At 37.6% G+C, this 144,179-nt stretch overlaps 2 protein-coding genes and 1 long non-coding RNA gene across 3 annotated transcripts; 1 reads left to right on the forward strand and 2 right to left on the reverse strand.

Annotated features, from left to right (window-relative positions):
• Window positions 1-18,392: 18,392 nt before the first annotated feature.
• Window positions 18,393-44,237, reverse strand: LOC113410275 (phospholipid scramblase 1-like). Its single transcript, XM_026664767.2, has 9 exons — window positions 43,790-44,237; window positions 32,939-32,969; window positions 31,796-31,912; window positions 28,527-28,669; window positions 26,664-26,706; window positions 23,248-23,468; window positions 21,276-21,437; window positions 19,922-20,080; window positions 18,393-19,365 (listed from the first exon to the last, which is right to left on the reverse strand). The coding sequence occupies exons 2-9, from the start codon at window positions 32,949-32,951 to the stop codon at window positions 19,306-19,308; spliced, it is 918 nt and encodes a 305-aa protein (XP_026520552.2). The 5' UTR covers window positions 32,952-32,969; window positions 43,790-44,237; the 3' UTR covers window positions 18,393-19,305.
• Window positions 44,238-71,637: 27,400 nt separating this feature from the next.
• Window positions 71,638-90,459, reverse strand: LOC113411649 (phospholipid scramblase family member 5). Its single transcript, XM_087962556.1, has 8 exons — window positions 90,327-90,459; window positions 87,581-87,687; window positions 80,979-81,021; window positions 76,026-76,246; window positions 74,831-74,992; window positions 72,564-72,725; window positions 71,763-71,845; window positions 71,638-71,674 (listed from the first exon to the last, which is right to left on the reverse strand). Exons 1-7 carry the CDS (start codon window positions 90,337-90,339, stop codon window positions 71,807-71,809), a joined length of 747 nt encoding a protein of 248 aa, XP_087818682.1. The 5' UTR covers window positions 90,340-90,459; the 3' UTR covers window positions 71,638-71,674; window positions 71,763-71,806.
• A 43,547-nt stretch (window positions 90,460-134,006) lies between these two features.
• On the forward strand, window positions 134,007-138,950 carry LOC148130943 (uncharacterized). Its single transcript, XR_015749124.1, has 3 exons — window positions 134,007-134,086; window positions 135,327-135,412; window positions 138,840-138,950. It is a non-coding gene; the product is annotated as an uncharacterized LOC148130943 (long non-coding RNA).
• Window positions 138,951-144,179: the final 5,229 nt, after the last annotated feature.

Raw genomic sequence — 144,179 nt, forward strand, 5'->3', positions numbered from 1 at the left:
GCGGCGAAAGCGGCGGCGGTGGCGGGACAGGAAACAGCTGCAGTGGAGGCCGCGGCGGGAGGAGGAAGAGGCAGCGGCGGCAGCGGAAGAGGCCGAAAGGCCGTGCGGCGGCAGCGGAAGGCCTCAGCGGCAGAAGAGGCAGCGGTGTCCCAGACGGGGCAGCTGCCAGCAGAGGCCACGGCCGCGGCGGCAGATGAGGCCGCGTGGCGGCAGAAGAGCCAGAAACAGCGGAGGCCGCGGCGGCTGAGGAGGCGGCAGCGGCGGAAACGCGGCGGTGGCGGGACAGGAAGCAGCTGCAGCGGAGGCCGCGGCGGTGGCAGAGGCAGAACGGCTGAGGCGGCAGCGGCGGAAAACGGCAGCGGCGGAGACAGGCGGGCGGCAGAAGAGGCGGAGGCCGCAGTGGCAGAAGAGGCGCTCGGCGTCCTCGGCGGGAGCGGCTGCAGCGGAGGCGCGGTGGTGGAGTGAGGCGGCAGCGGCGGAAACGGCGGCGGTGGCGGGACAGGAAACAGCTGCTGCGGAGGCCGCGGCGGCGGAGGAAGAGGTCGTGCAGGCGGCGGCGGAAGAGGCCGAAAAGGCGCGGCGGCGGGCGGAAGACCTCCAGCGGCAGAAGAGGCAGCGGCGTCCCAGACGGGGCGGCTGCCAGCGGAGGCCGCGGCGGCAGAGCGAGGCAGCAGCGGCAGAAATGGCGGCGGTGGCCGGGACAGGAAGCAGCTGCAGCGGAGGCCGCGGAGGCGGAAGAGGCAGCGCGGCGCCGGTGAAGAGCCAGCGGCGGCGGCAGAGGAGGCCAAGGCCGCGCGGCGGTGGCGGAAGGCCTCAGTGGCAGAAGAGGCAGCGGCGTCCCAGATGGGGGCAGCTGCCAGCGGAGAGCCGCGCCGCCGCGGCGGAGGAGGAGCGCGCGGCGGCAGAAGAGCCAGAACAGAGGAGGCCGCTGCGGCTGAGGAGGCGGCAGCAGCGGAGGCCGCGGCGGCAGAAGAGGCAGCTGCAGCGGAGGCCGCAGCGGCAGCAGAGGTGGCCAGAGCAAGGGCGGCAGCAACGGAGGCCGCAGCGGTGGCAGAGGCGGCCGGAGCAAGGGCGGCAGCAACGGAAAGCCGCGGCAGTAACGGTAACGGCAGCCGAGTCGGGGGCGGGAGCAGCGGAGTCTCGCCGGCCTTCACGGCCTTGGGGGCGATGTCTGTTCCTCGGCTGAAGAGGCTTTCAGACTTCTGCGCTTTTGTAGCGCAACGGGGTGCCTTTGGCACGGGAGGCGCTCTATGCCTGCTCTACGGGGAAGGTCTCGCCGGCCTACACGGGCCTTGAGGGCGACGTCTGTTCCTCGGCTGGGGAGGCTTTCAGACTTCTGCGCTTTGTAGCGCCAACGGGGTGCCTTTGGCACGGGAGGCGGCTCTATGCCTGCTCTACAGGGGAGGTCTCGCCGGCCTTCATGGGCCTTGAGGGCAACCTCTGTTCCTCGGCTGGGGAGGCTTTTCAGACTTCTGCGCTCTTAAAAGGGCGCACGTAACAGTGCCTGTCAGGCTGTGACTTTCTCCTCAGTCAGGGAGACTTTCTCCTCAGCTGAGGAGGCTCTTTAAATTTGGCGCGCGCAGAGATTGTCTGCGGCTCCAGACATTCAGTGGCTTCAGCTCTATCTTCAGTGACTTAGCTCAGCTTCTTGCCTGGGTGTCTCTTCTGACATCCCATCCTCGTCGCCAGTGTTGTGTTTTAGGTTGGACAAACACACCAGGCAGACACAGGAGCTGAAGAATAACGTTTCTTTATTTGAAGCAGTAACAAATTATCGTGGCTGCCCAGCTGGGCTGGCAGCCAGCTGGCTGGAGCCGGAGCCCCAAAAGCCCGGTTGATGCCGTTTGACAGCTCCTTATATAGTCTGCTGTCAAACTGCACCAACCAATGGGAACAGTCGGTGGTCCCGCTCAAAATGCGGACCAGGTTGAAGACTTATCTAGTCAGGGACACAACAGATGACTTTCTATTTTTTCTCTGCGTTGAATAGATTTTCATTAAATAAAAACATTGAACTTTTAGATTCAATAATACATTACTAACATAAATAAATATAAATTATAATTATTAATAGAATTGTTTAATTCACTATTCACTGAATATAACCATTTTCAGTAGAATCACATTGATTCACTAAGATTGTAAGGATGCAAGAGAAATAAATACTTCATTATGTGGGCTTGTTGGAAATTTCCAAATTTGCTGGCCAGGGACTAGAGAAAATATAGATCCAGTATAATTAGAGACTATTAAATAGAGGAAAGAATTAGAATCTCATAATCTTCTGTACTGATCAGGTAAAAGGAGCAAAGGAAAAACATACCTGGCTTAAATATTCTAATCCAGGTGGGCATTTGGGAGGAACTAGTGAGGCTGGCATCCAAATCACAGGTTCAGCTGTTGCAGGCACACTAGCAGCTTGGAGAGCTCCATAAGACAATGCATTAGATTGAACTTCCAAGTTTCAAAAGTTTCAAAATGAGATCATAAGCAAATTCTTTTCTAAAATGCCAAGAATAACCAATAAGTAACAAGGATTTAACAAGTTTCTGGAAAAATTCAGTTAAAATATCTGCATTGGTCTATCAAATAAGGAACATAATCTTCTATGTTATAGGGTATGGTATTATGTAAAGACATGGAGGTTATAAAAATGTATATAAACAAATTTTCGGATTTTAAGTCACATTACTTTGCCTGCTCCTGATCTGCCCTGCATTCTTTTCTGGAATGTTTTAGGAATGTTTTAGGTTTAGTGGTTTTATGCATTATTCATTTTTGTGGGAGGGGAGTATTGGTAATTTACTTGAATCTGAGATGTCTAAGTTAACTCTGCTACATCCACCCAAATACTGTGGACTTTGGTAAACTTCAGTAAGCCATTAATTTTCAGTCTTTCTGATGTTGCAGATGACATGCTGCTATTAAGAGTACTCTAAAAAGAACAACTAAATAAAATGTTACAAAATATAATTTCAACAATATAGAAAAGGCAGGACGCCTGTGAGGCTGTGTGTGTTTTATTCTTAGAAACAGGCAAAAATCCTGCTTTTTAATCTGGGGTTATTGATGTGGGGGAAGAGAAAGATAAAAAATTTCCCTTCTTGTGAATCTTGATTCTGGGTGATAACATTAGTTTTCTTGATAATAATGGTAAACAGTTTTCTTTTGCTTTCTTCCAGGAAGTGTTTTCAACTTCCTAATGTAACCTAGAGCCTATTATTTCCTAAAACCCCTAAAACCTTGAATTACTGGAACAAAAATTCTAGATTTGGCTTGCTGAACTTTTGTGCCCTGTTAAGAACTATTAACTATTAAGGTCTCTTCTAGTCCCTCAGATCCCCATTTCTAAAATTCAGCAGCAGTATGACCAATTTTTAGCTGTGCAATTTTGAAGGTGTTTTTAATTTTTTTTAAAAAGGTGATGAAAGCAGGAGGCTTCGCATACCACTTTTATTTTCACTCTCAAAACTTTCAACTTAATCCCCAACCTTCCTGTCAACTTTGTGAATGATTCACTACAACTGTGAAACAAAAGCTTAATGGAAAAGTTCATTGAACCAAGTTGCAGATGCCTCAACAACTTACTTGGCAAAGTGGATAGAGATATATATTGAGGCAATCCAGAAGCATGCTGAGGAATTCCAACTTGGACCTGGGTTACTGGACAACATGGGACAGCATATCCTTGGCCTGAATAACCTGGGCCTGGGTACTCCAGAGGTGGTTCTATAGGTGGGGGTTGTTTAGCTAGAACAAGAAAATATTTAAGCTAATGGATGGATAAAATGCTTAATGTAAATCCACTGCCATAGTAGTCATAACCTTATTTTTTATTTTTCCTATACATGATAAAGCAAGTGGGTTTAAATGCAACAAAGCTACTTTTAACAGAGATTTATATTTTCTATTTTTTATATAACGAAAAAATGTATAGATAATAAAAATGAAAAACAAAATCACTATAAAATCATATCTAACTAAACTTTCTTTATAGAACCCTCTGGTATAATGTAATATCTTCCAACACACTTTAAATCACATATAGTGCTTCATTTCCCAGGCACATTTAGCTAAGATAATCTAAATGTACATTTAGATTTTTGCTATTTCCAGTGCCACAATTCACAAATTCTAAATAATATCCCCCCCCACCATATTTTACTTAATTTTTTTTGCTTCATTAATTAAAATAGCAATTCACTTTCCATAAGGGCTGCCCAGAGGGATTCAGCCAGCTGCTATGGTTGCATTTAGCTGTAGCATGAACAATCCTTTCTCTAATTAAATCCCAATGCATTATTATTGCTGCTAAAGTTTGTTATGCTATAATGAAGCTAAAATTCTTATTTTTTTAAGTTTTAGTAAAGATTGCAGAATTAATTGCACATCTAGCTTTTTTATTTAATTATAGCAGCACTCTAGAGGTATATTGATACTTTGATGTTAACTAACAATGTGTTAGGACAAAGCAATTTGCCTTCCTCAAGATATTTTTGGTTATAACATCAAAATTCCTTGATGGATGTTGAAATCCAATTCTATATACATCATTCTTGGGATTAGATACATCCTACATATAGATATTGGTATTAGAAAGATGAATAAATTATACAGAAATGAATAAAATGACATACTCCACATAAAAAGTTATTACTTAAATGTTCTTTACTACATACCGTATATACTCGAGTATAAGCCGAGTTTTTCAGCCCATTTTTTGTGCTGAAAAAAACCCCCTCGGCTTATACTCGAGTCAGATTCCCCTCTGAAAAAAAAATGGTGTGGAGCTCCGGAGCTGGGCAGGCGCTTCCCTGCTTCCGTGTTTCCTTTGCAACTTTTAAGCATGGGGGTAATCGGAAGCAGAAAAGTTCTTGCATGAGGATATATTTTTTGTTTTTTTAACTGTTTTTAGGGGGGGGGAAGACCCACCGTCATGTGAGAATGCTCAGACACGAAATCTATCCGCCCGAAAATAAGTGTGTGTGTGTGGGGGGGAATTTTAACAGAGGGAAGATGTAGGGAGAAGGCAAAAGCAAAGGAAGATCCTTCAGGGGAAACTGAGGGGGAGACTCACCCTTGGTCCAGATGAGCCCCCTTCCCCACCCCTAAGGAAGCAGAGGCAGTCAGCAAGGGCAGGCAAGCCCCACTTCACGGACTCCGTCCGTCCTCACTCCCACCCACCCACCCACTCAAAGCCATGAAGTCCCCCAATCGCGCAGCCCAGAATCGCCCTCCCCTCAGGGGGCAGCAACGACGCCCGGTTTTTCCTGAGACAAGAAGCTCCGCCGTGCAATGAAAGCGCCCTGGCTCTAGGCTCACGGGCCCAGAAAACAACGCGAGCCAAGGTCGCTTCGGCTCCGCTCGGCTTCTCCAACATCCGGCGCCGCCCTGTTCTATGTGCCGGGCCCGGCAAGTCTGAGCAGCCAGCGCATGGAGCAGGGTGGCGCCGGAGATCGTTGGCTGCCTCTTTCGCAGCACGGGAGGCCTCCCCCGGCTGGCCAACTGCTCTCCTCCTTCTCTGCCTGTTTGTTCTGTGTGGCCGAGGAGGAGGAGACCAGCCGGCTGGTTGGGGGAGGCTTTCTGCACCAAGGGAGGCGGCTGCTGGTCTCCGGCTTTGCTCTGCTTCTCCGATGGTCCGGCGCCACCATGTTCTTTACTCGGGCAGCTGGACGCCCGCAGCGGCGCCCACGGCGGCAACAGGCAGTTCCGCCCGGGCTCCGCTCAGGTGTCCGGCTGGGGCTGTCGGGAGTTGCTGCCGCCGGTGCGGCCCCAGTCCCGCGTCGCCTCGGGAAGGGAAAGGCAAAAAGGAAGAGCTGCGCAGCGCTTGCAACAGCAGGTTCCAACCAGGAGCCACTGAGCCTGAGCCTCCGGTGCCGCTGCTGCTGTTGCAAAGCGCTGCCGTGGCTCTTCCTTTTGCCTTTCCTTCCCGAGGCGACGCGGGACTGGGGCCGCGCCGGCGGTAACGACTCCTGACTCAGGGTGCCTCCGAGGGAGGGGAAGAGAGTGACTCCTGCCTCCCGCTGTCATCATCTTCTTCTTCTTTTGGGTTAGTGAATCAATTAAACCTTTCATGATAGTGAGATCATTTCCCAAATTAATTATTTTTATTTTTGAAATTTACCAGTAGCTGCTGCATTTCCCACCCTCGGCTTATACTCGAGTCAATAAGTTTTCCCAGTTTTTGTGGTAAAATTAGGTGCCTCGGCTTATATTCGGGTCGACTTATACTCGAGTATATACAGTATTTGAATATATTTTATGTACATATCAATCTGTACTGCAAAATATTTTAATAGATTATAACAGATAGATCTGTACTGCTATGTTTTTCCAATTTTCTTACCATTTCAGAGATTATCATATTGTATTTTAAAACTGTAAATAAAATTGCATTTACTGGTCTTTATTGATTAGTTAAAAATGAAGCAGATGATGAGATGTAATCTATTCATCCAAATGATGGACACTGGATGATTTTGCATATTGTGACACTGTCATAAAAAAGGTTAAACTTCATAGTTTAACTAAGATAATTAACTAAGGTGATTTCATTGATTTGAATGTTATCCAAAGCAGTACACACTGCACAGATTTTATAGAACTCTATTGAAGCATACGATAAGAACACTACAGTAATCTTCAACTTACAACCATTTGTTTAGTGATTGAAATTACAACAGCACTGAAAAAAGTGACTCATGATCAATTTTCATACTTATGACCATTGCTGCATCCCCATGGTCACATGATCAAAATTAGAGTACAGTGGGGTTCCGACCAAAAATTCCACCCAATTTTTGAAGGTCACGATTCAAAAATTGGGTGGCGAACAAACCTGGCCACGGCAGATTCCCTTGCCATGGCGATTTCCCCTTCTGCGCATGGGCATTCTGTCCGTGCATGTGCAGTCAATCATGCTTCCAATCACAATCAAATTGGGTTGCGACTGTAGTCCTGGAACGGATTATGGTTGCAACCCGAGGTTCTACTGCACTTGGCAACTGACATGTATTTATGACAATTGCACTCTCCCAGGGTCATGTGATCATTATCTGTAATCTTCCTGGAAGGTTTCCAATGGGCAAGTCAATGGGGGAAGCCAGCTTTATTAAATAACTGCACTGATTCACTTAATAACTGTGGCAAAAAAGGTCATGAACTGGTGCAAAACTGGTGCACTTAACAGCTACTTTGCTTAGCAACAGAAATTTTGGTTTCAATTTTTCTCAAAAGTTGAGGGCTGTTTGTAAAAACAGAAAAATATGGAGGACAGATACATTGATGATTCACACAAAAAATATTTCTAATTTTAAAAGTAGTTAAATTTTACTTACACTCCATTTTTCTTGATTATGTCTTCAAGTTGTTCTGGAAAAAAAAAAACAAGATGTCTCCAAGAACCAGTAGCAAAATCAAATGTTATATTTGGCAAGACCTTTTGTAATGAAGGCTGATTCTACTCAGATGGCTTTTTGCCTTATTTAGCAGTGCTGAATTTTCTTAAAAAAAAAAAACATTGGGACAAAGTACTTCTGAACTTGCACAAATACAACATTGCACTGCCACTCCTTAAAGCAGCTACTTTTTAAAACTTCTGAAAAGAACATGCAGCTGCTTTAATTCTGTGTTTGTGTAAGTTCCAACTCACTTCCTCAAAGTCATTTTCAGGAATGCACAGAGCTATTCTTCATTTTTTGTTCAAATACCATGAACTATAAACATGTCAATTTTCTACATGATAAAGAGCACTACATTTTCATCATGTGTATATTCTACTAATTTCTATCCTCCATAATAGTAGATCATGCTGTGTTATGATTTTCCAATTTTATAAATCCACACACATTGTCTGGATTTGCATACTGATTTTGGAAAGTCAGTGGCCAAATTCTTACAGACAAAGAAAAATCTAAATCATAACTTAGTAGAATGTTAACTCATGCTTGGATAATTACTCATTGGTGTCCTGTAACTTGCTCTCCATGGGAAAGTCTTTGAAGCCAAACTAAATATCTAATGTAAGTCTTAAGTGGTATTTTTTCATTCATTTACTTGTCACATAAGCTTATTTTTGAAAAAGATATTTAGTAGTATTCCTTGGTGAGAGGGTATGCAATTGATAATCCAGCATTAATTTGTATGAAGTGTCATGCTCTTTTCCTATAATTTTTCAAATCTTTCCCAAGTGAAATTAATGGGGGCATTAATCATGAGACTTTCACCAAGGGAGCTGAGCTCAAGGTGTCACTGGGCTTTTGGATCAGTGGGAATGATCATTTTCCCCTGGCAGGTTTTTCCCTAGGTAGAAGACACTGTATTCCTAATTTCTTTATATAAATTTGAGGGAAGATAAAGGTTTTATTGTGAATTACAAATTTCTAGACATCAGCTCTTATAGTCACTAAAATTGAATTTTAATCATCATCCAGATAAGCTTAATCTCTGGGGTTGTTTCATAGTGGAATATCAGCAATAAAAGACCAATGTTGTGAGAAAAGGCGATGGCATAAGATAACAGTAGCAATAGCACTTAGACTTATATATCACTTCATAGTGCTTTTCAGCCATGTCTAATTTACAGAATTGGCATTTTGTCCCCAACTAACTGAGTCTTTGTTTTACTGACCTCAGAAGAATGGAAGTCTTAGTCAACCTTGAGCCAGTTAGGATTAAATTCCTGGCTGTGGACAGAGTTAGCCTGCGATATTCTAAGATTCAGTGCTGATTAATTCTATATTCTTCTTTGGAAGGTTTTGATGAACTCATCTTAAACAATCTAATATGAGTGGTCTGTTGGAACTATACACAAAGTGGAGTTGGCTATATTTTAAAATACACTGTTTAATTGATTGAAAGCCAAAATAACCTATTATTTCAACATGCCTCTAGCAGCAGTATAAAACTAGTCCAAAGGTTCCTGAGTTTTTCCCCACAGGCTAAATGCAAATTCTATGTATCACCAATGACCACAGTTAAAGCAATGTTGTAGATTTAAAAAGCAGCAACAAAAAAGTATAGATATTAAGAAGTAAATCCAAATGCAATGACCAGACAGGGGCTTTATTATGTTTCTTAATTTAAAAATGCAGTTGGCTCTAATAAAAGTATTAATACTAAAAACAGGGTGGGAAAATCTCTATTCTCAGTTGACACCTTTCTAGATCAGTGATTGACCACCGGTGGGCCGCGCCCCACTGGTGGTCCATGAGAAAATTTTGGTGGGCCGCAGAGAAATGCCCCCCCAAAGCAGCCCCCAAAGCAATTAATCCAGGCTGCATGCAAAACGTGGCTGTGCTGCCCACATGACCCACCCACTGGCTATCTCCCGTTTGGCTGAGCATAAAGGCCGCCTTTGAAAAGCACCACTTTCTGTTGCCTTCCTGATCTCAGTTCTTTCACCCCAGCGAGAGCTATGTTTCTGCTCACTTTCCTTTCCTGTGCAGCGATGGCTGGGGCCATGGGGGGGCAGCAGAGACATCATGGCTGCTCTTCCCCCTCAGCAAGCCAGGCCTGAAGGAATGCGAAGAATTGCGGGCGAGTGCCAGAGAAATGCGTGTTGGAAATGCCAACATACGTTTCCAGCATGCTCTCCTCTGTCCCGAAATAGGATTGAGTGGGGGGGAAGGGAGCTGGGGGAATGATAGGAGGGAATGAGAAGACTGGCTGGCTTTCCTTTGGCATGGTGGGGGGGGGGGAGAAGACCAAATGCCCAGACCAAAAGAGTGCCGAGGAAGACGAGCTCCTAATAACCAGCTTATTTGTGCAGGCTGGGCTTGACATCGCCCTCTTTTGGCCTCCACACAGGGAGGGACCCTTCTCTGCTTGGAAGTGGTGGGAGAAACCTGGAACATAGCCTCAGGGAGTCCTCTTTTTGTGTGGAGGCCGAAGGAGGGGGTGTTGCCTGGTTATTCCTTGGCACTTCCTGCCCAGGCCTCCTTCCCTCCCCCACTCCAGGCAGCCACACCTGGCAAAGGAGGGAGAGGTTTCCTCTGATTTGGGGGAGATATGAAAAGATAGGAAACCAGATTGGGGAGAGCTCTGCTTTTCTTCCATTTGAGGGGGAGCTGGTTCCTCCCCGTCCAGATCTTCCCAGCCTCCAGGCACCATGTGGCTTCTTAAATCCTCTCCCTTTCCCCCCAAATGATGAGAGAATTCCCCTCCTTTCCCTTCACTCTGCTCCAGTTATGTTTAAGCATTTACAATTTTGTTATAATTAAATAAGCATATTTATAAATTATATATATATAAAAATTAATTCTTTAATACTAAATCTATATTTAACATAAAAAAATAAAAAAATATATTAAATATGTTATTTTTTTAAAAAAAAATTGTATTAGTGGTCCTTGGGATTTAAAAGTATGAGTTTGGTGGTCCCTGAGGTCCAAAAACTTAGTGTCCCCTTTCTAGATAACATCTCTTTTAGACATCTATTTTTAATCCATTAAAGTGGAAGAGACCTCCTAAGCTCTCATACTGTCAAACCTACCCTTGTTTTTGTAGGTAGTCCTTGATGTAGGACCACAATTGAATCCAAGATTTCTGTGGCTGAGCAAGGCAGTTGTTAAGTGAGCCTTGCCCCATTGTACAACCTTTTTTGCCACAATTGTTAAGTAAATCACTGTAGTTAAGTTAGTAACATGGTTGTTAAGTGAATCTGGCTTGACTCTAACCGAAAGCAAATTAAACTTAAGTTGTGGTACATATAACATTTTTACATTTTCTTTTATGCAAGAACAATATGCTATACCTTCACCTTTAGCTTTAAGTTTCCATTCATTAGCTAACGATATCTGCTGTGAACTCGTGGACATCTTAACAAATCTTTTCTTATCTTTCGTTATGCAGTGTGATGCTCCACTATCTACCACCCATAAATTACTATACACAGTTTCGTTGCTATACATGGCTAACTCTAAGCATTTCTTATCCCTTTGATGCATTTTAGCATTCTGGCTGGCTTTTTGGCTTTTTTGCTTTCTTGCAGAATCTAGCCAAATATCCTTTTCCTCCACAATTAAAACATTTTCTAATTGTATACACTGATGATGATATTTTCTCTTCTTCACATTGTGGTTGTTCCCTTCTGAGTTGATCCCTTTCAAACCTTCTCCTGGCTTCTTCAATTAATCTGCCAGTAATGTCAGTTAATGTAAGGTTATCTTTTGGCAGCACTTCAAGTGAAGTTACGTAGTCATCATAACTCTCATCCAAAGAAGACAAAATGATATAAACTTGGTGTAGTTCAGTGAAGATAAGTTCTTTTTCATGCAGTTCTTGAAAAATTCTCTTCATTGAGTTTATATGATTCAGCATGTCTCCATTCTTTTGAAGATGTGTTCTGAACAGTTTCCGTGTAAGATTTATATGTGCTCCTACACCGTCTCGAACATAAATCTTCTTTAAATTCTCCCAACATTTCGCAGCTGTTTCCTCTCCACGAATATGTACAAGCTGCTGGTCAGAGAGTGTCAGTCCTATTATACAGAGAGCTTGCTCATTCTTCCATTGATATTCTTTTATCTTTTGGGCATCATCCTCATCCTCCGGATCCCATGCATCTACTTCTGGTGGGTTTTGCATCATATTCCACAAACCTTCTCTTTGTAGAAGTAGGCTGCATTTCATAGACCATGAAACATAGTTTGTTCCATCCAGTTTGGATATTAGAGACAAACTTTGTAAATTGACTTCTGCCATCTTTATCTGGATATTAAACTATAATTAATAAAACACAGCTGTCTGTTTACAGTATTGTGTTGCTACACAAACTCTCACTCACAAGCCTGTTATATCCTGGTTAGTCTGACTGTGCACCTGGGCCCATAACCAGTGTTAGGGATATACACCCTAGCAGAACGTGCAACGGCAGTCTAGCAGGCAGGCAGATATGTGAGACAAAACGTTGTAGTAGCTTACACTCAGTAAGACAGATACACTGTGCAAGTTAAATAGTTTTTATTCCAGCAAGAGTTATAGCATAGTCAAAACAGTCCATATGTCATACACTAAGTTCAGTCAGTCCGGGGGTTATTAAGTTTGCAAAGTCCAGTGTCGAAAAAGAGGTCAGTAAACTTACAATCAATCAGTCCTGTGATATATCTCTTTTGCAGTCAGAGATATGAAGAAAAATCAAACCCCTTTTCTTCTTTCAGCAAACAAGCAGTTTATCACCATCAATCCTTCATTGTCAGCATTCCAGTAAAAGCCGAGGAAACAGTGAACTCTCTTGCTCCCTCTTATGGTGATTTTACAACCGCACCCAAAAACTTGGTTTACAGTTTAAAGTGATACATACACTTAAACTAACATAGTTTATATATTATTTTACCCAGACTAAGTTAGGTAACCAATGTTATCCCTAACATTCTACTTTCATTTACTAGAATGACTAGAACTTCAATACTCCATATTTCATATGGTAGGCATTATTTATATTGATGGTCTTTAAGATCATATTAAGGAATAATTCATCTTTTGCTAAAATCGTTCTTGAAACCAGAAACTTACCAACTTCAAGTGAATCCTGTTAGTATGTTCATGTCATTAGCATGAATGCAGATACAGGTAACCAAACTATCAATCCAGGTGTCTAGTATTTCAAAATTGGGAAACAGGTTGTCATATCATGCAGCTGATGTCATCCCTGTTCCTGTCTTACACAATTGGGACTGAAATTCTGCTCCTAGGTCATTGTGGCTGTAAGTTGAGGCCAGGCCTGATTTTCTGGTATTTTCTGTGGCAGTTGTCAGGCAAGTCACCAGAGTTGTTAGGTAAATCATGCAGTTGTGAAGTGGACCTATTATTCCAAGTGGGTGTTTATTTGCTGGACACTGACGAAAGTATCAGTCATTTGACCATGAGATACTGCAATTGGTCATAAGCATGAGTTGATTGCCAAGCACCCAAACATTTTACGATGGTCAGAAGTGTTTATGGGCCCTGTTCTGACCTAGGCTTCCCAAAATCACAAAGCTGACTCCTCGTCCCAACAAAACCCCTTTTATTTAGGTTAAAGTGATTTCCTCTCCAGCAAAGTCCTGGCAAACAGTCTTTCAAGTGATTGCACAACTACAGACCTTTGTTAGGCTAGTAAAGTTGCCAGGCTGATATCTTCCAAACACCACTCTGCAGAGTCAGAAACAGATCTTCACCACAATGAATTGAACTAATTGTCTCCTGCAAACACCATTCCCCTTTCGCTCCTCTTTATTCTGTATGAGAAAGGCCATTCACCATCCACTTGTGCCTTTACTCCCAAGTTGACCCTTGTTCCTTAACTGTTCCCTTCTCCTGGCAGCTCTGCACATGCACACAGTGGAACAGGCTCCAGCTGTTCTTCTGCTCCACTTATCTCTGACTCTGAAGGCAGCTGATAACTGTCAGATGGCCCTGGCCCCATCTCTGCCTCTGATGCAGAACACTTGTCAGCCTTCCCCAGACTCCAGGACTGGCCCATGTTCCTCCCCAACCTCCTCACTCTCCGAGTCTGCCACCAGCTCTGCCGGTGGGCCACAACCACCCATTTCAAATCCCTCGTAACTCCCAGCAGCCCTAAAACAAGTGGTTATAAGTGGTTGACTTGCTGTAGTAACAATACTACATGGAAAAGGCAGAAATATTTCTGTCTTCTTCACATTTTGTTGTTTATTAGTCCCTCCTTTGCAGGTTGATATAGGGATCTAATCAGGACGAGTGTTTTGTAAACTTTTTGATCTCCCATGTTTGAAAATTATGGAGAACCCACAAAAGAGATTTTACTGCACTTGTAAAATTCAGTTGGAACACCATGATTAGTTTTGCATGACCATGATACAAAAAAGGGTGTTGAGACTTTAGAAAGAGTGAAGACATGATTATGGGAGAGGAGGATAAAACATAGAATGAATTCTTGCAGGAACTGAATACTGTATGTCTACTAACAAGAACTAGGAGTGACTTGATAGCAGTCTTCCAATATTTAAGGAGCTGCTACAGCAAGGAGAGGGTTAACCTATTCTCCAAAGCTCTGAGGGCCAGACAAGAAGTAACAGTTGGAAACTTATCAAAGAGAAAAGCAACCTTGAACTAATGACAAACTTCCTGACACTGATAACAATCAGTGGAACAGCTTGCCTCTGTGAGTTGTGGGTACTCCATCACTAGAGGTATTAAAGAAGAGATTGGACAGCCATTTGTCTAGAATGGTATAGGGTCTCCTGCTTGAGGAGGAGGTAAGACTAGTAGACCTCCATGATCCCTTCCAACTCTGTTATACTGTTACTGTAAGTATGGGTTAAACTCTTCAATATTTACTATATTAAAATTAACATGGATACTGTCAAGCCCAAAATTGTCATAAGTGTAGCCATTTTGGTTTGTCTTAGCATATATTATTTTTCTTATTTTCTCTGTGGTAGTCATAGGGGAAAAAGTTGCAGGCTTGACACATTCCTAAGGTGGGAGGAGTGGAGATAAAGAGAATGTTATGGCTAGGGTATCTTCTTTCCCGTGGGAAATGAGCTGTCCGGGCTTGGGGGCTTGGAGGTGAAGATTTATGACATCAAGCAATGTTGTATTACTTCTATTGGAGAATGTGACTTTTGGGGGTGTTTCTTGTGGAGTAATTCCAGGTTGGGTCAGATCTGGAATTACCATGGACTTTGCCAATTTGATGTTTTCCTAAATAAATCTTTTTGAAGATGGACTTTGTTATTTTTCTTTTAACATGGATTTCATTACTTGGAAACCTGACATTATTCCGATCTCATAAAAACCATAATCTTGGAGAGCGGTTTTTATTCATGGTCCTGAGACCTGGCTGCTTACCTGGCATTTTGGGTAACAGCAAAGACTCAGGGAAGATGGCAGAAGGATGAAACCTGGGGACACCGGAACGTGAGTACAAACTCTGTGGGGGGCCTTGTGTTGTCGGCTGAGCAGCAAGCCTCCCAAAGAGTTCCCCAGGAAACCATCAGAGTAACAGCGGTCATGGAGGACATTGCCTGTCAGCTGGGGGCCCGGCTGAAATCTCTGACTGAGTGGTCTGGAAGTACAAGTATCCAGCGAATGGAAAAAGACCTCCTTAGCCAAACAACCCTTCCTGACCCACTAATTGATCGGCCGTTAACAGCAGCCAGGGAGTCTCAAGCCACAATCTTAGGGTGGAGAGCTGCAGTGTGCAGCCAAACTGTTGAGGATTTACTCGACCAGCTGGAACAGCTTGTGATTGGACGTGAGGGCAGGGGCGGCAAAGGAGGCAAATCCCCCCCAGAGAGATCGTGATGCCAGAGCTTCCAGCCCGTCAACTTTTGGCTTAACGCAGCTGTTGGGAAAATATTCTCCTCCCAGAAGAGGGCAATCTACCTCTGCAGGAGACCTTCCATCAACATATTGTTTGCCTTGAAAGTGGAATGCGGAGGGGTGAGTAGGGGGTGAGCCCACAAAGAATCCATCGAGGAATCCATCCCTCCCCCACTTCATTTACCTCCAGCAAACCAAATCCCCCCAGGCAGAGGATGGGTTCAGGAAGAAACTCAAAGGAGGCCAGCTCAGGCTGCAGCCCCGCCTCCCCCCCACCTCCACCTCCTGCAACCAGCTCTGCAGGCGAATGCCCCAACACTTTTTAAAACCATGTTTGATGGGACTGCTAGAAAACATGCTTTTTTCATGAATAGAGCATGGTCTTACATCGAGAGACATGGAAATGAGTTCCACAATGAGGTAGAACTAGTCCAATTCCTTGGAGATAATTTGGAGGAAGAGGCATCTGAATGGTTCACCCAGCTAAATGATGAAGAAGCCCCTGAACTAAATAATGTGGATGACTTCTTAAGAGAGCTCCGTTCACATTTTGAGGATTCTTCCTGAGCACAAGAAGCAGAGGCTGAAATAAAAAGCATCAGGCCGAAGGACAGACCCGCCAAAGATTTAATGCTTGTGTTCACACGCCTGACCACTAATATCAGACATTGGTCTCAAAGATTACTTGTGCACTATTTCCAAAAAAGCCTAGATGAGTTGTTAAAAATCTGCCTGTGCCATGGTTTGCCTGAAGACAGAATCTATGACTGGTACAGGATAGCCATAAAAATGGACAACGCCCTCAGACAGCACAGGAAGAGCAATACTGAGAAACAACAAAAAGGCAATTCACACGATGCGCATTTCCACACCAAGGAGAAGGACGTCAAACAGCAGCCTCCCCAACCTCCATGAAATGTTTTCGTTGTGGCCAGCAAGGGCATCGAGCATCAGAATGCTTAACACCACCCCAGTACCTCAAAGGAGAGCACCCACTCCCCCTAAATGGAAAAAAGGCACCTAGAAAACCTCCTGAAAAAAGCAAATTTGTGACAAGCCATGAAGGTCCCCAACCCCCCAACAAACAACAGGGGAGGGAACTCTGGCAGCAGGAGTACCCATCGTGCAAGATGCAGACCGGGAAAGAAGATACCCTAGCCATAACACTCTTTATCTCCACGCCTCCCAACTTAGGAATTTATCAAGCCAGTAACTTCCCCCCCCCCATGACTACCAAAGGGAAAATAAGAAAAATAATATATACTAAGGCAAACTAAAATGGCTACACTTATGACAATTTCGGGCTTGACAGGCTGCCCTCCCTCATTGGAAAAGAAACCCTGCAATGACATAAAACACAAAGATTGAAATTAGGTTAAATACAATCATACAATGCACATTTTTAACCTCCTCTGCCACTCACAAAATTCGTTTTGGCTTGTGTGGATATTTTTCATGGAATCTCCCCACCAATCTATCAGCATTTACTTTCCAATTATTAACCCAAGTCGCTTGTGAAATGAATAGCCTTTCCAATAAATTAAATATTGTAACTTCCCCCTGAAAATCCTAGAATCCAAAATTTTCTTAACTTCATAACGTTCATGGCCTGCAATGAACAAAGGCTTCAGGGATGCCTGTTCTGCAAGCCTTAAGGAAGAAGTAACAACCGGCTTTAATAAACTACTGTGAAACACCAGATGTATCTTCCCCAACAACCTAGGGAGATTAAGTTTCAGAGTTACTGGGTTTATTACTTTATTTATCTGAAAAGGCCCTATAAATCTTGGAGTTAATTTTCTAGAAGATAAATATAGCTTTAAATATTTAGTTGACAAAAAACTTTATCCCCCGCTTTAAATTGTGGCTGCTGGGAACGGTGTTTGTCAGCTTGTATTTTTGGGATCTGTGCTACCTTATTCAAAGCCTTTTTTCTGTTCTCCCAAGAGTCTTTAATTGCGTCCATCCACTCAATTACTGACATGGATGTGGGGGATCCTTTGGCAATTCAGGCATGGGAATGAACTCCATCCAGTATTGATTTGGAAAGGTGTTAACCCAGTACTACTATATACAGCATTATTATAAGCAACTTCTGCAAATGGCAGCAAATCAGCCCAGTTGGTTTGTTGATAATTTACATAACATCTCAAATATTGTCCAATCATTTGGTTTGGCTTCTCAGCCAATCCATTGGTCTGGGCGTGGAAAGCTGAACTCAGATCTTGAGAGGATCCAATTGCTTGGATGAATTCTCTCCAGAATTTTGCAGTAAATTGAACCCCTCTATTGAAATGATTCTGCGAGGCATTCCATGTAGTCTATATATATGATTCACAAACATTTTGGATAATTTTCTGGCTGATGGTAGACCTTTACACGGAATAAAATGAACTTGTTTGGAGAATAAGTCCACTACAGTCCAAATTACTGCATGCCCCCCACTGTGAGGTAAATCTACTATAAATAATTTATTGGAAAGGCTATCGAATTTCACAAGTGACTTGGGTTCATAGCTGGAAAGTAAATGCTGATAGTTTGGTTAGGAGATTCCATGAAAAATATCCGCACAAGCCAAAACTGAATTCTGTGGGTAGCAGAGGAGGTTAAAAATGTGCATTGTATGATTGTGTTTAACCTAATTTCAATCTTTGTGTTTTATATCGTTTTTCCAATGAGGGAGGGCAGCCTGTCAAGCCCAAAATTGTCATAAGCGGAGCCATTTTAGTTTGCCTTAGTATATATTCTTTTGCTTATTTTCCCTGTGGTAGACATGGGGGCTTGACACATTCCTAAGGTGGGAGCAGTGGAGATAAAGAGAGTGTTATGGCTAGGGTATCTTCTTTCCCGTGGGAAATGAACTATCTGGGTTTGGGGCCCTGGAGGTGGAGATTTACGACATCAAGTAACGTTGTATTACTTCTATTGGATAATGTGACTTTTTTTGGGGGGGGGGGTATTTCTAACTTCTAATATTGTGAGATAATTCCAGGTTGGGTCAGATCTGGAATTACCATGGACTTTGGCAATTTGGAAATCTTTTTGAAGATGGACTTTGTTATTTTTCTTTTAACATGGATTTCATTACTTGGAAACCTGACAGATACAGTCATAGAATATTTATTGAATCATGTAAAAACAGCAATATAAAATCTATCAGATATGAACAAAAATAAAATATTTTCCAAGGTAACTTGAGGTATACTTTAAGAAACAGAGTGATCTAGGTCTAAGTAGTCTGAATTTGAAAATTACATGAATAGTATCCAGTACTCAAATATGTTCATATTTACCCTTTCTTGGTATCAGATGAAGAAAGTACATATTCAGTCTATTTTTTTTAAATGTTAGAAGGTATCATAATCCTATAAGAATCAGGGTAGGAAATTTAAAAAATTATGAAGAGAACACTCAAAAAGTAAAGTAAATTCATATTATTACAATACATACTATAGACATACTCCAACACTGTTTGCAAATAGTTATAAAAATGTAAACAAAATCAGTTGTAAAAATGATATTCTTCATGGAACATGATTTTTATTTCTGCACACATAGGTAAAACATATCTATTCAGTCTTAGACACTATCAAATTCAATGTGTATTGTAATGGAAAACATGAACTATCTTAAGATATACTCAAAGCACAAAAACTTTATTTTAAAAGTTCACTTTATATATTCATTATGTACAAAATATAAATTTGATTATTACTTCAAGTTACAGTACAAAGTTTCACATTAACACTATTTGAAAGAATGTTGAAGATGTGTGTGTGTGTGTGTGTATCTTTTAATATAAATATGTACAATCACTTCAATGTCACTATACGTAACTATTTATTCTAAAATAGTCTTCATAATTTAGGAGTAATTTGAAATCCTACTGATGTAAAAGCCATAGCATAATGCCAAAAGAAAAAGAGTGTTTATTGAAAATGTCTCATAAAAGACATCCACTGAAAATAAAAACGGTGAAACTACTTCACTGGAAATTCCTACAATGAAGATTGTACTCTGTTACCAGACCCCAGCACGTTGTTGCCGATTTTGTCCTGTGTGTTCAAAAAACATGAAATCCTATTGAGAAGAAAAACAAATGGAATAATTAAGTAAATTGCTTGCTAAAATTCAGACGTTCTTCTATTTTAGTCAATAGGTTTCTTTTAATGAGAAAATCCTTATGGTGAGATTCATTGAAATTGACATACTGCGCTACAACTTCCCCAAACCTGAGGAATTATTGGGGCTACGGATTCCAATATCACTAATCTAAAGGATGTTGTGTTTGGAAAGTGTAGAGAAGACTACATAAAACGTGCTGCTTCCACGCTTAAAACTGCAACTCTTTTGGCAGTCCATTCCATAGCCTTAAGAATTGTATCTAATCCAGTGTCCTTTGGAAATTTGGAAGTTTCTTTCCAGAACTGGCTAGCAAATTTAATACTTGAGGTAATTAGATAATCTTCTCTGGTAGACAAAAGAATTTAGCAATTTTCCTGATGGTTCAAAAAAGAAACTCATTTCAAGCTATAGTAGATTCCATTAGGAACTCCACTGATGTATTACACTAAAAACTCTATAATTGAATTATACAATTAGTGAATAATACAGTATCTGAGAATATTATACTTACTATAAGGAAGCAAGCTCCAAGCATCACAGCTTTTATTTTTACATCAAGATCCATTGGAAACTGGATTCCAAAGTTGTCAGCATCTGTAAAAGCTTCCCTCACAAAACCAGTCCACTGCTTGGAAATTTTTCCAACGTTGTTCCCATCTAAAGATAATACCTAGTTCAGAAGAAAATACAGAAAAAAATTATAATGTAGAAAATTCAAGTATCTTGAAGCCGATATAACTATTTCTTATGAAGAAAAATAATATAATAAAATAAAAATGAAAACAAAAATATCTTAGGAAATCAAATCAATATTCAATAGTCATAGGAAATATTTACAATATTATTAAAACAGTACTAATAAGATATTCTAAAACAAGTTAATCTAACATTCAGAAAACTTTAAAAATATTCCTTGTTCTTCATTCCATTTTTATCAAACAGAAGATACTTTCTGACTATAACTCATTCTATCTGTGATTTTTTTTTCTTGCGCTGGAAATTTCCCTTAAACTAGTAATAATCTACATATATAAAAAAGCAAAATACCACTCTCGCATCATCACAAAATCTGCAGAAGTGTAAAGCCTACAAACCTGAAATTTGGCACGTATGTTCCTCTTGGCTTCTAGGTTCTCGGTAAGAAAGGATTTTTTGAAATGACCATCAGAGCATTAGTATTTTGTATATTATTATTAATACACTCTGATCAGTGGTGGGATTCAAAGTTTTTTACTACCAGTTCTGTGGGCGTGGCTTGCTGGGCATGGCAGGGGAAGGATACTGTAAAATCTCCAGTCAGAGGTGGTATTGGCCAGTTCTCCGAACTACTCAAAATTTCTGCTACCGGTTCTCCAGAACTGGTCAGAAGCTGCTGAATACCACTTTTGACTCTGATGCTAAGGAGTTCTACTCCCCCTCCCCACCTGAAAAGAAATCTCTTCCAAATGAAAAACACAAACAGAGGAGTTTCAGTTTACTTTCACAGAAGCAAACAGGTTTAGTACAGAACAGGTGAGCTAAGCCATGCCCAGGCTCCTTGCTGTCTCCTTCTTGCTCACATAGCAAATACTGTTTCAGTTTCCAAACAGCCCTCAACTGTCTCACACACTTACAGGACGCTAGCCAGTTGAATACTGATTAATGCTGGTAGGCAGAAGCAGAATTTTTTTGCCTTATTTTCCTCCCCAAAATCTAAGCCCGACCACATAGTTTCGTAGCGAAGCACGGGTATCGAGCTAGTTCCATATAGAAGAACTATAAGATTTATCCTAGGTCTCATAAAATGGGAAGGCTGGTTTCCTATATCAGACACAACATGATTAATCTCTTAAAAAGTAGAATATGATCTTCTAGTATTAATTCACCTCAAAATCAATATCTGAACAACAGCTGCAGACTACACAGGGCCCAACAATTTTGAGTACATCTTCCCGTGCTTCATTCTGGATTACAAATTTTGGCAAACAAGGATCCCAGGTCTGTTTAACATATCCAACTGGAGTGCCTAGGGGAGCATGAACTTCAATCTTTAAAAAATAGAAAAAAGAGATAAACAGTTAAATCTACACAAAATTCATTGAAAAGAATATATTTATAACAAAAAGTTTGTTCTTGTTCAACACACTCGGTCATAATTCTTGCCTGAAATCCTAGAATGATATATGGTCTTGGAGGCAGACCCCAGATCCCTTCAGAAGATTCTATCAAGTTTTTAAAATACTATATGAGACTACAAAAATGTCTAATATGTAAGGACTACCTTCCTTTTTAATGAATCCAGTTTAATACTACATTTAAATTTAGTTTTTGTCCTATATCTACCTATGGTTTAGAGTACACACCTAGTATCCAATTCAAAGGTCAAGTGTGTCTCAGCCTGGAAAATGAAACAGCCAACAGTTAATACACTGCTTTACAAGGTACATGAAGTCAGACAAGTCCAAAGCACTGAACAAACTGGACTACATGAAACTTTAAAGCGTATAAAAATGGGGCTACATTCACTGATCATGCTGTAAATTCTCCTGTATTGCTATTTCTGTTCACCTTAAACTCAATGCACCAAGTGACAATCAATTCTTGTCATATACTGGTCTCAACTCAATCCAGCAACCTGATTTATGAACATCAAAAGAAAATTTTAAGAATCTAGGATATTCAACTAAGAAGCAGAAATAACAGCACTGTGGGGAGTATCCAGATAGAAATAATAGACAGCCAATTAAGTCTCATCATCAATGGTATTTAAGGCATGCCTGTTAGACTAAGGTCTTATATGGAATGTCTGAAGTCTGTAGCCATGCAGATTGGATAAGATAATGTAAAGTTATGCCTTCCAATCTTGGATTTCTTTTGAGTTTTTCTACCTCTAAGTAGTATTAGCTACAATTGCTTGAGGAACCAATTTGGTTAAGATGCTGACCTTAGAACCAGAAGACCATGACCAAGACCTGCCTTAGGAATGAAAGAGGTTGGTTGACTTTGGGTCAGTCACTCTCTCTCTCAGTCCAATTCCCAAAGGTTATTGTGGAGGAAATAGGAGCAGGAAGGAATGTTAGGTATGTTCACTGCCTTGAGTTATTTATAAATAATAAACGAGGGAAAATAAATAAACTTTCTTCCAAAATCTTGAATTAAGAGGAGAAGGCATATGTACATTGTGAAAGTCTTGGTTAACCAAGAAATATTAATTAAATGATCTATTTTTCATGCCATTTACAAAGAATTAAATTTGTTTATTATGAATTTTGTATTTGTTTGCTTGTTCTCACAGTTCGATTTACCTATTACAAAGGGAAATGTATTTGCCTTCAAGGGCAATGCAAAGGAGAGAAAAGGTAACACAATGAAACTGGACTCAAAGGTACAAAAATATGTAATTGTTGCTTAGGTAAGAACTTAATCTTAGAGACATCACAAGACTCTACATTCACACGCCGATGTCCCTCCACTTGAATTTTCCTTTTGCCAAATTACCACTGTGAAAGAATATTGAAGTCCAAGATTGTTCCATTGAAGAGGGGAAGGAAACTTTCATATGGCATCAAAAGGTGCTGAAAAGAAATTCTTTGATAGAAAAAGGACCCAAAAGATAGATCGAGATATTTGGAATTTGACAATTGAGAAGTCAGAGGCAATGAGGCAACATAAATAAGAATAAAGAAACATAAAGGAAATGCTGGCTTTTGAAGGGAAATTGAAAGTGAATAGAAAGCCAGTGTAAGAACTGAAAGAACATATCTTATTGGCTGTATCCCAAATCAATATCCATTATTTTGAGAATCTTAAATTGGCTTTAAATTATCCAAAAGAGTCATGGGACATCAAATGATTCACCTCCTGTAAACAGCAAGGACAGCAGCAACTGGAGCATCTCAGAGGTCGCGTGAGATTTATGACTTCCCGGCCCATATTGTCCATGACTTTCATCGTAAATGGTCGTGATGGTCCACAGCAGTTCAAAGTGCAACAGTCATTTTCCTCGGCTGCAAAATACACCCTTTGCCCCATAGCATTTTTAATTTCATATTTGTTGGCAGTCTCAAAGCCAGTAATAACTGAAACGAAGAAACATACATACATAAAGCTGTTTGGTCATTCACATTTTTCACGGTTAAGCTATTCCTCTCTTCAAGAACGCTAACGTATGTCAAAAAAAATAATCTGCAAAGTTCTACTTAAAGCTATGAGACAGTGAAAAAGGAGAAACATAAAGAGAAAAGATACCCTGCAATTGTATTTAATATGATTTTCTGGATGATACTAGAGTGTTTTAGCTCCTAATCCAATGTCCCCAAGTACTTCCAATCCCTTCACTAGAGACGCACAATTTAAAGTAACAGATTTGCATGTGTTCCCAAAGCCTTGGGTGACCTTCCATCCTCCAACTTCCCCCAAAATAATTGGACTTTTAATTTCTAATTTTTGATGTGATAAAATATATGAAATACATGATCGGAGACAAATCATATCAACTATAGATAATTTCATTCTATTTAACCTTTAATAAAAATCACATTTAGTTCATGGAGTGCTTTGTGGGCCAGGCAAAAATTTTGCATAGCTTCCCTATGTTCAAAAGGAAGGTTTGAAGGAAATTCTTATTTCCATTCACTAAAAGTTGGTTAGGAATATTCACATAATTGTAAGGTCTGATAAAACAAGATCCCCACATGCACAAATGTTTCCACCAGCATTTTAAGAAACAGCCAGCAGGTCAAGGAGAGAGCAGCTCATGGAGAGAACAAGGAAGCTCCATAAGACGATGTTTGGGACAGAATACACACATGTCCATCAGCCATGTATGTCTGGCAGGCCAGATTAGAAACTCAATTTCTAGCTCACCTTTCTTGATCCAGAGGGAACTAATGGAACAAATACTCTCAGCTTTTTCCTGGACTCAGCGAACACGATTAGAGTTTCCCTTCCCCAAGTCAATGCTGAGGCAACTAAAATAACTTATTTCCAATCTACACTGCACTGTGCGGGGAGAATATTTTTTTTTTCCTTCAAAGGGAACTTCACCTATTCGTTTTAAAGCCCCAAGTGACAGAAATATAGAAATAAGGTTGTTTTAGTTTACATTATGTTCCAGGAGCAAAAAGGTAAAACAATTCCCAGTGACCATACAGAATGTAATATATGAATGATATGAAATTATTCCTTTTTCATTTCATTTTTTAGAGATGGGAAATTCTTGATTCCTCCCCTCCCCCATGGATGTGGATGATCTTTTCATTTACACTGACCATCAATTTGACTGAATTGGAACTCTTTGGTTATATATAATCCCATACATAGGGCCATGACCAATGGTTGGATTCAAATAATTTAACAACTGGTTCACCCAGGGTCAAGTTGGCCATCATGGAAGGCATTTATTTTATTTTATTTTTATTTATTTGATTTGCCAATTGTTTACAAGATAATAAGTATAAGTGTATACATAGTTGTGAATACATGAAATGGGTACATATAAGAAAAATAAAAGAAGAATAAGAGAAACAATAGGACAGGGACGGTAGGCACGTTGGTGCGCTTATGCACGCCCCCTACAGACCATCTCTGCATGGCCCATCTCTGTTCTCCAGCTCTGCCGTGCATGCGGGGTGAGCCTCCCATGATGGCCAACCTGATCCTGGGCAAGCCGGTTGTTAAATTACCCCCTCCCCCACACTATCAAAGTGGATCCTGGGTTCTGCACTGCAATGGAGAAACGGGAAACAGAGCAACTGGCATGAGGGTAGGAGGAGGAGCAGGGAGAAGAAAGAAGGAAAGCCTTTTCCTTCCTTCACGCCAGCCACTCTGTTGCCTGTTTCTCCACTGCAACGCAGCATGTAGGATCCACTTTGGTAGCCTGGGAGGGTGGGCAATTTAATAACTGGTTTGCCCAAACCAGTGTGAACTGACTGAATCCTACCACAGGGCATGATAATGTGCTATCTAACTAACCATGATAATGTGCTATCTAATCCCACCACTGGGCATGATAATGTGCTATGTATATTTTTGTCTGAGAATTTAAGAAGACAATAGTTGTATATAGCATTCTAAGATATATTTTTGCAGAATGCTAAACATCAAGATTTGGAGAGCTTCTAAAACTATTGCAGTCTATGGAGTCATTGAAAATGCAAATATCCATGAATTCAATTCTTGATAGTGAGTATGAAGCCCACAGAATACCATCTGGCTAAATACATCTGAAAAAAACCAAATATGGGTAGTCCTCAACTTACAACCATTTGTTTAGCAACTGCCTGAAGTTACAACTGGTCTCCTCATTTACAACCATCGTAGCATCCCCATGGTCATGTGATCAAAATTTGAGCAACTGTCAATCAGCATGTATTATGTCAGTTCATGTGATCATGATTTGCAACCTTCCCACCTGGCTTAAACAATCAAAGCCAATGGGAAAAAATAGTTTCACTTAAAAACTACATGAATCTCTTAACAACTGTGGCAAAAAGGTTGTAAAATCTGTTATGGCTTATTTAACAACTGCTTTGCTTAGCAATGGAAAGTCTGTTCCCAATTGTGGTTGTAAGTTGAGGAGTTTCTGTAGGATGAAACCAATCATGTTCTATCTCCCTTAGCGTAATTATATCTCTTTCAGAAAAAACATTACAAGAAATAATATTTCTGTCATCGGAGACTTTTTGCCATTAAGTACTCAAAATAAATAACTAGCACAACAATGCAACACTTATAACAAATAATATAATCCAAATCAAAATGAAGAATTATATTGTGCTTAACTATCTATTTTTATTACATTACTAAATAGAAAATACATGTAGAAAATATACCGAATTTTTTGCCTCATAAGACGCACTTTCCCCTGGCCCCAAAACGTGGATGGAAATGTCTGTACGTCAGTGCCGGTCCTTTGGTGAATAGCAGCTGGGCACTTTTACAGTGCTGAACCCCGCCTCTTCTGTCTTTGTCATTGCCCGCCTCTTTTGTCTCTTTTCCGCAGTGCAAGAGTCAATAGGCAGAGCTGGCACATGAGAGGACACCTATCTGTGGTCCTCTTAGGCTCTGCCTGCTATTTTTGTTGTTGTTGTTGTTTTCCTCCTCTAAACCTAGGTGTGCCTTATGGTCAAGTGCGTCTTATGGTACGAAAAATACGGTATATAGCACTATTAATATAATTCTGTTCTCACATATAAAGACTAGTAAAAGAAATAGTATATTCATCTGAATTTTTTTTTCTAAGCCATTAATATCAAACAGTATAAAATACCTACTTTCCAGAAGTTCAATTTGCTGATGGATTAATATCTGATCAATCTGTTATAAGAGTGGATTAAAAAAAATTAGAACTGAGCTATAATCAACAGATTCATTCTGCAACTAGTCTGTAAGTTATCAACCTCATCATTTAAGGGAAGTACCTTAAAAGGAAACTAAACTAAGTTATTTTCTTTTTGGTCAATTTTCAGAATTAAAAAGGAATCTTATTTCAGCATCTGTCAGCCCTGATGCCTTTCAGAAAACTGGACCATCACTCTAAAATATCCCACTAGTACAAATAATTTGTCAATTGGGAAAACAAGAAGTGGCAGGTCCAATACATCAAAAGCACACCAGTTTTGTTTGGTTTCAAATTATCGATGGCAGTAGAAGCAACAACTTTCACAAATCAAACTACAAAAACAGAACTGGGATTTCTTTACATAGAAGTCCTCTGTACCATTCCAATCTTCTGGCAGCATCTACACCATCAAATAAAGTTGTCCTTTGATTCCACTGTCTCATGGCCATTCTTCTAAACCAAGGGTCTCCAACCTTAGCAACTTTAAGATTTTTGGACTTCAACTCCCAGAATTCCTCAGCCAGCAAAGAATTCTGGGAGTTGAAATCCACAAGTCTAAAGTTGCCAAGGTTAGAGACCCCTGCTCTAAACCTATACGTCAGGGTTTGTCATCTTCCTCGATGAATGGGACATGTTTTACCAACTGTAGTGCCATGAAATGCAGAAACACTCCTGTTCTACCTGTATGAGGCTTTGGCACATGTTTTTATCCTAGAATTCATTCTAAATATAGATAGGCTGGTATTTAGTGAATGAGTGCATGTCTTGCATTGAAAACTATTCAGATTCAAATTTAAGCAACTTTATGCAGAGCTGAAAAAACTCATAGTTAAAAACTTGGGATATGGGCTGCGTTATTCTAGAAGGATATTCTAGAAGGAAGTTCTGCTTGAGAGTCAAATGTCCCACTACTCTGCTTATGTTTCGAAAGGCCCTGAAGACCTGGATCTTCGCCCAAAATTTTGGTGAGCATGATTGAAGCCCCACTTTCTTCATTTTCTCTGTTTCAATCCAGGTTTGTTATCTCTGCCATCTTTGCTCTTTTTTGGTTATGTTGTTTTCTTGTTTTAATCTTTAACCATTTATGGACTGTTCAGAATTGCTAGGAATTGGGCAGCATTTAAATTTAATAAAACATCATCATCATGTTAAATGAATGAATGGCCTTTACTTTCAGTGACCATACTTCCTTAAAAGAATAAAGAACAGGAGTGTCAAACTCACGTCGTCACGGTGGTGTCATGTGACATATCGGGACTTTCCCCCCCTTTGTTAAACCGGGTGTGGGCTTGGCCAGCAGGTATCCGGCCCATGGGCCGTGAGTTTGACAGCCCTGATAAAGAACTAATCTGACAAAGGAGGTGTATAAGGATTTTTGAAAATGTTTATATCTATACCTTTACTTTACAAAGGAAAATAAAGAGCAAAAACAAGGAAAAAAATTACCAAAATTCATATCCTCATAAAAATATCTGAAATCAAAAGGTAGATGTAAAATAATCTTAAGCCCACAGTTCAGTTTCCATATTTTCCACACGACTGTGAAAAATTATGAATTAAGTGTTGAAATTTTTGTAGAGTAAACATTAAATGACCAAAAAAGGGCAATATAAAACTTTTTGAAAATAAATAAATAAATCTGAAGGGCAGCCTTCTAAAATACAGTACTGTCCTTTATAATAAAAGACTCCTGGTCTCCATATTTAAAACTTTTTGCCAAGTTAAGCACAACTGTTTTCACACAATTTGAAGAAATTCAAATTATACTTTATCAGGTAGAAGGAGAAGAAGATACCTGACTTAAATATTCTAATCCAGGAGGGCAATTTGGAATAGTAGGTGGTTCTGGCATCCAAACAGTGTGGGGAACAGGTTGGCCATAAGTGGTTGGTGCTCCATAAGCTGTAGGAAATGCATATGGAGGCTGTGCTGGAGCACCTTTTAAGAAAAGATGAAACAACAAAATAGTTTTTTAAAAAATAAGCAGTCCATGCAGATTTTTTTGTTTTATGTTTAAGCAATTAGGTTTACCAATGTTCAGGACGTATTATGCATAATTTTCTCCTCCAACACAAAGAAAGAAAAAAAGCAAACAATATATGCATGTGTAGCATTTGAAATGCAATGTAGTTTTCCTTCTCCCTTTAATGAGACACATGATGGGTATCTGTATGATACATTACAATGATAAATCACACTAACACTGTAAACACATATGTATTTCCTTTGTAGCAATTCCTAGCGAAAGAAAGACTGTATGTGGACAGATTTTGGAAGACTTTCATTGGTTATTAATTTCTTTCTAGCATAAATCAAAGTGTGTTTTTTGACTTTTGATTTCTCCAGCTATTAAAAATTAGCATGACGGCAGGTAAAATGAATGTTTCTGTGGTGGCAATGCATCCTAAAGTTCCTAAGAAGGTTCATGCAGTATTTTATTATATATTTTTTTCATTTATTCATCTAGTAGTGCTGGCCTAGAAACCAGGAGATTGTATTCTTAGGCATGAAAGCCCTAAGAAAGCCAGAGAGGTGACTTTGAGCCCAACACTTTCTCTCACCTAAAGCATGTCAGGGATTTGTGGTGGTGGGGAATAGAAGGTAAAAATATTAGGCACTTTCTTAAGTTATTTATATAAAGGCAGGATATATCATTTTTAAATAAAAACTTTTTTTCATTATATTGAGTTACAACAGAGGCCCATCAGGGTCATAACTTGTGACCATTGCAAAGTGAGTTGATCACATGGTCTATCTGATTTTATGACCTTTTTTTGGTGGTAGTTGTTAAGCAAATCCTTAGTTTTTAAGCAAATCGGTTATTCACTATGGGCACGGTTTTACCAAAAACTGGAAGTGCTGATTTTTGGCAAAACCATTGTAAAACATGATCACAGGAGCAGAGGGCACTTCAAATAGCCATAAATATGACTCAATTTGCCAAACATATGAAATGCAATTGCTTGGCCAGAGGGAGATTGTCCATCAAATTGCAGTATTTGAGATCCGGACACTGATTTCTCCTGTGCTAATCAACAGGAAGAGTGAATTTTGAATAATGGTTAAGGCATCAGAGTAGACACACCCAGGGACCATGGGTTCTAGTCCCACCTTAGGCAAAAAACAGCTGGGCCAGCTGTTTCTCTCTCTCTGTCTTAGGAAAGAGGCAATGGCAAACCACTTCTAAAATCTTGCCAAAAAATCTAGAGGGACTTATCCAGGTAGTCACCTGACAGTCGTTGACTCGGAGGCAGAAGGAAAAAAAATCAACCAGAAACAGGACTATATTCCAAAAAAAAACCTGCCACATCATCCAGAAAATTGCATTACTGATATCCCTCAGCTTACAACAATTCATTTAGTGTCCATCTGAAGAAAAAGTGACTTATGACTGTCACAGTGTCCCAGGGTTACGTGATCACCTTTTGCAACTTTCTGACAAGCAAGTTAATGGGGAAGCCAGTTTCACTTAACAACCATGTTACTAACTTAACAATTATAGCGATTCATTTAACAACAGTAGCAAGGTAGGTCATAAAATGGCGCAAAATCAACGTCTCACTTAGCAACCAAAATTTTGGGCTCAATTGTGGCTATACATAGGAGGGCTACCTTTACATTCTTACAAAAGTAAGGGTGGGTATGACAGTGTGATTTCTCAGGAGGCAAATAGCTCTGATTTCCATACTTTCTCATTCTTCTTCCCTTCCCAAAGGCAGCATGGTTTTTGGTCATGTTGGAAAGAGATTCAAAATGGAAATGGAATGCCTTCCAGAGACTTATCACTTCAATTCCTATTCTTTAAAACAAACATACTCAAAAGCAGGAAATGAGACTGGAAATTTAACCCAAATTGCTTTCACTAACATCTGACTGAGGATTGATCTGTAGCCCTTAATAAAAGACAGGTTTCAGATTGGGGTTTATGTTCTGCACTTGGTCAAACTGAGGTTTTATTATTTTGTGTGAATCCAATCAATTGGAATTTATTGAAAAAACTATGTTAAAACAAAGCATGACTTAGTCTGATATGCAGACTCAGTCATGGTGTGATTTCTCTTTTCAAAACAGTTACCTATTCAAGTTCTTTTATTTTTTTCTGCCTCTCCCTTTCTTGGTTAATGTATTTATCCTCACTTCTGAAATCTCTGCAGAATTCTTTTTAACTGTTTTGATATGACATTACTTTCATTCCGCTTTTTTTCACCAGGAATCTTACACTTATTTTGCAACAATTTTACATCTTGGTGACATTTGCCCTGTTGAATGGATGGATATAATTGAACTTCCCCTTTCATATTATTAAACACAATGATAGACTTTTTAAAACAGTAAATGATGGCTTTTAACAGCCTACAATTTAGTTATTTTATTAGATAAAGTGATAAGATTCAGATAAAATATCAAAATGTAGGTTAGTCCAACCTTTAGCTTCTAGGAACGGTAACACAAGAATACCCAGCCCATGAGACATTTCTTCAGTGAGAAGAAGGTTTTGAAAGCACCAGGAGCTTTTTGCCAATGGAGAACTACTAATAGTGTATGCTTTAAAAAGTGAAAATGTTATATTAGAAATTCAAAATGGAAAAGGCTGTGCAATGCTTTGCACGTGATCCCAATAATATACTTCAAAGTGCTTGAGTGTGTGGAAGTCATATAATGCACATACAGCCCTAATAAAGGCAGAGGTGGTATTCAGCAGGTTCTGACCAGTTCTGGAGAATCGGAAGCCACCTCTGACTGGCCGCGGCCCCATCTATTCTCTGCCTCCTGAGTCCCAGCTGATTGGCTGGGTCGTCTTTTGTTGCTCTGCAACAATGGAGCTGGAAAGCAGTTTAGTGGGGTGGGGAGGGAATGGGATTTTGCAGTAATCTTCCCCCAGGAGTGGGGAGGGAATGGATATTTTACAGTATCCTTTCCCTTCCACGCCCACCAAGCCAGGCCCACCAAGCCACACCACGCGCACCAAGCCATGGCCACAGAATCGGTAGAAAAAAAATTGAATCCCACCACTGAATAAAGAGACTCGAAGTTTAAATGGAAATATTCCTACAAAATATTTACCAGGGAAACCTTGTGGAGCAGGGTAAGGAGCCACTCCAGGAGCATATTGAGGATATCCATACTGTGGGTGTGATCCAGGGTATCCAGGAGCTACTGCTATGGGTACAGGATTATTTGCTAAAATAAAGGAAAGGCAGGTAAAATATTTAGAAATCTTCTTTTATTTAGGTTTACTTAGACATATATGAATCAAATAAATATTTCTGCTTTTTTAATTTTTAAGAAATGCTATCTTATTTGGGAAATTGCAGAAATAATAATAAATTTCAACTTTGAAACATAGGAAAAATATCAGATATCAGTCTACATTTCAGCGATCCACTGCTTAACAGGCAAATAATGGGAAAAACAATATATTTAACCTTATATAAAGGAAGTTTTCACAACATTCTAATCTAGGGTGAAATGGGGTTTGGGTATTTCTGTGTGTTGTGGGAATCCACCTTAGCATATTATAAAAACTTGCCAATTTGCTATAGAGAGTATTAGGTAAATTATCTCATTTGAACATAGCCTATGTGCTTTGCTGATATGAATTTAGTATGTTGTATGAACCCAACTCCTTTGTTCGTATTATAGGTATATATTTTCCACGTGTTGCACTGATATTTTTGCTTGCCTTTTACCGAGAATGATTATGCAATTATCAGATGCAACTTGCTGGAATGGACATGTTTATTTACTAAATATGTACAGTAGCCTTGGCAGCTACTGTAGATACAGAAATTCTAACAGGAAAAAAACTTACATAGTTCCAACTAAATTATCAGCATAAAGCAGGGGTGGAAAAACTCTACAGCATTCTGAATTAAATCTCCAAGCATAATTTCTATAACAACATACTAGTTCCTCAACATTTAGTGCAACATATTTCCCACACCAAATTAATAAAAGAATGCTTATATAAACAGTTGCTGAAGGACAGAATTAAGTATATTCTCTGGACCTTCCTTGATACTTTTCCTGCAGCCTGCCAAAAGAGTTCAGCTCTTGAGTCTTAGCTACATATTCAGCTTTCTAACCCCTATCCCTTACCAATTATTTTATGAGAATGCCTCTGACGTACTTTTCACATTTCAGTGCCAATTGTTCTACCCCAACTAACCCTAAATTACCAATTAATGAAAAAAGAATAATGCTCACCTTTATTTTCCATAGTTACATACACTTGGTTCTGAAAAAAATAAAAATTTAAAAGCCTTTTAACTAAAGTATAGTATATTTCCAGTACCGTGCCTGTGAATCAGTTGCTAAAGATAAAATGTTTACACAAGCTAACATTTCCATGTTTGTACTTGAGAAAATGTATCTTACCTATTCTTTCTACAGACTGCATAATCTTTAAAACACAATTATACCACCAAACAAAAAGGTTATGTTACAAATTCTGGACCACTCTGTTTCCATTTCAGATTGCTTGAGAACAACATTAGCTAACAGAGTTATAGTCTGGAAGTGGGAAGGAATTTGGGAATTGACAGGGAAAGCTATCTGGCCCAGATCCAATCAGTGCAGCTATATGCTTTTCAATTGCACAATCATTTACATTTGAAGATGACTTTCCACAGAAGCTTCACTGTAGAACTTTTAATAAATCATTCCTATACCCATTCTTGGTTACACTTTTATAAGCTGTTCTAGAATCTCTGTTATTTCTGCTTAACAAGATAGCCTTTTAATTTAATCAGGTTTTGCTGCAATTCGGTTTACAAGACAAAATAACTGATGGCACAGCTGTGTCAATCTAAACGAAACCAAATATTTACGCATGGGGAAAGCCAAGATAAAATGTAAGGTCATGTGCTAGCATGGATCTTTTATTAGATGGGCAGTGAAGCTGTAATGCAATTTCAGTAATATTTATTATAAAATGAAAAAAAAATACAATTATTGTTATTTGCCTTATCCCCGTGTGTGGACAATTATAAGTACTAATTTTATTTGTTTATTTTTAGTTATCAAATTTAGAAATCGACCATCTCTCTTACAGTGGGACTTCGAGCTATGTACAAATCAAATATTAAAACATGAAAACTGTATATAAAATAAAATGTAAAAGAGTCAACTATGGTTAAAATTCAACACAAGGCCCCAAACCAGACAGCAGAACCAGTTGTTTTGACATTTCTGAAAGGCCAGTGGGGGGGTCGTGTCATCTTTGGGGGAAGGAAGGAGAATGGGGCGTTGGTCCTTACCTGATCGCCCCTTCTAGGCGAGCCGCGAGGAGCATCCAGACTGTGGGATGTGCTTCTGAGTCCTCTTCTTTCAGGCTGAGCTTTAAGCGAGGAAGCGCTCCGCCCCTCCCACGTGGCATCGCGCAGCGTCTCCCCAGTTTTTTGCGATAACGAGAAGAGAAGTTATTAATCCTATCTAATCAACTATTGGCTCCTTGGCTGAAAACAGGAGTCCCCACCAGACGGAGATGCTAGGGTGGGGCTGGATGCTCCTCGCGGCTCGCCTAGAAGGGGCGTATCAGGTAAGGACCAACGCCCCATTCTCCTCGAGCCGCTCGGAGCATCCAGACTGTGGGACATACCAAAGCTTGGCTGTCCTATGGGTGGGACTCCGTCTGGCCCGAAGGCCCCTCCGGATCATTGACAACCCTCTGTAAGACCCGCCGGCCAAAGGAGGCCTCAGCTGAGGCATACGTGTCGATCTTGTAATGCCTGATAAACGGGGACGGAGAGGCCCAGGTGGCTGCCTACAAATGTCAGCAATGGGGGCTTGTGTGGCCCAGGCCGCGAAGTGGCTGCACTCCTGGTGGAATGGGCAGTTATTCCACGGTGCCGGCAGAGAATGGGAAAGGTAACACCTGGCGATGGTCGCCCTGATCCAGCGGCTGATAGTGGAAGGAGAAACCTTGAGCCCTAGTGTCTTGGGTTGAAAGGACAGGAAAGAGATTCCGACCTTCGTAAGGACTGAGTGCGCTTAATATATATACGCAAGGCCGTCTAACATCTAGGGTGTGCCAAAGAACCTCCCTGTTCCCGGAGGGTCTAGGGCAAAAATTTGGTAGAACCAGTTCCTGAGATCTATGGAAGGGCGAGTTAACTTTGGGTAGGAAAGTGGGGTCAGGCCGCAGGGACGACCCGGTCTGCATGGAACACACATAGATCGCTCCTGACTGACAGAGCTGCTAATTCCGACACTCGACGAGCAGAAGTGATGGCTACTAGAAAAACTACCTTAAAGGTGAGGAACTGAAGAGATGACTCCCTCAAAGGCTCAAACGGAGAACGTGTAAGAGAAACTAGGACCTTGTTGAGGTCCCATGTGGGAAACCTGTGAACAGTGGGAGGGCACAGGTTGGTGGCACCCTAAGGAAGGATCTAACCCGGGGTGATGGGAAAGGGAGCCGTAGTTATCACAGGAGACCACTGTTGAGAGGGCAGAGACTTGTCGTCTCAGGGTGTTAGGTGCAAGCCCCTTGCGAAGGCCTTCCTGAAGAAATTCCAGAATCTGAGCCACGGAGGAGAGAGAGGATCAACCTGGGACCCACTACACCACTTGCAGAACCCCTTCCAAGTGGCATCATAAATTCGTGTAGTGGAGGGTCGCCTGGCGGCCAAAATAGTGTCGATGACATGGCTTGATAGGTTCTCGCTAGTCAGACGGATCCGCTCAACTTCCAGACGGCTAACTGTAGCCATTGAGGCTCCGGATGTAGAAGGGGCCCTGAGAGAGGAGACCCTGTCCGGGGATCCTCCATGGGGCGCTACCGATAGGTTGCGGAGGTCCGCAAACCACGGTCGCCTGGGCCAATAGGGAGCCACCAGGAGAAGGACTGCCCTCTCCTGAATGAGTTTCTGAATGACTCTGGGCACTAGCGGGAGCGGAGGGAAGGCATATAGGAGCCCTGGGGGCCATGGGCAGCGCAGAGCATTGTGGTTCTCCGCCCCGTGGGACGGATACCGGGAGAAAAACCGTGGAAGTTGTGTGTTGGATGGGGAAGCGAACAGATCCACCACTGGAAGGCGAATATCCTGGACGCTTCCTCGAACAGGGATGGATGAAGTCGCCATTCTGCTTGGTCCACCGTGGCCCTGCTCAGCCAGTCCGCCTGGGTATTGTCTATCCCGGAGATGTGTTCGGCTTTTAGTGATAGGAGGTTGGCCTCTGCCCAGCGGCAAAGGCGCTCGGCTTCCCTCATCAGTTGAATTGACTGGGTGCCCCCTTGCCTGTTGATATGGGCCTTGGCCGTGACGTTGTCTGTGAGCGAGAACATGGCGACTGCGGATCTGGGGAAGCAAGCGCAGAGCCAGATGGACGGCATGGAGCTCTAGCCAGTTGATGATCCATCTTTGTTCGGTCGGCGACCATTTGCCTTGCGCCGAGAGTGAGTTGAGATGAGCGCCCAACCGGATAGACTTGCGTCGGTAGTGACGGTGAGTCTTTGAGGCTCCGCAAAGAGGTGGCCTCTGTTGATGGCGGGATTGGTCCACCAGAGAAGAGACGTGAGGACCTTTGGAGGGACCTTGACTCTGATCTTCGAGTTGCTTCTTCCGGATCTTTGGAGCGGGAGCAGGAACCACTGGAGGGGCCTGCTGTGTAAGCGGGCCCAGGGAATAATAGAGATGCATGACACCATTTTTCCCAACAATCTAGAGAGGTCAAGCAAGGCCACCCTCCTAGAACGTCTAATTTGTTTGACCAGGGTTTGAATGCTAAGAAACCTCTCTGGGGAGAGAAAAACTCTCTCTGAGACCGAATCAATTATGGCACCCAGGTGGTTGATTTGGGTGGAAGGGTAAGTTGGCTCTTTGCCAATTGACTAGAAACCCGTGTGCCCGTAGGGGCGGAAAGGGTGACCCTGGTATCCCTGACTGCCTGGGACTTGGGCGGGGACAGGATAAGGATATCGTCCAAGTAGCAGTGGAGGCGGACAGGAATGCTCCTGAGGTGGGCCGCCAGGCCGCCAGGACCTTGGTGAAGGTCCTGGGGGCGAGGCCAGCCCAAAGGGTAGGGCCACGTATTGATAGTGAAGGCCATTATAACAGAACCTAAGGAATTTGTGATGAGAGGGCCTGATAGGAATATGAAGGTATGCCTCAGAGAGATCTATGGAGGACAGCCAGTCTCCCGCCTGGTGCCTAGGAGAATGGATTGCAAGGTGTGCATTTTGAATTTGCGCTGGATAAGGTGACGGTTGAGCCGTTTCAGGTCTAGGATGGCTCTCCAGCCCCAGAATGTTTGGGCACGACAAAGAGATGGGAGTAAAATCCCTTTCCTCTCTGAGCCGGAGGGACAGGTTGAATGGCCTGAATATCAAGCAGGTGATGGATGGCTGCCTCCATTAATGCACGTTTGGTGGGATCCCCTGAGGAGGGGGATGGGAAGAAGCGATCAGGGGAGTGGATTTGAACTCGAGGTGAGACCAAACCTTATTGTGTCTCTAACCCATGCATCGGAAGTGGATTTGTCCCATTGGGCGGCGAAGTGGCGGAGCGGCCACCAATGGGGAGGAGAAGGAGGCTCTACCTTCTGCGGTAGGGCCTTCCTCCCGTACCCGAAAGGGTCTCTTATAACCACCCCTCGCCTGGTCCTGTCGCCTGAGTCCGTGCGATCCTGGGATCGGAAGGAAGAGGGTCGGGGAATCTGGGCGGGAAGGGGGTTGGTAGAAAGGGCGGAAAGCTCCTCCGAAAGGGCTGAGAGCCCCTGGTCTCCGATCTTGAAGAAGGGAAGGCAAGTACTTCCTCTTGCTGCGACCCTCGACCAGCAGGGGTTCGAGGGCCGGGCCAAACAGTTTGTCTCCTGTAATAGGGGCAGTGGCCAGCTTGACCTTATTCTTTACGTCCGCCTGCCAGTGTTTGAGCCATAGCAGGCGACGAGCTGTGACGTGGGACGTGATGGCCCTGGAAGAGAATTTCACCGACTGGTAAGTGGCGTCAGCCGAGAACTCGGCTGCAGCCACTAAGCCGCAATGTCCTGGTGTGCCCTCAGGTTGGAAGCAGGGACGTGTTCCCTGAGCTGCGTAGCCAGCGGATAGAGGACCTAGTGAAAAAGGCGGCGGTAGCTGACTTAATGGCCCAGGCGTCGGATAGGTGGGCCCTGCGCAGGGCCAGCTCCACCCGCTTATCCTCAGGTTTCAAGGCCTCTAGGGCCTCACTAGGTGTAGAGGAGGAAGCTAGACCCACAATAGGGTCATCGACCTCTGGAATGTTCAGGAGGCTGGACAGTGCCGAATCGAGATTAAAGAACCTCTTGTCTTGGCTAGAGGGTGTGGGAGGGGTCCCTGTGGAGGATAGTTGCTTCGCTACCAGATCTACGAATATGGGGGGGAAGGGATGACCTCAGCTTCAACCACTGGTTGGGTGAAAATGGAATCTTCTGGGCCCTCTGGGATGGGGGGAGGTCAGCAGGGGCCTGGGAAAGAAGGCCCGAGACATTCTTGGCCTTAAGAAGGAGGGACTTGAACATGTGTGGTTTGAAGAGCCCCCAAAGGAGGGTTGGTCAGTCAAGTGCCCTCGTCCTGGGACATCTCCCCTCCATGATGTCAGTCTCTAAGGGAGGTTCACTGTAGCGGGAGGATCCCATCTGGGAATCCTCCTCCTCGAAATCCCTAAAGTCCCCTTCCTCCTCAACCTGGGCCCCAACCGGAGGAGGGCTGTCCCTCTGAGAGAGTACCTGAGCAACCGGGGGACCGGTTGTGGAAGGGATCTGATAGACAAGGAGTGGGTGCTCGGAGACTCGAGGAGAGAAGCCTGATCTGGACATGTGCTGTAGTTCCTCTATAACACTCTGGCGGATGGCTGATTCCATCCAAGCCCTGATGTGAGGTGGCACCTCAGATGTAGAAGGTTCGTCCTGGCGCAGACCAGCAGCCGTGGGTGTAAAAGTGGCTTCGGGTGTCAGACTCATCGTAGGACCGGGGTCGGGAGACCCTGGGGCGAACTGCGCCTAGGTAGGGAAGAAAGGCCTGGGGGAGAGGTTGAATAGAGGTAGGGGTGGAGGAGGAGGTAGAGACGGTTCAGAGCGGGACTCCCTTGAACGCCTGTCGAACTCTTTTTCTAACGCCTTGTGGCGCCTTAAGGCGTCACGTTGAGAGGCCTTGGAAGGTTCCTTGTCCTTTCTAGAGCCCTTAGGTTCCTTGTCCTGCTTGCGCAAATAGTGGGACTTTGCCTTGGCCTTCAATGAAGGGCGTTTAGAGGAATTGTCGTCTGCCATATTGAACAATAGAGATTAATAAGGGCGGTTGGCTCGCCCAGATCAGGCCTGGATAAGGCCGGGTGAGGATGAGGCTGGCCCGCTCCCCTTTTGGAATTTTACTTGTACAGAGATAACAGAAATATAATATATATATATTTAGCTATGTAATCCTGTTTTGTTCCTTTCTGTAGTGCTTTTTATATTCTTTATATCAGCTGAATATACAGGTACTCCGATATATCCAATATCTTAAGAGAAAAATTGCTGTACCAAAAAATTATTTCTTTTTTGTTATTATTCCTTTTGTATTTGGATCAAATATAAATTCTATTATAGTTATTTCCTTGGATGTATATCTCTCAGTGCCGAATCAGTCGAATAACGCCTGAGGCCTAGAGTTGAATAGGAGGCCTCTGGCAGCCAGCCTCCAGACAACAGAAGAAAAAACCGGAGGGGGAGGCTGCAACTTCGCCCGAAAAGGGCTGCGGGAGGCCAACAAGCACTAACCAAGACTAGCCAGGCAGTTCAATGGGCAGCTAGGCTTTAACCCTAGGCCTGGAGATTTAATTCACCGCAGCTGAATATTAAATAAAAAGAAACTTTCAGCGCCCGGCCACGAGGTGGAGCAAAATGGCGTCCATGCGAGCTGAACTGCCTGGGCGCTTCGGGACGGAAAGAAAGGAAGGCTTGGCCGGTCAGCTCGGCGCTCCTAAAGCCTTAGGGCGATAGCCCTCCCGGTTGGCGTTTAGGGTGGGGGGAATCCAGCGGAGGAACGCGTGCCACAGGCAACGCGCCAGGCAGCGACACGATCTGATAAGGGTGGGGGGCGTCGCGCTGAAGGCGCTGCGAGCCCGCAACCGCCCTGAGGACAGGGAAGAAATTTCCCTTGAGTCCTGACCCTTTGCGCAGGAGGAGGAAGGAAGCAAACCTTATTAGGACGGAGGATTCAATGAAACAGCCAAGGAGCTCTTTGAAACGCAGCCTGATTCTTGAGGCTGAGCAAAAGACTGGGGAGACGCTGCGTGATGCCACGTGGGAGGGGCGGAGCGTTTCCTCGTCTAAAGCTCAGCCTGAAAGAAGAAGGACTCAGAAGCACATCCCACAGTCTGGATGCTCCGAGCGGCTCGAGGGAGAATGGTCGAAAGGGCAGAAGCAATGACAGAGAAGGCTTCCTTCCTAGACCTTGCCAATCAGAATTCTTTAGCTGGCTGATTCACAGCAAACCTCCCCTCACAAAGGAAGGTGAATATACGTGTCCCAGAATAATGTTCAGGGAAGAAGTTCCCTAAAGATGGGCTGCAGCACGAATCCAAAAGCTCAGGAGACAAAACTTCTGCTTCCGGTGACCAACCCAGATTGGACCCTACAAACCTTCCCTTCCTAACTGGGTGGGACCAACTGACATAATGTGGTGAAAACTGTTTTGTATATACCCATGCTTGGTTATATTTCTAGAAGCTATTCTAGAATCTCTGTTATATCTTCGTAATGAGGTAGCCTTTTATTTATATTGATAATTGCCTTTAATCATGTTTTGATTTGCAAGAGAAAACAACTGATGGCGCAGCTGGATCAATTTAAAAGAGACCAAATATTTACATATGGGAAAAGCCAAGATAAAGTGTAAGTCATGTGCTAGCATGGATTCTTTGTTACATGAGTAGTGAATGGGTGGGATGGGCCAATATGATGGAGCGAAGACGTTCTGTATAATTATTGTTATACCCATGCTTGGTTACACTTCTGGAATCTGAGAAGGCTTTCAAAAGGCTATTAGAAAAGATTTTATTTCTGGACCCATGAGTCGACTTTCTATGGGGTTTGCAGCATACCTTCCTTAGAAAGGCTGATGTATAGGGGCAAAACCTGGCTTATGGAGTAATAATAAACAATATTATTATCGTCATCACTACCTCCATCCTTCAGTACATAGTAGGTAGCAAGTCAGGTAGGACTTAGTTTTGGGAAACCACCAAAAATTCCAAGACTGTCCATATAATTAAAAGAAGTAAACCTGACTCCATAAGTCTTTTTTTTTCTTTAAAAAAAAAAGAAGGAAACTAATAAACATACAAGACCTTACTTCTCTTCCAACATATTTATTTCTGAAAAATAAATAAATAAATTTCTGAAATGTTATCTGTGCCCTGCTTTAAACTATGCAAAACGAACAATATTCTACTAAAGAAAATTCACCATCTTCTTCTAATGCTGCATTATCTTATTGATGACTAGTAGCATAGATGTATTTATATGTTGACAGAGGGCACTTTGTAACAATGCAGACACTAATTCCAAACAGATTTTAATCAATTTTCCTATCTTTCTCTTTGTTCAATCTAAACTAAAACTAGAGGTCATTTTATGATTTAATTTTTGTCTTATAAACCTAACATGAAATTGGCAGGTGAAAGGTTACATGAAATTAAAGGAAGTGAAAACTAGAACAAGAGTGCCTCCCAGTTCATTAAGGAATTTCCCTTTACAATGGCTGGAGGGCAGAAAAACAATTTGCATTTTTTGGAAACCAATGAGTAATGTTACACGAGGAACTGGCAACCAAAATAAGTTCAGAATTCTATTATGAGCAAGAAAGGAAAATCACATTGTAGTGAAAGCGTGTTTTTAAAAGAGAAGTCAAGCATGTGATTTATGATTATTGTATTCATATTTATCCCAAGAAACCCTTCATACCATCTGGTTCATGATCAACCACATTCTATAATTATCTTCCTAAAAAGCTAAACACAGGAGCACTGTATTGGAGACATTTCAAAACTGCAGTAGTGCTAGACTGCTCAGCTTTGATTTTCAACAGGTTATGGAAAATCGGAAATAAAATATCAAATGAGATAAAGGAAAAATGGCAGTGAAAAAACATTCCAGTAAGATGGTGTCCTATTACAGGCTTAAATAGTGCCTAAGTAGAAAAATGATGACAGTATGGGACCAAGCCCTTGATATCTCCCAAGGGGAACACAAAAGAACTTGGAAGTCAACATTTATTGCCTATACATGGAAGTAAAAGGAAGGGGAACATACTAAGGAAAAAAGTGCTGCCTATTAGTGAAGTCCTTTTATGACTCTGATCTGTTTTAGTACTTTTTAAAACAACATAAAAATGTTATTCCACTTGGTTCATGGGAGAATGAGGTGCAGGAAGAACTGCAAAGAAAGAAGCTTGAAAGAAAAGACAACCCTTTGGCTAAATCCACTTCCTTCCTGCTGCAGTCCCATAACAGAGTGGTCAATGTCTGGAATACTCTATCTGACTCTGTGTTTTTTTTCCCCAAACCCCAAAAACTTTAACCTTAGACTGTCTACTATTGACCTCACCCCTTTCCTAAGAGGTCTGTAGGGGGCGTGCATAAGCGCACCAATGTGCCTACTATCCCTGTCCTATTGTTTCTTTTATTTATTTTTTATTTTTCTTATATGTATCCATGTATTCATAACTATGTTTTTACTTATACCTATTATCTTGTAAGCAATTGACAAATACAATAAATAAACAAATGAAAAATAAATGTAAAGAACTTTCTCACCAGCTGGTGGTGCACAGGAAAAGGAGGAGAGTGAAGTCAGAAGGACAGCACTGTCTATATACCATGTATAATCAGGACAGCACCATTCAGAGTTGCCATGGATAAATTAGAGGCACATTAGAAACTGACAACAGGCGCAGCAAATTTTTTACCTGTAGAATTGTCTACATCTTAAAGAATACGGCAGATGCCACTCAGTATACAAGCATCTCCAAAGCTAACAGGTGTCATGTGACTTGAGGAGTTGGGGAACTAAGTGTGAAAATATTACATTAACGGTAGTACAGCTAGACTTCATTCTGGATAGAATGGGGAACAAGATGAAGACAATACCATGGGAACATGGCTGAGAACAATCTAATTCCAGGTAGTGTCTGCATTGTGATTTGGTGGTGGTGGTGAGTAGAGGCCTTATAACTTAAAATAGAATAAGGGAAGGGACCTTGGAGGCCTTCTAGCCCAACCCCCTGCTTATATATCCTATACCATTTCAGACAAATGGTTCTCCAATCTGTTCTTAAAAACTTCCAGTGTTGGAGCATTTACAACTTCTGGAAGCAAGGTGCTGAGCAGCTGCCGACCCCAAATATAGATAAGCATGGAAGCCAAAACCTTAGGGGCCTGTAGTGAGCCCTTTTAGGTGACCATAGTGTGTCTCTTTCTTCACTTCCTTCAATGTGAGGCAACCTACATTAGCTATTTGAGAGAGGACCCAAGGCAGTTCCAGAGGGCGCGGTGAGGCAAAACGCGATGGCTACCCTTTATTAAATACAAAGATGGGGATGAGGTTGAGGCACGCAGCTGAATATAATAATAATAATAACAACAACAATAATAATGCCCTGGCAAACCCAAACACATACAAGACACAGCTCTCCTCCGTCTCGGTCGTATGTCTGACATTTGCTCTACGCAAATACAAAAAAAAAAAAAAAAAAGTAGGAAAAGTACCGTAAAGAATCAGCTTTATCGTTATTATTTCAAGATCGAACTGACAGAACGAGAGAAAGAGGAAGCGGGAACAACGAAACCGAAACCACTTTGGAAAGTAGCTTTCGTTTTTCTGGTCTTTCCGTTCTAAGTTCCCAGGGGAAGAAAAACAACTATCTTAGCTGGGAAACAACCAGGCTGTAACTGGAGAATATCCATCGACTAAATGTGCGATTTTACCTAACCTAGCCAAGCTAAAGTTTGTTTCGCAGTCAGTTGTGCGCTCCGTCCCCACCCTATTTTCGCCTTGTTTTTCTTCCCCATCACTGGACATCCGCGCCCTCCAGCATCCACTTCTGTTGAATTCACTTACCTCGACCCGCGATCTCTGTACGTCTTTCAGATCCTTCCTTTATTGGAAAGGCGCAGCAGGAGAAGAGGTGAACGGCCAAAACCCTGGAGACCAAACACCCTCTAGGTGCGAATGCGTCTTTCTTCGGAAAAAATACACGACGTACGTCACGGGTTAGCCTTGCATCATAGGCAGAAACACCCAGCTGGGGTCGGAGCAGAGAAGCCCTTCCTTTAGGTTTGGGGACTGAAGACGATCCTGAGCGGAGAAGAAATCCGTACGAGCTACGAAGTGGAGTATAACTCCAAAAACGAGAAGTCAACACTTTGTGGGCGGTTGCCGTCTAATTTTATTGAGAAAGAAAGGGTCACGATTGTTGACAAGCTTTCTTTCTAATGTTTGGAATTTCTGACGCCGAGCTAGACTCAGTCTTATCTCATCGCAGGGAAAGTGGGGAAGTAATTTGCCTACTGCAACTTCTTTATGAATATATTTTCAACTTCCTTGTTGGGGAGTGGAAATTTCCAAAAGAGATCCTCTGTTTATAGTAATAATAATAAAAAAAGGAGACCCTACCCTAAGCTCCTTATTAATTTTTTTGCTGAAACAAGACAAAAATGAACTTGTGATTTAGGGATTTGTTAGTTCTAAAAGGGAAACTAAAGAAAGAAGGAAATTATGCTGTAGAAAGGAAAAATTTAATTTTTATATTTATATATATGTTTACATTTGATATATATGCTCCTTTATAACTTTTCTTTCTCTTCCCCATTTCTTTTAACTTTTTTCACTTATGAATGTTGCAGCATCATGTGATCAAAAGTCAGGTGCTTGGCAGCTGACTCACATTTATGATGGTTGCAGTGTCCCAGGATCATGTGATTATCTTTTGCGGCCTTCTAACAAGCAAAGTCAATGGGAAAGTCAGATTCACTTAACAACCATGTTAACAACTGCAATGATTCACTTAATAACTATGACAAGAAAGGTTGTAAAATGGGGCAAAATGCACTTAACAAATGTTTCACTTAGCAACAGAAATTTTGGGCTCAATTGGAGTTGTAACTTGAAGATTACCTATATTTGCTATCTGGTTATGGTAGAGAGGGACGCGGTGGCTCAGTGCTAAGACACTGAGCTTGTCGATCAGAAAGGTCAGCAGTTCAGACGTTCGAATCCCTAGGCTGTGTAATGGAGTGAGCTCCTGTTACTTGTCCCAACCTAGCAGTTCGAAAGGATATAAAATGCAAGTTAAAAAATAGGGACTTTGATGGGAAGGTAACAGCGTTCCATGCACCTTTGGCATTTAGTCATGCCGGCCACATGACTACGGAGACATCTTCGGACAGTGTTGGCTCTTCGACTTTGTAACGGAAATGAGCACCTCCCCCTAGAGCCAGAAATGACTACCACATACCTGCAAGAGGAACATTTACCTATGGTAGCTTTCTTGAAAATAAAAAAGGACTACAAAAATCTTAATTTCTAAAATGTGATCCAGTAGTGAACTGGCAATAAAGAAAGAGGTCTCTGTAAGAACTTTTATTTTTATATGTATTCTAGGAGATGAAATCCCAGTATAAAAGACAACTGTTAAATTGAGATTGATTTGAATCCATGTTTCATACGGTTTTAAGACTCCTATGGGTTAAGCTTTCCTTTCTAAATTACGGAGCCTGGGATTACAAAACACCCAAGCTGAACCCGAGTTAACAATTGTATTTTGTATTGTCCAAATGATGGGACAGGGTTTAGTTTTTCATGCTGCATTGCTAAAGCATTGATGGACAGACAATTGGGAGATACCCTTTTATATGCCCTAAGTAGTGATCCCTTCTCTGCCTGTTTGCTGGGTTTCTGTTCATTTGTTAGCAGCAAAGAAAGATCTTAAAAGCCACATGAGCCTGAAGAAGTGAGTGAATCTTACTAATCCCCTGATCATTCTGCCCCCCCAGCTTCTTTTCCAAGAAAAGACAGAAACAGGGTGAAATCCCTCTTTCCCTCAGCCAAAGGCAGAATAAGGAAAGAAAAACATTTTGGGTGGAGATCCTGTTTTTAAATTTTGAGTCTCTAGAAAAGGGGTCCCCAACCCCCACTCCGTGCCATGGCACAGGGCCGTGGCATACCAGCAACCAGGCCACACAAACAAGCAAACAAGTAGGGGGCGTGCATAAGCGCACCAACATGCCTACCGTCCCTGTCCTATTGTTTCTCTTATTCTTTTATTTTTCTTATATGTACCCATTTCATGTATTCACAACTATGTATACACTTATACTTATTATCTTGTAAACAATTGGCAAATAAATAAATAAATAAATAAATAAATAAATAAGCAAAGTCCTATCTGTGGAATTCAGGCAACACTTGAAACCACACCCTCTCTGGTGTGTGCAAAAACCTCTCTGCACAGAAGCAGTCCCTGGTGTCCAAAAGGTTGGGGGGGTGGAACTGTTCTAGGGGAAGTGTACTCACAAAATGAGGGTTTTGCCTACATACTTATTAGGGCCATAATGGGCATAACTATCCATACTAATAACTAATCCATTACCAGAAGGTATCTCTTCCAATGAGTTCCTTAACCATCCCAGTGAGAACTGCTGCAAACAAATACGATGCTAGTTTTTGCTAGTTTAACAGGGATAGAATCAAGTTCACATGAAGTGTTAACACCACTTTATAGTGCGTAGCTTTATAAGGCCACACTTGGAATAGTGCATTCAGTTTTGGTCGCCGTGATGTAAAAAAGATGTTGATACTCTAGAAAGAGTGCAGCAGAGAAGAGCAACAAAGATGATTAGGGAAACTGGAGGCTAAAACATATAAAGAACAGTTGCAGGATATGTCTAGTTCAGTGCAAAGAAGGACTAGGGGAGACATGATAGCAGTGTTCCAATATTTCAGGGGTTCAAGAAGAAGGAGTCAATCTATTCGCCAAAGCACCTGAAGGTAGGACAAGAAGCAATGGATGGAAACTAATCAAGGAGAGAAGCAAGTTAGAACTAAGAAGAAATTTTCTGACAGTTAGAACAAATAATCAGTAGAACAATTTGCCTCCAGAAGTTGTGAATGCTCCAAAACTTGAAATTTTTAAGAAAAGATTGGATAACCATTTGTCTGAAATGGTATAGGTTTCCTGCCGAAGCAGGGGGTTGGACTAGAAGACCTCAGAGGTCCCTTCCAAGTCTTTAATTCTATTTAATTCTACTTTTCTTTGGACCTTCAACTTCCTTTACTTCTACACCACAATAGTTTTTAAATTAAAAAAATCAGGGCAGATCTAACTGAGACTAAATAAAATGTCTGAATTTGAACATAGCATTATCTACCTCTTTCTTAGAAAAGGGAGAAAGTTAAATTAAGTGCAACACCTGAAAGAAAGTGAGATGTGGGACTTCTCTTTAGGATCTGTGTAGCATTCATAATAAAATATGTCAAAATATTTTTTAAAATATTTCATTATATTATTGTGTTATGTTGTGTCATGTTATGTTATGTTATTGTGTATATGTCCCACAGATAATATAAACAACATTCAAAGAAATAAAATAAGGGTAGAATGCAGGATTTAACATAGCAAAATGAATAGATTAAGTTATATAAATCTGCTGATAAAGTCTGCCATGGCCTTTGTTCAGCTTATGTAGCTGCAAATAGTGTGTGCTTTGGTTTAGTAATTATTTACATCTGTGAACAAGAAAAATAAACTTGTTTATTTTTAAACAAGTAAAACAAGAAAAAACAATAAACAAGAAAAATAAACCAAACTATTTCTTTTGTTGAAATCTGTTTATTTTTACAATGCGCTATTGCAGTTCATATTGAACCAAAAGACATATACAAATATAGTTTTCTTTAAATTAAAGGCAAGAAGGAGAGCCATATTTGACAGACTTAATAAATGCCATCTAGTCAATTCTTAGGAACTGGGTAAATATAATTTTTCAAGGATAAAATTTTACTGGTCATTTAGGTCTTCCAATGATGTATTGATCATCACTGAATTAAATCCATCCATCTTGGTGCTGGTCATCCTCTTTCCTTCTCCTTTTTCAACATTATAGATTGCTCTATAAAGACCAATGTTGTTGCACAATGTGTCCAAAGTAGAATAATCTGAGCTGATTATTGTGCCTTGAATGAGAATTCTAGGTTGATTTGTTCATTGATCCATCAATTCTCTCAGCTATCCATAGTGTTCTCAGGAATCTTTTCCAAACTTCAAAAGAATCACTACTCTTCATAATCTGCTTCTTCAAAGTCCCAATTTAGCTTCCACAAATCATCACAGAAAAAAGCACTTCCTGTATGATTCTGATAGTTGTAAGTGTAGGCACAGCATGGCATGTGAATATGTTTCCTAAGAATTTAAATAGCTATTTAACAGGTGTTTGTGGCATATTTTTGACTGTTGATAGTCATTCCTAAAAGGCAGAAGACATTCACTACTTCAATGTATCAATTGTCAGTTTTGAAGCTGATTACTACTGATTGCATGTTTCCATCAGTCTGGTGCTCTTGATGTTTAATCTTAGCCCCAGTTAGTCTCACTATGCCCCTTGATTTTAGAAATCACTTGCATTTTCAATCATCAAAGTTGATGTCAGCATTCCAGAAAACCTCCACTCCAACAAATAATTCTGAGACAGGTATCTTCTCAAAAGTTCTGCTTTATTTGGGTAGTAAACTGATACATCTGGGAAATCCTGAATCTGAAACTTTTGGGTTTCCTTGCAGTAAGTAAAAAATACAAATCCACCCCCTGCACCCATCATTGCATTGCATGCCCCAATCACCATCTGTCCCAACTTGAGATGTCCCCTCACCCAGGTGCAGAATAACATGACCTTGACTTAGAAGAAGAATGCATAATAGCATTCCAAGAAATTCCCCCCTCCCATTTTCCCAGGCTCAAGAATGTGGCATTGTGGAAGCGTCTGGTGTCAATATGGCTTCCAAAGCTGACAGGAGTATCATCAAAATAATTCAGGTTATTGATGCAGGTTTTCTCCTTTAATTTTAAAACTGCTCATTTTCTTTCAATCCCAGCCATTGGTAGAGATAAAATACATTTAAAAAGCATTCAAAAGATACAATTGAAAACTAAAAATACTAGAATTCATCATCTCCAGTGGTCAGTATGGAAATAAGCAGGGATCAACACCAGATAAACAATCAAGCAGAAAGCAATTTCCAGTCAAGGAACCACCAAGGAGGAAACCACACCTACCAAATCTTGTGAACCAAACTACTGTATACAAAAGGAAACAAATCTCACACTCATTCACACTGATCAAATTACCTAGTTGGACAATGAATATCTGGAAGCAAACCACCAAGCATTCCACATTAGTACTCTGAAAGAATTTTAGGTCTTCCTCAATACATGTTGACTCATTTGTTGAGTATCATCTGACATATGGGGCGCAGAGAAACAGGGAGATGACTTTGAAGACAATAGCCAAGAACTATTTTATAAGCAAAGAAGACTGAAATATTTGGAAGAAATTCAGATTCCTCCTTGATTTATTAGGTTATAAGAAGGAAAAAAGGACAATCAGGTCTGTGAGGTTCTATAATTATATCCTCTGAAGTTTGTTTCCTGATCTGGTCTGTTCACTCAAATCTGATAGAGGCTGTCAACTGGCACTATAGGGTGAACCTCTTTACGTAGTATATTCATTCAATTTGGGGACATAGTGTTTGCCCTTTGAACATTTTTCTGGTATCCCATTTTTGACCCTGTCTTATGTCTTGGCATTTCCCAACCCTAGATAATTGGGTTTTATTCAATAAACTGGTTTAAACCAACACAACCTGGGAACTAGTTCAAAATAATAATATACCCGTTAGAACAGGGGTCCCCAACCACTGGTCCGCGGACCGGTACCGGTCCGTGGAACAAGTCCTACCGGGCCGCTGGCTTGCTGGGCGCTGCCATCTTGTTTTGATGAAAAAGTGCTTCCGGTGAGCTTTTCCGGTAGAAAGCTCACCGGAAGCACTTTTCATCAAAACAAGATGGCGGCGCCCAGCTGATGTCGATACCGGGCCGCGCCATAAAAAAGGTTGGGGATACCGGGCTGCAGCGTAAAAAAGGTTGGGGATCACTGCGTTAGAACAACTGGCAACAATGGTTCTTCCTCAGTTTTTAATTCTCATAATTTCCAATGAGCATTATAGGAATTATCTCTTATGCATCAGATTGTGCTGTAAAACTGATTCAAAGGATATTTTCAAAGATAAATAAATTATTAAATCTCTGAAAAAAGGAAGTGGATAAAGAAAAATCCATCTTGCATCATCATGAAGGACACATTCAAGAATGTGAAAGGGAACAGGATATTGCTACAATTAAACAATAAAACAAAAACTGCACCTAGCATTTCCTTCTGCTTAACAAGTGCATGAGTATTTATACCTTTACAACTTCTGGACGCAAGTTATTCCATTGATTGTTCTTTTCTATTGTCCTTGTAGCAATATAAGATGATTCTGATGCAAGAGTCACTCAGGTGAGATGGGTGGTATAGAAATGGGATGAATAAATAAATACATTTGAAAGGGTGCAGCTGTTCAAACAGGAGTATTAGAGGGTAAGCAAGGAAGGAAGAGAATGAGATCGCCATTGATTTCCCAATATCTGTGGGAGTGAAACAGTATAGAAACCAAACTTTGTGCCTCCATTCTATGACTGTCCTGTAAAGACAAACAGGAAAAGGGATTCATAAGCACACATATCCAGAGATTTTCCTGCTTTTATATAAATTTGCTTTATGTAAATTTATTAGTTTGCAATTTTGTTCCATGAATTCACTTCATATGAAAAAAGACTATTTTGTGATTTGTGTTAGTGTAGTTGATTTCACCCAAAGTCTGGAAACATATCAAGACTTCTTCCTGCCTCTCATTCATTTACTTTATTTTTTATTTATTAATTTACTTTATTCACTTTATTTATTTATTTAATTTATTTATTTCACTTACAATTTGTATAGATTCTCACATTATCAATCCAACATATATTTTATACATTATCAGTTATAAATCGTTCATTTGACTAAACTATTATTCCATTATTTTATACAGAATATTCTAAATTTTATATGAATTTATATTATGCATTCATCCAATGGTTATATATTTTTATATTCTATATCATTCTACTAGTCTTATATTATGAAATTTCCTAATATATTTCATTACCCTGTCTTTTTGTCTAACCATTGATAAAATAAATCCCATATCTTATAAAATTCTTATTCTCTAATTTCAAATGTCAGTTTACTCATTTCAGCACAAACCAGATGTATTTTTAAGAGTAAATGAACTTATATTCACAACTCAGGTTTCCCCACTCCCCATTAGCCTCATTGTCAAATGCCAGCCATTGGGCTCATTTTGCACTCAGTGTTTCATTTGCCTGTTGTTGTTACCCTTCACCAAAGAACAATTCTTTCTAAGACTGGAACGGACAAGTTGGAGACATAAAATCCACCAGTGGCCACTAGAAAGAGGTTTCATCAGACTGAAAGAACCAGCAATTAACATTAGCTTGTACATTCATCCAGGACTATAAACCATAGTTGACATGCCCCCAAATTATGATACACCTCTGAATAAGCAAAGTCTAGTAAGTTATACACTTGGTAAATTTTATTTGGCTTAAGTATAGCAGAAACTGTAAAAATCTGAAGCAGCAAAACAGTTTCTAGAGATCTCAACAGAGTTCAAGGCCAACATACATGTGACATATGTACATTCCCAACATAAATGTTACATGGTTGTGTTATGATTTTCCTACTGAGAAGCTGCTTTCCTTAAGGCTTGGCTGCAATAAAACTCAAAAAGCAAATTTTGCAATTTGTAGTGTTAGGATTTGTATAGCTTTGGGCTGTATTTGTATAATATCTTGCTTCATCCTGCTTCTGTTGACGCATAGTAAATTTTACAGGAAACCTATGAACAAAGTTTACTATACAGTAAATGCTCAACATTTCTGATTCACCTCTTCTCTTCTCTGAGGTCAAGTGATCTGTTCTTCTGTAGCCATTCAACAGGATACAATTGTTCAGCACTGCAATCTACAACCCTAGTTGCAATTATTGGGAGAAATAGCATTGCAAATTGATGTTATACCATATAGCATTGGTAAGGCCATTCTTGGAATACTGCATTCAGGTTTGATCACCACGATGTAAAAAGATGTTGAGACTCTAGAAAGAATGCATAGAGGAGCAACAAAGATGATTAGGGGATTAGAGGCTGAAACATGAAGAATGGTTGCAGGAACTGATATGTCTAGTCTAATGAAAAGAAGGACTGGGGGATACATAATAGCAGTGTTCCAATATTCAGGGGCTGTCCCAAAGAAGAGAGAGTCAAGCTATTCTCCAAAGCACCAGAGGGCAGGACAAGAAGCAATGGGTGAAAACTAATCAAGGAGAGAAGCAACTTAGAACTAAGGAGAAATTTCCTGACAGTTAAAACAATTAATCAGTGGAACAACTTGCCTCCAGAAATTGTGAATGCCCAACACTGGAAGTTTTTAAAAAGATGTTGGATAACCATTTATCTGAAGTGGTGGAAGGTTTTCTGCCTAGGCAGGGGGTTGGACTAGAAGACCGCCAAGGTCCCTTCCAACTCTGTTATTTTATTCTATTCATAGTTACAGCTTTCAGTGGAATTTATAAAGAGCATCTTACACAAACTACTTTTTTTTTTTACAAACCAGTCAAATGCATACAGCATGTTCTGAAAACATGGGATTTGGGTGAAGTGATGATTACCCAAATGTATTTCTTCCCCTTTCTATGTGGAAAGATGAGAAATGAACATGCCTTTGTCTGAATGATAATTTTTACTTTCTTCCTCAGATCAGGTGAAAAGACAGCATGATTGAAGCTGTCTCAAAGCAACTAAATATTCTAAGCATAAGATAAAAAAAAAAACCTGTGTTAGAATTAAACTTAAACATTGACATACTTTATTGCTTTGCTCTTATTCTCTTCATAGCTACCACTAACTTTCTCTTCTTCAACTATTCACTTTTCCTAAACTGTGCAATATCTATGTTATAACAATAAAATGGAAGCTGTGCTCCATAAATTGGTAATGAATGACCAAGGCTTTGTTTACACAACAGACTTAACCAGATCAATTATGAGCGGGTAGCTGCATTCTCCAAGTTATTAAGCTCGGTTAGTGTAAAACTTCACTATTATTTTGTTACATTTTAGCATCTTCACATTTCTTTGTTTTTGCTTTTTCCCCCACTGTATTGTGAAAACCCCAAAATAAATTAATTCTATAACCAAGCTCAACATGTTGAATGAATGCCATCTCTGTGAATTAGCTTAGGCAGAGACACGAGAGTTCATTCACTTCTAACTCCTCTACTTTACAATGTTTCTCCACAAAATGATGGCTGCCATGAATGCTTCCAACATATCCAGGTGTACCTACCTGCTTCCTGAGTTTCATCTGGCCAAGGAATTCTCAACCCATGTAAAGTGGCAAGAAGACATGTAAAGGAAAATTAATCAATGGAATAGTTTGGGCAACCATTTGGCATAAGATTCCTGCCTTGAGCAGAAGGTTGGATTAGAAGACTTCTGAGATGCCTTCCAGCCATCTGATTCTATGATTATAATTCAGATTTATTTCCCCAAAAGCACAGAAGAAGATTTTTAACACAGTTTTGTGAAATGACACAAGGAGTAGCTTAGCAGTTGTACTTGTACATAGAGAATGCTGTGGAGAGAATTTCCTTCTCTTAAAACATTACTGCCAAATGTCAAGACATGAAAGAAAAATATTGTAGGTGAAAAGAAACAGACAGAATGTGTTAGGAAGGCTGAGTCACAATGAACATTATTTGTCTTTCTTTCTTGTATTGCATAATTGTTTTGAAATATTTACAGGTCCTTCCTGGAACAGTTCTTGAAATTTGTTCTCAGAAGTTTGCAAATTCTACTCAAGAGAATTGCAATATGACCTCTTTCTTTCACCCAGGGTTTTTGAGGGGTTGCTTGTCTGAACTTCCTCTTTTCTCACTTTAATGTTCTCATTTGCTGGTCTGAGAATCAAGAACTAATTTAAATGGGTTTATAAAAGCATGTGTTCCACAATGTAATTTGTTCGATTTTGACACAACTTGTAGATAAAATCTAGCCACTGTGGTTTATTCAAGAACCATACTTAAAAAAACCACAACTTACCACAGACCAAGCAAACTTGATTGCCACTGTCAGAGCAAAATGTAACTTTTAGAGACTGAGAGTCCCAGTAGGAAATGCAATGCCACAACACACTCTTAAGATTTTCAGATATTTTAAGGTGATGTTTTAGGAAATCAGTGGGGTAGCTTTAGGTGAGTTCCTATGACTTAGCCCAATCCTCACAGGATTGTTGTGTGGGGAGAGAATAAGAGGATGGAATAATAGGCTTTCTTTCTTTGACATGACAGTATAGAGGCAGGCTATTATATATATATAATATATATATATATAATATAAAGCCGTCCATTTACCCGAAGCCAAGCTGCACTAAAGACCTCCATTAAAGCAACACAATGCTGCCAGCCAATCAAGATACAAAAAGAGCCAAAAAACAGACAGAAGATATTAGAGACACCAATCAAGCAGAACACAGCAAACTCCGAGACCAATAAACACAGACCAAGACTCCCAACCAATCAGGATGAAGAAAAAACCATTCTGGCACAGCAATAGGCTGCCCCAAATTCAAATCTGAAACCACTGTAAAAGTCTGACTCACAGACGGACACAATACAGAAGCCTGATGATGGCAGATGAGATTCTGCTGAAACGTTGCTACAACTTTAAAAGAACTACAATGACGTGGGAAAATACCCGAACCAAGCCGAACACCATACATGTAAGTACCCACGAAAACTTAAGAAAACATATATATATATATATATATATATATATATATATATATATATATATATATAATATATATATATTTGTAACTATGGGAGTGGGAAAATCAAGTTTAGTACTATAGAACAGCAGAGGAAATCATTCCAGAATTCACCTTCATATTATACTTACTGGAAGAATGTAGAACAACCCTATAGCCTATAGCTTTGAAAATAATCAGAAGGGATTTTAATGCTTGAGTAGATGGGCATGATTCCATGCATTTTGGTCACTTCATTTTTATTCATTTTTTTTCATTCTAACATTTTATTCCTTCATTTTTAATAATCCATTCATTCATAGGACTCTTGCTGAAGTCCTGCATTAACAGAGGAAGAGTACCAAGGTCATGTGAAGTGTTAGTACTGCTTTATACTCTACAGGTAATAATTCACTTGGAATACTGATCACCAGGATACAAAACTGGTGTTGAGACTCTAGAAAGAATGCAGCGAAGAGCACTAAAGATAATTAGGGGACTAGAGGCTGAAGCAAACAATCAATGGTTGAAGGAATTGAGTATGTCTTGTCTGATGAAGAGAACGATTAGGGATGCCAGGGTAGCATTTTAGGGAAGACAAGAGAGGGTTGTCTTATTATCTAAAACAGTGGTCCCCAACCTTTGTGCCTTGGCGGCCCAGCTGGAAGAGGAGAGAGGAACCGGCCATGCAAGTAGTGGGTTGGTACACAAGTGCAGGTGCATAGTTCAACTTACATGAGTAGGGGCCAGTATGCACATGCATACACAGGCCGCTGGACTGCAAGTTGAGCTGTGTGCACATGTGGGTGTGCGCACCTGCCCGCCAGTCACGTGAGTCGAGCTGCACATTCACATGCATGTGCCAGACCATGTCCTGGTATGAATAGGTCACAGCCTAGTAGTGGGTCATAGCCTGAGAGTTAGGGAACCTGCTCTAAAGCACCTGAGGGCAGGACAAGAAATAACAGATAGAAGCTTATCAAAGAGAGAACCAACCTAAAATTAAGAAGACTTTTTTTTGTCAGTGAGAACAATTAATCAGTAGAACAGTTTATATCTGGAAGTTGTGGGTGCTTCATCACTGGAGGTTTTCAAGAAGAAACATGGAGAGCTGCTTGTCCAGAATGATATAGGACAGTGGTTGACAAGTGGTGGTCTGTGAGAAAATTTTAATAGGGCGCAGAGAAATGTCCACCCCAAAGCAATTAATCCAGGCTGTGTGGGAACACTAGGCTGTGCTTCCCACATGGCCCGTCAACCTGCTGGCTCCCACCCTTTGACCAAGCGCAAACCTACAAAAAGCAGTGCAGCCCTCACCAAGCAGGATGAGGTAATTGTGCTGTTGCAGCAAGAGGGGGCTGGCGGCACAGGTGGACTGAAGCGGTGAAGGAGATGGCCGGAAGGTGAAGGAGTGCCGTGCTACTTGCATTTCCACAGCATTCCTGCACCTTCCAGCTCGCCTCTCCTGGATGGCCGTGGGCTGTAGGGACGGCCCAGGGCAGGAAAAGTACCGGCTGGTGGTGGTGGGACAGGGCGGAGCGGAGCGGGCAAGTCTGCACTCACCATCCAGTTCCAAGGTCCAGAATGGAGCGGGGTCAGCGGCATCAATTTTCTTGTCCCTTTTGATGCTCTGCTCTGCTGTCCCCCCATGGCCCCAGCCATCGCTGATTAGGGAAAGCACAGGAAAAGTGAGCAGAAACATAGCTCTCGCTGGGGCGAAAGAGTGGAGATCGAAAATTTAGGAACTGAGGAACTTAAGAAAATCTTATGTAGATGACCTTCCCCTAAAATCTTACTCTCCTAACCTTCTGGATGACCTTGAATTGTTGGCTTTTCACAAAGTCACTGGAGTAGAATGAGGGTGGAATCCTTTAGTACAGTTGAATGCTGATGTGGAGAAGTGCTTGTCTTTGGGATGCTGAAATTTTTAGTTATAGTTTTCTAGTTTTTTGACATTTTCAATGCTGTTTTGTGAGCTACCTATGGTTGTGGCACATACGATGGGTGGTCATATAAGTCTTTTACATAAATAATATAACATAACATAAATTTGCCTGTCAATTTGTCTCTTTTTCTCCTCCAGAAACACTGTGCTAATACCTCCCTAATAGTGAGATGTAAACCACAAGTGGTATTATGCAGAAAGGAATAAAGCGGAGATATATATTGGTACCCAATCTACATTCACTTTGTTTAGGATCAATTTTTTATCAGTTTATAGAATAAAATACAAAAATACAAACACAAATAGTATGACACAGAGGAGAAGGGAAGAAGAAGAGAGAGAGAGAAAAGGAAAAAACTTCCTATTTCTTCTGTTGCAGTAGAATAAGCCAATGGCTAGATTGACCATTTTGATCAAAGAAAAGAATATAAGTACTTTTGTTTCTACTTGGAAGCTGCTTCTGGACTTTGTTCTTGAGGTGGAAAAAAAATGAAACTTTGATTTGGGGTTTTACTGATTAGATTGATATGTCATTATAGAAATGGCTAGCTTATACTATTATGGAAAAGTAAAAAGTTGAGGTTTGATGTAATGCCTTATTCCACTCTACATTTCTAGCCCAAACTCTTAAACATGCCAGATTTCCACTTTCTCCTACTGGCAAGCAACAAAACTCCCATCTTGCCATAAGCTGATGATGCAGCAATCATTTCACCATTCCAATTGGCCTTTAGAGAGCCATAAAAGCTATAATCCATCCTGCAGGGACAACATGCTAGCCATTAACTTTCACAAAGCAAAATTATAGTATTTCCCAAAAAGATGAAACCACAGAGATGGATAATCAAGGGAAATAAAATCAAACAGATCCATAACTTCATCTGGGTGTTTTAATCATCTGGAGATCTAGAAGGACCACACTGAGTATTTCAGGAAAAAAAATCCCAGTAAGATCCTCAAGGGCTGTTTAAATGTTTTTAATTATCTAAAGGAGAAGAACTGATCCCAGCAGTTTTAAAACTTTAGAGGCAAAATCCCTAGCCCAACTTTTATGGGGTACAAGTGGACTTCCACATAATGAATTCAAGACTGTGCAGACTAAGTTTTTCTGGCCTATTCTTTGTTCTTTTAATGGGCAACTAGTTGACACAGTACTTAGACTAGAGATTGGGATACTTAAAACAGAAAGGAGAACTTGAAATGATTAGTTACTGGCTTTCCCCCTCTTCAGATGCAGTCTCAGTAGCTTTGGCAGATAAACATTTATCAAAATGGAAATGTTAAGAAAATACTGACATAAGGCTTTGGGTAAAGTTCCTTATGTCTCTAGGATATAATCACGGTAATCAGATTTTCTTTCAAAGAATCAAAGGTGTAGAACACCAAAACAAAGGGAACCCAACAACAAAATTCGGGTTAAAAATTTAACTTGAGAACAGCAAATTATAGGTAATCTTTTATTTACAATGGTAATTGAGCCTGGAATTATGCTTGCAAGTTGTGGAGGTTGTTAAAGCAAGTCACTGTGTGATTGCACCCAATTTTATGACCTTTTTTTTGCAACAGTCATTAAGCAAATGCTATGGCTTGTAACATGGCAGTTATTAAATTAAATCTTTTTGGCCAATGGATGCTTTTTGGCAGAAACTGTTAAATAAACACTAGTTTCCATCAAAAAAAAATTGCCAAAAATTGCAGTCACATGACTTTGAGACACTGCAAATGACCATAAATATAGATTGATTGCCAAACACTCAAAATGAGATCATATGATGGGGTAGAACAGCTGTCAGAAAACCAGGTGTAATTAACTTGGAGAGGTCCTTTGTAACTTGGTAGCTAAGTGACTGATTGTAAGTCAGTGACTACCTATGTTTAGGAAACTTACCTTTCCAAAGGTGTGAAGAAAATGCTACAAACAATGTTTTTCCATCTGGATTTTTTATTATGCCTTTTTAAAAAAAACTATACAACTCAAGGCAGCAAACATATCTAACACCTTAATCCTCTTCCTATTTTCCCTACAACAATAACCCTGTCAGGTGAGTTGGGTGCACTTGGCCCAAGATCATCCAGGTAACTTTCATGCCTAAAGTGGAACTAGAAATCAGCCTCCTGTTTTTTTGTAAACACCTAACCATTACACCAAATTGGTTCTATTTTTAATAGACAAAAGAACCTGCCACTGTGAATGTGGGGAAATTGGAACAATAAATTGTATTTTACTCTACTGACCTTTCTATAATAACTTGTACTTAAGATACATTGGGCCCAAACTGTTAAATTTACATTTAGATGTGAAGTACTATGTAATTCTTAGGATAGCCAAGTTTTGCATAGTTGTTGTGAAAGTGTGGCAACAGGTTGTTTACCATATCTTGGATGGAACAGATTCTTGTTAATGTCCAACTATGTTTTACAAATTTGGTTTCATCTTTGTTTTATAAAAATAGAATGTGTTATAGACTAACAGAAGAAAAGACAATCAGTTTTACAATGTGTGGCTGAATTACATCCTGCACTATACACCTTTCAGTGGAAGTTAATTTAGTCTTTCTGGGAACTGCACTATAATCTCAGGCTGCCATCCGGTGGTACTGTCAAGTTACAGTATGTTTCCATATTCCTTGGCTTTTGCTCAACTCCAGGCACACACTATATTATAGAAAAAAGTACATACATATTTTATTAATTGCTTCTACTCTAAATTGAAATTGAATGTACATCAAATAGATTTCCTGTCTACTACTCATGTATTTAAGAATTTCAAGATGTTGTTTCTGAATGCATTATCATAATAATATCCAACTTTATATCTACACGCTGGACCGTAAAAGAGATAGATGTCTTGATCTGATGCCTGAACATTGTGAAGGACTGGGTGGTATGCAGCTATCCCTTTTCTCCACAGGATGCAATCTAGAAATCCTCTAGACTAAAACTTGCTGCTAGATTAGTAGGTGAAAGTCATAGTTAAGAATGCCTTTGTCTTGGACCAGTTGCATTTTTCCTTGGCTTAGTTAGTAGACACTGACAATAGTGTCTTTATCATCTTAGATTATTTTTTATATAGCCTACCGTGGAGATATGTGAAGCAGCAACTGGTATGAAATACATTGGCTTACATGCTGACTAGAAATAATGGGTTTGGTTGAATAATACTGATTCTGTGAGAGCTGCATTTATGATTTTAGCCCTTGTTATGTTCAGGATTTTCTGCTCAATCTACCCATTTAATATATTTGGTCAGGGACAACATGTTGCAGAATCTACCCTTTTCAAAATATAAAAAGGACAAGAACATGAAAGCAAGTTTCTTTGCTTTGGAATAGCAGAATCTATGAGGCTAGGAGCTCTTTTTCTTTAGAAGAGACTACTTTCTTCCAAGACCTTTCAGTTCAAAAAGTTCTACTTGATTGTAAGAAATCACTGAGTGGGGATTGAGTTGAGCTATTCTGAGTTTTATTTTGTATTTTAGTTATCTTGATTGTAAGCTATCTAGATTCTAGCATGAATTGAGAGAAATACAAGTCTATGTTATAAACCTTGTGGATACTCAAGATAGACCTATTAGTAGAGTTGACCAACTGGAAAGATCTAGTGGGCTATGGAACTCCAATTCAGATAGATGATTATGTATTAATAAATTGTGTGAAAGTTGAGAAATGCTAAAAGAGCTTTTCCACTACTATGAAAGAAAGGACAACACTGAGGTTGGAAGGCTCCTGAAGCAGGTGGATGGAGCATAAGTTGGGTAATTATTATAGTTTTAGGTCCTATGATTATGTGGCTGAGTGTCTTGTCTAGACAGTGGTGAGGTATAGGTGGAGCTGAGTACACAAGAAGGACCTATTGTTTGGGATTATGCAATGGGGGCCAAGATCAGGATCAGGAATGGTGCAGAAACATGATATAAGCCAGGGGTCGCCAATCTTTTGGGCCTCAAGGACCACCAAATTCATTATTTTAAATCCTGTGGACCACTAATGTGAATTTTGACTGACGTGGCTTGCTGATGTTGGTGGGAGGGAGAGGCAGGGAGAGAGTGAGAGTGAGAGTGAGAGTGAGAGTGAGAGTGAGAGTGAGAGTGAGAGTGAGAGAGAGAGAGAGAGAGAGAGATCTGATCTAACCTCGGAGGGCTGGTGATGTCCTCTCTCTCTCTCTCTCTCTCTCTCTCTCTCTCTCTCACACACACACACACACACACACACACACACACACATCCCTCACACACACACATACCCTCCAAGGCAGCCACATTCCTAGCCTGCTTTTGAGTTCCGTTCTCAGAGGGAGGGGGAAAAAAGACAGATCCAATCTAACCTCAACCGCTGGTGATATTCTTTCTCTTTCTCTCTCTCCCTTTCTCTTTCTCTTTCTCTTTCTCTTCTTTCTCTCTCTACCACACACACACACACACACACACACACACACACACACACACACACACAGATCCCTCACACACCCCTACCCCCTCCAAGGAAGCCACATTCCTAGCCTGCTTTTGAGCTCAGTTCTCAGGCTTCATGAAAGGAAAGCAGCAGAAGCAGCAGAAGTCTTTCTTTCTCTCCTCCCAAACTCCACCAGAAATGAGTCTTTGCTGGTGCAGCCTCTTGGAGCAGGATGCCTTGCAGGATCCCAAAGACTCATTTCTAGCAGAGTTTGGGGGAGAGAAAGACTTTTGCTGCTTTCCTTGCATGCAGCCAAAAGCAGAAGAAAGAAGCAGAAGAAGCAACCCGGTGGCCAGACAAATTCCCCCTTCTGCTCTTTTCCCCCTCCCCTCACTACCTCATGTTGTTCTCAATGCAAGTGATGCAAGCCTTGTGTTCTCGCGAGACATGTTGGCAGCACAGCCTTGTGTCCCCCCACAACCTGGATTAATTGCTTTTGGGGGGTGCTCTGGAGGTGACATTTCTCTGCGGACCACCAACATTTTCTCATAGACCACCAGTGGGCTGTGGCCCACCGGTTGGTGACCACTGATATAAGCCGCTGCAGGAAAAGGAGTAGCATTAAGTCAGTTGCCCCTATCTGGACCTATGTGTGTTCAAATTGTTGGGTGCCTTGGTTTCCAGCTGCTGCTGATAAACCCCATGTACAATATTTATTCACCAAGACTGCATTCATCTAAGAAGTTGTGATGAATGAATATGAAGACTAAGCATGTATTATTCAGCCTTATCTGGGCATCGGCTAAGATTTAGCTCTGTCAGAAATATATCCCTGTCATCTAAGTTTCAGGTCTTGCAGCAGTGACAACACCATAGCCAGGGAAAAGAGTGTCTGTCATTGGTGTATAAAACACTCACAGTGGCAAGTAATTCTGCCCTGAAGTTGGCTGGGTGTGAACACCTTTGAGTGGAATTGGACGTCAACTGCTAACCACCCTTCTGTCCAGATCCAGCCCTTGATAAGCAACTGCATGTTAGCTTAGTGCTGGTGTTGGAGTTCCCTGGGCTTCTTTTATGGAATTACTTCAACTTCCATGGGGACGTAATCTTATACTGTAGTTTCATGTTCTTGACACAAGTAATTGCAGCCATAACTTAGATAGGCAGGCATAAGCCTTATTTCATAGCTTATGAGTCATAAGAATGGAGAACAATGACATCTGCCCTTCAATGTGGTCAGATTACTTCCTTTTCAGAGGATATATCATGGGCCTTAATGTGGAAGGGGATGTTTAGAATGGTTTTTGTAGGCCTTTAGTAGATATACAGGGATTCCAGATAGCCTCTAGGATGGAGGCATTGGAGGGCATCCTGAGAGTGGACTGTTTCATCTGACACCCAGATGATCTCTGAAACTGAACATATTGGATGAGACTTCTCCTACAGGGTCTTTCTCCAATTACCAATTCCAAGTGGTTGCTTGGTTTATTGAGTAGTTGGAAGAAAATGAAGCACATAAAAAGACACTTAGAATGATAATATCTGTAAATTACTAGTGACCAAGCACTGTAGGAATTCACATTTAAGTCTACAGAATGGTAATAAGAGCTCAAAGCAACAATACCAGGACTTTTTCCCCCTTGGGATGGCCACTGTTATGATGCATTTGGCCTATGGGCCAGGAGTTTGACAGCCCTGGTCTAGAGTATAAGTGTAAGATAAATTCCTCTTCTTCTTGGCTTCTTTGGGCAGGATTAAGAGATGACAAATTACTTAGCCAGAGTGAACCCCGTTGAACAAGATGAACCAATTGCCTGCTTAGAATAGAGCTTTGCAAATGTATCATGATATCAATCATTATCATAACATTGCTAATTTGTTGATTGTCAAACTTTCTAAACAGATTAAAATAGATAGTAATTCAATCATGGACATTAGTGCAAAGTGTTCTGTACAATCCATTAGCATACTTGAAAACACCGCGCCCTGATTGGCCAGGGCACACGGCGACCTGATTGGCCGAGCAAGCCGCACTGATTGGCCCGCTGCGAATCCCCGCGATTGGTGGAAACTAATCGTGGGAGATTCAAAGTGGTGCCATTGGCCGCAGCCGCCGCGGCCAGAGCATATAAGCCGCTGCCGATCTCCTGAACCCCGAGTCGATCTCGGGACCTAATAAAGAGCTGAAAACGGTCACTGACTCCTGAGCTTTCTTTCCCACAGCGAACTTAACACAAAGCATATATATTGTCATGCCCTTGTTAGAGTTGGACTCTGAGGGAAAGGAGGAACAGCCGACAGGGAATGGAGGTGTGGCTCCAGAGGTTGTGGAGGAGGCTGGGGAAGGGCAGAGGCCGGCTGGGCAGTCAGAGGAAGAACCAGGCCCATCCCGTCTGCATCCTAGGACACATAGGAAGGAATGGAGAGGGAAACAACTTGGCTTATGAGAGAGGAAGCGGTCATGATCCCCCTCATTGGTTGCAGCTGGGAAGAATAGTATATAAGAGAGACGGTTAAAACACAGCATTGCCAGAAGCAAAGCATGTTTTATTTTGGGCTGAAGTTATCTTGGTTGCTGTCCTTCCAACAGACTGTGCCTTGTTATCTCTTTGAAGTTGGTCATTACTTATCCTGGTCCATTGTGGAATTTCCTTCATTGTAGTTTGTTTTGGGTTTTTTATTTCACCTCTATCTGTTCATTAAGTTCGGACTGTGTTGCTTTCTTTTAAAGACTATTTTTGAATAAGTTTTATCTCCAACTGAGAATTATTGAACAGCGGGGCTAAGTTGGAGGCATTAAAGGACATTTATTTACGTTTTGGATTTTGTTACGTTTGTGTTACATTCCGGATCATCACATATATGTTATTTGGATAAAAGTTCATTATTTGTTTATATTTGATAACAAAACAAAACAAACAACTTGCTTTCACATACAGACAGTCCTCGATTTACAGCAGTTCATTTCGTGACCGTTCAAAGTTTCAATAGCACTGAAAAATGTGACTTATGACCCTGTTTCAGTTACAACCTTTGAAGCATCCCCATGATCATGTGGTCAAAATCCAGATGCCATATTTATGACCATTGCCGTGTCCTGGAGTCATGCGATCACCTTTTGCAAACTTCTGATAAGCAGGGTCATTGGGGAATACAGGTTCACTTAGCAATTGGGTTAACTAACTTTACCAATTGCAGCCATTCATTTAACAACGGTGACAAGGAAGATCGTAAAATGGGGCAAAACTCAGTTAACAAATTCTCTCTTAACAACAGAAATTGTGGGCTCATTTGCGGTCATAAGTCGAGTAATACCTATATTGTGTAAAATTATTTGTGTTAATTTCAATAAAAAATAATAAGAAAAAGAAACCTCTCTTCCACATAAAGTCCAATGTTTGGGACTTATATGGATATATTCCTGCTATTTTCTTGCCAACAACACAAAAGTACACTGCCACGGTCATTTTCCAAGTTTTTTTTAAAAAAATAAAAATAAAATAAACTAGCCTTCAGAGTAGAACTGAACTACATATATCCTATATCTCCTATCCAAGTATTAAACCGACAACCTTGTTAAATGTACTCAAAATTGGCTAAGTGCTGCCACCTAGTGGCCCTTCATATATATATATTGGCCCTTCATATATATATATATATATATATATATATATATATATATATATATATATATATATATATATATATATATATTATTGTGTCAGCTCTCTGTCTCCATAACCTTCCTCAAAAGTTAATTTGGTAGCTGTGGAAAGGAAAACCTACTTTTGCCAGTGATTTCAGCTCTGCCCTTTTAAGCAGCAATATAAGGCCATTTCAGGGCAAGATCAGTTTGAGTGTATTTTTTAAAGACTATTTTTGTTGTGTACCTTTGTATTGATTGAACCAAATTGATTACACCCCCCTTTTTATTACTGGGCTGCACAATACGATTTCCCCTGAATCCCTATTTTAATATAGTGTTTTCACTCTCTTTTCCCTTCTCTTTCAAATGCTACTAATAGGGACTTAAACTTAGAGAGAAGTATGTTAAAATGAAGCAATACCGTCCCCTGCTGTTCAGGTTTAACATTGCAAGCTATTGTTGTAGTATAATGCTTTGAGTCTTTAAGCTGTTTTTTCTTTCTTTCTCGTCTGTAAGGTACAGATACAGATTTACTATGTGAAATTACTACTAATAAATTCTTTGCCCCAGAAGTGCCCATTTTAAATCTGTAAATGATAATTAGTAGATTTTTCTTATGAAGAGAGAGACTTATAAGACTAACACTTTTTGGCTTGGCTCATTGTGGTTTTTCCCTCCAAAAATTATACATTTGTTTCCAAATACATTTCAAAGTGCTGTTTTTGTTCTATAAAGCTGTTTCTGTTTTGGCATAGGGATCTCTATATTTCTTCTTGCTCTGACTAGAATAAGCCTGATTTATTAAGTTATATTCTGGAGAAATCATTCCTGGTGTCTTATTTTTCAGAAGGCTGAAAAGTCAAAACGAGCAGCTTCTTGGTAGCTGCCTGGTTCTATGTAAAGTCTTTTTATGAACATCAAGCCGATTCCCTCCCTCTCTCTGATTGCATTTGAAAGATGCTAAAGACAGAATTGTTTAGAGGTACTCCGGGGCAGAACTAAGCACCGGTGAAGATAGTGTGCTGAGCCGTTGATGAACCAACTTTTTTTGAGATGGTTAACCAATGGTTAATCTATTTAGATTCCTTTTAAGGGATAAGAATATATAAGAAAAGGAATAGAATAGAATAGAATTCTGTATTGGCCAAGTATGATAGGACACACAAGGAATTTGTCTTTAGTGCATAAGCTCTCAGTGTACATAAAAGATATAAACGATGAATCATGATAATAGTAATCATAAATACATTCAATATATTCAAAAATATCCAAAAGGGATCTTCACAAAGAGGCAGAGGAATTAAAACCTAAATGGAGAAACCGAGTGGAAACGCACTTTAGTAATAAGGAAGAAGAAATGGAAAAGGAGATAACCTTTTGAAAGATGCTAGAAAATTACAAGATTTGGATTTGGCATATAGGATTAAGTAACTTAAACAAGGGCTGAAGGGATAATTAGGCAAGTGAGCCACCAAAGTATGAAAGAGCTTGGAAACATTAATAAACAACTTACAGAAGTGTTTTATCAAATTGCAGAGATTGCACAGACTTCTAGCAAAACATATGCCAGATACTATGAAAAATGAGCTTGATATTGTAAAAAGTTCAAAAAGATATTACAGACATTAAACTAGATTTAGCAGATGTCTAGGACCAGAAGAGAAGAAATGAGAGTTAAAGGCATCAGAGGGAATGTAGAAATGACTGATTTAATTGGATATCTTATCTCCAAGATTAATAACTTCCTGCTAGATATTTAACTTTCAGACAGAGATATAGAATTCTAGGCTCATCTGAATATAAAAGAAATGTAATCACAAGACTTGTAAATAATTTGGATGAAAAACAAAGTTGTTCAAAGAAGTTGTGAGCTAGAAGAAACAAACTAGGAAAGATATTGTTTTTCAAGAAACTAGTTAATTAATTTATAAGGCTTATAAGGACACCCATCTTAAGAGAAACAACTCTGAGCACCTCACAGCAGGAGTGCAAAACCAAAACTCCATAAAAGCAATTAAAAATAACTAGCACAACTAATCTCCTTCAATACAATCAAAACCACCACTCTCAGGCTCTGTGCTAACTCTATCAAAGTACTTGAAGGGAAGAAACCAGCTCTTTAGGCCTTCTGAAAGATTTAGATGGTAGGCATCTACTGGATCTCAAGAGGAATGGTATTCTGGAGGGAAGGGGGTGTATTGGAAAAGGCACACTTCCTACGTAGCACGAGATGACAACATTTAAGACAAGGGACCTGGAACATGGCTATTGTATCTAATTTATGGAATGGTCAGATGCCCACAGGAAGAGGTGGTCCTGAAGATGATCAGGTCTTGTCCAAGCAGGACTTGAAAGGTAATAATCAGCACCTTGAATTACATTGCAAAAATAAATGTGGTGGGCCTTGCTCATAGTCATATATGCCTAGATTTCTTTAGTCATTTCTCCATTCAACTACTGCTGTGCACTCAACATGAGACACAGGGCTGTCCTTGAACATCATTCTGGTCTGGAATCTGGTGGCACTGATTTTATAGAGCACCCCTAAGTTCATTCCAGCACTCCTAGGTTCACTGAAGTTTGCACAAGAAATGGTATAACTTGAGTGGAGGGTATAACCTGGGTGAAACTAGAGGTGCTTTATAATGCCCATGCCACCAGATTCAATATCAGAATGATATTCAAGGTTAGCCCTGTGTCTCATGTAGAGTGCACAGCAGTAGTCCAATGGGGAAATGACTAAGACATCTAGGGATAATATATGGCAATGAGAAAGGCCTTCCAACAATTGATGCACAAGATGAAACTTTACAAAGTCCCCCTACCCACTCGTTCCTCAAATAGGAGCTGTGAAGGCACCCCAATTGTGCAGCAGTTTTGTCTGGAAAAAATCTATAGTCAAAGATGACATCACCAGATTGATAGTTTAAAATTCAAAGCCATTCCATCTTGCCATAATTGAGACAAAGTTAGTTCTTCCTCATCCAGATCTACACAACCTTTTGGAGCACTGGATCAGAACTAGAGAAGCATCTCCTATCTAGGCAGGGATAGAGATGTATAATGGGGGTGTTATCAGCATACTGATGATACCACATATCATGCCTTCAAATGACTTCATCCACCAGCTTTATGTAGCTGTTGAAGAGGAGTGGCAAGTGACCATAGCTATGAGGAGCCCCACACTGCAGGTGCCATCCCTTAGTAACACTGATTGGAAATGGTCACAGTGGATGGAGAAGTACCACAACAAAATGGTGCCTCCCATTCTTAATCCCCAGAGCCAACCCAGGATATCATGATTAATAGTATCAAAAAGATCCTGGAAGGCCGAGCCAGTTATACCATCTCAATCCTGACCTCTTCCAAGGTCATCTGCAAATGTAATCAAAGTTGTATCAGTACTATACCCTGGCATGAATCCAGAATTAAAAGGGCCCAGTTAATCTGCGTCATCCATTGCCCTCTGTAGCTGAACACCAATCACCCTCTCAACAATCGCCCCTAAAATGAGAAATCAAAGACTGGATGAAAGATATACAATATTGTTGAGTCCAAGGATGGCCTTTAAAATGGGATTGTACCTCTGCCTCCTTTCAGGTACAACAAAGGTGAATGATTACTTTAATACTTAATGAGGAATGCTTCATTGCATGCTTTGCAAGACACCAGCTCTGGTTTTGAATGTGTCACTCTTAAAGAGCTTCACAAATCTGAACTGTTGCACATTCGGCTATGTTTGTGATTCAGATATAGGAACCGAGCTGAGAAAAAAAATTGTGCCATAACAGCTGGCATAACATAATGTCTCCATATTTGGAATAACAATACTAGTTAAATTTGGCTGGAATCAATGAACAAGAATTTATTCACTCTTGCCCAAATGTTTATATATTCTTTATGAATGGATTGGAAAGGGTAGAATTAAATTAATTGAACTAGAAAGGAGTAAAATAGGCAAGTAAACAAGTTGCCTAGTAATTGCTAATATGTGTCAGAAGCTTGAATTGTTTCATTATATTGCAAAGCATCAACAGCCCAATGGCCAGCTAATAGAGGGAAGTTCTTATTCCACCATAAGTAACATGTAGGAAGGGGATTTAAAAGAGGGCTAAGACATCACATATCATCACAGTGGCAAGGATAGTCTTTGCCCAAAACTGGGAATCAACAATGATACCCATGGACCTGGCAATAACTAATAAAATCCACCAATGCACAGAAATGGTGCAGAGGGGGAGGTTTTTTTACAATTTGGAATATATGGTACAAATGGTTGTATAAAAAGGAAGCAAAGAGGTCTAGTGAAATCGATTAAACAAAAAATAAGGGAAAATGGAAATAAGGATAAATGTATATATAGCTATGTATATATGTAAAGTAATATAATTAAATAAATATTGTATTATAATTGTAATAATAACATAAATAAGTAAGGATTTAGGAAACAAGTTATAGATTTACTTGCAGCAAATGACTTTAATTGACTCTAATAGAAATGTACACTGCTATGAAACATTGCAAAAATGTGAGAACATGTTTCTCTCTTTTTTAAATATTCTTTTTTTTTTTGAAACTTTCAATAAACATTAAAAAAATAAATAAATAAAAGAGGGCTGAGAATCCAGATGGATCTCAACAGACTTCAACACTGGGTCCTATCTAACAAAAATTCAACATAGAGAAAAGTAAGGATTTACACCTAGACAAGAAAAATCAAATGTACAGGTCCAGATTAGGAGAAACCTGGCTGAACAGCAGTAACTGTGAGAGCAAACTTGGAGTCCTAAACGTACAATCACTTAAATATGAGCCAGCAGTGTGCGGCAACAGCCAAAAAAGCCAACATGATTTTAGGTTGCATTAACAGAAGGATAGAATAAAGATCGGGTGAAGTATTAGTATCGCTTTATACAACCTTAGTAAGATCACACTTAGAATACTGCATCCAGTTTGGGTCACTGTATTATAAAAAAGTTGTAGAATCTCTGAAAAGAGTGCAGAAAAGAGCAACAAAGATGATTAGGGGACTGGAGGCTAAAACATATAAAAATGGAATTAGGTTTGTCTAGTCTAAGGAAAAGAAGGATTAGAGGTGACATGACAGCTGCGTTCCAATATCTCAGGGGCTGCCACAAAGAAGAGGGGCTCAACCTATTCTCCAAAGCACCAGAAGGCAAGACAAGACACAATAGATGGAAACTAATGAAGGAGAGAAGCAACCTAGAACTAAGGAGAAATTTCCTAACAATGAGAACAATTAACCAGTGGAATTGCTTGCTTCAGAAGTTGTGGGTCTTCCATCATTGGAGGCTTTTCAGATACTGGACACCCACTTGTCTGGAATGGTACAAGTTTTCCTGCTTGAGCAGGGGTTGGACTAGAAGACCTCCAAGATCCTTTCAAACTCTGTTGTTCAGTTCCTTATTGCCACCCTTAAAAGATAGATAAAGAAACAAATGCTATTTATGGCTAAAGCTACTTTTTTTAAATTAACATTGACCGTAGTAACATAATCTTGCAAGTTCTGAGTTTGTTTCTCCTTTTATTTATGTGAATTCAGAAGGTATTTATCTGAGATTTTTCAATGTTTATTCCCTTATTGCCGTAATAACGGAGCTTCCTTCTCCCTGTCAAGGTCACCCTCTTTATTCTCAGCAATCATACAGAGCATTACCTGATGAAATTACCATAAGACATGTTTATGGACACTGGTGTGGATGGCTTTAAAACTGGATGGGGAACTCTTGGAGGACAAGGATAGCAAAGGACTCACTGTTACTTTAGTTAGGTGCAGAATGACTCTTCTTGAGGGAACAATAGCAGAAGCCTCGCTTTTGGCCTGCAAGTATGTGGGAGGTATCTGGTTGACCTTTGTGAGTGTCAACCCTTCATGGTAATTGAGACAAGAAACCAATACCACAAGTAGTAATGCTACCTTTATTGTAAGGTTACAGAAACAGAATCATGTTAATGTTAAAACATCTCTCTTCCCCCTTGCCTTTACTTTGCAGGGGACTAGAGAGTGTCCCCTCTGAGATGCTTTCCACACTCCATTCCTTCTGTGGACTGAAATGTATCTTATCCATCTCTGGCCCAGGCCTTTCCTCCTCCTGTCTTCAAAGGGTATTTCCACAGATCATTGCAGTGATCAACAAAATATTGGAAGAAAGATAAGCCTGAGCTTTTCCTGCATGGCTATTCTTATGTGCAGATAGAATTACAATGTCAAAGGAAGCACCTATTTATCTGTAAACATTCAGAGGCATGATGGGCAGAATAGAAATTTGATAAGTAAGAAATAAATTTCAGAGTCACAGTTGTCAAGCAAACATCCTTGCAATCCTGTGCATTTTATGTATTGCATTTCATGCGTTATACTCCACATATTGCGCGCGCGGGGGTTGGGGAGAATTCCAAGCTTGAATTCCAAGTCTGGATCTTTAAAAAGGTACTGTATTGTTTATGCATCTCTTAAATTTGAGCAATTTATACCATCATCCACCATTGTCCCAAGAGATCGCTGTCTTAAACTTTCCCAGTAGATGATGTCTCTCTTAGTTACTGTTAATTGAACTCTAAATCTGAAAGCTTCTTGGGGTATAAGGAAATCTCTCTCTCTCTCTCTCTCTCTCTCTCTCTCTCTCTCTCTCTCTCTCTCTCTCTCTCTCTCTCTTGCTAATAGCTGGGGCCAACACTTGCAAAACTTCAAAGGGGCTTGTGAATTAAAGCTTTTCATCAGTGGGACTTCTTGTCGGAGTTCTAATCTTTCATGCTTTCTAATGCAATAACATCAAAGGAACCCAAAGAGAATTGCAGCCACTCCAAAGCAACGTTACACACACTCACAGTAAAATAGTTAACAACCACCCCACAATTAAAAGAAGAAAACAATTATTTACATAAGTTATAGTTTAATAATCATGATTATTGCCCCTCCCCTTACCCCCCAAAAATCAGATTGTACAGTTCAAAGGTAATATCCAGTGCTCATGGGACCGCTGGAAGAAAATGAAAAAGAATTAGGAAGTGTCTTATGTATAAATCTTCAAAGCCAAAGCAACCAATTTATGTTTCATTCTTACTTACTGAAATGTCGTTTGCATATTTTATTATTCCTATCATCTTTCTTGTTACAATCCATCCAAAGAATTCTCAAAGAACATTAAGTCCTAGAAATAAATAAACTGTGAATGATGAGCAAGATACAAAATGGCAACAATTAATATCAAAAAGCTGATTTGTAAGGTTTCATTACACCAAAGACTTTTATTATGCTTATTATTATTATTATTAGACAGCTGCTCTTCTGGGTGTTGCCTCTGGCCAAAGACAATTTTGTGCTAGAAGAAATTGGAAAGCCTTAAAAGTATCAGGAGAATGTTACTTCTAGTCTTCTATGAATAAAGTAGTGGAATAACATCTAGTTGGTATGCAGTTTTCTTTAAAAAGTTATATGACAGCTCTTGGGTTGCGGAAGGGAAAGCAGAGGTAGAACATAACTTGTCTAGACTTTCTTCTTTGCTGATAAGAATTTCCAGCAGAATTTTAAAAATGCCATGTAATATATTTCTCTCAATATCACATATTTGATATATTAGGGCTACAGCTCCCATAATTAACATGCTTGTTTAGCAAAGGCCATGCTATTGCCTGCTAATGGATTTTGATGGGACACAGAACAATAATTCCAAAATAGGAACAAAGATATGTACATCCCAATATAAGTCTATTGTATTTAGCACAGAGTTCACAAGCCTTGGGTAGTAACAAAGATGATTATCTGGATATATATTTAAAAGTTGCCAAGTGATACATAGCTTATTTTGGGGATGCATTAAAACATTATAAAGTAATCAAAGGAGAAGAAAGAAGGGGAAACATACTTACTAGGAGAAAGCAAGCACCGATCATCACAGCTTTGATTTTTACATCAAGGTCCACAGGAATCTGAATGCCAAAGTTGGCTGTATTAGTAAATATGTTATTGACAAATCCAGACCAATACTTAGAAATCTTGCCAATAGTTGACATATCATTTAAAGATTTTACCTGCAGGGAAAAAAAACAGCATAGAAATCATTTGGAAAACTTCAGCTGTGTATTCCTGAAATATTTAAATAATTTCTCTAACTCTGATGAGTCCTCCTGACACATTGTTGGTTAGCAAAGTAACAAACTGATATTTACTGAAGATTTTCTCTCTGCTGGGCCAGGGATATTTTTAGCATGCTAAGTGTTACCATAAGCAAAGCTAAAGACCAATAAAATGAAATGCAGAGCAGGTGGGTGGGTGGGTTGCCCTTGTGGAACTAAGAGGTTTTTTTCCTATGGTTTTGTGATTTGATGTTAATGGGATTGTTGTTTGGGAGCCATCCTGGATTATGATCCATCAGATGGGAGGGTTTAAAATATGTTTAAAATACATAAATAAATGTTGGGATAGGCAATCTGTATTCCCAGGACTGGATATTGTCAGAGTACATTCATTAACTGGCAGAGACATGATTAACAAAGTCAGCAAGTGAGTAAGCATGGTAACAGACCAGCCAATGGGAGCTAACAGCCTGTAGTTTGGCTCTGTGTGCTTTGTTGAGAATTGAAAGTGAAACTGACTTGCTTGCTTGCAAAAACTAGCTATCTGTTCTGAAAACTAACTATCTGCTGCTGCTGCTTGTGTTTTTGCTTATGTTACGTTGAAATAATCTACAAATGGTATTGTAAACTTGTGTGTTTTCTAAGTGTGAATTTATGCTGCAAACTCTAATAGATATAACTTCCAACCATACTGTCTGTGTTTTCTGTAACCTTTTGGGTTGCACTACCAAAGTTTATTTCTCTGTACTTTGGAAATTAACCAGAAATAATGTATATGCCTCAAAGAAAAGTAACTTGATTTAAAATGAAAAACAAAACAAATATCTCAAATCCCAGGAAAACCAAAGAAATCACAGTCCAACCTATACATACGGTACATGGCATTGCCTCTGACCCTGCAGACTCTAAGACTCGATTCTTTCCCCAAGCCTTTAAGTCCAGGTGAATGAAGTCTCAAATGTATTGCAGTACATTTCAATCTAGTTGACATTTTCTGGCTTTAGCTGGCTTTTAAAGCATTATGTGCATTTTGTATTTGTAATTGACTTTTCTAGTTATCCAGTCATTTTTGTTGATTTGGGTGATCAATAAATAAATGTATAGCATGGACCTACTTTTCCTCATCATCTTAGTCCCTGTAGTTCTTGTTGCTTAAAACCATTGAGTCTGAACTCAACTACCACCCCTCTTTTAAGTGATGGATAAGTAAGGACAAGAATATTTCAAATGACAGATACCTGGTGTGCCTAAGAATACCATTTTCTGAGAAAAGCCTTTTTCAACTATGGCACTTCTGCAAATAACATTCAAAGACTCTCTGTAACTGTCCCATTAGCAACATGGATAGGCCCTATAGAAATTGTATTAATACAAACATTGCCCAAATTTTGTCTGAATTTGGAATTATCTAAAACTTTTGAACTAATGGCCATCTTGTAAAAGCTAGTTGCAACCATTGATTTTACATTCACTGAAGAGGTACTTTCACTTAACTCTTCTATTCTGTATGCTGTCAGTGTTATTGTAGGACCCGCACATTCTAATTGTGTGTGTGTGTGTGTGTGTGTGTGTGTGTGTGTGTGAGAGAGAGAGAGAGAGAGAGAGAGAGAGAGAGAGAGAGAGAGAGACTTCCTTTTATTCACTTTTTCAAAAGTAGTATATCATGTCTCTCAGCTGCTCTGCAATGGAACTGTTCAAACTGACATTGTTGATAATATATTGGAATGAATCACATACTGTGGAGAATGGATATTGCCTTTACAGACTTTAACACATATGTCTACCTTCTAGGAGCTATTAATGCTCCAAGCAGAAGACAAGGAATGTAAGAGTGACCCACATAATTAAAGTTGCATTTATGGAAATCAGGGTTTTCCTGAAACTAACATCATCCAGAGGATGCAACTCCCTCAATTTCCTGTCAGTTTGGCTAAAGGTACCCAACATGAGCATTCTAGATAACAAAATGCTGATTCATTTCACTCTCTCTCAAACTTCTGCCTGACATTTCTGATGCAGATTCTTATCACTGAAAACTCAAATAATGTTGCCAAAAGAACCTCAAAATCAACATCTCCAAAGCAACCGCATGTGATGTAAGGACCTGTGATCTTCAACACATCTTCATCATTCCCATTTCTGATTGTAAATATTGGTAGCAGGGGGTCCCATTTCTGCACAACATAGCCAATCGTGGTTCCAGGAGGTGACTGAACTTCTAACTAGTAGCAATCAAAAATATGATTAACAGCATATGGATAACACACGTGATGCATATATTCATTTTTCATTTGTTTTGTTTTGTTCTTTAAATAGTACAGCTACAACATGGACATTCCCCCCTGAGCTTTGCATTCAGCCCTAAAGTGCTTCTAAAATTTGGGGCTGAATCATTATATTTGGCTGTTTATTGAGCTTATTATCTTAACAATTAGCAAATCTCTTAAGGTTTTAAAAGGAAAACATAAAACTATAGTTAAAACTGAAGAAATTGACACCACAATTAAAATACAATAATGTAAGACTGAACATGAAAATCAATAAACACACATGTTGTACTAATTAAGAATTTTGCTAATTAATGTAATTTAGGTTAATTACAGTATTTTTCCTAGTCCCACCCACCTTTATTTTATCTCTTCTCAGTTTCTGGAAGAAGAAACTCCAGGACCAAGTTGTGTCCTTTGAAATAAAAGTTCTCTTATTTTAAGGTATAATCTATTATTTATATTTAATCAGAGAATACCTGTTAGTTCCATTAATATGAAATATCTGGAATTTTCTTAGTATATTACAAGCTCTTTAGCCAATGCATATTTGCTAGCACATATGCATATATAGTTATATTTTCAATTTCTCTTCTTATATCATAAGTTCTTTCAAGACAGGGATGCTGGGTAAGTATGGTTTTATCCTATAAAGTTGATGCTATATACATGCTACAATTGTTGCTGATTGTAATTATCATCATATCACTCCTTAGTGGGATAGAATCACATGTGGACTGCTGGGCACAGAAATTATGGAAGAAATAAAACCGGGAAAGAATATCTCTAGACTTCAGAAGGCTCATTTGTGATTTTTTTAAAAATCCCAGCCCTCTAAAAAATCTTACTCTGTTGAACTGAATTGTTTTGAATTGAGTTTTCAATAGAATGTACTTCCAAATTCAAAACAATTTTATCATCAAAGTATATTATAAATTAAAATTAATCCAGTTACTCTTTGATTAAATTATTATTAAACATTACAAACCTGTTGAAGGTAGCATGGAAACCAACAGCTACTGCATCTTAAAGGTCTGTTCACAGTGATCACTTCTTGACCAGTATTGTCTGTGATTCTTATGGTGAAAGACCGTAATGGTGCACAGAAGTTCCGATCAAAGAAACCATTTTCTTCCACAGCATAATAAAGTCTTTGCCCCATGTGATTTTTTATCTCATATTTACTGCAGGTTTCAGTGCCGAGTATAACTATAATCAAAGGGATAGACATTTTGAACAATGCTATATTTACATTTAGAGCTGAGCCAAATCTAATCTTTTTGAGATGAGATGTATCAACTACCAAATAGCCTACATACAGTGAGATTATATTATTAGCTCTGGATTCATTCCATTAGCACAAATCCTATTCCAGTTCTGTGCAGTAGTTGATGTTCCTTGTACAATAGACTACAGCACAAGGATTATATTAGCATCAGGTGGAACTCTGTAGCTTAATATTTTATTCTGCTAAATATCACATAGGATACAACTCTTTGAGATTTACATGAGCTGATTCATTCAAGGAATGCACCAGCATAATCACCAGCATTAATCACACCAGTGTGATTAATGATTAGTGTAATTAATTGATTAGTGTTTAGAGTAATTAATTGATTAGGCTGATTGATTAATTAATTGATTAATTAATTGAAAATTAATTGATTAGTGATTAGAGTAATTAATTGATTAGGCTGATTGTTGCTCAGGAATATTATCTGACTAGAGAGATTACTGCAATTGATTGTTTGATGTGATATTGGCTATATAGATTACCCAAAATTGTTCCTTTAATTAATTCAATCAACGTACTATCTTAACAAACCTACCATGCCAAAAAGAAAATCCAATGTCAAACCACAACCTAAAGAGAAGATAATCCCCACCAATGAACCACAAGACTCCTGCACATGCCTTAAATGCTATAAAAATCTAAAGGATAATGAAAACTCCATCAAATGTTCTCTGTGTGTAAAAATACGCTCATCATGACTGCTTGGGATTACCTGAGCAAATGATTCAATACCTAGAATCATCCAATGAGTTTCCATATCTCTGCAAATCATGCAGACCCAAACTGGATCTGTCTGAAAGAGTTGATACCATCGAAACCATTGAAACATCCCTTAACACCATAGTAGCATCCCTGGACGCCGTAAAAGAAAGAATATCCAACCTTGAAAAAAAAGACACAACGCAAAAACCTGAACATCCAATAGCTACAAACCACATCTCTACTCAACAACCACAACCCAATCCAAAACCGAATCCACAAATAAACACAACCCAGACAAATATTGATATCCCAATCCTCATCAGAGAAGCCGTTGAGCGTGAACGGAAACGTCCAAACACCATCTTATTTGGTCTAGAGGACATCAATGACAATGATGACATCACAACTGTCCGAAACATCATCAGTGATTATCAAGCATCAACCATCTCCGCTGATGAAATACTTGACATTTCCCACATTGGCCGAGAGCTCAAAAACAGAGACGGCTCTGTGGCCCCACGCTTGTGCAGGGTCATCTGCAAAAATGAATCAAGCAAACGTAAATTCATTTACACTATAAATTCACTCGCCAAAACCAACACCAACCATAAGAACCTCCGTTGTCGCCCTGACCTAACCATACAGCAACGTGCCCGCTCCCGTGTACTCCGCACTGAACTCAAAAAACGTCTAGACAATGGAGAGAAGGACCTGTACATTGACTACCATGCTGACTGTATCAAAAGTAAGCCACGCAACCCAATACTCAGCTTTAACCCTCAACCACAACCCTACCTCAACCGATCCACCATCACCCAAGACTAGGCATGCACGCCCCTAACTACCTCAATTCCAACTACTACTGGCCTTAAATGCAAACTACTCAATGCAAGAAGCCTCGTGAATAAAATACCTGAATTTTTCCTCCTACTAAATATGGCTAAATTCGACATTATATTTGTCTGTGAAACATGGCTCAATGCATCTCTCCCTGACTCCATTACCACAGTAAGGGACTATCATGTTTACCGATCAGATCGTGAAATTCGTAGAGGAGGTGGTGTTGCTATCTTCTATAAAAAGTCCTTACATCTAAAAAATATCCAAGTTACCCAGGAGCTTGCTCTTCCTGAGACCATCATCTGTGAACTATCCTTAAATATCACAATTCGACTCTTACTATGTTACAGAGCACCTGATTATGACATAGAACATGTAAACAAGCTAAATACATTACTAACATGGGCTGCATCCTGCCCATACCCTTTTATCTTTCTTGGTGATTTCAATCTACCTCATATTGACTGGACCCTAAATGAATGTACAACTGAAATCATACACACAACCTTCTACAATGCTATTACAAATCTGGGACTGGAACAACTAGTAACCAACAACACTAGACTAAACAACTGCCTCGATCTCATCTTCTGCAATAGTTTGAATATAATTTACAGAATACAAACTAAAGAACCCTTTTCCAGCAGTGACCACAATATGATTGACTTTTGTCTCAACATACGCCCACACAAAAATCACCACAATGATGTAATCCCCAATTGTAACTTCAAAAAAGGCAACTATGATCTTATAGACAACGATCTCTCATCCCTTGATTGGCAATCTCTATTCACTGGATGCAATACTGTTGAAGACCATTACAACATATTTTTACTTGAAGTCAAAAGAGTCATCAAACTATATGTACCAACAACAACTCCCAAAACAAAACAAAAAAGCAGATTACCCATAACAATAAGGAAACTTCAATCCAAAAAGAGATCACTCTGGCGGAAAAACAAATCTGGTCACGTTGCCAATTTCAAAAGCCGATACAAAAATTTATGCCACCAGATAAAGACCGAATGCACCAATTATCACATTAAACAAGAGGAAAACCTTCTAAGCACCAATTCCACCAGTGCTTTTTACAATTTTGTAAACAACAAACTAAAAGACTCAAGGTCTATCCCACTCCTGATAGGACCTAATGGTAAAGACTGCAACGACGACACCATTAAAGCCAACCTCTTTAACACATTCTTCGGCTCAGTATTTGTAAACAGCAACGGATCATGCCCAGTATTTCCTAGCCGCACCACAGATAACAACAATGATCTAATACATATCGATTTTACAGAAGACAATGTTGAAAAAGCACTACGCAATCTAAAACCATCTCTATCTATTGGACCGGATGGAATATGTGCCTACTTCTTAAAAAAGCTATCCACTGCCATAGCCAAACCTCTAAGCATAATCTTTGAAAAATCTTTCAGGACCAGCTCCTTGCCTAACCGATGGTCACAAGCCACAGTCATCCCCATCTTCAAAAAGGGAGACCCAAGCCTAGTTGAAAATTACAGACCAATCTCCTTATGCTGCGTCACCTGTAAAGTCATGGAATCAATTATTAACCAATCCATCATCCTCCACTTAGAGACAAACAACCTACTCTCCAATAAACAATTTGGTTTCAGAAAAAAACTATCCTGTAATCTGCAACTCTTACACTGCAAAAACATATGGACGACACAACTCGACCAGGGCAAAGCAATAGACGCAATCTACATAGACTTCTGTAAAGCCTTTGATTCAGTGGTACACGACAAACTACTCCTAAAAATAAAATCCTATGGTTTGGGAGCGTCCTATCAAATTTTGTACCTGTCAATAGTGGTGTCCCCCAAGGCAGTGTTCTAGGACCAACTCTCTTCATACTCTACATAAATGACCTCTGTGATCATATTAAGAGCAATTGCGTTCTTTTCGCTGATGATGTAAAGCTGTTCAATACCACAGACAATACTGCTACCCTACAAAAAGATCTTGACTATGTATCAGAATGGTCAAACAAATGGCAACTTCAAATCTCAACAAACAAATGCTCTGTATTACATATTGGCAAAAAAAATCAGAAAATAAAATACAAGCTGAATAGTCAAGATCTTGTTGATGACCCAAGCTCTGTAAAGGACCTTGGAATACTCACCTCTAATGATCTAAGTGCTAGAGCCCACTGCAACTACATAGCCAAAAAGGCATTAAGAGTTGTTAACCTAATCCTACGTAGCTTTTTCTCTGGTAATATCACACTACTAACCAGAGCATACAAAACATTTGCTAGACCAATACTCGAATACAGTTCATCAGTCTGGAACCCACATTACATATCTGATATTAGCACAATTGAGAAAGTCCAGAAATATTTCACAAGAAGAGTTCTCCACTCCTCTACTTGTTGTAGAATACCTTATGCCACCAGACTTGAAATTCTAGAACTAGAAAACCTTGAATTACGCCGTCTTCGGTCTGATTTAAGCATGGTATATAAAATCATACATTGCAATGTCCTACCTGTCAATGAATACTTCAGCTTCAACCATAACAACACAAGAGCACACAATAGATACAAACTCAAAGTTAACCGCACCAAACTTGATTGCAGGAAATACGACTTCAGCAATAGAGTGGTCAATGTCTGGAATACTCTACCCGACTCTGTAGTTTCTTCCCCAAACCCCAAAAACTTTAACCTTAGACTGTCTACTATTGACCTCACCCCTTTCCTAAGAGGTCTGTAGGGGCGTGCATAAGCGCACCAACGTGCCTACCATCCCTGTCCTATTGTTTCTCTTATTCTTCTTTTATTTTTCTTATATGTACCCATTTTATGTATTCACAACTATGTATACACTTATACTTATTATCTTGTAAACAATTGGCAAATAAAATAAATAAATAAATAAAAATAAATAAATATTAAACATTTTTCAAGATTGCTTGGTTTTAGTGAGAAAAAATCATATAGTTAGCTCTGCAAGCAAACTATGTGACAAAACTAACCACATGCTTAAAACTTAACAAATGCAAAAAGTTATATGCTCTAGAAACAGACAAATTTGGCCACTTCCTACTTAATGTAAGAATCCAGATTTCAAATACCTTGAAGAAGTTCCACTTGCTGGTGAATAATGATCTGATCCAACTGTTCAAAATTGAAGAGATAATTTGAGAACAGTGAAAATCTGAGAGTTTAAAAAGTTCATATTTATCAACTACCTTCATTGATAAATCAAACGGTTTTGCACAGTGTAGTAGAAATTCAATAATGTAAACTACTTGAAGTAGAACTAAGCCAAATCTGCATAGGGAGATTCAGAGAATCTATTAGGAAAAAAAATTGTTGGAAATGTTTACAACATCACTTCTGTAAGAATTCTGCTCATGTATGATATGAGGAAAACAAAATGGAACACCTAAAATTAAGTAGGATCAAACAGTAAAAAACGATAATGCCCTTCTATTGCCACATTATTACTAGCTGATGGTAGTGAGCATGACTCTTGAGTCTCTAGCTATTCTATTGAGGACTCTAATAAAGATCAGCCTGATTTAAAAATAATAATAAGAAGAATAGAGCTGGGTTTGTTTATTATGCTTCTTATAATTCCCAAAGGAAACAATATTACACCAGGAACATCTTCTTGGAGAAAAACCAAGAATATGCTGCACGGACGAATTACACATTCATTTTCTTCCATTTAAATTGGAAAGCAAGTAAAATATTGCATTACACAATAATTTCAGTTCTTGAAATGACTTGTGGACCTCTAAAACAGGTGATCACTCAGAAGTAACACATTTTTTTTTACAGAGCTGTGACATTTAGTGTGAGGAGGAAGGAACTTATTATTCAGACCCAGAAACTTAATCAAAAAGAAGAGAGACATCTTTCACAACATTGTCACTGACACAAACACTTTTGACATTGAACAAGTTTATTCCCTTTCAAGATATGGAAAAAATCCAAGTCCAACCCTCATTATTTAATGATAGAAGGTTTTGGAATCTGCTATGCTGTTATTACTGAACAGTATTTCTAGCAACACTTTTCATGGAGTATTTGGAAGTGTTTGATCAAATTTGATAGCGTTAGGCACAGAGCCTTAGATCAAACTGCAGTGATGGTGTGACAGACGTTCTAAGGTTTCATAATTTGAATTTGATTTCACAAGTTAGGTCCAGCTGCAAATGAAAAGTTGTGCTTTGTAGAAAACTTCAAAACTAGCTTCTTTCATTCTATAAATCGGAGCCTGGAGCAAAAGATTAGACAGGTTAGACCACTTTTTTGTGTGCAGAAGAAGATAGATCATAACAAAATTATGTAGTTCCTTAAACCTTTGTTCCTCCATCATGAACTTTGCAATAAGAAAGAACATGGAAATAGTTATGTTGCTTCATTAGAAAAAAGAACTCGAGAATTTACAATTGGCATTGGCAAACTTCAATCTTGCAAGATTTACTTCACTATTTATAAGAACGTCAGTCCAATCAGTGAGAGCCAGTTGTAAACTAATATTGGACTGTCTCTGTTGACAATTGTTACATCACAGTTTCCTTGACATTTTGATGTATTTTCTTTTTGATCTGTTGTTTATGCCCTTTGGGTTTTATTTTAGTTTTCTTTAATCACTTTAATAAATTAGCTAGAAAAATTTGCTTGATTTGTTTGGCAACATTCAAATTTGTTCCTGATTTTTTTCCAGACTAGAAAGCTATTGCATGAATTATAATCTCAATGCCTAGACACTTTTTTCCTTTTGATCTATTGGCTTTTTAAAATTACATTTGGCTTCTTCAAAAATCCACAATTGACTGGATTCACAGATGTCATAATACAAGTTTTACAAACTTACATTGGCTGACTTTATTTTATGTTAAGCTAAAAGCAAATAAATCATAGTGTGATTGGTATAGTAATTAAGGAACCAGGCTAAAAATTGGGGGTCTGTAAATTCTAATTATGCCTTAGGCATGAAAACTAATAGAATGACTTTGGATCAGTCACTCACTCTCACCTAGAAAGAAGTCAGTGGCAAAACACTTCTGAAAAACCTTGCAAGAAAACAGCAAGGGAGTCAACTCTGATGTGAAGATGCATGCATGAACACAGATACATATATGCACAAATTAAGTAGCAAGATAACTATCATTATTATTGCCACATTTTATTTCCTTATAAGCAGAAGGAAAGGATTTCACATCATGTTAGCTTCTTGTTGCCCAAATTTTAATAATTGACTCTTTTGGGACTGCAGCATTATAGACAGACCCCCAATATTTATTAAAAAAAGAAACGTTGCTATGTTCAAGGAGCTCTTTCCTTGCTTGAAGAAGACATGAGGGAAGAGAAAATACTTTGGAGAACATAAAACACCTCTGCAATTTGAAAGATATGAAAAACAGTAAAAGGACCTTTGAATTAAACTTGATCCCTAATAACTATAAGAATATCCATGCAATTTTGGGACTTCCGGTTTGAGCTGCTTTGATGATGGACCGAGATCCGCAATCATGCGCGGTTTCGATCCGTGCTCACCGCTGGAGCCCCAAGCCGGCTGATTTTGGGGCTAAGCCACCCCGTAGAGGTGGTGAAGAGGGGGGAGACCACCAGCAGGGTCTAGGAGAGCCACATCTCTCTTCCTCAGCTGGCCATTACTTCCTTTCCCGAAGGCGGTTGCAGTGGTGGTCAGAAATGGCCACCTCAAAGAAGAACTCAACCAGAAAAGAATGTGCAGGAGAAAGATAAGAAGAGAAAGTTTTGGGTGACTGGGTCAAACAGAAAAAGCAACAACATAAGGTACCCTGGAATTTGAACTATAAAGAATAACATTGCTCCCAAAGAAGATTTTGAAGCGGCGAATGAGAGAGGGAAGGGAAAGGATTTGGTTTTTTTTTCTTTCCTTCCCCATATTGACAACTAAGAGGTTTAAGTAAGAAACTGACAAAAATCCACTTTGACATTAACAGGTTTAAGCTGAAAATAAAATGTCAAAGGGATAATAAAGACTTCTGAATTTTCAAAAACCTTTAAAAGAAGGAAAGGAGAGAAAAGGAAAAAAGCAAAAGGGTGGGATCTGGAAAAATGTAGGAGACCACCTGGAAGTAAAAGGAATTAACAGTGAAACTTTAACAAGATTCCTAAAAGATACATTCCAACTGAAACTTTGCAACAAGATAATAGAACCCCAGGAAGAGAAAGTGGAAAAAAAGAAACAAGAAGAAAGCTTTGGATTACTTGGATTACTTGGTGATTTTTGGATTTTTGGTTATTGGATCTAAAGGACTAAAATCAATCAGGTAGTTGTTTAAAAGTTTTTAAAATGGTAATACTATTGGAAGAACTGAAAATGGAACTTAAAAAACAGAAAGAAGATGCACAAGAAAGAAGAGGGTTTTTTTGACTTCGTATTTCAATTTTTAGAAATGGAGGTCCTGAACTATGAGAAACAACAAGAAATGCCTGTAGAACAAGAAGGGCGGGACAAAGAAGAAACCATCTTCAATGACCAAGTAATTCTATGTGGGGAAAGAAAAGGAAAGGGGGGAAAGAGAGTGGAAAATTTAAGATCTGAAAAAACACCCCCCCCAAAAAAAAGAATAGGTTGAAAATTACAACATTAGGAAGAAACAGAAAAGAGGATTACAGAAGAGAGAATTAGAATTAGAGAGACAAGGGGTCAAAAAGGGGAGGGAGAAGAAGAGCGAGAAGAGGGAAAGGAAAAGAAGTTATAAAGGACAGAAACAGGATATAGAGAAACAGAGAAAATGTACAAGGATTAAAGGTTTAAGCCTATTTAGAAGACACAGAGATAATGGATGAAAATTTAATTGAAAGAGGGATTCTGCAAGGGTACATAAGATAGTATTGTTATATTAGAAATAGAAATGAACTTAGAAAATATGAAACAAGTGTGATTAAAATGATAGATAAAATACTCATTGTAATGTAATGGAATGTTTGTTAATAAATAAATGAAATAAAGAGAATGAGAGAATGAAATTAGAAAAGGATAGGAACATTTTAATTATTATAAAAATTTAAGTGAAGAGGAATATGAAAGAAATATGGAAAAATTATGGAACTATCATAAGTGTTCGTAAAGAAGTGTTCCTAAGGAAAAGAAATGTTACAGATGTTAAAGATTATAACTAACATTAATGATAGAGCTGAATTGGAATAGAATAAGTATTTTATTAATTATTGTTTATATATATATATATATATATATATATATATATATATATATATATATATATATATATATATATTATTGAATATATATATATATATATTCTCTTTAAGAACCTAGTGTGTATTTTAAGATTGTACCAAGCAGAATTCGACTGGAAGTTATGTGTTATATTGAATGTTATAATTGTAAAGGCATAAATTGAAGTTTAAATAAGAGTTGAAAGGACAAAAATTAAAAGATACAAAGGTGTTATACTCCAATCAGTAACTACAGGGGAGAATATTGTTTAATGAGAAAAGAAAATATGAAATTGAAACAGGACAGACAAAAGTATAAATATAATGATTAGAAAGATATTGAAACTTACAAAAAGATATATATAATTGAATTTAGAAAGGAATGAGATAATTAAAAGCAATGTTGAGAAAACTAAGGGAAGGGAAAATTATTGAGAAAATGTTAAAATAGTAATAAGATGGAATAGAACACAAAGATGAATATGAAATTGAGTTCGTGTCTGTATGGAGAAGTGATAACCCGGGACCATGCTATTCTCAAAAAAAAAAATTTTTTTTTACTTGTATTATGTTTTGTGAAAACCCAAATAAAATTTTTCAACAACAACAAAAAAGAATATTCATACAATTTTCTTGGCAGCAATGACTTTCCAGCCTAGATTACAGCTTTGGGGTTCCCTAGTAGTTTCCCATCCAACCTTAGCCAGATGCTGCCATGAAAAAAATTCCAAAAAATAATACTCCTGTTCCAGCCTTTTTCCTCATTACTGGGGAAAGTTAAAAGCAGTAAAGTGGAATATGGGGGCTAATTTGCAGATCATATTTTATAAGCCATCTGCAAAATTCCTGAAAGAAACAGGCAGTACTTCCAGACATTCATTTCAATCGACAAGTGGAATGCTTACATATTGTTTAAATCAGTGGCTCTTAAACTTGGCAACTTTAAGTGTTGTAGCCTTCAACTCCCAGAATTCCCCAGCCAATACATTTTCCCATCTCTTGCATCATGTATATAACCCCTCATCTATCATTTCTACTGACAGGTAAAATAAGTTTTCTTTGCAGTTCAACCATTTCATTTCTGATTTCTCTCAATTCTCCTCACATCCCCATTTATTAGCATACAGCCTTCCTGCCAGGGTTTATGGAAGTATTGGAAAGCAGACTTGTTGCCATGATAACCATGCAGCTTTTAAATCCATTCATTTATGTTGCAAAAATAAAAACATAGACATTTGCCCTAATGCGAATATCAGCATAGATCTGGGGAAGAAAAGGCTAAATCAGAAACTTTTTGATTAGATTTTAACCTAGATTGTAAGGGTTTTAGAAATGGAAGGGCCAGCAGTCTGGAAGAGCCAATGACGAGGTGTCAAACTCATGGTGTCACGGCGGCGTCACGTGACATATCGTGACTTTCCCCACCTTCGCTAAACTGGGGTTGGACGTGGCCAGCACATGATGCATTCAGGCTGCAGGCTGCAAGTTTGACACCCCTGGCATTTTACACTGTAAAAGTTTCACCTGGACAGGTTTTCAATTCTTATAACTTAACTATTAAACTATTTTAATCCTTCAATCATTAAATAATTGAGAAATGGACACCATTATTTATCTACATAAATCTTTTGGGAAGTATACCAGCAGATATTGGTTGGCTTCACTTGTAAGCCACTATTTAAAAGATTCAGATACTCCACCTATTTTTATTAATCTGAAATGGGACAAAGAAACAGACAGGTGGTGGTGATGGGACTGGTAGAGTCAAGGTTAGTTTCACTTGTACAACCTAATACCACATATATGCAAATAGAGTTTTGTGCGCTATACCCTCCACTTGTATGGCCCTCATCTCAATAAGCCCAGGACTGGTACTGGTCTTTGGACCAGGGGTTGGCAGTGGTGGTATTCTACCAGTTCTGCTGGGTTCTGCTGAGCCAGTGGCAATGATGAGCAGCGGAGACCAAACCGGTTCTCTCCACTGCTCTGCTGTTGGGCCCACCTGCCCACCCAGGCTCCCATACTCACCTTTATCCTCTGAATTTGAAGTACAGTGCTGTGCTTTGCGTGGCACAGAATAGCGCCGCACGGCAGCTGCTGAAGCAACCGGGAAAGTGCTGGTTTGCAGGAGGTGAGTTAGACCGCCTCTGAGCCTGCGCAAAGTGTGCATTTGGTGCACATGCGCACACAGTGTTTGCACGTGTGCAAAGTGCACCCACCAAGCCACACCCACTGAACTAGTGGTAAAAGTATTTGAATCCCACCACTGGGGGTTGGGGATACCTGTTGTAGACAACACATTTTTTAAAAAATACACACCAGAGGAATAAGCATAGTAGAAAATCTGGATATTAATTTTAACATTGTACTATGGGCAGAAAAATACACAAAGCATAACAAATATTTTTGTTAACACAAAATAAATTTTAAACAGGAGCTCATAATGCATCTACTATAACTTTATAGTTATTATCTGGAATAGGAACAGGACCTGTCTTAAGTATTCCAGACCAGATGGAAAACCAGATGGAAGCTGGGTTTGTTTCCAGATTACGGTTGTTTCTGAAGGCTTTGCTTGCTCAGGGATGTGCAGAGAACCTGGAAGAAGATCTTGCATGGTTTTATTAACTGGGCCTAGAGCATTTCCATGAAACAGAATGTTTACGTTAGGAATGAGAATGGATTTCCATTCTAGCAATTATATATACCATTAAATGTAAAACCACATAGTCTTATCATATATAGTTGTTGTTCTATGAAGGTCTGGATCCAAGAAACTAAGAGTTGGACCCACAAAAAGTATGCAGAAAAATAGGAATATTCAACATTTGTTTCCTCGGAGTTCATCCACATGATGTTGATAGAAATATTAGTTATAATCGAGATAAACCTACATACAAATATATGTTCCAAGAAATATAAATCCTGTACTGTTCTGAGAGGTTTATTTATTCATTCATATTTCATATTTCTTCACCACCCATCTCCCTCATGGCCTTATAATGGATAGCATGAACATATTTTATATAAATTCTTGGTAAGATTAGTAAATAGTACTGCCTAGGCTCCATCAAGTAACATAATGAATTCACAAATTTTTATTTTTCCCCCAGCACTTTCCCATTAGCCCGCCTTTCCTAGTTGTAGGAGCAAAAGAAGGCAATATAAGATATCCTGAAGTTAAAGTTCTTATCAGGATGCACATTCCCTCTTACACTTCAAAGCAATTCATATATGTTGTTTTTCATTCTCACTATATTTCAGTGACTTGTTTACAGAACATATCATAGCCATGAAGTCAATCAGTTATCAACTATTTATATCACTGTCATCATACCATGATAATTACTGGCTCTCATCTTTACATCAGCATGATCAAAAATGAAACATGGTGGGAGCTGTGGCCCACTCTCTAAAGCACCACATATGGAGCAAGGCAGGCATATGGAAATTTATCACCATATACTAATCAGCATCCTACATACTCATTAAAAGTATCTAAAGTAACAAAGTCTCCAACTTTTTGTTTCTTCCTATTGATCTCTTATCTACATCATTATACACAGAGGACTCATATTTTACCTAATTTTTCTAGTTCATATTCTGGTTACCATTCAAACTTTTCCTGAATTAAAAAATAAAAAGAGGCAAGGTAGCTCATCTGAAGAGACCCTGCATGGTGATCTTTTTCATTCTGGACTGAAAAGTTAATTCCATCTTTCTTGCAGTTATAGACTAAGATGAATGTACAATCCTTTATTTGAATGCGTGCATTGGTCCTTCATCCTGTAATTGTATTGAGAACTTAATTATTATTGCAACCACAGCTTTCCTTCAAGGCTTAAGACCATAGGAAGGAAAAAGAATCCCTTTGAATTTCTCTTTCTCTTTAAATATGCATAACTGGATTGTAAATATTTCATTGGTTTTCCTGTATTATGTTACCTCACTGGGTTGTGCTGTTGCCAAAACCTGTGTTACATGAACTACTGTGAGGCTTTATTAGTTAAAAGTTCAAGCAAAGTGGAGTCTCTCCTCTCAGATTTAAATTAACTCCAGAAAATCAAGAATCAGATGCACTGGAAATATTAGTGGAAAAATGAGGACATTTTGAATCATGATTTGCATTGTTTTCTTAATTTGCAGATCTTATTCTCTTTCTTTCTAGTCACTTAAAATACACTAAACTGAAAATACAGTAATTTAACCAAAATTTTAAAAAATGATATACAATTCATATTCCTTTGGTGTGGAATAGCTTCTTGGAGCATGATAATTTTGCTAACACAGTTGAAATATTACATAGATAAATTTCTGTTTTAGCACATAAATTAGAATATTCATTTTGCAGGATGTTTTTATAATAGCTACTTGAATTTTTCTTTTGTCCAGGATGTTGACCATTTTCTTTCCATTTCATAGTCCCTTTTTGAGAGAACTAGAAAGTGCCAAGATGAAAGTATTTTGATTTTATGGAGCAAGCAGCAAAAATAATGCAGGCTTGAAGACTGCATTAATGAAGCATTTCATCTATGATTGTTCCATGATGGGAAGAGAGTGGGGTGAACCTGTTAGTACTTCTAGAGATTTCATCTACCAAATTTTCACACATGCTATTTAAAGAGACTAGCTGCAAGGTGTAAGAGAGAAATTTGACTTCATTTTTAAATGTAACACTCTTTTTTTAAAAAAAAAAGAAGAAGAAGAAGAAAAAGAAAAAAGATGAAGGGGGAGGGGGGATATTTGAAAGGCTTTTGAGCCAAGCTGTAATTTTCACCTTTAATGAGAAGTTAGCTGTTTCAGACTAAAGAGAAGACATGGCATGAACTACCCTTCAGTTTGATTGCACTCAATTGTCCTTCAGAAGCTTGTTAGCAGGAATTTTCTCAAGCATGTTTCAGAATGATCAGGAGTTGCTGACATGAGATTTCTCAGGTGAAGTGTGCTTGAAGGATGCAAACCTTTTTAATGGAAGCCTGACATTTCTGAGTTTTCCTCTTGTTGAATAAATAGCACCAATACATACCTGCAGACTAGAGCAGGCAGTGAAGTATAATCAATAAAATATCTATGAAGACATATGCAGATTCAAATTTATATATTATACTTAACATTCCATTCTATTCTATCTCAATGCAGAGCAGAAATTAAAATGGACTTTCACCTTCCCATTTAATCATATTACTGATTGCTATATGAGTAGCATTTCTTTTTATACTTTATATATCAGCACTTACCTTGAGAAGCCATGAAGCTGCCTGGATCGCTTCTTCAAAGTGATCAGGGTTAAATAAATAAATAAATAATGTGTTACCTGGTTGCAACACAGCAGAAGGGGGATAGAAAAAGCACAGCATGCAGAAAGTTCAGAAAATGTCTGTCTACTTCAAGTCACGTTGCAAAAGAATAGCATGAAAACACCTTTTTTTATATTACTGATTCCTGCATTTTGCTGGTATGAGCAACAGGGGGAGATAATGCCTGGAACTGAGATAAAGAATTCTGCATCTGTGTGAATAATGAAAAGACAATGCATAAACAATCATATTCAACAAGCTAGCTGTTGTATTAATGGCTGTGGGATTAAATCTCACTTGCATATCGTATGCAGTATTTTGTTTTTACATTATCCGCTATCTACGGCAACATTAAGATGTATGAATTAAAGAAAGGTGATGTCACAATGTTTTCTATGGCAAAAAAAGAAAGAAAGAAAGAAAATGTGCATGTATGATGGAGGTTTTATCCTCCTGACAGTCAGCTTTTATCAAGGGAGAGTGTTCCTTGGCAGAAGAAACTCATACTCAGGAAACTGCTTGTTTGTTTTGCAATGGAAATAGAATTCAGATATGGAGATATTTCTTCACAATATAAAGACTAAATTATAAAACTAATGGTCATCCTAAAAATAACCTTGAGATGCCAGTTTATATTTCTAACTCATAATCAAGTTGCCATGGTGATTGTGTCCAAGTCTGACTCACACAGCCATGATTCACAACTATTAAGTGACCACAAAAAGGGCAATAGAAGAAAAAGCTGTCATGCAAATTTCAGCAGGTTGAAAGTCATTGTTACCTGACACTGATAGTTATTTATACATGCTCAAGCTCATTTTATGGTGTCTTTTTAGTTCTTGCTCAGGATAATTACATATAAATTGTATTTTCATATGGCTGATGGCAGAACTACAATTTTAGCCTTTCTCCCCATTTATTCAGAGAAACAGCCTGTGACTTGACATTCATCCTTTCATATACTGAAAAATTCAGGACATATACTAATTTTAATGTATAGAATTTGTTGGTACAAGATTCCACTCAAGATTTATGGATCCTTTACTTATGCCATACATTAGTATATGAAGGCAGTTCAAAACATTTCTGTGGAACATAAGATGTGTTGACTACACATTTAATGATTAATGACAAATTAGACATTTTTACAGAAAACTAATATATTAGTAGGCCTCATTAAAAGAAAGCATGAAGCCCTGATCAATATTTAAACTTTTAACATAGCATGTTGAAACAAATAAAAAAAGTCCTGTTTTTTTACATATTTATCAGTTTATTCTTTGTAGAAATGTCTACTAGATTTCCCCCCCTTGAAAATCTGCTTCCTATCCCCTCTTCTTTTTATCTGGACTTTCCCTTGAAAATCCCAACCTTTAATCTGAGACTCCAGGTAATGACATTAGTCCTTTCTTTTCTTAGCTTTGCTCCAACAACTTGGACAGATTTTAAAAGGAGAAGCAATATTTTTATCTCCAAATGAAAGGAAGGCATTAGACACTCTCTGTGTAAGTGAGAGACAGCCTCTGTCCTTTCTGAAGAGGTGGACTCTACATCTGCCTTATCTGACAGGCTAACTGGCTGTTTGTCATTTTGCTTTATTTCTTCCTCTCTCCTTTTATTGTTCCTCTTCTTCCTTCCTTCTTTGGTTAATAATAAAAGAATTCTGAAGATGAATCCCAATGAAGACCAAGTACTACAGACAAAAACAAGAAAGGTCTCACCATCATGTGCATCAGCTGCCAGGAACTAGAATTATGTTCCAGATCGGACTGTTTTTGACATCAGGAATCCTAATATCCGAAGCCCCAGAAGGGCTGGAGTAGCGCATCTGAAACCTCCATCTAATTTTCTACTGTGAGGCATAAGTTTAAAAGAGTTTGACAGATGGTTTAAATTTCTTCCTGCATTAAATGCTTTGGAAAAGGAAACTAAATTTAATAATAAATAAAAACACAGAATAGAACAAAGAAACATGAACAGCTCCTCATTTTGGAAAACTCAAGGGTCTATTAAAGTTGGAATGCTCCAACCTAACATTAGATTCATCTTTCCTGAGAAAAGATGTTTGGTAAGGGAATTAAAGACAAAAGAAGAATAAGGATAAGAGTTAGTATAAGATTTTGTCTGAGAAGCTAAAGCGTATACAAGAGGAAAAGAGACAAGTTCAGTACCATTTTTATTTCAAAAGATGTCTTTTAAAAAACAAAACCAGGCTAAAAAGACATGTTTGGATTAAACCCAAGAACCAGGTCTTTCTCATATTGTCAATGTTTAATTCAGTCTTTAAAAGATCAGCTTGGAAATATAGAATCAGTTTGAAAGCACCATATATATTTAAGAGTTTGTACCCTGCCTTTCCAAAGAAATTTTTCCAGATTTAGTTTACAACATGAATAGCAGAGGATTCATTTGCCATGTGTAATGAAACATATGTAAACTATTCACTATAACTGGAGGGGGTGGGAAGGCCTATCAAATGGGAAGTTATATATGAATTTGTGCAAGCTGCATCTAAGGATCCAGTTCAAAAACTGACCTTTTTGTATTACACTTAATATAAGTCAGGGAATATTGGTTCCTCGATAAGCTTTGTTCCTAAATCTCTCAGCTATCAGAATCATTCAGCACAGAGAAAGAAGGTTCTTATTATGGGATTTGCAGCTGAAACATGTTTTCCTAATGGAGTGATTTACAATTTGAGGTGTCAGAATGATTGTTATCATGGGCAGCTGATGCTCATTTGATTGTTTTAAGCATACTCTAGGTTCTTTTTTCCTTTTTCAGCAAAGATAATGTAAAAATAAAGACCAGTATAAAGAATTGTGGGGGTGACAATATGTTTATTTTTTTCCTCCAAAAATGACTTCTCTCTTTATTCTTACCTTATTCCAATGGTAGGCTTACTTTTGATAAATAATCAGTAGGAAAAAATAAAATTGCTTTGGCCTGCACAGTTTTCGAGGGTCTCTGTGTGTAGTAAAAGAAGCTGCTAGTCTACAAAACCAAGTGTAACAAATTGAAATAACAAATTTCTTTGCAACATTAAAGGCCCTTTTTATGAAGGAAAGACCACACATTATGATCAAAATGGAGAAGAGAGAAAAAAGTTGTATGATAGGGAAAGGGGATCATAGCAAAAAGAAAGATAATTATGTTTGTGAAGTTATACCAGACATTTTCAATAACATACCGTTCTCCAAAATACTTACAAAAATAATGCTACCTTTTTATGTTTTCAGAACATGTTTACTGCTTACAAGATAGAGGATAGAAGAAGATTACCTCCTTGATAATGGCTTCCCCGGCTGAACTAGATTTCTAAAAACCTTTGACACTCACAAAAAGTTCCATTGTGAAGGAGGATATATAGAAAGCAATAATACACTGTTTCTCATTTTAGCCATAGTCCTATTTCTTCACTAAACTTGGTTCAAGACCATTTATGTTGACAGTCTGTTCTATAAGATAACTACTGCTTCCAAAGGATTCCAGATCATATTACCAGCCCGTTTTCTACATTAAGATCTATTCCTGCCTGGGATCAAATAGCTTCAATAGGAACCCAGCAGTTGCCTAAACTGCAAAAGGAAACAACTGTAAAAGTCTGACTCACCGATGAACACAATACAGAAGCCTGTTGATGGCAGATGAGATTCTGCCGAAACGTTGCTACAACTTTAAAAGCACAACTATAATGACGTGGGAAAATACCCGAACAAAGCTGAATACCATACATGTAAGTACCCGTGAAAACTTAAGAAAACAATATAAATATAAATATAAATATAAATATAAATATATGCAAGATATATATGGTACATTATCACAATCTATACAGAAAGTTATCAAAAACTGAAATAAGATTAGCTTGCCAGGACTTGTTACTGAGACATTCATGTTGATTGTTAATAATCATTGCATTGTTTCTAAAGGGCTTACAGGTCCCTCTTTACGTTATGCTTAGAACTTCAAATCTGTGCTGAATGAATGGTTGTAAGTTGAGGACTACTTGGATTCTCACCCAAATTTGTATTTTTTGTATATTCTCTGTATTCTTATGATTGCCGAAAAATATCATATAGGCATAGCTGTTTTGGAAACAATGTAAGGTTAATGTCCATCTCATGATCTTCCACAAAAAGAATCACATATATTTTATTTCTGAATGCAAATTATCTTTTTGATTGTATAGTTTCCTATGAAACCATGTAATTAACTTCCACAAGTTTTTCCTATCAAAGCCATCTATGATTTGATTTTAGAAGCTGGAACTAATGACCAGTGACTGAAGTACTGAAGCTCCAGAAATCTTTTCCTTGGAGATAATTGCTATCCTTTCACCAGAATGTCTTTCTACTGGAGGATCAACACTTTCACACAATTCTCCACAATCACTTTCACACAATCCTTCAGTTTATAAATTACAGGATTGCAGCCAGAAATTCTTGGTTAATAATAGCATCAGAGCATACAACTATATAATTTTCAAAAAGTAAAACTTTAGAAATACAAACTTTAAACCAGTACCAAACATCAAATTCAATTCCACCTAAACTATTCTGGGAAATCTCTTCCATTTGGCTTTATTTATTTGGGTTTGAGAAAATATGTCTCATAAAATATGCTTAAAGCAGGGATGGGCAATTTTTTTATGAGAGGATTTTTTAAAATAACACCTGTAGTCACAGAGTCAGGTAATTATACTATGACATCGCTGGTAGATGAAACTCTGAACTTTGGGTAACTTTTTATTATTCTAGAGGCAATGTTATTGAATTAATATAGATTGCATAAACCTATTGCAGATAAATGCCTCTGCTTATTTTATTCTTTTTTCTCTACATGAAGTCAAATTTCAGCACTGAAGTTTAGAGAGATCCAAGGACTGTAAAAAAAAACAAAAAACGATTTCCATAGGAAACTAGCTGATACTTTTGATTTAAACAGTTGGGTTATTTGAATTTTTCTTTTTTGTGTGTTTTTAAAAAATTGAGTAATGAACTTTACAAGTACAAAACTAGGTTTTATATTTTTATTTCAGACAATTTGCTTTGATTATTGGCTTTCAAAAATGGCATCTTCAGTGTTCTATCGTCACTTCCTGCAGAAGCTCCATGGCAAGGTACTTTAAGAGGTTCCAGGGAGAGCTCCACATCCATTTGCACTACTCAGGTTACACAGACAAACCTTCAAATGGCCTCAATGAACGTCTAAAAGAATGCAAATGACCAACTGTCTGCAAAGAATATAAATTCTTCCATTTCCCACCATATTATGAGAGCTAAAGAAGCGAATGGATGAGAAGCGAAACATCTTCCAAGAAAAACAAGAAAGTCCAGTTGCCTCTTGAAAAAGAACCTTTGGGACCTAATGCAGATTACATTTGTTATCGTGTACAAATTTAATTTAAAAGCTATGTTATCAAACCAGGCTTTTTTTCTTACTGCCAAAATAAGAATTAAAGTACAACTAAAACTAAGGAGGATGCAATATAAATAGGCTGCAACCTCACATTTGGGAGGCAGATTGATCAAATCCTATCATACCACATAAAATGAATTGCAAAGTAGGAATGTGTCTACAGAGCCATTAGTGTTGCTGTGCTATGACTAAGAATTATTTTAATTCCCACTTTTTCCCATATTGCCTAACAAGCAATATACTTCTGGAATCAGAAGGATTGAAAGAGATGCCAATGGCTAATCCTTCTGCTATCTGCAAAAACTTTTACAAGCATTTCCCTCAGTCATATACTAGGATTTCATGAGTTTATTCATCTCTAAGCAAGAACATTTATAAGTCTTGACATTTTGAGACATATTGTTATTTAAAGTGCTAAATATAAAGAAAATGCATGAAGCTACCATTTTATGTGCTTTGCTGCTAGGTGGTGACAGACTGTCATTGACTGTGGGAAAGGGGAATGAAGGGGAAAATGCTTGGGAAATAGAAAATAGAGGCTGTACTATCTCAATATGCTGCCTCAAGGTCACTCAGCTGGAAGAAGGAGGGAGCTGCATACCAATCTGCACTTGGACTGACCGTTATGAAAACATCTTGCATGAACTTGATTGGTTACACTGGGTGGCCAATGAGAGACAGTAAAGTGTGGGGTGGGACATAAAGTAGAACTTAGGGATTTTGATTCTCAGTTCTGGCTATGCAATACCGCAATACACTTGATCTCTAATAAAACTATATCTTTCTCAACAAATGGAGCCAAGAATCTAGAATCTATCTAGAAGTTCAAGTTCTAGACTGTGGGCAGTCTGATAGCTATACTGGAATTTGAAACTATTGCTTTGTTAAAAAAGTTTCCCACCACATTGCTATTTTTTTCCCTTTTTCTGGCAAATAACTTGTCATATTCATCTAAAAGGATAAAAAATTAGGGTAAAATGAACAGTGTTTTGTAACTTGCCTGTATTTTGCCTTTTCTGATTCTCTTCCTCCATCTGGTATGTATAGTAACTTCACTGATATTAATCTTTTTGCAGAGGTATTGCAGATAGTCTAGTAGTAATTGTAATTGTAAATGCTGCCATATTATTTTGATTTTTGCTAGCTGCATTTAATTCACAGAACTCACTCACTGCTTGTACAGTATGTTCTTGATAGTTTATCATGGAAGGAATAAAAATCTTTGTTTGGAATTGAACTTTTTTTGCAAAACATAAAGAAGAAAATCTTTAAAATAACAATTAACAGTTTATTGCAAATTTTCTTAGTAGCTATAGCTAATTCACTATTTATGTTGGCAATTAACTGAAATGAAGAACTAGGTCACAGTGATAATTTAACCATAGATTTCAAATGGCAGGGCAAAACAAAAGCAAATGTTTAAATCCTACATACTAATTGTAATGAATTTTAGAGAAGGAAAACTTTTTGCTTTGTTTTCATCTTCTTTAATGTCATAAAAAGGATTATGGTCTGAAAATGGCTTTTTCTGAGTTCTGGAATTTCTAAGAGAATCAGCTGACCATTGGCTTTTACTCTATCAAATACTTATTGAAACAGGTTTACAGTTTAATCCTCAGAACGATTACTCTTTTAAGGTTATCCCAACTTTAAATGCAATGCACAGCCATTTCTCAATGCTATAGACAAAAAAGATCTGCTAACAACTTCTTGTGTCCCTGTGCAATGCAAAGATAATATTGTCCTATGGCAAAGATAGGCTATCCAAAGCTTTGTGGATGTTGTGAACTTTATATTCCTATAATCTCCAAGCAATATGACAAATGGTAAGGAAATGCAAATTAGATTAAAAAAAACATGGAGAACAAATCAATTTCCTGCACTAAAGGGTCAATCATTCAGGACTGACAAGCAGAATATGTGCCCTAGATGCCAAATTTAAGGAAGTCAGTGCCCAGTGAGCATGCATGCTCAATAGTTTATGGCAGAGGAAAAACAAACATCTAACTATCTTCACACATCTTTTCCTTATGATTGTGCAGATCATATAGTTTATAATTATATCTTTTTAAAATTCTACTGGAATTATATATTTCTGCTTCCAATCAGATGTACTTTTGTTCTAATAAAAATTAACAAAACATGCTTTTAATGTACAGAGTTATCAAATTCCTTAAGTACTAGAGTTCTTTTCAGCCTTTTGACTGAGATCAAGTGTAGATCAATCATGAATAATACTACAATACTTAGAAGAATCAGAAATTATTTTGTAAAATGCAAACTATTGTCAGATATAAAGATATACTGAATGAAAAGGGTGAGCTCAAAACCAAACAAGAGTTGAATGAACAATGGGTGAAGATGCATTGGTACTCATATATACAAATATAGTCAAGATATGAAAAAGATGTCAAAGCTGAGGGTTTTTATAAGGAGTTGATAAAATTGGATAAAATACTAACAGGAATGGAAGATAAGCTGATCAAAAATTGTATTGTTATTTACTAGGTGTCAAACTAGAAGAAGAACAAGTGAAATGATGATAGCATGGGCAAAATGTTTTGGGTATGCTGTAGAATTAGATAAGTGGCAGAAACTATGGGAAAGAAACTATAAATTAGCAATATCGACAGCATATAAAGAAAATTTGTATAAGATGTTTATAGATGGCACTTTGCACCAGCAAAATTGGTAAAGATGTTTAAAGACAAATAAGCCAAATGCTGAAGGTGCCACCAGACACCTGGATCATATTATGATATGTGGTGGACATGAGCAGAAGTTAAAAGATACTAACAAAAGTACCCACATGGTTGGAAAAAATGATAAAGCAACCAATAGCTTTAAAACCTGAAATATGGTACCTGAAAGCTATAGCAAAGAAAAAATATATTTAATTATTCATGTATTAACTACATCTAGAATTGTATTGGCTCAGAATTGGAAAAGCGAAAAATTCTGAAAGAGGAAAACGTGATTGACGAAATATTAGAATGTGCAGAGATAAATAGATTAACATTGGCAATTAAAGAAAAAGAAGAAACTGAATATTATATGGTATGGGATCTATTTTATCAATGGTTATAAAATAAAGTAACAAGTTAAAATTAAGTAGATGAATATATAGAGAAATGAGTTAAACTTGTTATAAAGATAAAATATGTAACAGATAACTGCTTAAAAAGAAAATGGATTACTGTTATATTGGCAAGGAAAGTATCTTAATTGTACTTGTTAGCACAAGATATATGCACTGTTTAAATGAAAGATAGATTTGTTGTAACTTTAAAATAAAAAACTTAATACCAAAAAAAAAAAAAAAATTATTTTTGAAAGTTGAAAGTGATAAGTTGAGTGGTGTGAAGAAGCATCAGAGACATTCTTTGTCCAGAGTATTGTTTAATGTTGGGCCACAATAGGAATTTGGTGAAAAAATTAAAATAGTTCAATCCATGAAAATCCACGTTTCTAATTGTTTAACCCAAGGCGGTATAATCATAATAGTCTTTCCATTTATTTTCATCACAACAATCCTGTGATGTGAGTTGGGCTGAGAGAGGATGACAGGCCCATGGTCATCGAGCTAGCTTTCATGCCTAAGGCGGAAGTAGAACTCATAATTTCCTGGCTTATATGGCAGCATCTTAACCACTACACCAAAACTGGGTCTTGATTTTAATTTCTAATTTCATGCAATCATCATGAAAGGTTCTGTTATGTTGGAATCTCCTAAATTCATCTCCTAAATAAATAAATAAATAAATAATAAAACCGAAAACCATGGAAGAAATCTAAGTTAGGACCAAAGCGTAGATTAAATCTTAAGGACAAGATCAAGATGGACTGGGGAAGAAATCAATAGCTAAGAAAAAATTATGATAAATGTTATGAACACATGCTTGAAATTAAAGCTGTATTGGTACTCAAGAAAAAATTAACTAGAGATCCCTATTAAAACTCTTATGCAGAATGACCAATAACAGCTGGATACAAGAGCCTCAGGACCAGAGGTGGTATTCAGCAGGTTCTGACCAGTTCTAGAGAACTGGTAGCGGAAATTTTGAGCAGTTCAGAGAACCGGCAAAGACCACTTCTGAATGGAGATTTTATAGTATCCGTCCCCTGCCACACCCACCAACCCACACCCACAGAACCGGTAGTAAAAAAAATTGAATCCCACAACTGCTCAGGACACTGACCTGCTTAAAATATCCAAATATGGAAACAGATAGCAAAAAGGTCAGCTAGAAGTCATGAAAAAACCTGGGTTCTAGCAATATCAGGACTTCAGAGAATTCTCTTCAGGAAGTCCCAAGACCACTAATTTTCAGGAGTTAGCCTAGCATTATCCAATTTGGAGTATGGACTGCAAACTAAGAGTCTGCCAATGGTCTACTAAGAGTGGATAATGATTTACTCTTAGCTTATCAAGATTTCAGTTCTTGTTGCATGCACAATTGTAATTCTACTGATTCATCACATTTGCCTACATTAAAATTGTGTCATTCTACAGTTCTATTACAAATGCAAACTACATTTTAAAAAAACCGTCTACATCTCTTTTTTAAAACAAACAAATAAAGTATTGGGAAGATTTAATGACATAATGGTAGCTCGATTAGGACATCAAAATTAATTTCAGTTTCCCTGAGGTGTTGTATTTTAATTAACAATTCCATGATCTTACTCTATTAATTAGCATACTGAAAGAATAATAAGTTTCAGATGAGTTTAATTGTAATAAAGCATTTCATCTCCTAAAAAAATAATAAAAGGAATTAAAAGTCTCCATCCAATTTATTTTCTGCATTTAATAGCAATGTTTAGAGACACTATTGAATGTAGCTGCAGAGTAATCTTTTTTAATTCATAAATGTTTTATTTTTGGTGCTTAATTCCTTTCAAATATCTTCCTGATGGCATGCTGATGATATTATTCTGTTCCCCTGAAGTAGTTATTTCTGCTAGACATCACATCAGTTCATTCCTCATAATGTTTTCTCTGCCATTAATGCAGATAACAAAAAGAAGGCTATATGGTCTGTTAAAGAACCTTTTGCACTGATCAGCTCAACTGGCTGTTTTCCATTAACATTCCACCAGAATGAATAGCAGGTTCAGATGTTGCTGATGCATTCCCAGCACAGCAGGTTCACTATGTCTGAAGATACGTGGTAAATTCAGTGGTCAGTAAGCAACTGATAAATTACCAGGAAAATCCCTAAACATTTTTTTCCTAAGTACAAGGAAAAGGATTGCCCATTAAATACTGTTAAATGCACAAGAGACAAACCTATCTCCCGAATTTATCTCTGAATGTGTCCTGTTATTTCTTTTTTCCCATGTGTAATCCACAGGGAAAAGTTGCTGCACTCAGCAAGGTTTTCAGATCCGATCAGGAATTTTTGAATAAACAAGCAGAAATACTGGAACATATCCTGCTCCCATTTATTGCAGGGGAGAGTGGGAAGGAGGAGAGGATAGTTTTTCCTACATTATACAGCAATTGAACTCAACCACCAAGTAATACATTTAGGTAAAATTGTTGATAGAACAATAATTATCCTGAGCAAAATTTGTGTGCTTATTCTATTAAATGCATTTAATAGAAAAAAGAAGGGAAAACAAGGAATGAAACTGGTCATATTTAATTTTCCAAGTTTTAGCTTACTGAGAATAGATGTTACCCAATGTGGTATTTTTCATGTACTTTTTGAACGGTTTATTGTTGCAAGCCATGGCTGATGTCACCAATATTCCCTTTTCCCTATTTAAATCATACTTCCCCTTGAATTTCTCTTATCCTAAATGACAACATGAAGGAACATGGTTGCCTGAAACCTTTAGGTGCTACAAAAGGACCAAAAACACTGAAATGAGTTTTCAAGACTCAATTTTCTCCCAATAAGGAAGGTTGGAGCATAGCATGTACATTCCATATATAAATAGTATCTCTTCACAGAGGAATACTTGGCCAAGGCCTTGCAACCTTGTTTTGGCATATAGAACTTATGGCTGTGATTCCCTACCAATTTGACCTACTTCTAATTCCTCAAACTTTTGTTTCTGCCTCTGGAACTATTTTTTTTATCCCAAGTATTGGGTGGGATGGGCTTTGCTACACTTTGGATCAATTAAAATTTCACTATTCTCTTTCTATTTAAGACACAACACAAGTGACTCATGGTAGTTATTCCACTCTTAGCACAAAACTCTACACACGTGATAAAAACATAAAACCCAACAGAAACACTGATCAAGCTATATGTGTGATGGTGACCAGAGGTGGTATTCAGCAGGTTCTGACCAGTTCTGGAGAACCGGTAGTGGAAATTTTGAATAGTTTAGAGAAGCAACAAATTATCACCTCTGACTGGAGATTTTACAGTATCCTTCCCCTGCCCACCAAGCCACGCCCACATAACCGGTAGTAAAAAAAAAAATTGAATCCCACTACTGATGGTGATGATTCATTCTCCCCAAAAGCCTTTCAAGTTCTGCCTTTTACAGAGACCAATAATGAAGGTATTAATCTAATCTTGTGGACAGAGTATTCTATAAAGACTGCTAGAAAAAACTTTGCTTGTCCACCCTTGCCTCCTTCCAAAAAGAATTAGTACAATTCATGAAGGTCATGGGGCTCAGCGGCTATTAGATTTGATTGCAGTGTAATTCCTGGTTACTTCCATCTATTGGAGACTAGTGGCTTCCCTGTGCAGTTGGTTGCCACTGTGAAAACAGACTGGTTCATATTTAAATGTCCACTATGACATTAAGATCCCTCTCACAATTACTACTGCTGTGCCAGTTACTGCCCATTGTATATCTGTGCAATTGGGGTTTCCCCCCCTCTTTTCGTCATTGAACAACTTTTTGGATTGGGCCCATTGCTCAGGTCTGTTAATATCAGGGTTGGGATTCTACCAGTTCACACCTATTCGCTAGAACCAGTTTTTAACATTCTAAGCAGTTCGGAGAACTAGTTGTCAGAAGAAATTACTGGCCTAACCCTGTAAGGAAGGCAGGAAGGAAACATTCTGGTGTTGCTTTACAGAAACTGTCTCTTCATTAACCCTTAATTCATTCTTTGCAGAACTAGACTTCCTGTCTCAGGAACTTCTCTGGAGTTTTTTCCCCCTCCTTTGCTGGTACTTTGCTTGTCTGAAGTGACCATTCAAAGTTACAGTGGCGCTGAAAAAAGTGTCTTTTGACTGTTTTTCACACTTATGACTGTTGCAGCATCCCTACAGTCATGAGAGGGCAGGCAAGGAGATGCATGCCTTGGTGTGAGTGATACTGAGTTGGCCACACCCACCAACTAAGCCATGCCCACAGAACCAGTTGTTAAAAAATTTGAATCCCACCCTTGGTTAATATCCTTCTGAATCTTGAGTCTGTCTTCCAAAGCGTTGCCAACTAATGCCATTCCATGAGTGGAAATAAATCCAGACCCACCACTTAATAAAACCATTATATTCACCTACTAAAATGACACAAAAGGTGAAGGGCATGGGGGAAACCAATTCATTTCTTTTAATTTTATTGGAAACAGTAAGTGGAGAAACAAGGAAAGGAATGTAGAACATTTGTGGGGAAGTACATGTTGTTCCCAGAATTTCAGCAATCAGAAAATCAGAGATCAAGAAATAGACAGACAGACAGTCAGACAGTCAGACATGTGGAGCTATAGTATCTCTGTTAATAATATTAAATTGCATCCTTTGTAACAATATGATTTATGAGGAAAAAAAATGCATGCATCACTGCATGAATATTTTCACCCTTATTCTGGAGCATTGTGTTTCTTAATATCAGTGGTTCAAGGGAATTTGATACTGCCCATCTGATGCTCTGTGAGCCATAGAGTCATGAAAATTATCTTTTACTTTACCTCTTCAGAGTTCTACTTCAGGTAACTTTATGAACTAGCTATGAACTTACTATTTGTAATATTTAGAGTGGCTCTGCAATTTAAACGTGGTCATCTAAAGGAATGTTTGTGTTTCTGTGTGTGTGTATGTGTTTTAAATTATATTGCATGGTTCATAGCACCAAACAAATATGTACATTTTTACTGCAGCTTCTAATAGATGACTTATACATTTAAATAATTGAATTTATTATTTTTCAAATCATTGACTACACTAAACTAAAATTTTATTTGATTGAAAATGTTACTGCAGTTAAAATAAATAACTTCATTCTGATTTACCTGAAATGATATAAGATTTCCTGCTTGAGCAGGGTTTGGACTAGAAGACCTCCAAGTTCCCTGTTATTCTGTTATTATGATTATAAGTAATAATGCATCCTCCTGACGCAGCAAACATTACAACCTAATGGCAACTTTTGGAATTAAGCTTGAGAAGTTAATCGAGGACTTGTGGTCCAATGTGCTCCAATGCTTGACTGAAGGATGAAATAGCCATAATCAGCCTTCTTTGTGCTTCTTCATCAGTGATAATGTGGAACAGAGCAGAATCAAAAATAGATTGACAAGAGAACAGCCCCTTTGCAATCCAATGAATTAGTAAATATACTCAAGGCCTAAAGAATGGTATACTCTAGTCGTGCAAGTGCAATTTACGACCTGCTGAGCTGCCTGGACAGCTGAGCAGCGCTGGTGCAATGCACAGTGGTTGGAAAAGCCCTTTTTTCCGGCTTTTTCAACCACAGCTGTGTGGCACAAAGCAGCTGCAGTTGAAAATGCAGGAAATAAAGGTCAGGTAAGAGCCCGGGCAGGCAGGAGGGCCAAAACAGCAGCAAACATAGAGCCAGTTCCAGGGATGGGATTCTATTCGCTAGAACCGGTAGTTAACATTCTAAGCAGTTCGGAGAACCAGTTGTTAGAAGAAATTACTGGCCTAATCCTGTAAGGAAGGCAGGAAGGAAACATTCTGGTGTTGCTTACAGAAACTGCCTCTCCGTTAACCCTTATTACATTCTTGGCAGGACTAGACTTGCTGTCTCAGGAACTTCTCTGGAGTTCTTTTTCCCTCCTTTGCTGGTACTTTGCTTGTGTGGAGTGACCATTCAAAGTTACAATCGCACTGAAAAAAGTGTCATGACCATTTTTCACACTTACGACTGTTGCAGCATCCCCACAGTCATGAGAAGCCAGGTGAGGAGATGCGTGCCTTGATGTGAGTGATATTGAGTTGGCCACATCCAGCCAATAACATGTCTACCAAGCCATGTCCGCCCAGTCACATGACCACCAAGCCATGCCCACCACCTAAGCCATGCCCACAGAACCAGTTGTTAAAAATTTGAATCCGGTTCTATGTATGCTCTCTGTCTGCTGCTCTTCAGAGCAACCGGTTCTACAGAAGTGGACAGAACCGATAGAATCCCACCCCTGCATATACATACCTTTGCTGGATGTGCTAAATTTCTTTTTTGTTTGTCAGTATCTCTGAGCTGTTTCCAAAAAGACAAGACAGAGACTTACTATATTTTCTTTTAGAAATATGATGGGAAATCACCATTCAAAGAAAAGCCCTAATCACTCTAATATAGAAGTAACAATAACCTTGGGCTTCTGATGGAGCACTCAAGCATATATAGGTTCCAGCATTTGGAAGTAGTTACTAAATTTGGCTTTTACAAAACAAAAATAGAAGGATATTTTATGCTGATATTTTATGCAATTTTATTTCTTTCTAAGTGATACATACAATTTATACCACTTCACAATGGATATGATTATAGCTGCTAGATAAGGAGACCTCCTGGGAAACTAAAAAAAATATCAATAGCAGTGTTTAACTACATGAACCTTATTTGCATTATTAGCTCTGCTGTGCGGTACCCTCAGAAAGCTAATGGCATGATTTTGAAGAAGCTTTTTAGATTATGGGTAAGTAAATAACCTTCAGGGTTTCCATTGGCCACACAACTCATTTCAAATTTTGCACATTATAGTTATGAAAACTATTTTTTGTTTACTTTTACATTTTACATGGTATGCAAATGTGTTAGATTTATTCCTTCTATCCTGATCTGGTGCTTGCTCTATTTTAATGGGCACATACAGTGGAGGGAAGCATAATCAAAGTTTTCTTGGATATTGAGAACCAAGGAGACAATCCTGGAAGTTCATAGGATGAGATGCAGAGTATAGAGATAGTCAAAGCTTAGAGATCTGGAGAACAAATTTAGTCAGTCTCCTGGGCACAGAAATATAAAGAATAGCTACTGCAATCATTGTTTCAATTGCTTGGTCTTTGATATAAGCGCTTAAGCTTCACTAATGAACTAAGGATTCTGTTATTTTGCAGAGCTTGACCTCACAGGCTAATAGTCTTATTTTTGTTAATCCTCAAGATTTTTGTTAGTCCTCAACACAGCAACTGATATCTCCTCATGCACTTTGAGGGTGGGAAGCTTTTCAAAAGCTGAGTTTGAATACCTTCAGCTAATTCTCAGTGGTTTACTGTCATTTAAATCAACACAATACAACAGCTACAAATGCATATACAATATGTACATAAAATATATAAATGTGAATGAAGAATGGTTGAGCATATCTAGTTTAATGAAAAGAAGGACTGAGGGTGACATGATAATAGTTTTCCAATATTTGAGGGGATGCCACAAAGAAGAGGGTCAGCCTGTCCCCGAAGGCAGGACTAATCAAAGAGAGAACCAACCTAGAATTTAGGAAAAATTTCCTGACAGAATAATTAATCAGTGGAATAACTTGCCTCCAGAAGTTGTGAATGCTCCAACACTGGATCTTTTAAAGAAGAGATTGGACAACCATTTGTCTGAAAGGGTATAGGGTCATCTGCTTGGACTAGAAGACCTCCAACTCAGTTATTCTGTAATTCATATAATACAAATAGAAAACTGTGGGGTTGTACATACATACATTAATAATAGGGTCTGTGAAAGAACCATTTTAAAGAGATTTTAAGATTATATCAACATAGATTTGGATATAGCAGTGGAAGGTTGTTCTATAAAGTGGAAAACACACTGCCTTTGGGGTGTCCCTTCTCTTATCTCACAATGGTGGAGAACCTTCCCAATCTGATGCATATACGGAACAGGTGATGCCACCAAGAGAAGAAGGTCTTCTACAGAACCTTGGTGGCATGTTGTATGTGGCAATAAAGATTAAAATCAGCACTTTAAGTTGGACCAGAAGCCTACTGGCAATTTCTGCAGAACTGGATAGTTGTGACATTTCATATTGTGATTTTGATCTTCTGACATAGGACACAAGCTCAGTGTTCTTCAGCCTCTGACGCTGCTTTTTTAAAAAAAACAAAAAAACATGGAACTAAATGAGCAGTTTTGGAAGGAAAAGTAAGGCAAGAGAAGCGGGTGATACCAAATTAAGCTGCAACCTTACAACAGATTTTTCCTTTGAAGGCAGAGTGAAAACTCCAACCTTCAGGTGGAAAAAAAATAAACCTGCACAATAAAATGTTGCCACCAAGTGGTGGTTCTGGTATATTGCAATTCAATGATGTGTTTGAGGCAAATTGTTGTTATTTCAACAGAATGTTTTGTGCTATGTGTGTGCGTGTGAATTTATATACAAATATAAACTCAGCTATCATATTAGAGTAATGAAGAATTTTTTATGATACATAGAAAAATAAAATAATGTGTCAAAAAACTGTAGGTACTTGATACTTTCAGACCAACCAAAACATAATGCATTAAAAAGGAGGCATTTAACTAATAGAAATGTATGTATTTAATACCCATCAATTGTAAACAGTACTCAGTTAGGTTGCCATGATAGTTTTTATAACTCAGCCAAAACTGTTGTGGGTATACATAGAATATTATTATCAAAGTTTTTTAAAGTCTAAAATGTTTGCTTAAATACAAACTACTTCAGTTGCATCATGTGTTGCATCATTGAGCAAAACTATGCACTATTTGCATGCATGCATATTTATTTATATATTATAAATAAGTATTATTTACAATAAATAATATTTATAATACTTATTTTTTTCATATTTTAATGTTTCTCGGATGAGATGGGATGAGATTTCCAGTGAATGTTAAGCCACTACCCCTAATAAAAATTAGAAGGCTTGAAAAATATGTATTTTAGGCATAGCATCTGCTTATAAATAAATAAAATATTTGGAGACATTGGAACCACAAAGCAAATTACTTTCATTGCATCAGAATAAAAATTAATCCCGATCATTCATATGTATTTTTCTATGTGTGGGTATCACATCTTTAAAATGTTATGTCATTGGAAAAAGTAAAAAAAAAATCACATCCCAAAACATAGTTTCCTTGCAAGCATTGATGTTCTATTAATGCCTAAGTTAATGCCTAAGTGAATGAACAAGTACTTCAGTGTTCTTGACACCTACAAAATGTTATCAAAAGAAAGAAAGATGAGGTCATCTAATTGTCTAATATTGGAAGAATACATGCATAATTATAGAGCTGCAATGACAGTTGCTTGCTATGTCCACTATCAGGCACTCTGGGTGGCAATTTATCTTTGGATTTCCCATTCATTTGTGTAAGAAACAGCAGGAGGTGGTCTCTGGGCATCCTGAGTAATGGCAGAGTTTTAAAGCAAAATCCCATTGTAGATGATGTTTTAAAGAGATATTACATGTGCCATTTAAAACACTTTTAACCTTTCTCCTGCTAGAGATGTACATATGTGAAAGACAGAATAATTTTACAATTTGTAAAAAAAATATAAATATAATTTCAGCATTGTATTTTTCATTTACAGTATTTATAAAATTTATTGGCCACCCATCTTATCCAGGGTAACTCTGAGTGGCTTATAGTCATAAAATCAGTTTTACAAATCAGTTGGGGGATGTAGGATAGTATATTTACAAACATGTGAGGCCTGCATTTGTCCTCTGAAGAGCATGTTAAGGGACTGTAGTGAAATATTCATATAATGCAAATCTTCCTTGAATTTAAATTTCATTAATTTTATATACTTAACCTAACATTCCCTGTGTATATAATAATAATTTTCCTCTTCTGAAGATGATTTGTAGAATTTCTGAGAGTTATCTCTCAAAATTTTGGAGGATGGATACAACTCTGGCAACACAAGTTGCTTTACCCTGTAGATGACTCTGAGAAACCCATATTAAGATCTAAAACTCATGGCCACCTTTTCTTGCTAGGGAAAGTTTCTTCAGAACCATCAATCTGATAATCCTTGTTGTCTTTATCCTGTGCCTAATATTTTTTCTAAATTGTAAAAAGCTAAGACGAGCAGTACAGAAGGAAGTTTGTATTTCCCCTTCTTTTGATGAAACTTAGAGCAATATATCTGTTTTTCTTTCTCTTTTATTTTGTGAGTGATACACTATATCTCACATCAACTACGTGAGATAAGATAAATGACAAAAAACAAGAAACTCCAAATCACTTGTTCTTCTTTTGCTAGAGATGGTTATATATTCATTCAAATGTATGAATTGTGCCATTTAATTCTTTCAAACATTTACCAGTATAGCAGTGCTCTCAGTCCCTTAGCTAAATTTCACAAGCCAAAAACATCTTCAACAATTAATGTATTTATATGGAGATATACAGTATATCCATCCTCAGACATCACCTTGCCAACAAAGATCCATAGCTATGGTTTTCCCAGTAATAATGTATAATTGTGAAAGTTGGACCATAAGGAAGGTTGAACACTGAAGAATTGTGGTGTTAGAGAAAACTCTTGAGAATCCCTTGCACTGCAAGGAAATCAAATCAGTCAATCTTAAAGGAAATCAACCCCAACTGTCCTTTAGAAGGACACATAATAAAGCTGAAACTCAAATACTTTGACCACCAAATGAAACAACAAAATACAGTATATCTATCTTACAATATGCTACAGTTATCAAAAGTTTTAAAACTACCTGAATTATACTTAAAATATAGCAACTGAATCAACAAGACTTAGTCATAACTGACTAAATCTGAATCCACCTAACAGTTGAAAATATGAAACAATACAACAAACAATAATATAGTAAAGCTATCATTTATAGTTAATTTGAAGTTTGCTACTTTTTAGTTACAGTGATTTGTGTCAACAATCAAATGACAGAAAGCCTGCCATTAATTGCCATGTCTTCCTAGGATTCTTATTTTAAAAAAAGATCTGAAGACATGGTACTTTTATAGTCCATGACTGAGCTTATCACAAAAGCAATTCAAAAATTAAGCATGAATAATGCAAATATAGATTTCTTTGATATATATACAAAAGTCTGAAGTTATGTACGGTCTCCTTCCATAGAGTTGCATCATAAATTGAAATAAAAATCTATGGGATGACTCAAGTAGAACAGAGTTTCTATATGTAGATTTGTATTTGTGTAGTTCTAAAGCAAAGTTTTGTGCAAACTACAAAGTTGTAATAGATTGCTCATCATAACAAGGGTCACTTAGATGAGGCGGGAAGTGTAGAACTTTAAGAAATAAATAATAAAGGCAGACTGGCAGATTAACACCTCAACTAATTAAGACGTGTAAATAAATTAATGTCAACAAAACGCACACACCTCTGAAAAGTTTGACTTTAAAAATAAAATTCCCTGGTTTAATTTCACATATTGTGTTCCCTTTCTCAATTAAGTATCTCCTACAAATATAACTCTGTGCGCAGTGTATGTGTCAGAGTGCCTCCTTTTCCTTCTTTAATGCATAAGGGTATACAAAATGAACCACAGGGTAGGCAAACAAATAGTGATTATAGCTTCAGAAATGACATCTCCTATATAATGCTTCATGGTGCTGAGCAATGTATACTCTTTATCTCTTCAATTTCCTTGAAGAGATGGTGCTGAGCAATGTATACTCTTTATCTCTTCAATTTCCTCTTCAATTTAATAAGCACTGAGTACAAAGCAGAACAAAGCTTTAACCCTAGAATTAGTCTGAGCCTACTGTGGGCTGGTCTCACTCATTCAACCTCTACTGTCATAGTAACAACATTTACAGGGTCAAATATTATTCCAGGTCTTTTCATTCTTTCATCTGAGTTCAAGGATGCCCTTGGATTGGCAACCTGTTTTACTGAACCTATATCTTTCCTATAGTTGTTCATTCTACAGTATATACAGAATAAACTCCCTTATGCTAGCTGGAATATTTTTAATAGTTTTTAAGTATGTATGTGGGAGAGATAGATACCTGTTTGTTAAACATTCAGTATGGTTTGTGTACTCTATAACCAGCCAAAAATCCTCAGTTCTAACTTTAGCCCTTCTGTTAATCCATAAATTAAAACGAAGAAGAGGATTCATCTTATAATTTGTGGGAGAGCTGGGTAACATTGTAAGAGTGGTAAAACCAATGTTATCTTCACTCTAAATCTGAAAACTAAGATTTAATAGGAGAGTTATAATGCACGGAGTTAATGAAATGCTTATGAGCAGATAGATCATCATGTTCTTCAGACCAATTCATTATAAACTGCATGCCTCATTTACATGCATTTCAGATATTTTTCCCAGAGAGATAACAAAACATAGGTCTCTTCTGCAAACAAATAAACATATTTCTCTTGCAAGAAATCCCTCCCACAGCATAAGAATTATCATAGAGAAAAAATGTTGAGACAGGTAGAATTAAACATAGACAAATAAAAGTAAAATAAGGGGTTTCAAATCAGTTAATTTTACTCACTGGACAGGAAAAAGCTTGAATGTGAACTGTGTGGAATTTTTCAAACCAATGGTCTGGCTTTTGCTGCTGCTGCTGCTGCTTATAGCCTATGAAAAATATTAGCATGTTTTAATGTCATTAACATGGGAATCATAACCATAGTTGAACCTAGTCTTTGGACCATAAGAAAGTGTGGAACAAGGGCAAAGGAAGAAAAAGACCTGACTGTATAATAAAACTATGAATTAGTTTTACTTATATGTATAAATGAAAAACTTTATATCTCTGCTTATTTCTTAGGTTAACATATAGGACCATGGTTACCTAAAGGTTATCTTAAAATCTCTTATCCAGGCTACATGTCGAAGCCACAGCTGTATGGTAGAGAATATTTGTAGCTAGTGTTGATACTGTTACCTATTGGAGTACTGAAATAGAATAGAATAGGATGGAATTCTTTATTGGCCAAGTGTGGTTGGACACACAAGCAATTTGTCTTGGTGCAAATACTCACAGTATACATAAAAAAGAGATACATTTGTCAAGAGTCAAGAATCATAAGGTACAACACTTAATGATAGTCATAGGATACAATAAGCAATCAAATGTCTGCAAGAAAACAACAAAGCTCAGAGAAAACCAAGAACCTCAAGCTATCTATCCCTGAATCAGACTTAATTCTCCCTAATTTCTTTACATCAGTGTTTCTCAACTTCATGCCAGCAGGTGATAATGGAAGCTGAAGTCCAGACCTTCTAAAGATGTCAAAGTTGAGAAACACTACTTTAGATTAGAAGTTTTCCAAATGTGCATATTCTAAAAGTGTAACCACCCAAGCATATATGAAACATATATGAGGCTTATTTCTAAGTACTGAATTCCTATTTTTAAAAATATAAACATTTTCATTCATATTTATGTAAACTGATCTAGGAATCTTTTTTTTGAGGGAGGGTGAGGTATGTACAGTTCTAATTCTGCAGTCAGAATGTTGTACTAGTAAATGTGTACTAAGGCAATACGTTACTTGTAAAACTCTCTTTTGCAACCTTCAGAAATGTAATAAAAACATTAAATATCAGTTCTCAATTTATAGTACATGAATTGATTATTGTTTTGTGTAACTTGCAAAAATTGATGGTGTAGTTTCCACAGGTTTGATGAAGGATACAAATGAAAAGTTGCAAGCACAAAATAGGCAGTTATACATAAAGAAACATATGTATTTTCTTCTTGGTTAAAGGACTCCTCTCAAATATTGAGGATCTCCACTAGCCCATAATGTTTGCATCTCATTGTCCAACCTATCCAGACTTCTCCCACCACTCCACAAATTCTAAACATCCCTTAACATCTAAGATACTCCCATAATTGCCTTATGCTTATTTTGGTACCATGATTCCCATAGCTTTTGACAGCAGCATACAAGTTTATGAAGTATAGGACAGCTCATGTAACCAATATAACTTTGTAATCTAATGTCAGATTCCTTCCAGATCCATTCAAGGTTTTGGTTATCACTTTTAAAGCCCCTTATGCCATGGATCCAAGTTACCTGAGGAACTGTCTTGGGATTGGTCTGTTACACTCATATCACAGAAGGAAGGTCATTAGTCAAGGAACTCTGGCTGGTGGGGTCCAGGAGAATAACTTTTTCTGCTATGGCTCCTAACTTCTGCAACATAGTGCCCCCCCCTCCCCAAAGGAGATCCATAGCCACTCTTTTGGCAATCTGAAAGAGCTTGAAAATCTGGCTCTGCCAGTTGGCCTGGAGTCCCAATGGGGGACATATCATACTGGAGATGGTTAATGAACTGAGATAAGACCACTCCACCCCATCTACGTCTTGCTCCCCTTCTATTGCTATTTTTGTTTATGTTAAGTCAATTTTAATGTTAATATTTATTATTGTATTATTTTCCTGTTTTATCTTGTTGCTTTTACTTGGTTGTAAGCTGGCTAGAGTTGCCTTTTTATGAGATTGGTGGCATATGAATTTAATAAATCAATAAAAAATATTTTTTGGGCCTCCGCTGATTTAAGGCACCTTATCTGATCAAGCAGTCTTCCCACAACGCCTTAAAGAAGACCCAGTTGTACAGATAAGTAAGGACTGGGATTCTTTTCTGAAAATCAAAGAAATCCACAGAGGCTGATGTAGTATTATTTGCCAGTGTAAACAAAATGACTGTTCCTTCCAGCAACTAAAATGATTTTAGAAATAAATATACATGCCTCTCGTTTCTTATTTCGAGAAATTTCTTGTCCCGAAGAAGAAATGCAATCTATGAAGAATCAGGGTCAGCAAATCCTTATTTCCATTGATCCAAAGCAGCTGTAAAATAGCAGAGCTAAATGGTGGGCGGTGGGAGATATTTCGTATCAGCATGATGCCTTCATGCCTATAAAGAAAAAGAGGATGGCAAACACTTGCATGAGAATGTTAAGAAATTAAAATAAGCAGAATAAAAGGAATAAACAATGAAAACCACTTTTCCATCTTCAGAGAGAATAAGAATCAGGGAGATCAAAGCACAATTGCTTATTTTACTAGTTGTCCAGCCAATCAGTTCCATTTTCCGCAACAACTGAATAAACACATATCTTTCAAATGAATGCTTTGTAGGACCACCTGCACCCAACTCAACACTGAACCTAAGTGACATTTTAAACATTCTCATGAGAAGTCTATTTCTTTCTCATAAAACAGGATATAGTATTCCAACAAATGATTGAAACACATGTAGTATTTTCCAAGCAGGTTATTGCAGTTCAAGATTTATTTCTGTTCAAACCATGTTTTCAGAACTTCCCCAAGACTCAGCTCATGCAATTTGAAAGATAGAATGTTGCTTTTTGATATATTCCCCATGAATAGGAAAATAGAAAGTGTTATCTTACAGACCCCAATAATTGCAGAGATTTGTAGAACTGCAGGGGCTTTACCATATACCATATTCCAGAAGCATTATAAAAACATAATTCTGATACATATTGTTCTGGGCATGGGGATAAGAATGGGAATGGGAAAATTATAGGAAGAAAGAAGCTGCTATGTGAATGTGCAAATGATTCATAAAGCCAGAACTATCTTATATCAAGTTTGAATATTTGTCCACCTATCTCAGAACTGTGTAAATGTGTAGCCTTGTCAAGCTAAGTATCGTCCAGCTGGAAATACAGTTTCCAGAATTCTTCCTCAGCATAGCCAATAGGTATGAATTTACACTTTCAAAATCTGGAAGACACCTGAATAGAGAAAGCTATACATTTTCATACAGATGGTTTTTTTTTTTCAGCCGTAGCTGGTGATACTTAGGTGGTAATCCATTTTAAAGAAAAAAAGTCTTGACTTTGAAGAAGCAAGATAGATACCTTTGAGCTTTATTGTGGAAAAGACTCCTGAGAATATCATGGGCAACCAAGAAAATAAAACCAATGAATATTGAATAAATCAACCCAGAGATCTCATTTGAGGCATGCTCAAATTACCCAATTTTGGACACATTATGCAAAGATCTAACTCTTTGGAGAAGGCTGTAGTTTCAGAAAGGTGGAAGGAAAAAGAAGAAGAGAACAATGAGCAGCAGGTTGGATGGACTGAGTTATAGTGCTGATGAGTATACTGTTTGCAATGATCATCAGGGAGAAAAATCTATGTCATCAGTAGGAGATGAAAGCAATTCAATGGCACATTATCAATAAATGAATCAATCCGACCAATGTCACTGGACCTTGAAATGGCAGATTAATCTACACTTACCTGAATTCAAAGACCTTGTGGAATCTCTATAGCTTAGTAGCACCAAGAAGACTACTAAAGCCACTGTTAAAACTTACAGTAAAGGTAGAAAAGGCTCTAGCCCCCAGTAAACAGTTCAGCAAAATGTTTTAATATCATACAAGCTATCAATCATCCAGGAATATCAGCACAATTGCATTCACCAACTTTTTCCAACAGCAACTAATCCTTAATAGGCAAGGTAGGCAAAGTTTGAAACTAGATATGCTGCCTTAAGCAAATGCAAATACCTTATACATATCCTAAGGACAATATATTAGTCTATTTTTGAATAAATCTACATATGTTAAAATAACTGGGATTCTTGCATTACAAATGGAATTTACTTTACAACAGTTTGAATTACTCTGCTCTTTTTATCTTTGTAATCATATTTCTATATTTTTCTTGCTAAATTTCTTTTATGCTCACTGATGTCCTCTAGATTTTTTTACAAGAATAATATATAGCAATACTAACTGTCACATATAGATTTACTTTTTAATTTATATTTGTAAAGGATTTTATATGAAATAAAAGACAAATCTAAAGAAAAAGAGAAAAAAGAAAAGTATCTAAACTTATGAAATATAATTAATTCCGACCTCTTCAACAAATAATTCGGTTATATGCTGGAAATGTCATCAGATACCTGGTTCATATTACCATATGTGGTGGACATGTTCAGACGCGAAGAAATATTGGACTAAAATCCACACATGGTTGGAAAAAATGATAAAACAACATATAGACTATAAACCAGAGATCTTTTTATTGGGAGTCATACCAGACATATATAATAAAGAACTGAAATATTTGATTGGAAATGTTTTAATAGCAGCTAGAATTGTATTTGTGAAGAACTGGAAAAATGACAAAATACCTATGCAGGAGGACGTTATCAAAAAAATTATGGACTGTGCTGAAATGAATAAACTGACATTTGAAATTAGAGAACAAGAAGACAAGCAATTTTATATAATATGGGATTTGTTTTATCAATGGTTGAATAAAAGGCATGGTAATGTAATAGAGTAGATAATTTAATAGACTGATATAAAACATAATATAGATATATATAACCACTGGTTGAAAGTATAACACAAATTTTAAGATAAAACTTGGAACATCTCGTATAAAATGATGGACTAAATAGTTTAGTCATGGATGATTAATAACTGATAAATATATAAGCATATGTTAGTTCGACAATGTGAAGACTGATATAAATTGTAAGTAAATGACTACAAAAGGATCGCACAAAAGAAATGTAACCAACTGACACACTGTATGTATATAAAATGGAAGATGGTTTTATGTTTTTATGTTTTGTATATGTATGTTTGTTTTTTAAAAATAAAAAAATTAACAAATAATTAGAAGAAATAATTATAATTAAATAATAATTCTTCTTTTAGCAAATACTCCATATATGTTTTTCAGTATTTTGCTTTTGCCTTTGATTCATTTTGTCATTTTAGCAAATTCTGACATTTCACAATTCATTCCTCCATTGTAGGAATTTAATTGGTCTTCCATTTCTAAGCATACAATAATCTTGCTTGTACCTATACAAAATTGATCTGCCAGAAGTCTTATTTTGCTAGACATTTTTTACACTTATGTGCCACTAGGCAGTGTGATCGCTCAGTGGTTAAAATGCTGGGTTGTTGGCTGGAAATATCATGCACTCAGCCCCATCTTCATCTAGCACCTAGCAGTTTACCTAGCAGTTTAAAAGCATCTAAATGTGAGTAGATAAATCGATACCACTTCGGTGGGGAGGAAACGGCACTTTGTGACATCAGGCTGGTCACATGACCATGGAGCCATCTTTAGATAATGCCTGTTTCAAGGCCTTGAAACAGAGATGAGCCTTGCTCCCGTTGTCAGCAACAATTAGTGGGGTAAATTCCTTTTCTCATTGGTCAGCATATGTTTTTGTGATCAACACATATTTCCTCTGTACTTTACAACTGATGGGCCTATATCATAGCAAAACAATAAAATTGTCTTGAATTTAGTGCTGCTGAATTAAATTTCATTTATGGAAGCTTTATTTTATTCTCACAACAATCTACTGACACTGAAGAGATCCCATGAAAAGAAGAAAAATGTAAAAATAATGGGAATTTCACATGAAATACTTTTGCTTTCTTTCAGGTTCTTTTTAACAATTTCTTTACTGCATTTAAAATAATGACAGAAAAAGAAGAAAAAGAGAGAGCCAATTTAGTCTAGTGGTTAAGGCATCAAGCTAGAAAAAGGGAACTATGAGTTCTAGTACTGCCTTAGCCATGAAAGGCAGCTGGATGACCTTGCTCCCCCCCCCCCACCTCTCTGCCCAACCTACTTTACAATGTTGTTATTGTGGAAAATAGGAGGAGGGAAATATTTGTCATTGTCTTGAGTTATTTATTAAAAAAATGTGTGGGATAAAAATTAAAAAAAGAAAAGAAACAGGACACAAAAATACATTTACTTTCAAGTGTTTAAAATGAGTGACAACATACAACAACAAAAAATGAGGTATAATACATTGTTGCAATAAACAGTTACAAATCTATATATAATTATAGTACATACATACATGAATATAACTGTAATTGTTCATTGTAATTCTGTTCCTTTTCAGGTAATGAGATTGCATGCTTCAGTAAGGCAACAGATGATTAGAGATAAATGGGTTTTTTTGTGTGTGTTTTCTGAACTTGAATGAATGTGTATACAAGTATTTAAATCAGAGCACAGGTTTCTTTGTCTCTGAATGCTAGGTGTAATCTAACAATGGCAAATTTGCTACTTATAATACAATTCATTTGGACAATAAAGCTGTATAGCATGGTCATGTCTAGGTGCAGAGATTTACCTGACTCAGGTATGGATACAATATAATTTCTTTCATTAAGCACCTTCCATTACCTAAAACACTTGCTTGGCAGCTCCACTAGCTGGAAGAGGATTCTGCATGGGTGGAATGCATGCCGAGAAGTTTCTTCTAGTAAATGGAATTGCCTAATGAAGCATTAAAACGAAGTAATAATGGTACAATAAATTCATCATTGTTACAGTATGAAGCTGCTTCAAATGAATGTTTGTTCAAGTTTGCTTTACATCGTCCTAGTCCATGGTCTTCAACTTAGAATTGACTTTAAAGAATTGACCTAATTCTTGGATTTCCTTCTTTTTGATCTTGTCTCAAGAAGAGTTCTGGAATATGCAAAACCTTTCACGTTGTTTTGTGAGCTTTCGCTGTATCCCTCATAAGGATATCAGTATATAGAGTGACTGCATGGCGTACAACATATCTACTCAGACCAATAATTGTGGTAGAAAAAGATATTAGAGCTTTTCATGGTATTTTAAAATCTATCAACTCTCACTGCAAAAGATGACTTGGCCTTCATTAAATCTGTAGGGAAAGTCAATAAAATAGGTGATTTTCTCATAAAAGACTCAACCACATATAGAAAAATATTATTTGGAAAGCAGATACATTTTTTTGGTGAGAGAGAGTGGGCGACACAGACAGACAGACAGGCAGACAGACAGACAGAAAGAGAAACTAGTAGATTTAAATAGAAAATATATACTGTAATTACAGCAATTATAGCAAGATCATATCTAAGACAAAAGTGTTCAATAATTACATTGCAAAGTCAGTATGAAGCATTTTTATTCTCCTGCCATCTTGTATGACAAGCTTTATGTATATTTTATTTGTATGCAAGTGAAAGGCATTTTATTGTGTCCCAAAGGATAAAATATTAAGGATCATTTGCATCCTGCTGTGTGGCCTGTCATAATTTTTTAGAAGACTGGCAAGAGTAACAACTAATCAGTATGTTATTATACTGCTTGATAGAAGATCAAGGTCACTTTATCCAAGGCTATTTTAATACATTCTTAATGTAACTTTTAGCTGGTATGGGAGGGACTTTGTTTTCAAGAAGATGCTATCCAGATGCCAGAAAGAGAAGTAAGGCTGTCTCTCAGTAGGTACAGAGGGCAAGAGAGAAGGGTCAGCACTAGAAGGAGGAAATAAGGTGGTATTTTTTTCTCACTGAAAGCCCCAAATTAATAATTTGTGATATCAATATCATAACATGAAAAACAATTTTTGGAGCAATTTTTGAGACTTAAATCGACTTGCTGACAAATAAATAGCTGGCAGAATCTTTTGAAAATGATGGTAGAAAAGTCAATTGTTATCTATTCATTTCTTGTTCTGTGCTGCATTTTATGCTTCCTTTTACTCTAATGCTCAGGGTGGGTGGTGGCAGGGAAAATACTAGGTATAAACAGTTGTTTACAGCTCTGATATATAAAAAGCCTAAATTTCATTAGTCATTTTATAACAGGCAGGTTTTTTTCGATGTATCCTCCCTGCCACTCAAATTGGGTTTGAAAATGATTTCTGAGTGTTTGCACAGCATGCCAATTCATGATTATGCAGAAGATTAGTGGATTTAAACAGTGATGATCCAATAACATGAAGCAGTACACAGAATGTCTTGTGCAAGCCTACCTATAAAAAACAAAATTACTGAAATTAGTTTTTTTTTTAAAAAATTGCTTCTTCCCAAATAGGGAGGGACTGGTCGCTTAGCAGGTAGCTGTACACCTACTTCAATAATAAAAGCCAACAAACAGATCTGAACAATATTCATTCTGTTTGGTGCATAATAATGAGGAAACTCCTATTGCCATTACCAAGATAACAATCCAGAGTGTTTGACGTGCCCTGAATTTGCAGTTTGAATTTATTGAATAATAAACAGGGAAGTTTGCCTGGAAGGGACCAGTGGATTTGAGAGGAACAGGCAACACAAGAGAGAAAGTTATGTAGTATTATATATCAGGCATTAAGCTACCTGTATAGAGCTAACTGGACAAATAGTAACATGAGTGTAAAAATATTTTTAAAAACATGCAAATAGAAAGACTATCTTGCTAAGATCGCTACACCCATCAAAAGTGGTAGGTGGATGAAGATGTTTTAAAGCAGATAACTGAAGCCTCAAAAATTATGGTAGTGTTGATAAGTAATCCAGATATCTGTGGGAAAAGAAATGTTACAAAACACAATGTGTATCTGTGTACATGCGCACATACATATGTACATGTCGACAGAGAGAGATAAAAAAAGCATTCATTCAAAGGGTTGATGTAGGCATTAGCAGATCAACTATCTTGGATTTGATCTTTACTAACAAGGAGGACTTAATTGAGTTATTGAGTTTAACAGGAATTTTAATTAAAGACCAGCCATGGATTTTGGAAAGACAGATTTTAATAATTGAAGATATTATTATTATTATTATTATTATTATTATTATTATTATTATTATTATTATTATTATTATTATTATTATTATTATTATTATTATTATCAACAACATCCAGATTTGCCTATCCCAGGTTCTTGGTAAGGACTTGATAGGTAGACAAAAATGCCAAACCCAGTCTGGACATCTGGCTGACTGCGATAAATAATGATAATGATAATGATAATAGTAGTAGTAATAGTAATAGTAATAATATTCTTGCAGACATCTAGAGTATTTTTAATAGGCATCTTACAAAGAAGCAGAAGCTAAAAAAGGCTGAAAATGAAATTTTCTAGAAATAAAAGGAAGGATTAATCACTAAGAAGTGTATAACACTTCAGCTCAAAAATATAGAAATGAAGAAAATGAGCTATGTCTAATGTCAACTCATAAAACATTCCTATGCCTGTTTTAGAGTTGCCATAAACAGAAAGTGGGGGTAGCAATTTGAAAAAGCAGTGCAGCAGTTTGGAACCGAAAGTGCATTCCATGCTTACCTTGCAAAGATTATAACTAAGCAACTGGAGTTTCTGCCATGCAAATCTCTAATTGGAGAATGTGATTGATGACTCTTGGCTATAAACATGTTTCATTGGAGAATATGAATTATGATACACCCAGAGGAGTGGGAGAAAACCAGGGTCAAGGGTGACAGTGAATTACGTGTCTTAGAATCGGCTACATACAGGTCATATCGACATGTTAGCTCCTTATAAATCCTTTGAAGTTTTTGAAACTTGGCTCGAGGCGCATGATTTAATTAGGGCAACTTCCAGAATCCTGACACTAGAAGCAAAATCCAGCAAGTTTCTTTTTGTTTTTCCAAAAATGCCATCACATATTTGACGTCCATATTTGTACCATAGAAAATGCCAATTTAAATCATATAGATCAATAACAAACAAAAGAGGAAAGGGTGAAGTTTAGTAAAGACACAGCAAAGGATCTCTTAGCTGATTTCAGTTTCTAAATAAACTTAAGAGCTGTCAATTATCTCTGAGGATTCTTGAAGAAGTAGATAAGAGAATTGGAGATCGGCAAATGGAAAAGGAGGAGGGGGAAAAAATGGATGAGCCAAGACTGATTGTCATTGAGCCTAACATTAACATCTGGAAAGATCTTAGAACATACTGTATAATTAATCAAGCCATTTTTGTAAGCACATTGAAAACAATGCTGTGATGGCTAGCAATCAACATGGCTGTATAATCTATGACTGCCATAAAATAAGTTCTATTTTGTAGCATAGCTGTCAAAAATAAGTTATGTGAAAAAATATTTTCTCCTTTGTCAAGGTAATAACTAAGGTGTGGGCAGATACCATTGCAATACAGCGAGTCCACAACTGACTAGTTAACCACATGCCAGAGATTAGCATTAGAGGCTGTTATTGAGTTGGATAGGGTTGAGTTGAATAGAAATAACAAGGGGAGGAAGGAAGGAATCATAGGAATCTGTCTTGGGCAAAGTATCATTCAAAAAATTTTTATTAATGACCTGAAAAACCGAATAATGGGGCTGCTTGTGAATCTGTAGATGATGTAAAAATGAAGGATTTGACCAACATGCCAGAATAAAATTGCAACCAAACTGGACCAGTTGGATGAGTAGGCTGAGAGAAATAAGATGTCCTTCAACAGAGACAAATATATACTATTACATAAAGAAAGAAAATTATAGCACACATGTACAGGATGTTCAAAGGAAGAGGAATGTTTTAGCCTGCCTTTGAAAAGATATTGAAGTGAGTGGTTTACATATTTCCTTGTGGAGATGTCCCACCGAGGAGACCTCTCTCTTACTATTTAAGGTGTTAAAAATGGTGAAGGCAGAGAATATGAGAAAATGAATAGAGAAGGACATTTTGCAAACAAAACACGCTCTTCATTTTGTGGTCCCTTGAAGTAAAGTCTCCAGGATTGGCTGCAAGAACCAAGGACACAGAGACCTACAGACACATGACAAGAAATATTCCACTGTCATCTTACTGTTTTACCATATGTTGCTTATAACATGGCACATTAGGAATGTATTATTTTGAGATGAAATCATTGTAGAAATATCTATTTCGACTATCAGAGAAGTAAATACCATATCAGTATTGTGATATGGGTAGTTCTCTTGCTTAAGAAACATTGCCCCTATGGACCATTTGATTTTGCTTACGCAATTTTTAAAGTTTTAGCAATACAGATTTGCCCAGATTTTTCACTACAATCAGCTGGAAACAGTCCAGATATATGATACAGCTATTGTACCTCCAGGCGTGTAAATAGTTTTGAACTACTCCACATAGTCACTCATATTTATACACATTCACCCTTTGTGAAAGCTATAATTACATTGGAGTGCATCCAATCTCTCTCTCTCTCTCTCTCTCTCTCTCTCTCTCTCTCTCTCTCTCTCTCTCTCTCTCTCTATCTATCTATCTATCTATCTATCTATCTATCTATCTATCTATCTATCTATCTATCTATCCCCTCTTTGAATTTATGTGCATATCAAGCAAACATACTCTAAATTGATTTTAATATGAAAACTGTTAACCTTGATATGGCAGTTTAGAGATTATTTTCCTTCTGATTGCTGTAGACCTGTAAAATATGTACAGTCTAGGTGTGCATTTACAACTGGCAAACTCCTGGGGTGTTCATAAGTGATCTTAAAAATTGCAGCTAATAGCTTTTGAAACACACAATTTCCAGAAATATTTCTGCTCTAAATAGGCAGCTCTGAATTCTACATTAACATGCACTTTGTATAGTCCAAGTCTGGTTTTAAATTATAGATCAAAGCTGTAGTTCACAATTAACTGAGTTTGGCCTCTGGTTTTACTCATAGTCAATTATTTTTTAAATTTGTTTTTCAGCTATAATCTTCAAAGTAGATTTGTTATGTAAATAACAAGGATGGAAGGGGAAAAACTTAAAACATAAATAGGATGAACATCCTGTTCAGTGGCAGAGAACACAAGAAGTCTTGTCTGTGATATCTTTAGGGCCGTTAAACATTACTATGTATGAACATTGTTGAGTTAGATTAGTTGATATTTTGACAAGACATAAGGCAGCTACAATTTCCCTTATAAGAAATGCCAATTCTGGAATCCTGCCATTGTAAACAGAAATATTAATTTATGCATTCTAAGTCAAATTGTTTTATTTCAAGTTCTTTTAGGAAGTTTTATGAGTTTACATAGAAAAATCTGGAGAGTCATGAAATAGTTTAAAAATGAATTTCTACAATTGTTTGTGAATCTGCACTATGACATTTTATATTAATTAATCATTAATTGTTGATAATTCACTCTATGAAAGGAATATTTTTGAAGGCCTGCTAAATTTTAAAATGAAACAATTAAGTTTAAAGATTGAGTCCTATTGAAATTTTCTTTTGGTTTGAAATAAAAAAAAAACACTTATTCAAAGCATTTTCAAATTCCTTCTCAGTAAGGTTCCCAAACAACAACATGCACCAGAGTATTTCTTTGTTTTCAATGTTTATAGTTCTGTTTTAATTGTTGTAATGCTTCTTATATTTAATAATTGTAGTGGGTTTTTTTCTATTTATTAATTGTTCTAATTTTTTTTAGCACCTGTTCAACAAAGTACAGAGTGTTTGGCAAGATGGGCAGTTATATAAATCGGACAAATAAATAAGACAGAGGTCTCCAGTGGTCTTAGAGCTCTAGGAGATGAGGGAATAAACACAGTCACTCATATTGTGCTCAATATCTTTATGGGGCTTGGGTTCCCATACTTCCTTTTCTAATCACTTTTGGATATTGCTTGTTAACTGCTTTTAGTTATTAGGAACCTTTGCTTTTACAACACCATATGAGTTTCCTTCAAACTTCAGCAAAACAAAAAGTTTTAAATGCAATTACTTTTTTCTTTTTCAATAAACAGCAAAAGGTAATTAGAAGTAGATACAAATTAACTAAGATGTATTTGAAATAAGATTTTGGAATTAATTATAAAAATTCTTCCCATGGAAAAATACTTTTGTTTTGAGTTCTTTAAAAAAAATAAGATGGGACATTTAAGGTTGGACATTAGGAAGATCCAGAAAGAACTAAGAATTACTGTTAAAAGAAGAAGTCACTTAAATTTGACTTACTAATACAGAATGGAGTGAAAGATGATAATATTGGGCATATAGAAGGATATTTGTGAACAATGGATCGAGAAATTAAATTTAAGAATGTCTGCCTTTATAGACGGTACTTAAAAGATATTTTGGAAGAAGGACAAGGTTTACAACAAACATGAGATTTATCTGAAAATGGATTTAAAAATGACAGGCTACAAGAATGCTATGGAAAAAGGTGCTACACTGGAAGTACAAAAGAAGTCGGCTGAGGTCTTAATAATTGAAAGGGATATGCAAATTACAAACTCAGAGATTGATCTGGATAATTTTCTCATACTGGATTTATAAAAGAGACTTGATAAAGCTTTGAAGAATTTTATGAGAAGGGACAAAGAAAAAAATAGAAGAAATCAAGTGATAGGACATTATTTGAAGAGACTAAGTTGATTTATTTGATAAAAATTAAAATAGATACATTGTTATCTCTGGTAATGCTTAGTAAATGTTTACTGATCAGGACTGGATAACAAAGCTTTAAGGATTTGTTGGTAAAAACAAAAGGTAATGGGAAGAAGACATCATTTGTTTTAAGAAAAGATGATGAGCTTCTAAAATTATTTATACTTGTGCTGAAGGGGAAAGTCATTTCTTTACAGATATCTGTTTTTACTGCATGTTCTTCTTTTCTATTTTTCTTTTTCTATTTTTTAATTTGTACTGTATTAGTTTTGTTTTTTTCATCATAACTTTCAATAAAATTACCATTAAAAAACTTATAATCTCTGTGTTGTAGACTTGTACATTAAATTACTATCATGAAATAGAATGTGATATGCCATTATCAAAGGAAAGGTATCATTACTCATGTAGGCTAACAGATTGCAGAACTCATCAAACACTGAACTGTGATGAAGCACATTTTTATAAACTTTTTTAAAAATCTAACTAGTAGGAAACAAACTCAAAAAGCCTCTGTTCTTATTTTTTTTTAGTTAAGCAGTACAGAAGTTTGAAGTTATACCAGTAATGAAGGACTATTACATCTGTGAAATATAAATCACAGATTTCTATGACAATACATATATTTTCATTTCTAGATTAATTCAATTAAGAGTAAATTTGTCCCTTTTTTGCAATACAAATTGGATTAAACATATTAACTTGGGAAGACATGAGAACAAATTTACTAGGTTCATTAAGCTTGGGAAATTAAATTACAGAAAATTGTGTTTCCTAGTAATAGATTTAAGCTGTAATATTTAGCAAGTCTTCCAAAGAGAAGCATAATTCTCATGCAAATAGATAATGCTGTCTATGGAAAGCCATCTTATTTCCCAGTAAAACAATTTTTACCTCCTCTATTCTACTATTGCTGCTATTTTAAAGAATTCCTAGGGAGGAAAGTGCCAACCTCCTTAAATATATTGATAACAATATATCACTTAAACATGCATGCAGAGCTGATGATCTATTTTGGGGTAGTTCAAAATACTAAATACTAGCATTTGTTAAAATGTTAAATTCAGAGATGAGTTGTAAGCCATTACTGTAAGTCATAATATGATCTTGATAAAAACTGGTCTGAAGAAGATTTTTTTAAAAAAAATATTTATTCAAATGTATCATTTGCTCAACAATGAACCCTAACTATTTATCTTCCAGAAATAGATTTTTCATAGATCACAATGGAAGCTTTCTTATGGCAAGAAGCAACTTCAAGGGATGTACCTATGGAAGAACAGATTTAAACAAACAAATCTTCCCCTGAATACTTCTCTCTTCTACAAATGGAAACTGCGTAACTTAATATTTAAATGATATAGCTCTGTCCTCTGGCAGTAATTTCTACTATACAGGTTGTCCTTGATATACAGTAGATTGTTTGCTGACCATATGAAGTTACAACAGCACTGAAAAAGTGACTTAACCCTTGCACTTGAGACCATTGAAGCATCCCCATGGTCACATAATTAAAATTCAGGCATGTAGTAATTGGCATGTATTTACAGTAGTTGCAGCCTCCCAGTGTCATGTGATCACATTGTCCTTGGCATCTCTGAACTGGCTTCCGACAAGCAAAGTCAGTGGAGGAAATGGATTCGCTTAGCAACCACGTGAGCAGGGATTTGCTTAACCATTCTGGCAAAATAGTTCATAAAATCAGGTACAATTCACTTAACTGACTTGCTTAGTAATGGAAATTCTGGTTCCAGCTATTGTAAGATGAGGAACACCTGTATTAGATAAAATGTACCTCAGGAAATCCATTGGTTGATCTTAAAGCAGTTAGTATCTCACAATACTCTGATTTGCAAGAGTGCAAAGGCAGGATTTGAAAAAAAAATCATCCTATATTGGAGTACAAATACAAATTAGCCTGTTCAGACACACACTGTTCAATACTTTTAAGGCTTCACCTTGAATCTTTATATCTCAAATATTCTCTGAAAATGTCCTCACTGTCCATTTTTAGATCAGTGTTGAAGAGGTATTGAAAACTTGCCATTTTGCTTCAAGGCAATATTGCTAATTGGGTAAAATGTGCACACTGCTGTGACTGATATATGGCATGGCCATTTATTTATTTATTGTTATTTATTATTTATTTATTTGATTTGTCAATCACATACAAGATAATAGGTATAAGTATAAACATGAGTAAGAATACAGGAAATAGGTACGAATAAATGGGGACAAAAAGATAGGGACAGTAGGCACGATTGTGCACTCATGCACGTTCCTTACAGACCTCTTAGGAATGGGGTGAGGTCAATAGGGGATAATTTGAGGTTAAAGGAGTGGGGGTTACAGGATGTAACAACAGAGTCAGGTAGTGCATTCCAGGCATTGACTACTCTGTTGCTGAAGTCGTACTTTCTGCAATCAAGTTTGGAGCGGTTTACATTGAGTTTGTATCTGTTTTATGCTCTTGTATTGTTGTGGCTGAAGCTGAAGTAGTCATTGACTGGCAGGACATTGTAGCAGATAATTTTGTGTACTTCACTTAAGTCCAACCATAGGCGGCGTAATTCAAGGTTGTCCAACCCAAATTCTAAAGCCTGGTGACATAGTGTATATTGTTATGAGTAGAGGAGTGTAGTTCTCTCTCATGAAATATTTCTGGACTCACTCAATTGTATTAAGTCTGATATACAGTGCGGATTCCAGACTGATGAGCTGTATTTAAGTATTGGTCTAGCAAAAGTTTTCTATGCTCTAGTTAGCAATTCAATATTTCAGGAGGAAAAGCTTCATAAGGTTAAATTTAAAACTCTTAATCCCTTTTTGGGAATGCTGTTACAGTGAGCCCTGGTGCTTAGGTCATTTGATATGAGTACACCAAGGTCCTTGACAGAGTGAGGATCATCAGTGAGGTCATATCCACCTAATTTGTATTTGGTGTACTGATTTTTTTTTTTTACCAATGTGTACGGCAGAGCATTTGTTGGTTGAGATTTGGAGTTGCCAATTGTTTGACCATTCAGACATGAGGTGGACAGACTGACATCTTCAACAAGTTCCTCTGAGGAGAAAGCTAGAATATACCAATTTTTATTTGTTACAAAAAAAAAAAAAAAAAAGCAACCAAAGAGCTTATGGCTATAAAGAACCAATAAATATGGTTGGGAAACAAATTATACTTATTATTGGAGGTCAAATTGTCTATCCAGACATCCACGTGCATGAACACATATGTATGGATGTGCACATACACACAAATGAGCATCAGCACAAATCTTACAGTATAGTTGAAGAGATAGTTTACCTAATTCTTTAATTAGTTTTAGTTCTCCAAGGATTTCTTATTGCTTCTACACCTGGGGCTGTCATTTTTTTTGCTACTGATGGATATATAAACTAGCATATATAATCATTATTGACAATATTTTTTTCAGAATAAAAATCATGCTTTAATGTTAACTGGTTCAATCAAGAGATTGAAAAGTAACATTTCAGAAGAAAATTGTAAGATTCGGATTTCTCTGTTTTCTGAAGCAATAATGGAATGGAATGTATATTCTGTTAACTAAGCTATTGTTCATATTCTTAGATAGATCCCAAATCCTCCTCTAGATTTTAACATCTGGAAATAATCAGGGTGTCTAGGAAATGGATACTTCGATTCATTTTTAATTATTTTTATACTCCCATAAATCACAAACAACTTTTTCATTCATTTAGATGTAGGTGTCTCTGAAGGAATAATAAGAACAAGTACATAAGGTAAACAACAATACATATAGCTATTTTATGTATGTGTGAACACTTTGATCAGTTATATTCCATAAACAAACCTTTATGATATAACTTAAAATTGCCCTTTTTAGAACTAAAGAACAAATTTCCTTCCAATTTCCTTCTCTCACTAGAATTTCTTTGTAAATTTGCATATCAGTTATTTTGTATGCCTTTTAAAATGGAAATACATGTTTTTGGTTTCTTTTGAAACAATGTTGATTTTTATATAAAAGTGGTTATATTTGTATTTGCTTGTCCACTTCAAATGATGGAATATATTGGACCCGCAATATTTAAAAACTTCAACAAGCAGATCAGGCAATATATTTATCTGCATCTTTATATTTGAAAGAAATAATAGAAGTTATAAAATCTATGAAAATAGGAAAAATTCCAATTTAGATATTATCCCATTTAGTGGGATATATTTAATTCTCTATTCCAATATTATCAGAGGCTGTTATGATGCCTTTAAAACACAACAATCTTCTTCAAGGAGGCATATATATTCCCTTCTTACATGTTAGTGCAGAGATATTGCTAACAATTCTGGAGGGTAAATGATCTGTTTTTAGAAATGATTGCCAAGCATCTGATAATATTAGATTCCATATGAAAATATGTAGGCAGCTGCAGAAAAAAATTGGAATTGTGGTTTTCTCAGCAATGGAAAAGGTGTGTAATGTGACCCAATGGAAATTTTTGTGTAAATATAGAATATTTTAATGTGTTCTACTTCTATTCATTTTTTATAAATGGAATTCTCTTAATCTGTCGAGATATTGGAACCATAAGGGGGTATACATAAGCGCACCAACGTGCCTACCATCCCTGTCCTATTGTTTCTTTTATTTTTTTTATTTTTCTTATATGTATCCATGTATTCATAACTATGTTTTTACTTATACTTATTATCTTGTAAGCAATTGACAAAAATATATAAATAAATAAAAAATAAATAAATAAACCATAGATTTGGCTTGGTAAACAAATGGTAGATCTTTTAATTATAAGCTGTCCAGAGTTGCCTTATAGGGGAGATGAGTGATATAAAAATTAATAATAAAAAAATAAAAATAAAAATGGTTTGAGTTGAACAAGCAGGTTATTTATCAACTAAGGATTAATATGTTTCACTGATAAATATATTAAGCAACAATGTAGAAATTTATGATGCAACAAATTAATTACAGTGTCATTTTTTTAGTTTAGTTTAGTTTAGTTTAGTTTATTGTCATTGCACTTCATTGTACAATGAAATTAAATGCCATCTTCAGTGTATATTATAACTATAAAAATAAAACACAAACACACATCTTTCACATTCTATACAGTTGAATTGAATTGATATTGCATTTATATTGCACTGTACAGTGGAATTCAATATAGTTACTGATATGGGATAGAAGCTGTTTTTCAGCCTACTTGGCCTTGTTTTTATTATCCTGTACCATCTGCCATATGGTAATAGTTTAAAAAAAAAAGATGCCCTGGATGAGATGGATCTTAAATAATGTTTTGAACTTTCTTAAGGTAGTGGGAGCTATAAAACTCTTCCAAAGAGGGGAAAGGACAACCAATGATCATCTGAGCAATGACATTAACCCTCTGGAGTGTGTCCTATCTGCCACTGTGCAATTGGCAAACCATACACAGGTAAAATACACTTTATGGTGCAGCAGTAGAAGGTCACCAGCAATTTTTTAATTCAGTAGTTGTTTACTGAGAAGTCTCAGGTAGTATAATCTCTGCTGGGCTCTTTTGACCAGTGCTGCAATATGAGTGCCCAGGTCAGGTCCTTTTTTATGATAACACCCCAAAACTTAAAACTGGCCACTTGGTCCACTCAGTCTCCATTGATAAGCAAATCTGATCCTATAGTCCATGGTAAACTCCTTGGTCTTATTGGTGTTAAGGACCAAGTTATTGTCTCTACACCATGAAAGCAACCGGTCCACCTCATCTCGATAGGTAGACTCATCCCTCATGGAGATGAGTCCCATCACTGTTGTATCATCTGTAAATTTAGTAATAGTATTACTAGCATGAGTTGGAATGTAGTCATGCACATAAAGAGTATAGAGTAAGGAACTAGAAGGTGTAATGTTTCTCTGGGAATCTGTAAAAATTGGAGATTTACTTGTTGCTTTTACAGTTCCTGTCTTCCATGGGAACCCCAAGCCCCATGACAAAACCAAGATTTCAAGGCCTTCTAAAAGTTCAGTAGGGCTGGGGCCAATCTCATTTGGGGGAAAATGATCAGTGGTGGGATTCAATCTTTTTTTACTACCGGTTCTGTGAGTGTGGCTTGGTGGACGTGGTGTGGCTTGGTGGGCATGGCAGAAGAAGGTTACTGTAAAATCTCCATTCCCTCTGCATCCCACTAACCTGCTTTCCAGCTCTGTTCTCCTGTGCAGGGCAACCAAAGCAGACCCAGCTGATCAGCTGGGACTCGGGAGGCAGAGAATATATGGGGGCGGGGCCAGCCAGAGGTGGTATTTGCCGGTTTTCTGAACTACTCAAAATTTCCGCTACCGGTTCTCCAAAACTGGTCAGAACCTGCGGAATATCACTTCTGGAAATGATGTTTCAAAGGGGAATGCCACAGCAGAGAAGGGTTTCTTCCTGGGTCCCAGCAGGTAAAACACCTTAGCAGATGTGACTTGTAATGTGCTCCTCTTGCCAGACATGATGGGATGGGTAGATGCTTCCTGCTTCTCTTTCACACTCTATAAATGGCTTTGTTCTGTATAGCAGGTATCCCAAATCCCTGGAGTGGGGCCCATTGCCAGGCGGGGGCCTATTCGAAACTGGGCCATGTGTGTGGCAGGCTGGTATGCACATGTGAACAGCAGGCCAGCATGCATGCAAGAGCTTGGGGCGGTGTGCACGTATGAGTGGCGGCTGGTGTGATGTGTCATATATAGGTCGAGTTGCATACACTCTGGCCTGCCACTTGCGGGTGCGTTTCAGCCCACTAATCACACAGCCCAGTTCTCCTCTGCCCCCCCCCCCCAAGCTGGACTTCCAAGCTGCAAAGATTGGGGACCACTGCTGTATAGAGAAAACTACCCTGGAAAGAAATGAGGTAGAGGTGGGAGGAATTCTGCACCTGAAGAGGCCAAAGCTTTTCCATCACAATGATGGTTAGATCAAATCACATCAATTTCTATTAAGTTTATACTAATTAGTTACTTCAAAGGACTATATGGTGCCTCGTCCAAACTGAGTTCTTTATTGTTTTCATGCCTTTAGACAAAATGTTGCCAGATCAAGGATTCTACTATCTACATATACAATATATTCTGTGAACTATTAGGAATGAGGCTGCCTTCACTTTCTTTCTCTCACATGTAATATTTGTATTATCCAGATGTAACAACTGAATTATCCAGATGCAGTTGCCTCTTATTACTCTGGAATGCACCTCTTTCCTCCTGGAAATTCAACCTTTTATTTCATTCCAGTACAATAATTAAATCCATTTTTTTTGTCAATTGCTTACAACATAATAGGTATAAGTAAAAACATAGTTATGAATACATGGATACATATAAGAAAAATAAAAATATATATAAAAGAAACAATAAGACAGGGACGGTAGGCACCTTGGTATGCTTATGCACGCCCCCTACAGATCTTTTAGGAAAGGCATGAGGTTAATAGTAGACAGTCTAAGGTTAAAGTTTTTGGGGTTTGGAGAAAAAACCACAGAGTCAGGTAGAATATTCCAGACATTGACCACTCTGTTGCTGAAGTCGTATTTCCTGCAATCAAGTTTGGTGCGATTAACCTTGAGTTTGTATCTATTGTTTGCTCTTGTGTTGTAATGGTTGAAGCTGAAGTATTCATAGACAGGTGGGACATTGCAATGTATGATTTTATATACTATACTTAGATCGGACCGAAGGCGGCGTAGTTCTAGGTTTTCTAGGTCCAGAATTTTGAGTCTGGTGGCATAAGGTATTCTGCAACAAGCAGAGGAGTGGAGAACTCTTCTTGTGAAATATTTCTGGACTTTCTCAACTGTGTTAATATCAGATACGTAATGTGGGTTCCAGACTGATGAGCTGTATTTGAGTATTGGTCTAGCAAATGTTTTGTATTCTCTAGTTATTAGTGTAATATTACCAGAGAAAAAGCTACGTAAGATTAGGTTAACAACTCTTAATGCCTTTTTGGCTATGTAGTTACAGTGGGCTCTAGCACTTAGGTCATTTGAACACTAACCTTGTCATTTGAACAGCTTTCTCTAAACAGAGGGGGAGGGATATGACATCATCTATTTCCAATCTACAATACAATCCTTTCAGCAATTCCAAGAAAACTCCACACTCATTTGCACTACTCAGGTGACTCTTAGGACACAGATAAACCTGCAAGTGGTCTCAACAACTCTCTAAAAGAATACAAATGACCAGCTGTCTGCAAGGAATATAAATCCTTCCATTTCCCCACCATCCAGGCAGAGCTGAAGAAACTTCTTGGATAAGAACTGAAATATCTTCAAAGAAAACCAAGAAAGTCCAGTTGCTTCTTGAAAAAACACCTTTGGGACAACTATGACCTGCATGACTGAAAAAGTCCATAGATAAGCTGTCATTATCCAGATGGGGAAGGATTGAAGGTGTCCAAAGTTAGTGACTGCAACTGTGAGGTGTTTTAAAAGCAATGAAAACCAGACACTACATTGGTACCAATGCATTGCACCAACCTGCAGAATATTTCATTAGGTATAGTAATTAAGCTTCATCACAAATCCAGTCATTATAGTCATAACCTATTGTGCATATATTCACTAAACAAACAAACAAATCTTAAGAAGAACCAATGTAGAATATATATTTTACAAATGTGTAATTTAGCCATTATAGGGTAATTGGTGACTATTAAGATCTTTTCACTAAATATTCATGAGGATATGCCAAAATGTGTACATAATTTAAACTAGTAACTAAATGTTGGCATAGTAAAATAGTATTTTATATTCAGGAGTAAGTTTGTTTTTCATTTCTTTCTGTGACAGAACACACATGTGCAGCTTTTTCAGATTAATTAATTTAATTAACAGAAGCATTTCTTTGGAATTTTTTACAGCCTAGATTTGAGTTAAGAAACATGTAGCATCATTGCTACCTTAAATGTGTTTACTTGGCCAGAAATTCCACCATATACAATTGGACATACTTTCATGTGCTCCAGACTAAGAGGTATATGTTGTTGCTGTTATTTGCATTTATCAATGGTTCAAATGAACTGTTCAATCCCTTGTCATTACATACCCATTCAAATTGTAGCAGACTGAATGTAGCAATAACTGTTTCACAGGGCCCACAGCAGTGCATGGTAACAGATTTTCAAAGCAGTTCAAAGAGTCCAGTTTCCATCTGTGTTTGGTGAAGGGTGCAAAAAGAAAAGGGGAAAAAAGAAAAGAACCTTGGGGCCATCTGAAAACTCAGCTTCATCTCTAACACTTGGAATAACAAAGGTGTTATTTTTTCAAAGCTCCATTATCCCCTCCTGGGGAGGTTCTGCAGATATAGTTCAGGAAAGGTGGGAAACTTCAGAGCTGATATTCCCTTTCTCGACTTTTCCTTCTCTTGAGGATGGCACAATAGTGACATATATAACATGGGTTATTGCCAGAGGAGGCCAACTGTTAATGAACCCTATAGACAAATTCTTTCTTCTGGTTTCTGCAGGAAAAAAATAATCTGTTGAGAAACAGTATCTTGAAAGGAATTCCCTCTTCTCTGTTATTTTGATCCAAAGAAAGTAGAGGGTGCTGTGTATCCACATTACCATACAAAATGAAAACACAGCCGTTCTGTCTTTTGACATAGCGATGCTAGGATCTCAAAATATACACTGTCAGGTCAGTTCTTTGTGTGATCAAAGTACTTCCTTTAATTCTAACCTCTAAAATATTAACCAATCCAACAAATAGTTAGTACAACTGTGGGTAAACTACATCCAAATGGAACTGAGTGAAAGTAACATTTCAAGAAAAGTTTTTCTATAGAAGCTAAAATTAACTTTCAGGATATTTAGTCCTAGAAAGAAATTGTGAGGGTTAGAAAGGACTAATCAATTTGTAGAAATGGGGTTTAGCAATGGCTATTCATCAGGATGACTAGAACAGAGCATCATGTTTAAGGCAGTGGGCTGCTTTATGCCCCTTCAAAATCTGTGTGGGGTTCCTAGAAATTTCTAATCATCTGATGATGGATCAATTCAGCTTTTCCACTCTGATACCATTCACATTTATATATACAGCATATAAATTGCTACAGATCTAAAAAGCACAAGGTAGGGCTAAAATGTTTCACTCTAAAAACCTCACATTTAAAGCCTATCAATTATCAATCATGAGTATTGTTTTTTCACATTATTCTTATGAGAAATGAACAGGCAAAAATTGTTAAATTTTGACATCTTTTATGGATCCAGGAATATGGAAAACCTTATATTTTCTTGAAGATGCAAGATAGAAGGTTACTGATAAGAATAGTTAAAAAGAGAGACCAAGAAATACTGTAAGTTTGTTACTTTTCTCTTTTTCATATATCCCCTTCCCAAGGTCTATCCCATTGAAAAAGAAATTGCTATATGAAAATAAGCAGATATATGAAATAAGGTATTAAATTAGATAAGAAAAAAGAGAGAAACTGTTTGCTTATCTAATCATATTGTGATTGGCAGCAGCTTTTCCAAAATTGATGTATTCTTTCTTTGTGGAGACCTACTGGTCATTTTACTAAAACGTCACTTTTCTTCCAACATGAAATTCAAGATGTCTAATCTGTAGGTTTTACTTAACAAATGGTAAGTTACCACAGTCACTTAGTGCTATTATCTGAATTTTATATTTATATAAAAAGAAGATTGTCCCTGAATCAAACACATGAAAAAGGGAAAGAGGTTTAAATTTTTTCAAACCTCACTAGCATATCAACTAATCAAAGACTTTCTTTTTAGCTTTTATTTCTAATGAATATGATAAACATGCTATGCAATGTTTTAAACTTTTCAAATTCTAATGTCATCTTGTCCACAAAGAATTTAGGTTGAAAGACACAGTTTTTCTTAACATTGCCATTTACTCTCACTATATTATTTCTGCAAGGCAGACATAAAGTTTCCTTGTCTCCACCTGTCATGAGATTTGAACTAAAGCCTTAACAGTCAATTGCTCTGGCTGTTATCAGGGTAATTTTAATTTATCTCCCATTAGATTTGGGAATATATTAAATCAAGGAATATATTTCTTTCTAACTATTCATAAAGTAGAAGCTTTCTACCAGCAAGTCTTGAATTGACAGCAGTCCTTAAATACTGCAAAACCATAATTTATGAGATGAAACCATAACTCATAAATATTCTGGCCTGTGAAAAATCTGTAGGGACTTCCAAGCTACTAATGATAACTATTATATTAAGAGAGACACAGTAAAAATCTTTGGAAATTTTCCACATTATAGAGCAAGGTTCAAAGTGCTAATGTCATTGAATTAAATTTATAAATTGATTACATCACATAATATGCCAATCAGTCAGTAACTTGGATGCCTGAATGAGATTATAATTCCATTGGGCTTGCCAATATATATCCCTTTGGAGTGTTGACGAAGACCAATGGCTGCTTAGTAACAACTGTTTTGTAAAATATTTAATGTCTTTCAGTGCTACTTGCTGGTGAGTGTCTATTTCAAAACCACAATTGCTGGCTACATTTCAGACTTCACCTGTCTGACTTCAAACACTAGGTGCATTAGCTAATCAATAGTTAAATAAGATGCCAAGAGCAATATAAATAATGTAGCAGCAAGTCAATACAACAGTTAAAAGTGATATAAACAGCCAAGATTTATACTTTACAAACAAAAGAGAATATGAATTGGCTCCTGTGTTTATTACAGAAATTAGTATCCTAGAGGTTACTGATATTTATAGACTTTTCTAACACTAATAACTGTACATGGCATTCTAAATTACAAGGGGACTATCTTACTTTGAAATAATCTTTCTAAGATGTGTACCTGAAATTGGACTAAATCAATCTGAGAAAATAATTCCATTCTTTCTGAACATATTTAGAGCAGTACTTTATGTTACATAAAACTTTAGCATCCTTTTTATGTCCTTACTTAGTCTTAAAATCTTCCTTCCATCACTTCATGTTCATTGCTGTGATAAATTGCTGTGTGGATTATTACTAGTTTATTATGGTTTGTCTCATTTTATGTAAATCCTATCTTAGGTGATGATATATATTTGCTTATATAGTTCAAAATAATGAGGAGTTGGCTTTGTAATATCAACTTGGTTTATGTGCTTTCTTTCTATTAAGGTTGCATATCTGCTTAAACATAGACAACATCTGTAATAAAGACCTACCCCACTTAATTTTCATCCTGCAACAAGATCACAAGATTCAATATCTATCCCCCTTGTTTGGATGTTGATCTTCAGAAATATGTTACGTTCAACAAAGATGAATCAGCTTTATATTTGACATGTCAGCAGATTAATATACAGTTAACTAAAGAAATTATTGTCTAGTTTTTGCAATGAACTTAGAGATCCTAGAACTCTCAAAAATTATTTCACAATGTGTTTTATTTTCTATCAGTTGAATATATCCCCCTTATGTATTATGTAACATATATCATTTGTTAAATGTATGAATAAGTGTTCCTGATGCAATAACATTTGTTATAAAAATGCCAAAGCCACATCAGAAAATTGATCAATATTAATATTTGTTTTTATTTATTTATTATTTATTTATGTATTTATTTATTTCCTGCTTTTATTATTTTTATAAATAACTCAAATCAGTGAACATATTCTTTCTTTCTTTCTTTCTTTCTTTCTTTCTTTCTTTCTTTCTTTCTTTCTTTCTTTCTTTCTTTCTTTCTTTCTTTCTTTCTTTCTTTCTTTCTTTCTTTCTTTCTTTCTTCTTTATTGGCCAAGTGTAATTAGACACACAAGAAATATGTCGGTGCATACACACTCTGTGTACATATATATATATATATATAACACCTTCTCCTACTGTTGCCACAAGAACAATCCTGTGAGGTGAACTGGGCTAAAAGAGAGTAACTGGCACTAAAGTCACCCAGATGACTTAAATGACTAAGTCTTGACTAGAAGTCATAGTCCTAAAACAGAAATTTTATGAAACACAATTTTAAACATTTTTATTTGTAAAGCAGTACTGTTAGGGTTAGGGTTCTGACAAGTTCCAAATCAAATGTTCTTAGCTTTCAGAATTTTGCTCGCCAGAAGAACTAGTCAACCCCATCACAATTCTGCAGCTTTATACCTGCCATGGGCTGGTGCATAATGACATACATCACACACGTATGTGAGCATGCATGAAATATGTTTCAAAACTGATTCAGAAAGAAATTGGTCTTTTGAGGAAACTGCAAAAAGAAACAACAATCCAAAACAAACCACACACACACAGATGCAAGCACAATGACAAGGGACACAATGGGATCTGTGTACTTTAACACAAGGTTCAGCATTCCAGTTCAGTACTCTGTTTTCAATGTAAAAATATTAAGTGGATACCAGAAGAAATAGTCCTATGTATTTGGTTGTATGTTGTTTTATATCATTTTGTATATTAACAACTACTTTGTTTGATTGCTGAGTTTCTTTTTATTCTTCAGAAATAAAAGCTATAGTCCAATCCACATGTGTTAAAATAATATATAAATACAGTGTAAATATTTGTATATCCAGGACCGGTGAACAGAGCTGACAGATTAAATCAGTTTGGCTAATGTGTGAAGCATTAGTTGGAAAACAAAGACTGCTGAATTCACAGTGATAGGATCTTAGGAATAGGAAGGCTTGTCTAAGGAACTAGAAAATGTAGTATAAAAATTCATGATGAGTTCTGCTAATAGAAAGAGACAAGACATTCAGCTTCAATTATATTTACAGATGGAAAATCACCTACAGAAGATCAAAATTGATGATCACTTGAGCCAATGAATGAGCAGCCAACCTCAACCAACTGGCAACAAAAAACAGTCAGACTACCTGCTAGTTTGGGGTACATTTGGGGATTCTGGATGGAGATCATTTCCTTCTCATCTTGTAGCTGAATGAGCATGCTTGAACATCTGCTGCTTCACTGAGGCAGGGTCATGAAAAGGCAAAATGAGAATAAGAATTGTTCTTTTATAGTAGCAGAATCTGCACATAGCAATGTGGAATTTCATGTCAGCACTGCTGCTTGCTGGTGTACTGACTCTTCTGATTGCATATTTTCAATATTGCTATTGCTGAACCAGCCTGGAAAAGAAATGTGCAACCTATATCTTATATGTATCATAAAAATGAAGAAAGAATGATACAGTCTTGAATCAGGGCAAAACCTTTAATTTCACCCTAAATATAAATATTAGTTTAGCAAGCCAAAGGACTAGCATGGTAGCCTTTACCTCCTGACCTGAGATTTTGGGGACTATAATACCAGGACTTATAAAAGATAGTTTGGCTGGGTGCATACCCAATATGAATATATTTTCCCTGAATAAATAAATCATGCTATCCATTTCTGATATGAAATTTATTGGGTGGAGAGTGAAATAGTTATTTAGTAAAATAGCTACACTTCTGCAGATTTTAAAATCTTTTTTTCATCAGGTCTGCAGAAATTTGTACTTTGCATAATGTCCATTAAATGTCTCTCATTTCTATTATGTCTCAAATCTCTGCAATCATTTTAAGATAGTTTTCTAGTACATGTGCTCCTGTATTTTAAGCTTTTATTACAAGAAAAACATAATTTCAAAAGAATCTTTTGAAACCTTAAAGAATAGACGTTTGTTTTTGCTTTAGACTTATTCACTTCTTAGTAAACTTTTGTTAGATAAATTCTGCTGGAAAAAAAAATCACATTAATTTTTAATTATATCTCTTCAAACATAATTATTGCTGTTTTTTAGGGCTTCCTATAGAGGAATGGCAAGCTAACTGTCTCTGAGTATTCAACATCCATGACCAATACTGAAGAACCAACAGGAATATAGGTCACACAAAATGTCTACAGATAAGGAAAGAATGGTCTCAACCACAGCAAAATATTTTAAAGTGAGTCACTAGTAAAACTCACTTTTAATCACTTTTGGAAATTATTGATTCAACTTCCTTAGGGACTTGAGAGATCTTCAAAATGACCCAGTTTGAAAAGCCACTTGGAGAGTTTACTTTTTTTCTTGAATAAAAGAAATATTAACTACAAATTTAAGAACTAAACTTGGAAGGAAGAAAGAAATGGCAGGAAGCTAAATAAGAATAAGGGACTAGAAAACTTTGAATAATGGAAAATTAGGACTTTTGCTATAAGATTTTGGACATAATTATATAAATAAACAGCACATTTATGGAAATCAACTTGTTTAATCAACAGTAAGTCAAAACAGCAACTTGAGACTTTATTATTTTATGAGTTTATCTCAGACACTGTCTGGGAAGATCCCAAATCAAGATCATGTGACTACAAGATACATCAATCATTGTAAAACTGAGACAGTTGCCAAGCACTTCAATTGCAATCATATACCATAGTGGGTGGTGTGATGACTGTAGCTTTAAGACTGAGTTATCACTTTTTCCAAGGCCGTCAAGCTGTCAAGGACAGGGGACTAAAGATTTCAGACAGAAAGAGAAAAAGAAATGAAAAATCTTGTTTTCTGTTTTGCAAAATGACATAAAACACTTTGACATTTGAAATGCTTCAGGACATTTTTAAAAGAATGTGGTGAAAATATAATAGCTCCAAACTCAGCAACAATTCATGATTTTATGAATAGATTATGTCATAAAGATATTAAAGAAGAATAGCTGAAAGATTCACAGTTTTGTATCAGAACATAATTCGTCTCCCAAAATACTGGAAAAATTTTTTAAAAATGAGTTACAAGATAGAGAAAACAACTAGAGTGGAAATACAAACAACAAAACAAGAAATTCACTTGCAAATGAACTTCTTATTGGACTTACCAAAGAAGTTTTAGAAAAACATTTGAGATAGGAAAAATAAAAATGAAAGATTGAATTCTAAAGCAGCACCTGAATGTACTGTTATTCATACTGTTAAAAGTAAAAGGAAAGAGTATAAAGTTGGTTTACTTGATCAAGATCAAAGTAAAAGTGGATCTCTTTACAAACTTTTTACTGACATTAGGATTCAATTTATGGATTTGAATATGGATAAAAGATAGGTTGGGGGGAGAAGAAATAATTACAAGTGCAATGATAGTGAATAATGATTTATTATTATTTGTATTAGTGATGCAGATTGGAAACTACTTTATATTTCTTTTTCTTTCTTTTCTCTTTATTCTGTATAACTTTTATTCTCCCCCTTCTTTCTGGATTTAATCTGTATTTACTTTAACTATTATTAATGATATATATATATATATATATATATATATATATATATATATATATATATATATATGTATGTATGTATGTATGTATGTATGTATGTATATGTATATGTATATGTATATGTATATGTATATGTATATGTATATATATATGTATATGTATATAATGTTTTCTGAGGTTCTCGCGGGTATTTGTATGTGGATCTTTGGTTATCGGGTTTTCTCCCACGTAAGATTGGAAGTATCTAGGCAACGTTAGGTAACGTAGGTAACGTTAGGTAATCTAGGTAACGTTGCTCTAGATACTTCCAATACGGGAGAAAACCCGATAAAAAGATATATATATATATATATATATATATATATATATATATATATATATATATATATATATATATATATATATATATATATGTTTTCTTAAGTTTTGCGGTACTTACATGTATGGTGTTCGGCTTGTTGGGTATTTTCCACGTCATTGTAGTTGTTCTTTTAAAGTTGTACAACGTTCAGCAGAATCTCATCTGCCATCATCAGGCTTCTGTATTGTGTCCGTCTGTGAGTCAGACTTTTACAGTGGTTTCAGATTTGAATTTGGGGCAGCCTATTGCTGTGCCAGAATGGTTTTTCTTCATCCTGATTGGTTGGGAGTCTTGGTCTGTGTTTATTGGTCTCGGAGTTTGCTGTGTTCTGCTTGATTGAAAAGAGCCAAAAACAGACAGAAGATATTAGAGACACCAATCAAGCAGAACACAGCAAACTCCGAGACCAATAAACACAGACCAAGACTCCCAACCAATCAGGATGAAGAAAAACCATTCTGGCACAGCAATAGGCTGCCCCAAATTCAAATCTGAAACCACTGTAAAAGTCTGACTCACAGACGGACACAATACAGAAGCCTGATGATGGCAGATGAGATTCTGCTGAACGTTGCTACAACTTTAAAGAACAACTACAATGACGTGGGAAAATACAACCAAGCAACACCATATATATATATATATATATATATATATATATATATATATATATATATATATATATATATATATATATGTGTGTGTGTGTGTGTGTGTGTGTGTGTGTGTGTGTGTGTGTGTGTGTGTCTGTCTGTCTGTCTGTCTGTCTGTCTGTCTGTCTGTCTATAACATTATTATTGTTGTCTTTTGATAACATAATCACAACTGATTTTCCTTGAAGCCATAATGAACTGACTCGAACACAAATAACTTACAGGTGAATTATATTTAATATCTCCAAAACTCCAACTTTATTTACCAAGCATTTTGGATAATCTGTGATATCATTTTATTAAACAGTCCATGTCTGAATTGTATATGACATTTTAAAATCATTTTTGGGTGTCTGAGTTAAATTAATATTAGTGTTCTTCACAATATACACAACTTTATGTGTCATATTTATAGACTGGTTAACATGTCTTGGTGCAAAATTGCACAATTCTGTCCCCTCCCTCCCTCCCTCCCTCCCTTCATTCCTTGTCATATTTGAACATCACATCAATCTAAACGATAAATGTATATGATAAAAACTAAGAATTACATTAAACAAATATGATTACTCTCATATATTTATTAATTTTGCCTTTAGCTACATTCAAAAATAAAATTGTGGTCATTTTTACAGCAAGACTAGAAAGTTTTCCAGTCTTTCTTTACATCTGAGAATAAAGGTTTAAACTGACCCTCTGACAAATGAGGACAGATATACAATTTAAAAGTGGCAGCATAAGCCATGTTATATATGGGCATCTACCATATTTTGGGCCCTTATCATCCATTATTTATGTCACATGTCTTTTTCTGACAAATGATAGGACTTGTTTTTAATTAGGCCACCTTCCAAGCCCATAAGGAGATAAGAATAATCTTACTTTATCCTGCCAATATCCATGCTACTCCCATTTTTGCTTCTCTTAGTGACCTATCTGATGCTCCAAAGCAGAACATGGGACTCTCCCATGACTCTTGCTTTGTAGGTGCTATGTCAAATCTAGCTTTCTACAATTGGCAGGTAACATTTAATTCTTAGAGCTTAAGGGCTATAAATCTTAAGAGATTTGTCTTCCATTAATTTATCTAATCTTCTTGGATTTTGCAAGTATGCAAGTAAGAATATACCGTATATACTCGAGTATAAGTCGACCCGAATATAAGCCGAGGCACCTAATTTTACACAAAAAAACTGGAAAAACTTATTGACTCGAGTATAAGCCGAGGGTGGGAAATGCAGCAGCTACTGGTAAATTTCAAAAATAAAAATAATTAATTTGGGAAACGATCTCACTATCATGAAAGGTTTAATTGATTCACTAACCCAAAAGAAGAAGATGATGATGACAGCGGGAGGCAGGAGTCACTCTCTCCCCTCCCTCGGAGGCCCCCTGAGTCAGGAGTCACTACCGCGGCCGCGCCCCAGTCCCCGCTCGGGAAGGAAAGGCAAAGCGCTTTTGCCTTTCCTTCCGGCTGGGGCTGTTGGGAGTCGCTGCCGCCGGAGCGCCACAGTCCGCCGCTCGGGAAGGGAAAGGCAAAGCGCTTTTTGCCTTTCCCTTCCCGGCTGGGGCTGTTGGGAGTCGCTGCCGCTGGAGCGCCACAGTCCCGCCCTCGGGAAGGGAAAGGCAAAGCGCTTTTGCCTTTCCCTTCCCGGCTGGGGCTGTTGGGAGTCGCTGCCGCCGGAGCGGCCACAGTCCCGCCGCCTCGGGAAGGGAAAGGCAAAGCGCTTTTTGCCTTTCCCTTCCCGGCTGGGGCTGTTGGGAGTCACTGCCGCCGGAGGCCGCGACTCCACACCATTTTTTTTCCAGAGGGGAATCTGACTTGAGTATAAGCCGAGGGGGATTTTTTCAGCACAAAAAATGGGC

The sequence above is a fragment of the Notechis scutatus genome, chromosome 4 (genome assembly GCF_049901735.1).
Source record: "Notechis scutatus isolate UNSWTSFEM ecotype Mainland chromosome 4, rNotScu1.2, whole genome shotgun sequence".
In the NCBI taxonomy this organism is placed as follows: Eukaryota; Metazoa; Chordata; class Lepidosauria; order Squamata; family Elapidae; genus Notechis; species Notechis scutatus.

Coding starts and splice junctions, on each gene's coding strand:
- LOC113410275 (XM_026664767.2), bottom strand. Junction 28,670..31,795: donor TGCTCCACAAGGTTTCCCTG/GTAAATATTTTG, acceptor TTTTCTTAAAAG/GTGCTCCAGCACAGCCTCCA. Junction 26,707..28,526: donor GATTAGAATATTTAAGTCAG/GTATCTTCTTCT, acceptor CTCTTATAACAG/ATTGATCAGATATTAATCCA.
- LOC113411649 (XM_087962556.1), bottom strand. Junction 81,022..87,580: donor GTCTGGAATACTTAAGACAG/GTCCTGTTCCTA, acceptor AATTTTGAACAG/TTGGATCAGATCATTATTCA. Junction 72,726..74,830: donor TTGGAGATGTTGATTTTGAG/GTTCTTTTGGCA, acceptor TTTTCCCTGCAG/GTAAAATCTTTAAATGATAT.